The sequence below is a fragment of the Podarcis erhardii genome (genome assembly GCF_964252035.2).
Source record: "Podarcis erhardii genome assembly, chromosome: 3".
NCBI lineage: Eukaryota > Metazoa > Chordata > Lepidosauria > Squamata > Lacertidae > Podarcis > Podarcis erhardii.
The window spans coordinates 124450447-124572169 of NC_138507.1; the positions used below are offsets into that span (position 1 = coordinate 124450447).

Below are 121723 nucleotides of genomic sequence, written 5' to 3' on the forward strand. Positions count from 1 at the left end.
CAGGACCCGATCCGGGCCCTTGCGTCCCCCTAAGGGGAAAAGGGGCAGATCCCCTCCGCGGATCGAGGCCTCCCCTCCTCCCGCCGTCATTTCCTCCGCGGCCTCCCGGCCGGCTCCGCCTCTCCTCCGCGCGCCCCCGCTCCTGCCTCGCCCTCCGGCCCCGATCCGGCCCTCCTCCCTCCGGCTCCGCGCGCCCCCGCTCCCCGCTCGCCCCCGCCCCCGCCTCGGGCGCGCCCCCGTGCCGGGCTCCGCCGCGATGGGCAGCCTGGTGCTGGAAGATGGCGCGCTGGTGCGAGGGCGCCCCTTCGGAGCCCCCAGGGTCGCCGCCGCCGGGGAAGTGGGTGAGTGTGTGCGAGTTATTGGGGGGGGGGTCCAGGTGGGGGGGGAGGGGGCACAAAGGCGGGACCCCCCCCAGCCTGTCCTCCTCCGGGTCCGCGCCTGCCCCGCCCCCAGGCCGAGCCCGCTCCCTCCACGTGGGCGAGGGGCTGCCCCTCCTGCTCCTGCTCGGGGGGGGGCGATGGGGGTCCCCCCCCCGAGATCCGGGCCCGGCAGCCCCGAAGCGCGCCCCGGGAGGGAGGGAGGGAGGGAGGGAGGCCGCAGCTGCTGGAGAGCGCCTCTGAGCGCGTCCCGAGTGCCGGGGCCGGGGCCGGGGGGGGGGTTTCGCCTGGGGCCAGGCCTGCTGGGCTGCAATGGGGCTCCTTGGCATCTGGATCGGGCCCTTTCTCTGCTCCCCCGCCCAGGGGGCTGGGGGGCTCCTGATCACCCCCGAGGAAGCAAGCCTGGCTGGGGGGGGGGTCTCCTCTCACGCCCCCCTTCAGGCTTCTGAGACTTTACTTTGAGTTGCAGAAATAATCCTGGATAAAGGGGGGGGGGCAAGCCCTTTCAGGGCCCCACAGAGACCTCTGGCTAATGCCAGTTTCTCGGGCCCCAGCCCATCATAATAGTAGTAAAATGACAGAGCATGAAAACAAAATAAGACCCCCCCAAAAGAGTGAGACTAATGTGCAGCTCTAAGCTGAGACCAGGCTCTGCGCTGGGCTAGATGACCCCTGAGGGTCCCTTCCAGCTCTGCAATTTTGCGATTCCACGATCTGGACTTGAGGCGCCTAAAACAAGTCCTGAAACTTCCTAAATGCCAACAAATGGATCAGTGTCTGCGTGTGACGCCCCCTTTGAGGTCCAGGCCAGGCAGCCCCCCTCCTCCGCTGCCCTCTCAATTGGCCTGAGGGGGGTCCCAGAAGCGGGCACTGGGGCCGCTGTGTACCCCCTTCCTGCCCCCCTCCCCTCCTGCAGGGGAGCAGCACCTGATACCTGAGCGGCTTCTGGCGCACTTCTAATTATCGTCACCTGAGAAGGGATGTGCTGGCGTCGGGATTGGCAGGACCGAGATCAGCGCGGCCCCAGAGAACGCGGGAAGGGGGGCAGGGTGGTCTAGGTCCAGGGTTGCTGCCTCTCTGCTTCCTCTGAAACCCCCTGGGGGGTCAGGCAAGAATAATAGTAATAATAATAATAGTAATAATAATAATTTGTTGTTTGTTCCCTTCCCATCTGGCTGGGTTTCCCCATTGATGGCGCAGCGGCTTCTGTCAGGATTCCCCCCCATGACCCTCCAGCCCCCTGAAGTGGCTTTGGCCAGGTACCTGGGGGTGTGGCCAGCAACCCCCCACAGATCGAGGCAGGAGGACTGACCCTTTGGCCAGGGCCTGGCGGTGCTGACCAGGCCTCCTCTGGCTTCCCTCCACAGTTTTCCAGACAGGCATGGTGGGCTACCTCGAAGCGCTGACGGACCCCTCCTACAAATCGCAGATCTTGGTGCTGACGTACCCCCTGGTCGGGAATTATGGGGTCCCGCCGGACGAGGAGGGTCCGTACGGGCTCAGCCGGGTGAGTACTGGCAGAGATTCCCGGTTCTGCTTCACGTGGCTTGTCATCGAGATCAATGAGCGGCTTCTCAGCAGAGGCCGATATAGATGACACAGCCGCATTTCACGTCCGGTCCTGGGAATAAGCTGGTCATTGAGGGTTCTTGCCGCTGTCAGAAAGGCCAAGCATTAGTCCTTTGGAATCCGGCCTGTGCTTGTATTTAGAGAAGTCGTAAATTAAATTTGTTTAAAAAAACCTTGATCGGATCAACAGGGTTCATGCAGGGAGCTAAGAAACAATCTTGCAGGACTGAAATGGTAATTCGCTGCCTCTGCAAATATAATGATGTGGATCCCAGGTGGGCCTCTCTGTGGGGCGTATCCCGCTCTCTCGCAGCCCCCTCGCGCATCAAGTGGGGGAGGAGGGGTCCTCAACATGCACTGCAATGTCCTTCACGCAACACGTGGCCCGGAGTGCCTTCCATCAGCTTCGGCTGGTGGCCCAACTACGCCCCGGTCTGGACAGGGATCACCTAGCTACTGTTGTCTATGCTCTGGCAACCTCAAGGTTAGATTACTGCAATGTGTTACACGTTGGGCTGCCACTGAAGACGGTTCGGAAACTGCAGCTGGTGCAGAATTCAGCGGCCAGGTTGCTCACCGGAGCAAGACGGTTTGAGCATATTGCACCAATCCTGGTCCGACTGCACTGGCTACCAATTAGTTTCCAGACCCAATTCTAAGTGCTGGTTTTGATCTATAAAGCCTTAAATGGCTCAGGACCACAATATTTCATGGACAGCCTCTCCCCATATGAACCTGGATCCTGAGATCATCCTCTGAGGCCCTCCTTCGTGTGCCTCCTCTGCGAGAGGCCTGGAGGGGGGCAACAGTGGCTGTGGAATGCTCTCCCCCCCAGGGAAGTCCGCCTGGTGCCTTCATTATACACCTTTAGGTGCCAGGCAAAAATATTCCTTTTTAACCTTTGATTGATCTGATTGTCCTCCTCTGCCCTTTTAAAATGTGGGTCTTTTCTCTGGGGGTGTTATTGCGTTGTTGTTTGTGTTTTGATCATGTGTTTTGTGGTTTTATTCCGTGATCCACCATGAGACCCCCAGGTATAGGGCATGTATATAAATTCTAATAATAACAATAATGATGTTACATCGTCAATAATGATGTTGACGATGATGTAGTTAAACTGTGGAGGCAAAGGTAGCCACCAAGGCTTTGAAAGAGGATGGGACAAATTCACGGTGGGCTCTCTGTGGCTGCTGGCCAAGATGGCGATGGTCCCGCTCCACAGCTGGAGGCAGCCGTGCTTCCAAAAACTACAGGAGAGTTGTTCTTGTGCTAAGATCCTGCTTGCTGATTTCCCACTAAGGACACCTGGGTGGCCCCTGGGGAAACAGGCTGCTGGACTAGATGGGCCCACCTGGACGGACCCAGCAGGCGCTTCTGATATTCCTTAAGACTGTGATGGTGGGATGCTGGCCCTGATTCCCTCTCCCCTTCCTCCTCCTCCTCCTCCTCCTCCTCCTCCTAGTGGTTTGAGTCCAGCTCCATCCACGTTGCTGCCCTCATCGTCGGCGAGTGTTCCCGAAACCCCAGCCACTGGAGCGCCACCACCTCGCTTGACCACTGGCTGCAGGAAAAGGGGATTCCTGGCCTGGAAGGTAAGCCCAGGGGCCAGAGGTCTGAGCCTGTTGGTGCCCTCCCTCAGCTGCACCCCCAGACACATCATACCTACACATCACAGAAAAGGCGGTCTGCAACGGAAATCTGAGTGCGTTGTTTATCTCCTGTCTGGCAGGTTACCTGTTAATGATCACTTGATTGAATTACCTGGGGAGCCTAGTCAGCCTTTTGTAATGATAAATACTTTGTTCCTGGGCCGGGTCACAGGCTCACCCTATTCATACACAGACATACCCTTAAGACAGGATTTGTGAAGGAAAAGACAATGGGGAGGCTTTTCCATTTTCCTTCTACCTTGCAGAGAAAATATCTGAGGTCAATTTGGGAGGGACAAATGCTTTCAGGACTTTTTCTGTGGGGTTTCAGACATGTGGTTTATATATTTATGTACCTATTTGCTTGGTACATTTATGAACATTTATCTCATTTATCTTATCTTATAAGACCTTAATTTTTTTTATTTCACCGCCAAGAGTCCTGTGGGGGAAAACACATAGGTGGAAAATGCAGAAATGGTGGGGGGATTATAGACACCCCCCAGGAATCCTCGTGACAAATACTCAGGTGTTTCCCCCACATTTGGGATTCTGGGAGGGAGCAGCCTGGGAGCAGACGGGGGCCTCTCATTCCCAATCTTACAGGGGGGTAAAAGAGCTTGTTCTCCAAAGCACCCTGTCCATTGTGGATTCCTCCGCCCCCCCCCAGCCCCCTTCCCTGTCGCCCCCACTTTTCCTGCTGCTGTTGATGGAAAAGACCATCTCTGCACGATGCAAAATGTCAGCTGAGATTGGATTTAGTGAACCCAGGAGGAGCCGTGGGGAACAAAACAAACACGGCATCCTCATGGGGAGGGAGAGGCCCTTTGGAAAGGGGGGGCACTGAAAAGGGACATATGAGCCCCCTTCATGTATCTGAAAGGCGTCCCAAGCTTGTTTTCTGATGCTCCAGTCAGTGGGACACAAAGCAACAGATGGAAATGGCAAGAAAGAAGATTCTGGCTAAATGCTAGGAATAATTTTCTGCACCTAAGAGCTGTTGGACAGACGCCCTTGCCAGATGGCAGACTCTCCTTTGCTAGAGGTTTTAAGCAGAGGTCAGGTGACCATATGATCCACCAGGAGCGCTTTAGTTGTGCTTTCTGCACTGCGGGGGCTGGACTACATGACCCCTGGGGTCCCTTCTATAATTCCGCCAGGTGGCAGGGAGAATTTGCCCCCACAGAAGTGCGATGAGCTGTTCCCTGCCCCTCGGTGGCTGGACATGGCTGTGCGTCTCTGCCCAGGGGCCGCTCTGTGGGGCTGCCCTGGTTCTCCCGCTGAGCCTGGCAGGGGCTGCGAGGGACGCGCAGGCGGATGATGAGCCTGTCCTGGCGCTCACTGGCCCCTTGTGCTTGCAGGAGTGGACACTCGCGCCCTGACCAAGAGGATCCGGGAAAAGGGCAGCTTGCTGGGCAGGCTGGTGCCCGATGGTGTCCCCAACACCCACCTGCCCTTTGAGGACCCCAACAAGAGGCACCTGGTGAAGGAGGTCTCCCTCCAAGTAGGTGGGGCAAGAGGGGAGCTTGGGTGGTCGGACCTGGAGGTGGCTTGGCTGCCCATGAGGGGGTCTGCTTTTGTGCATGGCAGAGTTTGCTTCTGGGCCTGCATGTGGGCCTTGGCATTGGGGGCTTAGCAGCAGAACAGGCTGTGCTCCAGTCTCCACGGCTGGAGGTTCCGTGGGCTGCTTGGACGTAGAAAAATGGTGGGAGGAAGCAGCTGGGGACCCCCATGGGAAGAGAAGCCTGGGAAGAGAAGGTGTCAGTAGCAGAAGGGGTAACAGGACTTGGTGAGCGGGGAGAGTCTGTGCCAGAGAGCAGTCCAGAATCGGAGGCAGAAGCTGATGCAGGAGAGGAGAGAGACCAAGAGGCAGAGATGCCCCCCGCCCTCCTGTGACAAACTCCCTTCCAGAACCAGAAGAGGCATGAAGAGGGAGGGGGCAGAGACAGGCACACCAACAAAGTCTCAGATTGCTTGGAAAGAACCTGGGAAAGGAGGGGGCTTAGGCAAATATCAGCCTCATGGGGGGAAGATGCACCAGGAAGAGTAGCTGTGGTTTCTAGGCCTCCTGAGCAGACCTTGTTTCCTTGAAGAAAGAGCTAACTTCATTGATGCCGTGCGATTTCTTGCTGCCTTGCTCCTGGCAGCAACGCTTTTGAATGCCATTTCCTGGGAAGCACAGGAGGAGAGAGGGCTCTCGTGCCTGAATCCTGCTTGTGGGTTTCACAAAAGAGGCACTGGGAGGACAGGGTGCTGGGTTCGATTTCACTGCCTGATCCAGCAGGCTCCCCGTAAGTTCTTAAGCAGAGGGTGGCCAGGAGCACAGAGCCATCGTGGGCCAGCACCCCAGGGGTTGGGGGTGTTTCCTGGGCCAGCCTGGCCCCTGAGTGCCCCCTGCCCACCCTGAGAGGCCCCCTTTCTGGCCATCAGCGTCACTCTTCCTCTCTGCCTCCCCCCGACTGACTAGGCTCCCCGCCTCTTCAACCCCGGGGGATCCGTCAGGATCACGGCCGTCGACTGTGGCCTCAAGTACAACCAGATTCGGTGCCTCTGCAGCCGTGGCGCAGCCGTCAGAGTGGTGCCCTGGGACCACCCCCTGGACAGCGCAGGTGAGCGGGGCGGCCGGGGCCCGGGGGAGGCTGCTGGCAGGAGCCTTCCTGGGCGCTGGACGGACACAGGGAAGGGAGGCCTTGGGTCTGGGGGCTGCCGAGGGTCTCTCCTCGCTTGGTGAAGGGTCCCAGCTTGCCCCATTTCTGGATTCTCCTCCCAGAGTTCGACGGTCTGTTTGTCAGCAACGGCCCTGGAGACCCCCAGCTCTGCCAAGTGACGGTTGCCAACCTGCGCCGCGTCCTGGAGCTGCCAACCCCGAAGCCCGTTTTTGGGATCTGCCTGGGCCACCAGCTGCTGGCGTTGGCCATCGGGGCCAAGACCTACAAGATGAAGTAGGTGTCTGTGGGGGGAGAGTCAGGGCAGTCACGCAAAAGCCCCCCCTTTTTTGCAGCTGACGGTTAACCTGTGGAACTCCCTCCCCCAGGAGGCAGGAGTGGCCTGTCAGGAGTTCAGCCTACACTTGAGTAGGACCCTGGCAGAGACACCTGCCCGACTGGCTTTTTCCCTCCCTTGACTGGCTTGTTCCCTCCCTCCTGGTCAATCGTTTGGGAGCTTCAAAAGCTTTCTTCAGCCCAAACATCACAGTGACCGATGCCAGGCGTCACCAGCACACTTGGGGATCCGCAGAGTTTGTGCATCATGCGTAACAGACCTCAGCAACTCAGCATTTTGGCTAATCTACTTTATTTACATATAAACACACACGGAGCACTGCAACATGACTCCCTCTCTCTCTAGCATCAGACAGCAAAGAGAGAAAACAAAGGACAATAGTCCCACTTCACGGAACACAGTAACACAAACATCCTGTCTCTGTCACTTCCTGCTCGGTAGAGTCAAAATGTACACCGTCATGTGGAAGACAACAATCCCATGACTGCAATTATGGAGCAGGAATTCCAACATGGCCACCAACCTGGATGGCTTTCAAGGAGGATTGGAAGTTTTTAAGGCCCAATGTTTCACTGTGTTTATTATATTGTGTTGGAAGCTGCCGAGAGTGACTGGGGCAGCCCGTTTTGATGGGCAGGGTGCAAGTAATATATTATTATTAGCACCAGGAGTTGACGCATTCATGGATGGCTCCTAGCCAAGTTGGCTCTGCTTTCCCTCTGCAGTTGGTGCTTCCCAATCCCCGTTTCTGGTGCCTGGATCCTGCTTGCTGGTTTCCCATAATGGGCATCTGGTTGGCCCCTGTGAGAACAGGAGGCTGGACTGGATGGGCCACAGGCCGGATCCAGCTGCAGGGCCCTTCAGGACAGCAGAGGCCACCTCTGGCCATTCCTGTCTCTCCATCGCATGTTCGCGCTGGGCACAGAAGTCCTTTGGCTCCTCCCTCTGGCCAGGCCTGACTGCCCCCCTCTCCCCACTGGGCAGGTACGGAAACCGCGGGCACAACCAGCCGTGTCTCCACGAGGGCTCCCAGCGCTGCTTCATCACCTCCCAGAACCACGGCTTTGCGGTCGACTCGGCTAGCCTGCCGGCCGGCTGGTCCCCCCTCTTCAGCAACGCCAACGACCTCTCCAACGAGGGCCTCGTCCACGACTCCAAGCCTTTCTTCAGGTGAGAGGCGGTGGGGGGGTATGCATGGGGGGGCTGGGTGTCTTGCCTCGCTCCTGCCCCCTTTGGAGTGGGGAGTACGGTGCATGGCAGAGCGCATAATGGGAGTTGGGCCAGAGGACTTTTGGGTTCCCCTCCAACTCTCTGTGCGCTGGCAGGGTCTCCCCACACCCCTGGGGCTCCTGACCCCCCAAAGCCTTTTCTCTCCCCCCCACTTCAGTGTGCAGTTTCACCCGGAGCACAATGCTGGACCGACAGACCTTGAGTGTCTCTTCGACATCTTCCTGGAGACGGCGCGAGGCCAGGCGGAGGGAGCGCAGAGCCCGGAGACAGGTGCCTCTTTAGAATCATAGAATCATAGAATCAGAGTTGGAAGAGACCACAAGGGCCATCGAGTCCAACCCCCTGCCAAGCAGGAAATTGGGGGGGCAGGTCTGGCCCCTAGGGACTCCTATTTGGGGACTGGCTTTTTTCTGGCCCACGTTGGACCAGTCTGGATAGTTAGTCTTGGTGAAGACTTGACGTTTTCATCCCCAAAAAAGTTTTTGATGGGAGTTTCTGCTGAAATGAGGCTGCATTTTAACATTGTAATTTAATCTTGTTTTTTAAGTCGTATTTCATTCAATTGTTTTTATACGTGGTGTTAGCTGCCCTGAGCCCGGCCTTGGCTGGGGAGGGCGGGGTATAAATAAAATTTATTATGATTATTATTAGGGACGCGGGTGGCGCTGTGGGTTAAACCGCAGAGCCTAGGACTTGCCAATCAGAAGGTCAGCGGTTCGAATCCCCGCGACAGGGTGAGCGCCTGTTGCTCAGTCCCTGCTCCTGCCAACCTAGCAGTTCGAAAGCACATCAAAGTGCAAGTAGATAAACAGGTACCGCTTTGGAGGGAAGGTAAACGGTGTTTCTGTGCGCTGCTGCTCTGGTTCTCCAGAAGCGGCTTAGTCATGCTGGCCACATGACCCGGAAGCTGTATGCCGGCTCCCTCGGCCAGTAAAGCGAGATGAGCGCCACAACCCCAGTGTCGGCCACGACTGGACCTAATGGTCCGGGGTCACTTTACCTTTATCTTTATAATTATTATTTTCCGCCTTGCGTGCTGGTGGGGCCTGCCCCAGTCTCTGCCCTGTCCAGGTTGAGGTATCGCAGGCACCTTGTGTGGGGCTGGACCACTGTCTTAACTGAGACGCCCCCTTTTTCTTTCTCTCTCCCCCCCCCTCAGTTCGTGAGCTTCTGCAACAGCGCCTCTGCTTTGCCAAAGTGCCCCCTGCCAGCAGCACTGCCCGACCCCACAAGGTGCTCATCCTGGGCTCAGGGGGGCTCTCTATAGGGCAGGCGGGTGAATTTGACTACTCTGGCTCCCAGGTGAGTTGAGGGAGGGAGGGGAGGGCGATCGATTGGATTTGACTGATCGTATTTCCATGCCACTTTTTCCCCATTGAGACGCATCCCAAAGCAGCTTACTAAACAATATGTAGCAATAATGTAATTTTATTTTACCCTGTTTACATTATTTGCAGGCTACCCTTCACTCCGCAGAGTGAGGAGCAAAGTAATGAAAATAGTAAGAGAAAAGCAGTCTACAAAAATTGGAAAATCATGTAAACAATATCAATAAACAATTGTATCATAAACAAACAAAATTACAACATGAATTTATATTTGTAATTTAATGAGCTGGGAGCTAAGTAATGAAAACACAGAAGACCAATGTTCAGAAATTACAGAAACAGCACCAATAAAGAACTAAAATTTATCATAAACAAGCAAAATGTACAACAGAACAAATATTTTGCAATTTAGCCTTGTGTAGTTAAGATTTCAGATCATCACAGGGGCAACAAAAATCATATAATTAGCAAATCAGGAATTGCAATCTGTAGAGCACTCTTGGGAAACCTGCAACTAAAAAAAGAAGCTAGACATCACAGTGACCACAAAAGTCATGTTTATGCTTAACAAATCAATGTGGCATTTATAATCTCTAAACCAATAAACAAGATAGCAACCAGAAAATATGCTAAACCCTAGTAAATTAACACACACTACCCCCCCCCCGCATGACTCATACTCCTTCACTCTGTTTACTAAAATACACAGCCACAGACACAAGCCGTACAGAAGGTCCCCGATCTCACAGAAATATCTGCAGCAGATCTAGACTTTAAAGTTCCTAGGTGGGGGGAGAGGCCTTGGGGCTTTTGGGGGGGGTGATGGGCGGGAGGTTGTGGTGCTGGGAGCATGTGGGGCCTGTCACAGTGTGGGTGTGGCTGAGATTCCCCCCCCCCCTCCAGCATCTTGTGGAGGTGCTAATCTCTCCCTATCAGCCAAGGCCACGCGAAGCCTTGCAAACTGCTTTCCCACACTGGGACGGCCGCCCTGCGCAAGTGCGCTGCTTCAGATTGTGAACGTTGTGGTTGCAAATTGAAGGTCGTTCCCTTGACTGGCGTCCTTGTTGGCAAGGCGGTTGTGGGTGGGGAGGGACCGGACCACACACACAACACACACGACTGACCCAATGCCCTCTTCCTTCCCTCCCTGCCAGGCCATCAAGGCCCTGAAGGAGGAGAACATTCAGACGGTGCTGATCAACCCCAACATTGCCACTGTGCAGACCTCGAAAGGCCTGGCGGACAAAGTCTACTTCCTGCCCATCACCCCTGACTACGTGGCTCAGGTGAGCTGAGCTCCCCCCTCCCGCCGTGGGATTGTAGAATTCAGAGGGACACGCAAAGGGCATCTAGCGCAACCAGCTGCAACTGGTATACGGAGTCATCTGGAGGCAGCAAGTACTGGCTGCTGCTACCCCTCTGCTCCAAGAATTTGTTCCATCCTCTTCTAAATCTGCCCAGGTTGGTGGCCCTCACTGCCTCTTGTGGCAGCGAGTTCCGCAGTCGATAACTCTGCGCTGCATGAAGAAGGGCTTTATTCTCTCTGTCCTGAACCTTCTGGTTTATATACATATATTTTTATTATTTTTTTAACATATCATTTCCCACAATTATTAAACATACTTTTATATCTTATACAATTTTTTTTACTTCCATCAATGACATCTAAAAGTTTTCCAATCTTTTCACTTAATTTACATTTCTTACTTTCACTACATAAATATCATAACCAGTATCTCTCTTCTTTCACTTCTTTGCAGTATTTCATTTATTCCTCCTTACAAAACTTCTTGTAGAATCTCTGGTTTGGAATCCTACCTGTCATTTTATCCCATTCTGCGTAGTCCATTAATTTCATCTGCCATTCTTCCTTTGTCGGTATCTGTCCTGAACCTTCTGATCTTCCTTGGGTGCCCCAGAGTCATACGGTTACGAGAGAGGGAGGGAGAAAAGTCTTTCATGTAGCAGGGACTTCAGCGGTGCCTGGGTGGCCCCCAGAGCTTTGGAGAGATGTGTTGCGTTAGGAGACTGCGCCCGTGTGACAACTTCCTCTGCTCCTCCCTTTTCAGCCCCCTTCTGGTTCTGCAGGAGGAAGGACCTGATCCTTCACTTGCTCTGGCCTGCCTCTTCCCCCAGTTCTGAATCTCCTCCTGCCTCCAACTCTCGCTTCCTGGCCAACACAGTTCCCCACAAACCGCTGCCCCCCCCTCCCAGGCGAGGCTCCAGCCCCCTTTCCGCTGGAGTCCCGCCAGTCCCCGACACCTCCTTTCCCTGCCCCCAGGTCATCAAGAACGAGCGCCCCGATGGGATCCTGCTGACCTTCGGGGGGCAGACGGCCCTGAACTGCGGCGTGGAGCTGACCAAGGCGGGGGTCCTGGAGCGCTACCACGTCCGCGTCCTGGGCACTCCGGTGACCTCCATCGAGATGACGGAGGACCGCAAGGTCTTTGTGGAGAAGATGGAGGAGATCGGGGAGCACGTGGCGCCCAGCGAGGCTGCCTGCTCCCTCGAACAGGTGAGGGGGCTCGCTCAGGGTGACCACCTTCAGTCTCAAGGCTGGCCTTTCCTTTGCGGGGGGGGGGGAGTCCCCAAGGCAGGGGGGGGAGGGCTTGTTCCTGTGGGAAGAAGGTCTGGAAGAGCCCTGCTGGCTTCTCTTTGTCAAGGGGGGGGGGCTTCTGAAAATCAGGGGGCGGGGAGGCTGCTATATATGAGTGGCTACAAAGGGGCAGAGGGGTCCACCCCCTCTAAACACACACACTGCCCCCAGCTAATAGTAGTAATAATAATAATAATAATAATAATAATAATAATAATAAAATTTATTATTTGTACCCTGCCCATCTGGCTGGGTTTCCCCAGCCACTCTGGGCGGCTTCCAACAAAGATTAAAAATACACCAAAAAGTCACACATTTAAAACTTCCCTGAACAGATGTTTTCTAAATGGCAGGTAGTTGTTTATCTCTTTGACATCTGGTGGGAGGGCGTTCCACAGGGCGGGTGCCACCACCGAGAAGGCCCTCTGCCTGGTTCCCTGTAACTTCGCTTCTCGCAGGGAGGGAACTGCCAGAAGGCCCTTGGCGCTGGACCTCAGTATCTGGGCAGAACTATGGGGGTGGAGACGCTCCTTCAGGTCTACTGGGCCTTTGAGGCCGTTTAGGGCTTTCAAGGTCAGCACCAACACTTTGAATTGTGCTCGGAAACATACTGGAAGCCAATGTAGGTCATTCAAGACCGGTGTAATATGGTCTCAGCGGCTGCTCCCAGTCACCAGTCTAGCTGCCACATTCTGGATTAGTTGCAGTTTCTGGGTCACCTTCAAAGGTAGCCCCATGTAGAGCACATGGCAGTAGTCCAAGCAGGAGATAACCAGAGCATGCACCACTCTGGCGAGACAGTTTGCGGACAGGGAGGGTCTCATCCTGCGTACCAGATGGAGCTGGTAGACAGCTGCCCTGGACACAGAACTGACCTGCGCCTCCATGGACAGCTGTGAGTCCAAAATGACTCCCAGGCTGCGCACCTGGTCCTTCAGGGGCACAGTTACCCCATTCAGGACCAGGGAATCCCCCACACCAGCCCGCCCCCTGTCCCCCCAAAACAGTACTTCTGTCTTGTCAGGATTCAACCTCAATCCATTTGCAGTGCGAATGGACTCCGAGAACTTGTGTCTGTAAGGACTGGCCGACGTATTCCTTCCGCTGCACAACGTGATTTTACCTATTAAATGCTGGGTCTGTGGGCACTGCAGGGAGCCCCCGGTGGCTTCCTGGGCACTGCCTGGAGGTGCCCTTCTCTGGGCACCCTTGGGGCCCACCTGGAGGAGGCCGGGCCCCTCACTGCTTCCTCCCTCCCCCCCCAGGCGCAGGCAGCGGCTGAGAGGCTGGGCTACCCTGTGCTTGTGCGCTCTGCCTATGCGCTGGGCGGCCTGGGCTCCGGCTTTGCCAACGGGCGAGAGGAGCTGACGGCGCTGGTGAGCCAGGCCTTTGCCCACACCTCCCAAGTGCTGGTGGACAAGTCCCTGAAGGGCTGGAAGGAGATTGAGTACGAGGTGGTGCGGGACGCCTACGACAACTGCGTCACGGTAAGCGGCGGGGTGGGGGTGGGGGGGTCTTCGCTGGGTACAAGGAGGCAGGGCTGGCAGTCACAGGACCCGGTTGGTCCTCACCTGTTGGATCTCTGCCTGGAAGCGGCCAGGCCGGGCAAGTCTCTAATGGTTCCTGGAAGTGAAAGGAAATCACAGCTATAGGATCCCCAAGAGAGATCCCTAAAAGGTTGTGGACTCTGTGTCCTTGGAGGTGGTTGGGTGACCGTCTGGCACTGAGATTCCTGCATTTCAGGGGGTTGGACTGGATGACCCTTAGGGGTCCCTTCCAACGCTGCAATTCTACAATTCTATGATCTCTACTTAAAAACCTCCTGTGGGGGAGAGTTCCCCTCGTCTCCTGCTCCTTTGAGAAAATTTCATTAGTATTTATAAAGAGAGATACGTACAAAGAATATTATCATTTCTCTCTTTTGCCCAGACTAAAACATTTACAGCGGAACCCTGGTTCTTGTTCCGCTTAGTTGATGAACAAATTGGCTCCCGAACACTGAAAACCCAGAATTAAGTGTTCCGGTTTTTGAACGTTTTTCGGAAGCCGAACATCCAATGCAGTTGTCAGCAATTGTTTCCGGGACGCCTGTGCCAATTGGAAGCTGTGCCTTGGTTTTCGAACGTTTTGGAAGTCAAATGAACTTCCAGAACGGATTGCATTTGAGAACCAAAGTACCGCTCCATCTAGCTCCAATTGGAAAGAAAGAGAAAAAAGAAATAGATAAAAAGAGATGGAAGGATTAAAAGAGTGAGAAATAAAGTTAAGAAAGAAAGAAATTTCTGATTCTTCATCTGCCAGCTATATATAGACCTTATTCGATGTCACCCACTGCCGGAACAGCTTGTGTGGTGGGAGGGGCGTGTTTGTGCCCCAGAAGGGGCCCCCTCTTCCTACCTGCCTCACCTGCTCTCCCCCCCCCCCGATCCAGGTGTGCAACATGGAGAACCTGGACCCACTGGGCATCCACACGGGGGAGTCCATAGTGGTGGCCCCCAGCCAGACCCTCAATGACCGCGAGTACAACCTCCTGCGCACCACGGCCATCAAGGTGGTGCGCCACCTGGGCATCGTGGGCGAGTGCAACATCCAGTATGCCCTGAACCCCGAATCTGAGCAGGTGAGACCCGGCAGGTGGGTCGGGTTGGGGTGGCTGCCCTGTGCCTGAGCAGCGCATGGCGGCTTCTGCCCTCTCTGGCCCCTGGCTGAGCCTGCTCAGACCCCCTTGCCCCTACGGGGGCTGTGTCTGCTGCCACAACCTTCTCTTTTGCCCCCCACCCGCAGTACTACATCATTGAGGTGAATGCCCGGCTGTCGCGGAGCTCAGCGCTGGCCAGCAAGGCCACCGGCTACCCCTTGGCGTACGTGGCTGCCAAGCTGGCATTGGGCATCCCTCTGCCTGTCCTCAGGTAATGCTCACCCTGGGCTGGGGCATCGCTCTGCCGAATCCCGGCTGGGGCGGGGGGCTTGCTGCTCACAGGATCCCGGGGTCCTTCACCGCTTGAGCATCTTGTGGAGCAAAACTGCTTTCCTTGCCAGAAGCTTCCCTTGAAACACAGAAGCGGCCGGGTTGGGTCTTGCTCGCGCCTGGGGTTTAGCTGCCCTCGCTTGGCTTTGCCCCCTTGCCCTCGCTTTGCACCAAAGACGGTGCCAAGCGAAGCTCCCTGGGGAGAGCTTTCCACAAACGGGGTCGTGGGTTCGAGTCCTGCCTTGCAGGGGGTTGGTCGGGGTCCGTTCCAACCGTACGCTTCTCTGCCCCAGGAACTCGGTCACCAACTCCACCACCGCCTGCTTTGAGCCCAGCCTGGATTACTGCGTGGTCAAGATCCCGCGCTGGGACCTCAGCAAGTTTCTGCGCGTCAGCACCAAGATTGGCAGCTCCATGAAGAGTGTGGGTGAGCGGGGGGGGGGGGTCCCTGGGAGACCCGGCTGGGCCCACTCGCTTTGCGCCTGCTGCTTCTGAGATGCCAAAGAGGCAGGATTTGGTCCTGGCACTTGCAGGCTTCCTGATTCCCCCTCCTTTTGCCTTTCGTGGGTCTAGAACTGTCAGTTAAGAGCATGAGCCCCGGACTAGCACAGACCCGGAGTCGGGACTGGAGTCAGATGCGCCAAGCGGCCAAGTCCCTTGTCAGCAGAGTTAACTCTTTATTCAAGGAGACAGCTCCCGGCCGGTCCTGCCCCCTACAGGGCAGCTTCCCAGACTGAGCCTTCCACCCTCCCAAGGCTCCTCTCTCAGATGTTTCCCCAGCAGACTCAAAACTGCATCTGTGCCCCTCTGGCCTCTGTTCTGCCCTCCTAGTGATCCTGCACGAGACCAGAGGGGAGGGAGGCTCCCATGATTCTTCAGCAGCCTCTTGACCCCCCCTCCTCTGCTTCAGCCTCAGAGTCTGAACTGCTCCCTGTCGCCAACTCTGTTGCCCCTTCCGCATCCCCCCCTTCTCCCTCGGATCATGCTCACTTCCTTGGTTTAGTTTAGCGTTCCCAAAGCAAGGAAGGATTGGACTCTGATTCATAGAATACACACAGAGGCTTGACCAGCAAGACTCTGGGAGGAGGTGCACATAATAATAATTCCTCTCTACCCCTTGGCCCAGGTCTTTTTATTCACACAAGAACTTTTTACACAGTGTTCAAAAGAACCAATCAGATTGCCTCTGAGCATTTCAAAAAACCCCACGTGGGGACAAAATTAAAGTTAAAACTACAAAGGGCTAATTTCCTACTTGAGCATGCATATGCAATTCAGAGTAAATAAAATAGGAATAAAAGGAGGAACACTTTTAGGAAACCCCAGAGGTCATAAACAGCAATAAACAGGAGAGGACGGAAGGATGGCAAGGAAAGAATATTTACTATCTCCTTGTGAACTCTCTTCCTGGCCCTTAAGATTAACAAACCTAACAATAGCTACATCAAAGCTAACTATCACCTTTATGACCCAGGATGCCTGATGAGCAACTGGCCTGTGTTTTAGAATGCCCTATTTGCTGAGATGGAGAGGCTTGTGGGATTCGATCAGAAACCATTGCCAATGAATCAAACCCAGTCAACGCAATGCTTTCATTGTGGACACAAATGGCTTGATGCATATTTCATAATTCCTCATAGTAATCCCATCTGATCACTGCAGTTTAGCACCTGCCTCATCTGCTTTGGGGAACAGGCTCCCTTCCGGATCATTTGCTAACTTGCATCTTGCCCACCCCCCTTCTTTCCTCCTCCCCCCCCCCCAGGTGAGGTGATGGCGATTGGGCGCAGCTTTGAAGAGGCCTTCCAGAAGGCTCTGCGCATGGTGGATGAGAACTGCGTGGGCTTTGACCACACTGTGAAGCCTGCTTCAGACATGGTAAGGGGTCCGGGTGGGTGGAGAGGGTCCGGCTGCCCCCCTGGCCAGACTGTGCCTGCCCCACCGGGCCCAGAGCCCTGACCCTCTCTGCCTGCCCCCTCCCTTTCCCCGACCCACAGGAGCTGGAGACGCCCACCGACAAGCGCATCTTTGTCCTGGCGGCCGCCCTCCGGGCCGGCTACTCCATTGAGCGCCTGTACGAGCTGACCAAGATTGACCGCTGGTTCCTTCACAAGATGAAGAACATCACGGACCACGCCCTGTGCCTCGAGTCCTACCGCCAGGCCGAGCCGGGCTCCATGCCCACCGCCGTCCTCAAGCTGGCCAAGCAGCTCGGCTTCTCAGACAAGCAGGTGGCCCAAGCTGTGCTCAGGTACCTGGAGGTGTGCCCCCCCCCATCCAGCCAGGAGCGGCAGCCCCCTCTTCCCCTGTGGGGAATAGGGAGGGCATCACCGCAGGCCTGACTGCCAGGGTGCCAGCGTGTTCGGCACTTCTTTCAGCCGTCCCGGGGCAATTGTCATGGAATCATAGAAGGGACCCTCAAGGAAAAGATACACATGGGAGTTGTCATCTAAGCCACCTGGAGGGCGCCAGGTTGGCCATGACTGAGCTAGGCCAAGAGATGGTTTTTTTAGGGTTGGAGGGGGCCCCAAGGGCCATCTAGTCCAGCCCCCTGCAATGCAGGAATCACAGCTCAAGAATCCCTGATGAATGACAATCCCACTTCCGTTCGAAAACCTCCAGCGAAAGAGAGTCCGCCCCCTTCGACGTCATATGTTCCACTGCCAAGCAGCTCTTCCCGTCAGAAGAGCTCTTCCTAATGTTTAGTCAGAATCTCATTTCTTGTAACTTGGCTCCATGGGTGGTAATAATAATAATAATAATAATAATAATAATAATAATAATAATAATTTATTTATACCCCGCCCATCTGGCTGGGTTTCCCCAGCCACTTTGGGGGGCTTCCAATAAAACACTAAAATACAATAACCTATTAAACATTAAAAGCTTCCCTAAACAGGGCTGTCTTCAGATGTCTTTTAAAAACAGCATAGCTGCTTATTTCCTTCACATCTGGTGGGAGGGCGTTCCACAGGGCGGGCGCCACCACCAAGAAGGCCCTCTGCCTGGTTCCCTGTAACCTCACTTCTTGCAATGAGGGAACAGCCAGAAGGCCCTTGGAGCTGGACCTCAGTGTCCGGGCTGAATGATGGGGGTGGAGACGCTCCTTCAGGTATACTGGACCGAGGCCATTTAGGGCTTGAAAGGTCAGCACCAACACTTTGAATTGTGCTTGGAATTAAGGTCCTTCTCTCTGAAGCAGGAGAAAACAAGCTTGTTCCCTCTTCCATGGGGCAGCCCCTCAGGTATGAGAGGAGACACTAGAGCCATCTGGCAATATCGGAAAGGCTGCCCCATGGAAGAGGGAGCAAGCTTGTTTTCTCCTGCTCCAGAGGGTAGGACTCGAACCCATGGCTTCAAGTGACCAGAAAGGAGATTCCAACTCAACAGATGGAAAAACTTTATGAAGGTGAGCTGTTTGACAGCAGAACGGATGCCCTCAGGAGGTTGTGGACTGTCAGGAATGCTTGAGCCGAGATTCCTGCCTTGCACGGGGCTGGACTAGGAGTCCCCTCCAACTATGATTCTATCGATCCCAGGCGCCATGGCTGGCAGCATCTCCTGGCAAGGCGAGGGGAGACCCCTTTCCAAAATCCCGGCCGGTCGGTGCTGCCCGTCAGTGCAGGCAGACCTGGCTCAGCACGTTACAAGGGAACTTTTCCTCTCCCAGCACGGAGCTGGCCGTCCGCAAGATGCGCCACGACCTGAAAATTCTGCCGGTGGTCAAGCAGATCGACACGGTGGCGGCCGAGTGGCCGGCCCAGACCAACTACCTCTACCTGAGCTACAACGGGACGGAGCACGACCTGGCCTTCCGCGAGCCCCACGTCATGGTCATCGGCTCCGGCGTCTATCGCATCGGCAGCAGCGTGGAGTTCGACTGGTGCGCAGTCGGGTGCATCCAGGAGCTGCGGAAGGTGAGCCTCTTCCCCCCATCTCCCTCGGCTGCACAGGGTTTGGGGATGCTCCTGCCCCATCAGTATTTCATAGAATTGTAGGGTTGAGAGGGACCCCCAAGGGACATCTAGTCCAGCCCCCTGCCGCGCAGGAACCTCCGCTAAAGCCTCCCTGGCAGAGGGCCATCCAGCCTCTGCTTAAAAACCTCCCGAGGGAGACCGTGTTGCGTTCCCAAAGCAAGGAAGGATTGGACTCTGATTAATGGAATACACACAAGGCTTGACCAGCAAGACTCTGGAAGGAGTGCCAATAATAATCCTGTCCAGCCCTTGGCCCAGGTCGTTTTATTCACAAGAGAACTTTTTACACAGGTTTCGTAAGAACCAATCAGATTTCCTCTGAGCATTTCAGAAAACCCCACGTGGGACAATATTAAAAGTTAAAACTACAAAGAGCTAATTTGAGCATTCATGCGTAGTTCAGAGTCAATAAAAGAGGAAACAAGGAGGAATGCTTTGAGGAAACCCCAGAGGTCATAAAGAGGAGAGGAAGGATGGCAGTATTTACCATCTCCTTGTGAACTCTCTTCCTGGCCCTTAAGATCTATCTAAAGATTAAACTCCATCAAAGTAACTTACTATCTTTATGTACTGAGGATCCCTGGTGAAGCAACTGGCCTGTGTTTCAGAATGCTTATATGTGCCTGTCAGGCATAGAGAAAGCAAATGGCAGAGGTGGAGAGGCCTGTGGGATTCGATCAGGAACTATTGTCAATGAATCAAACCCAGTCAACGCAATGCTTTCATCGCAGACACAGTGGCTTGCTCCATATTTTCATAATTCCTCATAGCAATCCCACCTGACCCCCTCACTCTGGATATTTGCACCCCTATAAGACTGTTCCACTGTCAAGCAACTCTTGCCGTCAGAAAGTTATTCCTGATGTTTAGTTGGAATCCCCTTTTGTGTAACTCGAAGCCTTTGGAGCAGCAGAAAACATGCTGGCTCCCTTTTCCGTGCGACAGCCCTTCAGATAATACAAAATAAAACAGAATAAAACCATGCTCCTATTATAAAACAGCAACACTGGGGCTGAACTCTAAGCAGCATCCATATCAGATACGTTTCCACCTAAATTTCTCCTAAATGCAGCCAATGTAGAGGATTCTTGTATCTCAGTCTGGAGGGTATTCCATAAACGGGGAGCCACCACTGAGAAGGCCCTGTCCTGTCCCTTGTCACCATTGTGAGCATCACACTGGCTGTCTCTGGGCTTAAGGCACTGGGTGGCACTGGTGCTGGGGAGGCCCTTCTGTCCGGCCCCCAGGCCATTGATGGTTTGGGGCCGTGTATCTCATCTGGAGCCCCAGCTGTCGATGGACCACAACTCCCATCATCCTGAACTAGCCAGCAGCACCAGTGGCCAGGGACAATGGGAATTGTAGTCCCAACAACAGCTAGGGACCCAGGTTTGACAAGTACTCCCTTTGGGTGCTTGAGGCAGCAAGCTCCCAGCCCCTGGGGGGGGGGTGGCAGGACAGGGGCCGGACCCACAGCTTTATTCAGGCTGAGTTCTGGGAGAATGAGCTCAGCACCGTGCCTTCCTTCTCTCCTCTGCAGATGGGTTACAAAACCATCATGGTCAACTACAACCCGGAGACGGTCAGCACCGACTATGACATGTGTGACCGGCTCTACTTTGACGAGATGTCCTTCGAGGTGGGTGCCGTCCATGGGTGCTTATGCCAGGGGATCGGGGCCTCTAACAAGTCCCATCTGTCTTGTAGGGCTTCTCCTTATTTATTTTACGCTACTCCTCAGCCGTCCTTTATTTCCTTATTTCACAAAGTCTATATGCCCCTTGATCATAGGGGTGGGGGGGGGACGATGACCTCAAAGCAGTTGACAAAAAAGAAAAGAGAGAGCAATAAAATTATCACTGAGTTGCAGCCATCATTCAAAACGTACAGAAAATTGCAGCCGCAATAGACTGAAACAAGATGAAACTCACATCCACTCTCCTGGCAGTCTTGTTTAAGCGATAATGTTTTTTTAGCAGGTGCCAAAAAGAGTGCAGTGATCTCAATAGGCAGGGAGTTCCAAAGGTTCTGTGCTGCTACTCTAAAACATTTGAGTTGTTACTGTTGTTGTGGTGCAGCAGATATCAAGGCCTCCCATGGGAGTGTGCTATGAAAACTGTAAAACGATGGAAGAAAACCTCATAATGATTCTCCCCAAAATGATTTCTGGTGATGGCTGTGTAAAGGACCCCCAAGTGGGTGAAAGGGGCCTCTTCTCTGCAGCTGGAACCGCAGTTGGGCTTTGCAGCTGTGCCTGACGGGCCTGATCCTGCCCCTCTTGGGACCCTCACCCGGCCTCTCCGCCCCCCAACCAGGTGGTGATGGACATCTACGAGCTGGAGAACCCTGAGGGTGTGATCCTGTCCATGGGGGGCCAGCTGCCCAACAACATTGCCATGGCCCTGCACCGGCAGCAGTGCCGCATCCTGGGGACGTCCCCGGAGGCCATCGACTCGGCCGAGAACCGCTTCAAGTTCTCCCGCCTGCTGGACACCATCAGCATCAGCCAGCCCCTCTGGAAGGAGCTCTCCGACACCGAGGTGAGGAGCCGGGGAGGGCGGCTGGGGGCAGCGGTCAGCCTGGCTCTGCCACCCCTCGCTTGGCAACGCTGGGCAGGGGGCGGGCGGACCTCTTTCGTGTCTCCAGGCAGCCAAGAGGGGTGGGGGAGAGGGTTTGGATCCTGCTTGCGGGCTCCCCGTGTTGGGCATCCGGGTGGCCACTGTGAGAACGGGGTTGCTTGCCAGTTTTCCAGGCCCAACTCAGTTGGAAAGGGACCCCAAGGAGTCATTGCATTTTAACCTGTATTTTAAATTGGTTTTCTTCCCCCCTATCATTTTTTTTTTTAAGGGACACAGGTGGCGCTGTGGGTTAAACCACAGAGCCTAGGGCTTGCCGATCAGAAGGTCGGCAGTTCGAATCCCCGTGACAGGGTGAGCTTCCATTGCTTGGTCCCTGCTCCTGCCAACCTAGCAGTTCGAAAACATGCCAAAAATTGCAAGTAGATAAGTAGGTACCGCTCCGGCGAGAAGGTAAACGGCATTTCCGTGCGCTGCTCTGGTTCGCCAGTAGCGGCTTAGTCCTGCTGGACACATGACCCGGAAGCTGTACACTGGCTCCCTCGGCCAGTAAAGCGAGATGAGCGTCCCTTTACCCTTTTTATTATGTTTTTACTGTAATTTTACTGGTGTTAGCCACCCTGAACCCAGCTCTTGCCTGGGAGGGCGGGGTATAAATAAAATAATTTTTTTATTAATATTATTATTATTATTATTATTATTATTATTATTATTATTATTATCTAGTCCAAACCCCTGCAATGCAGGAAGAATAGTAAGGGGATCACGGCCCTAAATGGCCCCATATCCCTTAAAGGCTGCCTCCTTCCCTGAAGACCCTCATGGCTGCAGGGGGCCCCTCCTGGTAGATCCTCTGCCCTCTGAGGAGGGCCAGGGAGAGACGGCCTTCTCCGTGGGTCTCCCTCCTCTTTGCCCCCCTGACCTTTGCCTTTTAGGACCCACCTTATTGTTATGGTTGTAAGCTATCTTAAATTCATGATGCTATTCTCGCGGACCACTGGCCTGATCCAGCCCGTCTCTTCTGATCTTCTTATTATTTACTGAGTTTATATGCCGCCCTATACTCAGAGGTCATAGGAAAAAATCACAACATACATAATCAGAATAAAAACAACAACCCCATAACAGCCCCCCAAAAAGAGCCACATTTTAAAAGGGCAGAGGATGCCGATCAGACCAACCAAAGGCCTGGTTAAAAAGGAACCTTTTTGCCTGGCACCTGAAGGTGTGTAATGAAGGCGCCAGGCAAACTTCCCTGGGGAGAGCATCCCACAGACAGGGAGCCACTGCAGAGAAGGCCCCGTTCTTGTGTTGCCACCCTCTGCACCTCTCGAGGAGGAGGCACACGAAGGAGGGCCGCAGAAGATGATATTGGGGTCCGGGTAGAGGCAGTTCTTGAGGTCTTGCGGTCCTGAGCCATTTAAGGCTTTACAGGTCAAGACCAGCACTTTGAATTGGGTCTGGAAACTGATGCCAGATGCTCCCCCTTGGAGCTGTGGGTCCTTCGCTGCCCTTCTTCAGGGCAGAGGTCCAGAATGGATGGACCCCGGGGTCCCAGGCCAGAGGGAGCCCCTGGATCATTTCTCCCTGGAAACCCAAGTGGCCCCTCTCTCCGCCAGGGGTCGGCCCTGGATGCCTGCTGACCGTTTCCTCCCCCCCCCCCCGCAGTCGGCCAAGCAGTTCTGCTGCAAGGTGGGCTACCCCTGCGTGGTGCGGCCGTCCTACGTCCTCAGCGGGGCGGCCATGAACGTGGCCTACTCAGACAGCGACCTGGAGAGGTTCCTCTGCAACGCCGTGGCCGTCTCCAAGGAGCAGCCGGTCGTCATCTCCAAGTTCATCCAGGAGGCCAAGGTGCGGGGGCAGAGGGAAAGGGGGGTTAGACTCTGGAACTCCCTGCCACCGGACCGGGCAAGGGTGGCCAGTGACTTCAAAAGAGGATCGGACCAATTCAGGCAGGAGAAGAGAGGGCTCTCGATGGCTCTGATCTTCCAAAGTCGGAGGCAGTAAATACTTCTGAATTCCACTCGCCGGAAGCCACAGGAGGAGAGAGGAGCCTCTGGTGCTCGGATCCTGCTAGTGGGTTTTCCGTAATGGCCGTCTGTCTGGTCAGCTGCTGTGAGAACAGGATCCTGGACTGGATGGGCCAATGGCCTGATCCGGCAGACAGCCTTCCTAATGCAAAAACTGATGCTACTCTCCCTTCCTAGAGATGGGGAAAATTGTGGGGTGGGGGACTGGGTTTTTCCAATTTTTCCATCTTCCCCCCGGTCTTCTCATCTCTACCCTTTCCTGATTCAGAGCTGGGGTGTGGTTTTTGTGATCTGGGGGTGAGCCCTCCAAGTGGCACAGTGGATGTTCATCTGCCTTTCAGTGCCACAAATGTGGCTGTTGGTGTGAGGGGAGCAGGGGGCAGGATTGGCGCTTTTGAGTGCCCGATGAAGCTCAGAGGCGCCCCCCCCACCAGGACAGCATGAATGGGGGGGGGTCTGATGGGGGTGATGTGAACACACGCTTCACTGGGCTCTCGCTCTCCCCCCTTGCCGCAGGAGATTGATGTGGACGCCGTGGCGTGCGACGGGCAGGTGGTGGCCATCGCCATCTCTGAGCACGTGGAGAACGCCGGGGTGCATTCGGGGGACGCCACCCTGGTGACGCCCCCGCAGGACATCACGCCCAAGACGCTGGAGCGCATCAAGGCCATTGTGCATGCCATCGGGCAGGAGCTTCAAGTCACGGGGCCCTTCAACCTCCAGCTCATCGCCAAGGTGAAGGGGGCGGGGGAGCCGGGGGGTGACAGACCCCTTTGTCCGCCATTGGGGGCCCCCCTATCAGGCTGTGGGGTTGTCTAGCAGATTTGCTTGGCCAAGTTTTCTATTGTAATACCATCGCATCTGATACACATGTAGCTTGCGCCGTTTCAACCAGACGTGGTTGGAGGCAGGCTGGTTCTTTATAATATTTCAAATCAAATATCCTTTATTAGGCATAGGAAACCACACATTGTCAAACAGACACCATATACAAATTGTGCAAAATGTGATCTTAGCATAACAAGGTTTGTCCCAGTCAGATCTTTAACTCCAGAGGAAATCAATTTGCATAAATAATACAATACAACACTACCACATCACCGATCAATTAAGAACCACTAGATCTCTTTATAACGGCCCAGTCTTTATACATGGACAGCACTCAAAAATTCAGCCACTATTAAAGTGATTTGATCATTCCCGTCCGAAAGCAGGTCCTGAACCGTTGGTATCATAGAATTCAGCCTATTGAGTGGTAAGGCCTCTAATAATGGTCTTCTGGCATAAATGCCAAAATCAGAAGAAAAGAAAATATGCTCCAAAGTATCAGGTTCCTGTTTACTACATTTGCAGAGACGCTCTGGCTCTGGAAGAGCAAAATATCTTCCTCTCACTATTAGCGAGGGAAACATATTAAATCTGGCTAACATAAACAGCCTGCACAATTCATGATTCTTCAGATTTATCATGTATCCCTTTTGAAAATCTCTACACAAAGGGAGATTTAAATAGAGAGGAGAGCAAGAGCTCTGCTTTGCAACCTCGAGAGTGGGTACTTTTTTCTGTAAGACTCTGCCTGATAATTTCCCAAGCATCTTTGGGGTCAGAATTTTCAAAGTCAGTTAGATTAAGCCCTATCAAGTTCAATTTTCTCCTACAAGTCAATGATAAATTGTAAATTACATTATCACTTGAGAGGTCATAAAGGAGAGAATTAGGAGATAGCACTCTATAATGCAGGAAGATCCAATATTTCAAGGTTCTCAGCCATACTCCTACTGATAAAGGAAGTATTCCCAATTCACAACATGTTATAATATTTATTTTCTGCATTCATGTATTTAGTTGCGCTACAGTTCTATGAAGGCAGAAAGAGCTTTCACGCTTGGGGGCAGTGTGCAGGTTCTGACATGCTTGCGCCAGCTTCCTGGAGCCAGTGCGCTGAGCATGCGATGAACTTCCTTCTTTTTCTGCTGGGCTTACCGTGCAAATTCCCTGGCAGCCAAGTTCCACTTGGCACAGGATCTCTGCGAGAAGGGAGGATTCTCACAGGGCTTGCAGACCCCCGGTGTGCGATTGTACAGTAGCGATTCAGCCCCTGTTGTTGTTTGGCGCTGAACGTGGCTTGGGCCTGGCGCATCCCCGTGCGCTTGGGGCTCTGGGCTGGGGCCACGTGGCCCCCCTTTGAACCCCTGGCCAACCTGCCTCTCCTCTTCCTCCTCCGCAGCACGACCAGCTGAAGGTGATTGAGTGCAACGTGAGGGTCTCGCGCTCCTTCCCCTTCGTCTCCAAGACCCTGGGCGTTGACCTGGTGGCTTTGGCCACGCAGGTGATCATGGGCGAAGAGGTGGAGCCGGTGGGGCTGATGGCCGGCACAGGCATCGTGGGGGTCAAGGTGAGTGGCTGGGGGGGGGGAGGCCTCCTCGGGGGGAGGGGTGCTGAGGCAGCCGGATCTCCCCCTGGGTTCTCCAAGGGGCCTCTTGTTTGGGGCCCATAAATAATAATTAATAAATAATAAAATAAAAATATTAGGAATTCATCCTCATTTCCCCCCTCCCCATTTTTCACCTCCCTGAAAAAGAGAAACCCCTCCTCCCTCCTCCCTCCTCCCAGACTTCCCTCAGCTCCTCTCTCTGATTTTTCAGCACATTACAGAATGGTACAGATCCTTAATTTATCTATCTAAATGTTATCAATAAAAAGTTTGTATATTTATTCAAAACCTGACAAGGAGTCTGGTTCATTTTGTTGTTTCTTTAAATACTTTGTGAAAGGTTTCCATTCTTCATTCAAGTTGCAGTTATCCTTGTCACGTAATTTATGTGTCAGTTTTGCCAAGTCCATCCGTTTCTCTTGCCACAGTTCTTTAGTCAGGATTTCCTCATTCTTCCATCCTTGTTCTCTTAAGACTCTTGCCACCGTTGTCCCACACATGAAGATATTTTTCAATTTCCTTGGCAGGTCTTTTCCTACAATCCCTAACAAAAATGCTTCAGGTTAATAAATAAATAAACAAACAAACCCTTCCCGGTTCAGAAAACCAATTTAAAACACTTAAATTCCTGCGCCACTTCAATTCCCGCGCCCCTCTCGGTCCACAGGTGCCCCAGTTCTCCTTCTCGCGGCTGGCAGGGGCCGACGTGGTCCTGGGCGTGGAGATGACCAGCACAGGCGAGGTGGCCTGCTTTGGGGAGAACCGCTGTGAGGCCTACTTGAAGGCCATGCTCAGCACCGGGTTCAAGATCCCCCGGAAGAACATCCTGCTCACCATTGGAAGCTACAAGGTGAGTCGGGCGGGGGGGGAACAGGGGGGCAGCCTAGGGGCGAAGGAGGGCCTGAGGATGGGGCCCAGCAGCGCCCCACACATCCCCAAAGGCATTTTCATTTAGCACCCAGAATTCTATAGTGGAAGAGAGGAGGAAGTCCTGTGCGGAGGGGAAGAGACTGGGCTGGGCGCGTGTGTTTCTGGAGAGGGGCCCTGGCGGACGTAGCAGATTTGGACAAAGACTCCCGACTCAGATGAGCAGTCAGGAAATAAGAGGAGAGACTGCTTAAGAAACACAAAGCAGAGAGTTGGAATAAATGGTCAATTTTCAAGGATCGGAAAGGAGAGCTGAGCTTTTAAAACTTGATCTGGAGTTTGGGGTGATCAGGGAAGTGGCCCAGTTTGCTGGGGGTGCGAAGCTGTTCAGGGCTGTTAAATAAAGAGAGATTGTGAAGAGCTCCAGAAAGGAGCAAATGGGCAGAGGCAGTGCCACCTTGGGTCTCTCTGCCCTCCACAGCTGGAGGCTGCCATGCTGCTGAGGACCCAAGGAAGGCTCTTGCGCTCGGACCTACTTTTGGGTTTCCCTTTGGAGCAGGGGGTTCTCAGGTTCCTCTGTCCTTTGATGCCAGCCTGTGGAAGCGGGCGCATGGCACAAGGTGGCAGGAGAAGGCCGGGTGGTGGCAGCGCCCGCCCAAGGCCGTGAAGACCCTCACCCCAGGAGGGAGGCAGTGAGAAGGGCGCTGCCACGTGGCCTGACCTTGGCATCTCTTCCAGAACAAGAGTGAGCTGCTGTCCACCGTGCGAACCCTGGAGGGCCTGGGATACAACCTCTATGCCAGCCTGGGCACGGCCGACTTCTACACTGAGCATGGCATCAAGGTGGGCTGGGCAGGGGGCTGTAGCGCTTAACATCCCTGTCAGTTTGGCTGACGGCTGAGCCTTGCCGGGGGGGGGGTTGGGGGGAGGGATGGAAAAGGTCCCTGCAGAGGGGAGTGGGGCAAGGGATCGTTTCTCATCCACTTCCAAGGCCCTGTGGGGTTGGGGGAGATGTTACTCCGTTCAACAACCAGAGCGTCATTTGGCCCCCTCCCTTACCAAGTGCAGTAGACACACCCCCTTCTTATCCCCTGGGGGGGGGCACTGTGAAGACTTCTAGGGCCAGTTCCCTCTGTACCAGGACGCAGGTGGCGCTGTGGGTTAAACCACAGAGCCTAGGACTTGCCGATCAGAAGGTCGGCGGTTCGAATCCCCGTGACGGGATGAGCTCCCGTTGCTCGGTCCCTGCTCCTGCCAACCTAGCAGTTTGAAAGAACGTCAAAGTGAAAGTAGATTAATAGGTACCACTCCGGCGGGAAGGTAAACGGCATTTCCGTGCGCTGCTCTGGTTCGGCAGAAGCGGCTTAGTCATGCTGGCCACATGACCCGGAAGCTGTACGCTGGCTCCCTCGGCCAGTAAAGCGAGATGAGCGCCGCAACCCCAGAGTCGTCCACGACTGGACCTCATGGTCAGGGGTCCCTTGACCTTTACCCTCTGTACCAGCCCTGGAGGGACTGGAAGTTTGGCATATAATAATAAAGATGGTGTTGATGGTGATAATAATAATACTTTATTTATACCCCGCCCATCTGGCTGGGTTTTCCCAGCCACTTCTGGCTGCCTCCCAACTGAATATTAAAAACATGCTACAGCATTATAACTTCCCCCACCCCCCTAGCTGACATTTTTGGAAACGCCTCCCTCCCTCCCTCCAAATCCTAGAATTGTAGTGTTGGAAGGGACCCCAAGGAATCTCAATCTAAGTTTGTGCCTTCCTGCATGTGGGGCTGGGGAGAACCTTCCTATGGGGAGGAGGCAAGGCATGGGGTGCCCTAAATCCTAAAGCTGTGCAGTTGGAAGGGGGCTACAAAGGTCCTCTAGTCCAACCCCCTGCAATGCACGAATCTGGTGGTTCCCTGATCCCTGGCCTCCCATGGCCCTTCCCAGGCCAGAACTGGCCCTCCGTCCTGGCTGGGCATGGCTGACCTGGGGACGGGGGTCTCCCCCCTTGTCTCCCGCGGCAGGTGATGGCTGTGGACTGGCACTTTGAGGAGGCCGACGGGGGCGAGGTGGCCGGCAAGGAGCGCAGCATCCTGGACTACCTGGCGGAGAACCACTTTGACCTGGTCATCAACCTCTCCATGCGCAACTCGGGGGGCCGCCGACTCTCCTCCTTCGTCACCAAGGGCTACCGCACCCGGCGCCTGGCCATCGACTACTCCGTGCCCCTCATCATCGACATCAAGTGCACCAAGCTCTTCGTCGAGGTGCGGGGGCATTTGGGCGGTGGGAGACCCCAATTCAATGTTCTGAATGGGGAGGATGGGAGGCAAGCATTGGGGCTATTCCAGGGCAGTTGTGACCCCCTCCTCTGCTCCCCGCAGGCCCTTGGACAGATTGGGGGGGCTCCTCCGCTGAAGATGCACGTGGACTGCATGACGTCGCAGAAGCTCATCCGCTTGCCAGGTGGGAGCTGGGATATGGGGGTGCCAGGGGGAGGGGGGCATTAGGCAGGCAGAAGAGCATCTCCCCCTGAGCCCATCCTGGCCCTCTCTTGGCCCTCACTTGCCAGCGTTGTGGTCCTGCCTCCATCCGTGGGGTCAGAAGGCAGACCTGGCTTGAGTTCTGTCCGTGGGGCTGGAGTGAAGCATCAGTCCCTTGGACCCACATGGCTTGTGGGCCCCAGACACTAAATCCTGCCACTCTGAACAGACCATGGCTGGCCGACCCTGCCTCGGTTTCCCAGACAGTGTGCTCCATCGCCTGCGCACTTGACATTTTTCGGTTTATACTGGGCGTTATGTTCTTACGGAACCTCCAGCTCCAAAGGCAGTCCGTCTGGACTGCAAGTTCTTAGGGGGTTTTGGCCACTGCGAGAAGAGGGTGCTGGACCAGACGCAACTCAGGCTGCTGTCCTGAGCACCTTTGCCTGGCAGCAAGTCCATTCTGTGTGTGATGGGGCGATGAGTGCTTGGGGGAGCCTGGTGCTGGGTGCCCCCTTGGGCGGAGGCTGAGCTGGAGCTGTTGGGCACCTGCCTGACTCCCCGCTGACCTTGGCCCCCTTCTCCCCCTCCAGGGCTCATTGATGTCCATGTGCACCTTCGGGAGCCAGGGGCCACCCACAAGGAGGACTTCGCATCTGGCACAGCAGCCGCCCTGGCTGGTGGCATCACCATGGTGTGTGCCATGCCCAACACCTCCCCAGCTATCATTGACGCTGGTTCCTTTGCCCTGGCGCAGAAGGTAAAGAGGCTCCTGCCTGGCGGTCCTGCCTTGCAGGGGGTTGGGCTAAATGACCCTCCGGACCCCTTGCAGCTCACAATTCTCTGACTGCGGAGAAGGGAGGTGGGCGACGGATCCTGCTTCTGGGGTTCCCATAATGGCCATCTGGTTGGGCTCTCTGAGACTGGATGGGCTCCCTTTGCCCCAGCAGGGCTGTTCTTCGGTGGGTGGCGAAGGGTGTGGCGAAAGGTGTGCCAGCCACGTTGTGAAACTGGGTTTGCCTCTCTGCCCTCTCCCCCCTTCCCGCAGTTGGCGGAGACCGGGGCCCGCTGTGATTATGCGCTCTATGTGGGCGCCTCCTCGGACAACGCCGGCTCCCTGGGGCCTCTGGCCGGAGCGGCCGCTGGCCTGAAGATGTACTTGAACGACACCTTTTCGGACCTCAAAATGGACAACGTCTCCCTGTGGATGGAGGTGGGTCGGGCACGCAAGACGCATGTCGAGGCAGACCTTCCCATCCTTTCTCTCGCTGTGGGTCCAGGATTCCTGTCTTAACTGGGCGAGGCCTTCGGCCAACACCCCAGAGCACAAAATCGCCTTGCTCCGCTGCTTCATTTTGGGGGACCTGGCACAGCTACAGGTGCCCTGTAACGGCTGTTCAACCTCTGTAAGAATTCAGCATTTTAGGGCAGCCGCAATTAGACTTTGGAACTCCCTGCCTATTGATATCAGGAATCACAGGAATCACAAGCCAAGATGCTTAGGAAGTCTGTGTGAATCTCTTTCATCACTTGTATGCCATTTCACCATTGATACGATAATCTTTGTCATTGTCCCATACAGAACAATGAAATTGAAAAAATCTACACCAGACATTCAAAACCCAAGAAGCCTGCTATCCCAACAATCCCAGTCTGGCTAGCCCCTAAAAACTCTGAGACCCCATAATTGAATACAATATACTCCCATAGAGACTACCTCACACTGCGTTTAGAATCAGAATTGCATCAGGCAGCATATGAATATTGGGGAGGTGTTCGACCCGCCCCCTTGCACCCGGGGGGTCTCCTTCCCTCGCCCCTTTGCGCTCCTCAGGGAGTCTCCCTCACTCGCTCCTCTCTCTCTGCCCTGGCAGCACTTTGAAAAGTGGCCCAAACACCTTCCCATCGTGGCTCACGCAGAGAAGCAGACGGTGGCCGCCATTCTGATGGTGGCCCAGCTGTACCAGCGCCCCGTCCACATCTGCCACGTGGCGCGGAAGGAGGAGGTGAGCGGGTCGGAAGGGGTGGGTGGGGGGTGGTGGCCCAGGGGGGCTGCAGGAGGTCCTTGGCTGGGAAGACTTCTTCTGCAGAAGAGGCAGGGCAGGAAGGGGGCCAGGGGACAAGCCAGGCTGGCAAAGCACCTCCAGCCTTGGGTGGCTTGAAAAGAGGGCAGGACCGATTCATGGAGGGGGGAGAGGGCGATCGATGGCTCCCGGCCCCCTGGCTCTGCGCTGACTCCATCCATGCTCAAGAGGAGCGATGCTGCTGAGTCCCAGGGGCTGGGAACCACTGGAAGGCAGAGGGCTCCTGGGCTCAGTGGGGGAACAGGATGCCCAGCAAGATGCCAGGCAGCACCTGGGCTCTTCTGGTGCCTCCAAGCTCAGAGACAGTCTGCCTAGAGTCCCAGGTTGCTAGGACTCAGGATGAGGCCGGACGAGGGGGGCTGCTGGCCTGATACAGCAGGCCCCTGGACGCGCGAAGGGGTGAGAGGCAGTGGGAAGAGGGCAGGCTGTGGGCTGGGCTGGCACTGGGGCAGTTTTGAGCAACAGCTCAAAGGGGGCCGGGGGGGGGAGGGAGAATCCACACAGGGAGGGGGCGCTGGAAGGGGAGAAGGGGGGCAGAGGCAGGTCTCCCTTTTCCTGCAATGGAGAGTCAGGAGACTGGTTGGGGAGGGAAGGTCATCGTGATCTGAAGGGCTAAGGGTTGTGTGACCCCCCCTTCCCCCACAGATCCTGATCATCAAGGCCGCGAAGCAGAAGGGCATTGAGGTGACCTGCGAGGTGGCCCCCCATCACCTCTTCCTGTGCCAGGAGGACCTGGGGCGCATCGGGGAGGGCAGGGGGCAGGTGCGGCCCATGCTGGGCACCCGCGAGGACATGGAGGCCCTGTGGGAAAACATGGACACCATCGACTGCTTTGCCACGGACCACGGTAAGGGGGGCGTGGGGGGAAGATCCACCTGCCATGCTCAGTCAGAGCCCCATAGCTAATAGAGAGGTAGTGTGGTTCAGTAGTTGGAGTCTTGGCCTAGGACCTTGGAGAGACCAGGGGTCAAATCCTCACTCAGCCATGAAACCCACAGGGTTCTCTCTCTCAGCGTAGCCCACCTCACAGGGTTGTTGTGGAGGGAGAAGCGCCCCACCACCTTGAAGGGGTGCTGTGGGGGGCCCTGGTCTCTGCCACGCGTCTCTCTCGCACTCAGCTCCCCACACGCTGGAAGAGAAGCTGGGCAAGGAGCCCCCGCCCGGCTTCCCTGGCCTGGAGACCATGCTGCCCCTGCTGCTGACCGCAGTCTCCGAGGGACGGCTCAGCGTGGAAGACCTGGTCCAGCGTCTCTACGAGAACCCCCGGCGCATCTTTGGGCTCCCCCTGCAAGAGGACACCTACATCGAGGTGAGGCGGGGGGGGGAGCCCTCCTGGGGTGTCCCTCTGCGGGGGGGGGGGAGGACCTGGCAGGGGCAGGGGGGCCTCCCAGGAAAGGCCCTGCTGCCTTCTTCTCCAGCCACAACGCTCTCTCTTTGTCGGTCAAGGCTGTCTGCCTGGGAGGACCAGGCCAATGGCCAGCAGCTTCCTCTCCTCACAGGGCCAAATACCCCTAAGAACGTGGAATCCAGATAGACTGCCTCTGGACCTGGAGGTTCGATAAGAAGAGCCGGCTGGATCAGGCCAAAGGCAGCCCAGTATCCCGTATTTATTTATATCCCGGCCTTCCCAGCCGAAGCCGGGCTCAGAGCGGCTAACAACAATAAAAGTAACACAGTTTACATACAATCACAATCAATTAATTGAAATGCATTCTAAAATCAATTCAGGGTTAAATTAATGTCAGCCATTGGGCTAGAGTTCTGTGAGGATTGCCAAAGGAGCGGGTCAGACTGTGCCTTGGCCAAAGGCCTGGTGGAACAGCTCCGTCTTGCAGGCCCTGCGGAAAGATGTCTAGTCCCACATGGCCCTGGTCTCTTGGGACAGAGCGTTCCACCAGATCGGGGCCACGGCCGAAAAAGCCCTGGCTCTGGTTGAGGCCAGCCTGACCTCTCTGTGGCCCGGGATCTCCAAGATGTTTTTGTTTGAAGACTGTAAGGCGGGGGACATTTCCCAACCAGGTGCCCCCAGTGGCAGAGCAGAGCCAGTGACAGCCCCCTCCTCCCCCATGCATTTGTCCAAGCCCCCTAGGCTGGTGGCCATTGCTGGGTCTCCTTTGGCAGGGAGTTCCACCGTTTAACTATGTTCTGAGAGGAAGCCTCTACTCTTGCCCCCAAGCCCTGCTTGCTTCCTGCAGGCACCTGGGGGCCAGAAGAGGCTGCTGAAGGGCCGGGGCTCAGGGGCAGCGCATCCTTGCATGCAGAAAGTCCCACGTTCCATCCCCGCTGGCAGCATCTCCTGGGGGGCTGGGAAAGATCCCTTGTCTTAAACCCTGGAGATTCCCTGCTGCCAGTCACTGCAGGCAGCGCAGAGGGACCCCGTGGTTTGACTCTGTCGGTCCTATGGAGGTTCCTGTGGACCAGGTGGGCCGTGGGCCTGATCCACCAACTGCAGGGCCCCTGTTGCTCCTGGTCCTCCAGGAACGACCCCCCCCCCTTGGCATGGGACCCCCAGGGGCTGGGGGGCTGAGGCTCCGTGGGGCTGAGCCATTTCCTGCCGGCAGGTGGACCTGGAGCAGGAGTGGCTGGTGCCCCCCAACACGGCCTTCAGCAAGGCCCGCTGGACGCCCTTCGAGGGGATGCGGGTGAAGGGGACCGTGCGCCGAGTCATCCTCCGCGGGGAAGTGGCCTACATCGACGGGCAGGTAAGCGGGGCAGGGAGGGGCCGAGTGGGGCGCGCAGGGCCACAGAACCCCAGGATGGCAGAGGTGGAAGGGGCCCTCTGGGGTCATCCAGTCCAGCCCCTGCCCCGCAGGAATCTCAGCTGAAGCATCCAGGACAGAGGGCCCTCCAAACTCTGCTTAGAAACCTCCAGGGAAGGAGAGTCCGCCAGCCTCCGAGGCTGTCAAGCAGCTCTTACTATCAGAAAATTATCCCTTATTATTATTTACATTTGCATACTACCTTTATTTTCCCTTCCCATTTTATCCTCACAACCACCCTATGAGGAAGCAGGTCAGGCCAAGAGATGGTGAGTGACTCCCAAGGTGACCCAGGGAGCTTCATGGCTGTGCGGGGGATTCGAACCCTCCTCTCCCAGGTCACAGTCCAGCACTCTAACCATTAGGCTGCACTGGCTTCCATGAGCCCAAACCAGCTCTACCCATTAACTATCCTTGTCAGAGGAAGACTAGATGTGATGCCAAGCTTGCAATTGGGAAAACTGCAGCTTCTCGTTAAAGGAGGTGCAGCCTGGTGGGGTTTAACCCTTTCCTTCCCTGCTGCTGTCCTGGCAAAAATAATCCCTGTGCCTTCTGTTCATCCTGGGGCCCTGATGTTTAGGGTCGGCCGCTTTCCTTGGGCTGAAGGGGCCTGCGGACGCCGCTGCCTGGGGAGGGTTTCTGGGGCTCTGAGCGCCTCCTGTCTCTCCTTCCAGGTCCTTGTAGCTCCAGGCTATGGGCAGGATGTGCGGAAATGGCCGCCGAGTGCAGTGCCAGCCAAAGAGATCCTGAAGGTAGGCGCTGGGGCTGGGCCCAGAATGCCCCCCCCAGGGGGCAGGAAGGGTGAGGGAACCCACCTGCCAGGCTGCCCACACCACTTCCTGCACCCCTTTCTGTGGGGCTATGAGTGTCTCTCTCTATCCTTCACCTTCTGCCCCCAAGAGGGATGAAGGAGAGAGTGTTTGGGTTCTGCTTTCAGACAGCAAAGGTCCAAGTCTAAGCAGGTAGGAGATCCCTCAGGAAACACACACAAGAGCAAAAGGAGGACTGAGAGAGGGAGAGGGAGTGTGGCATTTATTTAATTCATAAACTTTACGCACCACCAAGAAAATCAAGAGCACTTTAAGAAATGCCAAAGTTAAAATAACTAAAACAGGTTAAACTTTGCACCCGCTTTCCAAACACCTGGGCAGGCTTGTCTAAACCAGAATGTTTTCAGTAGCGGCCAAACAGAGTACAGTGACAGGCCTGCCTGATATCAAGAGGCAGGGAGTTCCAAAGGGCAGATCCCACCACACACGAGTTCTTCCCAATGTGGAACGGCTATTGGGTGGCCCCTGCAGGACCAAAGTGGGTCCATGGGGGGTAAAATGAATTGCTCTCAAGCTGTTAAGGGACAATCTCTTGGTGACTCCAGGCAGAACCTCAGGCCAGTCCTTCCAAGCAAAGCGCAAAAAAGGTGTCTGTGTTGGAGCTTTGAGACCCCACCAGCCATGGAAAATCCAGGCAGGGGGGTTGGTCCTGCTTTGAGCCAACACTGGGCTATTGGGGGGGGGGTCTTTGCCGTAGCGCCTGGGCTCCTTTGCTTTGCTGCCATTTCCTTTTTTAAAAAATAATTTTTATTAATTTTAACATATAAATTATAATACATACCACAAAACTTCACAATTTATACAATTATTATTTTTTTGGACTTCCATCAGCACCTCTGATGATCCACCATTTTAGCCACTTCTTCTGCATTTCTTAAATTCATATTGCCTTTAATTATCTTAACTAAACATCCTCCCCTTTATCCATTTTTGCAATAGTTCCAATAATTCACCTCACAAAACTTCTTGCAAACCTACAAACGTAGTCTGTTCATCACAATTACTTTTCAAATAGTCTGTAAATTTACACCAGTCTTCTGTGACTCTCTGGTCCCGCAGATTTCGAATCCTTGCTGTTAGTTTGTCTAGTTCGCTTTGCTGTCCATTTCCTAAAAATTCACGGGCACACCCCTTGTGAGTCCCCCCCATGCAGGGGGGTGGGGGCGTGCGCTGCTACTACTGTATGTCTGTCATTCTCACACACCACAAGAGCAGGTGGGAGATGCCCCCCCCCCCGCATTGCTTAACTCTCCCCTCTCCCTTTCAGACGCCAGAGCGGCCCCTCCCCACCGTCCAGCCCGAGGCTTTGCGCTGTCGAGCGCCCAGCCCCCGTCGTGCCGGACCGGTGGGAGACGCCCGGTTCTTCCTGGCCCCCCGCATCCACCGTGCCTCGGACCCCGGGCTGCCAGGTGACGGGCGCAGGGGGTGGCGGGAGGGGGGTCCTTCCTGGGGGCAAAGAGGTGCTGGTGCAAAGGCTTGCCGTCTCCCTCTAACGTTGGTCCTCCTCTTCCTCTCTCCATCCTCCGGCAGCCGAAGATCTCAGGGAAAAAGTGGTCAAGAAAACTGTGGAGCCGCCAGGTGAGGCTTCCTTCCTCCTCCTCGCAGAGCCGCTCGTTTCCTTTCTCTCATAAAGCGGATGCGCCACTTGGTTGCTTTAAGAAAATGAAGAAAACCACACACCTCAAATAAGACAAAGCAATAAAATTATTGATGAAGAGTTAGCAGGAATAATTTAAGGCTGTAGAAAAGTCAAAATAGCAGTGGACCAAAAGCCGATGGGAACTCACAGCAACTATATCTAGGTCTCTGGGTGTGCTTTCCTAAACAATAATGCACAGCACAGGCGCTGGCCTGGTGTCAAGTAGCAGGGAGTTCCAGAGGGCAAAGATCTGATTTTTATAAACTGGGACGGGGTATTACACAGCCCCTGTGGCCGTGCCCTCTCCGCTGATCTAAGCAACCGAGTGGGTCCGTGTGGGGCAAGGGGGTCTCTAGGTAAACTGCTCCCAAGTTGTTCAGGGCTTTGTGTCCTGATAGACTTCCTGGGGTGTTTCCAGGATCAGAGAGGAGCTGGGGTTTCCTGCCATTCTGTGGCGAGAGAGGCTGAGAGGCAGATCCTGCTGTCCCCGCTGGGTGGTGCGTCTCTGGTCCTCCTCTCGGGCAGGGTTGACCTTCCTTTCCTCCCGCAGACTTGGCCATGATCCAGGACGGCCCCCTGTACCTGGCAGGCCCCTTGCCCAGGCAGACGTCTCCACAGAGCCTGCCGCACCCCCAGACTTCGCCGCTCCTCCACCCGCTGGTCGGGCAGCACGTCTTGTCCGTCAAGCAGTTCACCAAGGGACAGGTACTCAGGCAGAGACACACTGGGACACCCCGCTCCTCACTCGGCCGTCTTGGGGTGGGGAAGGGAAAAGCCTAAGAGGAGCCTGCAGGATCAGGCCAGGTGCCCCAAGGGGAAACCCACCAGAGCCCTCTCCCCTCCCGGGGTTTCCACCACTGGGATTCCGAAGCATTGCTGGCCACCCTGGCCAGGAGCCCCCCAAAGCCCTCTCCTCCTCCTCCGTGAATCTTTCCAAGCCATCCAAGTGGGTGGCCTTCACTGCCTCCTGTGGCAGGGAGTTCCACAGTTTACCCATGTGCTCTCTCTGTGAAGAAGGACTTTCTGTCGTCTGTCCTGACTTTCCCGACATCCAGCTTCATTGGATCTCCACGGGATCTAGTGTTGCGAAAGAGGGAGGAAAACTTTTCTCTGTCCACTTTCTCGCAGGCCAGGGAGAACATTTTAATCTTGGGTCGTGTGTCGCCTTTTCTCTAAATTGGAAAAGTCCCAACCGCTGCGACCATTCCTCATGGGGCAGTCACTCCCTCCCCTCAGTCACTGTCTGTGGCGTTCGTACCGAGCCCCCGGTCGTCTCACGGACTATTGACCCATACACCACTAATCCGCTGCCACCAGCCTCAGTCAGGTTCTCAAGTTAATAAAGAAGAGTGTATTTTATTTCAGACACAAACTTTTACAGCATTCCAAACGTTGTTACTCTTTATTTTCTTAGTTTTATTTTCCCCTCTCTCTCTTCTACCTCCCCTCACTCAAGAACCCACGGCCCTGTCTCTCTATTTCCAACTGTCTTTCCCAACCAGCCAACCCACTAAAACCAACCAACTACCCACCAACAACTCCAACAAGCCTGGGCTAAGCCCTTTTTTATACACATGTAGGCTCCGCCTCCAGCTTTCCTATTGGTCTACATTTTTAACCCTTTCTTTTTTTTCCCTGTACAGACAGGCTCTAAACAAACAGGCAAACGCCACACTGGCCTTGTCTGACCCTTCCCTAAGTTTTCAGTACCCTTTTTGAGGTGTGCCGACCAGAACGGTGCGCCGTGTGTGCCGAATGCTGCTGAACACCATAGAATAGTATAATGCCCTTGGTAGCATTTTGAGACCCCCTCCTGTTTGACTGAGTGCCCCTCTCCCCTCTGCTGCAGATGTCTCACCTCTTCAACGTGGCCCACAACCTGCGCATGTTGGTCCAGAAGGAGCGCAACATAGACATCCTCAAGGTGAGGTGGGGGCCAGAGGGGTAGGGGTTGGGGAGGGGGAGCCCCCTGCCTGTACTGAAGTCCGCTGCTTCCTCCCACGCAGGGCAAGGTGATGGCTTCCATGTTCTACGAGGCGAGCACGCGCACCAGCAGCTCCTTTGCCGCCGCCATGTACCGCCTGGGGGGCTCCGTCCTGCCCTTTTCGGAGGCCACCTCCTCCTGCCAGAAGGGGGAGTCGCTGGCGGACTCGGTCCAGACCATGAGCTGCTACGCCGACGTCTTGGTGCTAAGGCACCCCCAGCCGGGGGCCGTGGAGGTGAGCTCCGGCCAAGGCCGCTCTGATGGGACGCAGGGCCCTTGGGGGGCCCCAGCAAAGAGAATCCTAGGACTGTTGAGTTGGGAGGGGGACCCAAAGGTTATCCAGTCCCACCCCCGGCAGTGCAGGGCTTACAGCAAAGGGATCTCTGAGCATCCAGGGTGAGGCTGCTCCCCTCCGAGGGAGACCATCCCAGAGGATTGGGGTCTAGCAATCATCATCCCAAGAAAGGGAGCAGATCGGACCCTGCCAATTACAGGCCAATTAGTCTCCTAAGCATTATCAGTAACTATATGCTGCCCACTTACGTAATAAAGGATTGGATGGAGTGAGAACATTTCCTTGCAGAAGCACAAGCTGGTTTCAGGGCAAACCGGTCAACCTTAGACCAAGGCCTAGGACTCCAACGTCTTGTGGAAAAATATACCTCCAGAAAAGGAGGATCCCTCTACGCAGCTTTCATAGATTTTCAATCTGCCTTCGATTTAGTATCATGAGATAGGCTTTGGGAAAAACCAAGCGCCTCAAACACAGACAGATGTCTACTGCGTCTCATCTGCAGTTTATACGAAAACACTCGGGTCCGGGTTAGGTGTGACTGACAGGGCCGTTTATCCAAGGAAATCCAAACCTCCCGTGGTGTTCAACAAGGCTGCGTCCTTGCGCCTACTTTAGTCAACTTCTGAATTAACTCCTTAGTAGGAAACATGGAGAAAGAAAATGCCCACCCCCCTAAATTGGCTGGTACACCCCTCCCGGTTCTCTTCTATGTGGGTGACCGTTCCAGTGTTGAGGAGAAGGAACAGATCCAGCCTATGCTATCAGCGGGGCTCAGTTCCCTAAAGCCTCTTGTTTTCCCTCCCTGGGTCTTCTTCTTCCTCCTGGAGGAGGCTATGAGCCACTTCACTCCCACCCCAGGCAGCCGAGTTATTGGTTTATTTGATTGAATTTCTGCACCACCTTATTCTCCAAGGAGCTCAAAGTGCCCTACGTGCTTCTCCCGCTTCCCATTTCATCCTCACAACGACCCTGCAAAGTAGGTTAGGCTGAGAGAGGTGGTGGCTGGCAAAAAGCCCCCAGCCAATGAACTCTCCAGGGTCCTCCTCCTCATTCCCGTCCCACAACCACCTCCCACTGCAAGGTAGGCCAGGCTGAGAAAGGCAGCGATGGCCCAAGGGTCACTCCCAGTGAGAGCTTCATGGCCAAGTGGGAATTTGAGCCCTGGGCTCTCGTGTGGTCCTGGGAACCGCCATGGTCAACTAGGCTTCCATCTCCCAGAAAGGATGAAATGGGGACTGCGGTCAGTACAGTCTCTCCAGGGCGGCCGTGAAAGGGCTCTGCAGGAATGCCCCTGCTGACGACTCCCTCTTTCCCTCCCTCCCTCCTTCCTCCTTGTGCCAGCTGGCTGCCAAGCACTGCCGCAAGCCTGTCATCAACGCGGGCGACGGGGTCGGGGAGCACCCCACGCAAGGCCTACTGGACATCTTCACCATCCGGGAGGAGCTGGGCACGGTCAACGGCATGACGGTGAGGGGACCTCGCTCAGGAGGGGGTTTTCTTTGGGGTGGTGGCTTCTTTGCAGGGGCCTCCCCCCCCCCCCCGGCCAGGGGTGCTCACGGCTGCCTCTGCCCTCCCCCCAGATCACCATGGTGGGGGACTTGAAGCACGGCCGGACCGTCCACTCTCTGGCTCGCCTGCTCACTCTCTACCGGGTCAGCCTGCGCTACGTCACGCCACCCAACCTCCGCATGCCGGCCGACATCTTCCACTTCGTCGCCTCCAAGGGGATCAAGCAGGTGAGGGAGAGGGGGCTGCGCTGGGGGTCCCCCCCTGCTGTATTTTAACAGAGCTAAAAGAGTATCAAAAGCACATCTATTAGCGTTTTATTTAATTTGCTGTTCTCTACGGAAGCCGTTCCCTTCCTGAATTTAACCGATTTGGGCATTTTTAGACTGTTTAAACTCGGAGGTGAGCAACATTTTAACTTCTAAGCCCCCTCTTAATGGTTCATTTAACACCTTAAAGAAAAGCACAGCCAAGAGAGATACATAAGCTCATCATCCGGCGGAGACCCCGTTTATTAGAGGAGCTATTGCCACAGGGCAGGCTCCATAAGCCTGTGCTTCAGAGAACCACCAGTTAGGGGAACTGCCCCAAAGGCACCTTTGGACAGAGGTTTTTTTTTAAAATACAATTACCGTATCGGCCCGAATATAAGCCGCACTTTCCCCCAAAATTCCTACCGTGAAAAGTTAAAGCATGGCTTATATTCACAGTCTTATGGTATGCAGCCAGGAGCGCCCAGCATGCAGCCAAGAGTAGCGAGGAAGGGAACACCTTATATTCGGGGTTTTTTTTTTTTTTCTTTTCCCTCCTCCAGTTTTAAAGGTGCGGCTTATACTTGGGCCAATATGGTATACAGTGGTACCTCTGGATACAAACGGGATCCGTTCCAGAGCCCCCTTCGCATCCAGAAGCGGACGCAACCTGTGTCTGCGCGTGCGCGGATCATGATTTGCCACTTCCACGCATGCGCATGACGTTATTTTGACCGCATGCACGAGTGGCAGAACCCAGAAGTAACACGTTCGTTACTTCCGGGTCGCCACGGAGCACAACCCAAAAGCGCTCAACCTGAAGGAACTTCAACCCGAGGTCTGACTGTAATTGGAGATAGAAGGCTGCTGAGCGTCTAAAGCATTTTCTTCTTCTTCTCCCTTTTCCATGTTTGATCTGTGTGTTGTTTTGATCCGTGCCATCTGCCTTGAGTCCCCTTCTGCGGAAAAAGGCAGTGTATAAATGATGGGGTATTTTTACACCTTATAAACCGTTGTAGATTTTTTTCCTGGTCTTACCTTTCTGCAAACGGCGTTGAGGCGGGCTCTGTTGCCGTTGTTCCGGTTGAGAGGCGTGTGGATTTTAAGGAATAACAAAAAGGCAAGTAAATAAATGTAGGAGCTATAATCGCGTTAATAAATTCTCAGGAGGAGTTTGAGAACATCGAGGAGGCTCTGCCCGACACGGACGTCCTCTACATGACCCGCATCCAGAAGGAGCGCTTTGCCTCAGTCCAGGAGTTTGAGGCGGTGAGTGAGTGAGGGGCCCTGAATTGCTGCCCCCACCCCATGGCGTCCCCACGGCCTCCCTCCCTCCGGGCCAGGCTGGGAGACCCTGAAGCCACCCAGAGGGGATGGAGAAGAGGGTCCCTTGGCGGGAGGAGTGGGGCCAGCCCCAGACGCAGGCTCACTGGCTGTGCTCCTCTCCTTCCTCCTCAGTGTTTTGGGCAGTTCATCCTGACCCCTCACATCATGACCCGGGCCAAGAAGAAGATGGTGGTGATGCACCCGATGCCCAGGGTCAACGAGATCAGGTGCGGAAGGGCGGGGAGGGGGGGAGGGGGCACTGCTGGCCAGGGAATCACTTGCCAAATAGGGTGAAGGGACATTTTGGGTGGGGCTGAGGAATTTGGACCGGTGGTGGACCCAGCAGAGCCCCCATGTAGGAGGATCAAGACCTGTGGGTCGGGGGGGGGCGGGTTCATAAGCAGCGGACGCCAACAGCTTCGTCCCTGTTTCTTTGCTTCTGGCTGCTTTGAGACTCTGGAGCAGTACAAGGGGGTGTCAGATGGGGGGGGGCGTGGTTTGGCAATGGGAACACCCAGCCTCAGTCGGTCGCCTTGGGATGTGTAGAACCACAGAGCATCAGAGTTGGAAGGGACCCCCAGGGTGTGGCGTTCCCAAAGCAAAGGAAGGGTTGAACTTTGATAAAATACACACAAGGCTTGACCTTCAAGACTCCTGGAGGAGTGTGTATAATAGTAATTCCTCTTCACCCCTTGGCCCAGGTCGTTTTATTCACAAAAGAACTTTTTACACAGTGTTCGTAAGAACCAATCAGATTTCCTCTGAGCATTTCAAAAACCCCATGTGGGGACAAAGTTAAAGTTAAAGCTACAGAGGGCTAATTTCCTAATTGAGCATGCATATGTAATTCAGAGTAAATAAAAGAGGAAGCGAAGAGGAATGCTTTTAGGAAGGTCATAAACAGGAGAGGACGGAAGGATGGCAAGGAAAGAGTATTCACCATCTCCTTGTGAACCCTCTTCCTGGCCCCTAAGATCTATCTAAAGATTAAACTACCGTAAATTTCGCTCCATAACACGCAGATTTTTCCTCCTAGAAAGTAAGGGGAAATGTCTGTGCGTGTTATGGAGCGAATGCCTACAGATGGCGGGGGAATCTGCTGCAGTTGTGAGCAGTTCGTGGCTCGCTTTGAAACAGCAAAGCGGGTGTAAGCGGCTCCTGTCAGCGAGCCGAGCTGAGGAGGAGGGAGAGAAGCAGAGCGGGCTTGGCTGCTTTAAAACAACCCCGTCCTCTATGTTCCTCTCTCCTCCCCACTGAGCTGCTAAGTAGCAGCAAAGCTTTTCAGCCAGCCTAGCCGGGAGGAGGGAGAGAAGCAGAGCAGGCTTGGCTGCTTTAAAACAACCCCCTGCTCTCTGTCCCTGCCTGCAGTTTTTTGCTGTCCGATTTTGGATTAGCCACTATAGGGGCTGTGTGTGTGTGTGCTTGAGCTATCGTTCTCCTCCTCCTGCTTCCCCTTCGCTCTCCCTGCGCCCCTGCGCTCTCCCTCCGACTTTAGAATTGACACTCTGTGTGTCTGTGTGTGAGAGAGGGCTCCTTCTCCTCCTCCTGCTACCCGTTCACTCTCCCTGTGCTCTCCCTCCGACTTTAGAATTGACACTCTGTGTATCTCTGTGTGTGTGAGGGCTCCTTCTCCTTCTCTTGCTTCCCGTTCACTCCCCCAGCGCCCCTGCGACTTCCAGCGCCCTGCGACTTTAGGGCCAGTTCTCTCTCTGCGTGTGTGTGTGTTTTGACCTCACTGCGCTTGTTGGGGGAGAGTGTTGGTCGCAATTTTTCTTGATTTGTCTCAGAGTGGTTACTATCATGGTTTCCTTGCCGGGGAGGAGGGAGAGACGCAGAGCCTGCTTGTTCTAAAGGAGCAAAGCCGGAGAGGAGCCTCTCCTGCATTATCAGCAGCATCCTTCTCCACACACCCCACGCGTGCTCCTTGTCCCTTGAGTTCTTTTCCTTCCCTCCCCACTTAAAACGTGGTTGCAAAGCACGGATCCACATGGATCCTCAGGATTTTTGCACTAGGTCACCCCAAATTCACCATCAGATCACATAGCATATCCATGGCTACAGCCTGCACCAAAAAACACACGCACCCACTGTTTCATGGGGCCGCAATGGCGCAAAAACGTGGTTACAAAGCATGGATCTACATGGATCCTCAGGATTTTTGCATTGGGCTACCCCAAACTCACCGTCAGATCACATGTCTGTGGCCACAGCATGAACCACAAAAATCATACATCCACTGTTTCGTTTAGAATATTTTTTTGTTTTGTTTTCCTCCTCTAAAAACTACTTGCGTGTTATGGTCAGGTGCGTGTTATAGAGCGAAAAATACGGTACATCAAGGTAACCTACTATCTTTATGTACTGAGGATGCCTGATGAAGCAACTGGCAACTGGGCTGTGTCTGTGACTTGTCAAGCTTGATAAATAGACGGTAGAGGAAATGGCCAGATATGCAGAAGATTGTGGGATTTGATCAGAAATTATTGCCAATGAATCGAACCCAGTCAACGCCATGCTTTCATAGCGGATACAGTGGCTTGATGCCTATTTTATAATTCCTCATCGTAAACCCATCTGATCCCCACACTCTGGATATTTGCACTTCTACACCAGGGGTCATCTACCCCCCCCCCCCGCAATGCAGGAACTGGAGCTGAGTTAGAAGAGTGGCCTACCTTGCAGGGCGGGTGGCAAAGCATCTTGCAGAGGAGAAGCACGTCATGTGCAGAGCTCTGGGCCCTCGGAAGGGCGAGGGGCGGCAACCTGGGGCGCTTGCTGACTTGGTGGCGATCATGACCTCCCCCCTCTTTCTCTCCTTCCAGCGTGGAGGTGGACTCGGACCCGCGCGCCGCCTACTTCCGGCAGGCAGAGAACGGCATGTACATCCGCATGGCCCTGCTGGCCACCGTGCTGGGACGCTACTGAAGCCGCCTGGGCGGGACTCTGGGCCCTGGTCCGCGTTGCCCACCTGGCTCCTCCACCAAAGAGCAAAAAACGGCGCTGCTGGAAGGCAGCCTTGGGACAGCTCCATGCTGGGGGGGGGACGAGACCCTGGGGGGGGGGGAGCAAGCTCAGGAAAGGCCCCACCCTCCCTGCCGGCCCAGCTCTTGTCTTCCAGCCTCCAGGACGGGCTCTGTGGGGCTCTTTGCCTTCGCCTCTTGAGCTGAGCTGCTTCCTGGGGCCAGCCCTGGAGACATCCCTCCTTCCCGAGGACCAAGTTCTGTTCGTTTTGGGTGTGGGTTGGCGGCCCCCTTTGGCAGGCTGCAACACACTTCAGCCCTCGCTGCTTCCCACGAACGGCCCGCTTCCCACAGTGACTTTTCTACACATACTAGTGAGCCAAGCGGATCCCTTTGTTTCCGTTTCTTTTTTTTTAATAAAAACAGTTTAATACAACCTACTGCTCTTTTGTGAACTGCTTTGGGATGCCTGTGTGGCTTTCTTAATCCCACCAGCGTGTAAGTTTTATTAATAAATCCGTTCCAGAGAAACGGTTTGCACAGGGATTGGATAATTCCGAGAATTTCCCATGGAGAAAACTCCCTAAGGCCTTCCCAAGAAGGGCCAAGAAAGTCACGGAATAAAATCAGAAACAGTGTTACCATTAAACTACAGTGGTACCTTGGTTCTCAAACGCCTTGGCACTCAAACACTGCAATTCTGGAAATGTGTGTTCCGGTTTGCGAACTTCTATCGGAGGCCAAACGTGCTCCGTTTTGAGTGGTATGCTGGGGTCTGTCTGTTTTTTGCTAAACGTTTTGCTTTTTTGCGGCTTTTTTGGTTTGCTTTTGTGACTGTGTCGAACCCAGTTCAGTTACTGATTGACTGCAGTACATTGATTATTACTTTCATTTTATGGATCACTGGTCTCATTGGATAGTAAAATTCATGTTAAATTGTTGTTTTAGGGGTTGTTTTTAAAAGTCTGGAAGGTATTTATCCATTTTTCATTACTTTCTATGGTAAAGTGCACCTTGGTTTTGGGATGCTTTGGTTTTGGAACAGACTTCTGGAATGGATTAAGTTTGAGAACCAAGGTACCACTGTACAAACTCACACACGAGCAAGCAATGAAAGCATGGTTTTGCAGGGCAAAGAGTTGACAAGGGAACAGGAAGAGAAGGTGAAGGCGATATTACGATGACTGCAAATGAAGAGCTGCCTTTGTGACTCTTGTTCAGATATCTGAAACTAAAAAGTGTGAATATATACTGCTGCAGCAGGTTGAAAGCACCATAAGGTTTGACATTATCATTGCGCTTGTTAAGAAACATTGCAAACCCTGTTTCTCCCCACCAACCTGGGCCACCTCCAGTCCTCCTTCTGGCCACCTGGGAGAGGGAGGCAGGCAGGCAGGCAGGCAGGCAGGCGCCAGTCCAGCCAGCCACGGAGGAAGGAAGGGCTTCCCCCAGCCAGCCAGCCAGCCAGCCAGCCAGGCCCTGGGAGACCCGGTCAGAGAGCCTGCACTTCTCCCTTTCTTGGATCCTGCCCAGCCTGGCTGCTTCTGGCAGAGCCTCTTCCAGGCCACCATCTATCTCCTCCTTGTTTGTGACTTTTGTGCTGAGTCCCCACCTTGTTGCCCCTGTCCTGTCGCGACAGTCTTCCATCCAGACCAAGCCGACTCTGCGACCCCTGGCTGCTCTCCTTGCTTTTGGTCCAAGGGAGCCCTCGGATTTCTCCGCTGACATCCTCCGGCTCCCCCAAGCCAGGGACCAGCTGGGCGCGCCAAGGGTTAAGAGCAGCGGAGCCGCATTCCTAGAGAGGACAGGACAGGAAAGGGAGGGGGCGGGGGCGGGTCTTCCGGAGGCGCCCCTCTTGTCTCCTCGGGTGAGTCTCCCCCTCTTCCCTGGCTGGGCCTTGAAGGGGGTCCTGGGGGGCTGCGGGGGGGGGCCTGCTCAGCTGGGGGCCTCTCCCCCCCACCAGGCGAGGGGTCCTTCCATTGGGGGAAGGAGGGGGGCCAAAACCCCCCTTCAGGTGGGGGGGGACCAGGCCCTGGGGGGCCGGGCGGATAGCGGGGGCCGGAAAAGAAACGCAGCAAGTGAGAACTTGGGGGGGGGGGAGCCCAGCCCCTCCTCGGGCTGCTGCTGCTGCTGCTGCTGCCTTGGGGAGCCCGGGCAGCTCCGCCTGGAGGGCTGGGCAGCATCCCCTGGGATCCCTCCCTGAGACGGGGGGGGGGATGCAGGAGGACCCCCAAGCAGCTGCTCCCTGCCCGGCCTTTCCTGGCCTGGGGCGGGCAGGGCCCCCACACTCCCCCCCCCCCAGTAGAAGAGATTCCTGGGAGGCCGGAGGGACCTTGCCCTGCTGGGAGCCCTGAAGAGCCCAGACTTATGGGGACAAGCTGGGGGGGGGGATGTCAAAAATGCTTTTAAATGGTTTTTAATCCGTTGCATTTTAATTTTTTTAATAATATTTATTCAAGATTACAAAGAGAAAAAAGAAAAAAAGAAAAGAAGAAAAATAAAAAAGACAGAAAAAATACAAACAATTGGGAAAAAAAACAAATCAAACCTTTACATCACTTGCTTTCATTCACTTACTTCCTTGACCTCCTCACACCTCCCATTTTTGTATTCTAATTCAGTTAGGTATTCCAGCAAATCCTTTCCAGCTTTCTTTTTATCTTAATAATTTATCTTAATATATTGTGATTTTACATTCTCTTCTTTCACCAATTCATTTTTACTTAATCCTTTATATCTTTTCTGCTAAAACCACATAATTCTATTCCAACATCTTTCTAACATTCCTTAATTTTACAATATTTCTGAAAATAAACTTTAAATTTTTTCCAATCTTCTTCCACCGACTCTTCTCCTTGGTCTCGGATTCTGCCGCTCATCTCAGCCAGTTCCATGTAGTCCATCACCTTCATCTGCCATTCTGCATTTTAAATTTTAAGATTCAGGCCTCATCATGGGACTGAAACTGCCTTGTTCGCGCTGGTTGATGATCTCTGGTGGGCTAGGGGCAAAGGTGAGAGCTGTTTCCTAGCTCTGCTGCATCTCTTAGAGGCTTTTGATACCATTATTATTATTAACCTTCCCTTTCCCGACGTTCCCAGGGCAGATGAATTCTACTCCTATTGATCCAGAGCAGAGTAAGACTTAAACATTTTGCCGGATTTTCTGTTGCAAGATAGACCAGAGGCCATTGTATTTCGTTCAGCAGAGCTTTACTGCTACTGAAGGCAAATGAGCCTAAGGGTCACAATTCAAGATTGGCACACATTCAGTATTGGGACTATCCATAAGAAATTCACTTGCAGCAGGCTTAACTTAAACTTACAGTAGCTTATAACAATATGTCTAAACCTTAACACTATATACAGAATACCATACCAGAAGGGAAAGAGACAGAAAGAGAAGACAGAGAGAGTAATCCATTCTGCTTGTTTCTTTCACACAGAGAAGCTTCCAGAACCCTCTTGAACTAATTAGAATAGGAAAGATCTCTATGCATCAGATCAATACTTTCTGTACTAATAAATGCAAACTGACAATGACAACATTAAAACTATATTTAAAACAGAAAGAAGGTGAATTCTACTTGACTTGCTTTTTAACACTGTTCTTTGGCCCCACCTAATAATCATAGTCCTAATAAATGTATATGCCTCCCCTCGGACTGGGTTTCCCAGGCATTCTGGGCAGCTTCCAACAAATTAAAACACAGACAGCAAACCTTAAAAGCTTCCCTGTACCTGGCTGCCTTTAGACTTACTTTGGCCTCGCCCAGGTAGCCCTTAGGGGCTGGCTTTTGGCCAGGTAATCATCCTCAGAACAACAAGAAAGGACCCCACCCAAGTAGTGTGCCTTGAGGACGTTGGGGATTCCAAGTGCCAGAAAATAAGGCAAAGGCAGGAAGGAAATGGGCCCTGGAGTGGGGGTGGGAGAGGAAGAGAGAGCACTCTTGAGGGTCCCCAGCTTAAGACCCCAACTATGGCCTAGTGTCTAAATTATATTCAGCACAAATTACTCACTTACCCATCATCATTCTGTCTTCACTTCTTCTCCTGACCTTGTATCAATCTGATAACAGAAGAATGTATTTGCTTTGTAGGATTTGTGAGCAACTCTAAATCAGATAGACGGAACTCGACAGAAGACTACAGGATTCCTTCCGATCTCTTGGAGGCTTCCTGAGAGCACCAATGGATGAGCAAGACAGTTCCTGGCTGTCCTCCCGCTGGAGATGGAGAGCTGGGTGAGGGAATGTGGGGCAGAGACCAGTTCCCAGGCTGTAGCCCTGGCCGAAGGTTTCCTCCTGAGTCAGGCGGAGGAGCAGGTGAGAGAGACTTTCCTCTGGAACCTCCCAAGGGGCTCAGAACAGGAGGTAGAATCTCCCAAACTGCTCTTCTAATGGCTCACCGCCTTTTGGGAAGCAAGGGGTGAGATCTGCTCCTCTAAAGTGTTTTCTTCGGTCATTCCTTTTCTAATCCTTCTCCCTATTCTCTGTTTTGATCCTTGTTGCTCTTTCCGGGAAAGGATCCGTTTGCAGAAATGGACCCTGCTTCCTCTGAGGCACAGAGGTCTCCGTTGGACAACAGAGGGAGGCCACTAGGTAAATAGGAAGGAGTTTTTCTTCTCATTCTGAGGATCTTGAAACTAATCTGTGGGTTCTGTTCATCTTTAGGGGGGGAAGCGCTTGGGGCCAAGAGCGCCAAGGAGGGGAGATGTATTTTGACCCAAATTAAGTTTGAAATGAGTACAAATATCTAAATGCACTTTGCAAATACAGATAGGTAGCCGTGTTGGTCTGCCATAGTCAAAACAAAACAAATTCCTTCCAGTAGCACCTTAAAGACCAACTAAGTCAGTTCTTGGTATGAGCTTTTGTGTGCATGCACATGTTTCGTGTGCATGCACATGTTTCAGTGTATCTGAAGAAGTGTGCATGCACACGAAAGCTCATACCAAGAACTGACTTAGTTGGTCTTTAAGGTGCTACTGGAAGGAATTTGTTTTGTTTGCACTTTGCAAGAAAGACTTTTTCTAAGGCCCGTCTGTAGCCTAAAACGCGCTGCTGAAGCTCTGAGAGACGCAGGACCTGATGGCTTCCCTTTGACTTTTGTCTCTTGCAGGTGACCGAAGGATGCCCCCCAGACCTCCTCATCCATCTTTTCATGAGAACGGAGGAGAAGCAGCAGCTGTGGAAACAGATCTGGTATGGGGAAAGAGCTGTGTGGGGAAAGAGTCAGAGGAGGGGGGCAGCCAGGGAGCCTCTGGGCCAGAAAAAAATTCTCCTGCTCAAAGTTTTTTTTGTTTCATTCTCTTGATTTTCCATTTTTCTGCTTCATCTCAGCCACCACTTTGGCGTCCGACATCAATTCCTGAGATGCGTAAACTCCTTCTACATCAACCTTTAACTTTTCCTGGTCCCTTTTCACACCTTTCACCTCTCCTTGTGTACATTTAGTTTTCTCCTCCACCCCTTTTAACCCAGTTTCCACTTTAATGGTTCTCACATTTAATTCCTTCATTTCCCCCATCATTTCTAACGTATTTTATTTTATTTCCAGTCTGGGTGGCTAATGCAGCCACAGGTTTTTTTTAAGTTGTTACCTATTTCTAGTTTAAATTCTGAAAAAGGATCAGCAAGTTCAGATCTGGTACCCTCTTGCAAGCAAGTTCAGATCTGGTCCGTATAGTAAAAGCTATGGTTTTCCCAGTAGTGATGTATGGAAGTGAGAGCTGGACCATAAAGAAGGCAGATCGCCGAAGAATGGATGCTTTTGAATTATGGTGCTGGAGGAGACTCTTGAGAGTCCCATGGACTGCAAGAAGAACAAACCGATCCATTCTTAAGGAAATCAGCCCTGAGTGCTCACTGGAAGGACAGATCGTGAAGCTGAGGCTCCAATACTTTGGCCACCTGATGAGAAGAGAAGACTCCCTGGAAAAGACCCTGATGTTGGGAAAGGTGGAGGGCACAAGGAGAAGGGGACGACAGAGGATGAGATGGTTGGATAGTGTCTTCGAAGCTACAAACATGAGTCTGACCAAACTGCGGGAGGCAGTGGAAGACAGAAGCACCTGGCGTGCTCTGGTCCAGGGGGTCACGAAGAGTCGGACACGACTAAACGACTAAACAACAACAACACCCTCTTGCAAAGAAACCTTTCTGCCTGGTGTTACTACTCTTAAATTCAACACCAACATTTTCTCAGCCTTGACCAATTTGCTCTCAAAACAAAGAGCCTTTCCCACCAAGTCCCAAGCTGCTTGGCCTTATCAACCCTTTGTCAAGGTCACTTCACAAAAGCTGGAAAAATACAGCATTTGGCTAGTTTCCCTTTGTTCTGACCCCTTTACCAACACCTAGAATTAACTTCAAATTATAAATGAAAGGATCAATGCAAATTTACAAATACAAATTGAAAAGGATAAAGGTCTTCCATACATATATACTTTGTCATATTCTAAAATATAAATGTATAGAAATATAGAAATTTATGTTATAAAAGTATAAGACATAGAGGTGTTAAATTAAGAAGTGAAAGAAATATGTAAATAACAGTCTTTTACACAGGGCTATTTACTATGTAAAATAAAGTAGTCCAAACCGTAAAATTTATCTCAGTTCCAGTTGGTTTAAACAAAAAAGCAAAACAAAACAAAAGAATGACTCCATTTGCTGATACTCAATGTCCAGTGAAAATATAGTTTAGTATTCCAATGTAGTTTTAATTCCAAAATAATCTTTCCAGAATATAATTATAATCCACTTTCTCTGCTCTTGAAACTTGACACAGTATTCAGTCCCAGTTGTTTTCTCCAATATCTCAAGATTCTTTGAGTTTTAAAAGTATTAATAACTTCCCAAATTAATAAAAAATCCCAAAGTTCCACCAGGTTTTTAAATTGGTATTTAAAAAGCTTTGTATAATCCTGTCTTTGTCAGCCATTTGTTGTTGTTTAGTCGTGCCCGACTGTTTGCGACCCCCTGGACCAGAGCACGCAGTCCGTTTGCCATTCACGCCTACCCGGAAGTCCCATTAAATCATTAAAATAGGCACCCAGACCTAAAATGTACATCAAAGTAATCCCATTAAAACAACACAACAAGGAATGGGCAGAAAACAACCGGGGAATGTATAGTAGATAATCTTTATGCTGTCTAAGTGGAGGACTTTTTCCTTTTCCTTTTAGGGTCCTCTGTGCTTTGAAGATGTCGCTGTGTATTTCACAGAGGAGGAGTGGGCGTTGCTGGATCCTGACCAGAGAGCTCTGCATAAGGAAGTCATGGAGGAGAATCGTGCGATTATGGACTCTCTCAGTAAGGCTTCCTGTTGGACCATAATATCTGTTTTGAAATCCAATACATATATAAATATTTTGATGGCACTCGACAGCATCTGGGATTCTCATTCCCCACAGCTCACCTTGAATCTACTGTTCTGTCTGTGAATATTCTTGCCCCACATATGTCTTTTTAAACCATGACCAGGCTGGTGTGAGCTGCCCAGACCTTCTTGAATGTAACCTTCCATGTTGTGGCAGAAGTAGCAGCTTCTGTGAGGTTTTCTTTTTTGCTTCTGTCACTTTCTGGTTGACCAAAGAGACAACTGACCTTGCAGATGGGGCAGATTCCATGATTTGGTCAAACAAAATCCATCCTGGAAGATGCCAGGCTGTTTGAATCTCAGGTTCCCATCAATCAGTGTGTCAAGGAGAGTCAACAAAGGCAGTGAACCTCGTCGTAAGTCCGTAGATCTAACCCCCTTTAATTCTTCATCAATCACAAACATTCCATTAGCAGTGCTCCATTATTTGAATAATTTGGGGCTCCATTTCTTCCTGAGGCTCTAATCTGTTTCTCTCTTTGATGCAGGTGGTGATGGATTGAAAATTATGAACAAGGGAGACATTCACAGAGTGGGGAAGGTGTATAAATATTTGGAATGTGGAGAGAGTTATAGTCAGAGCTCCCATTCCACTTCCCATAAAATAAATTCCATTGGGAAGAATCGCTATCAGTGCTTGGAAGGTGGTAAGACGTTTCGTCACAAGAAACGTCTCACTTTCCATCCAAGAACTCACAGCAGGGAGAAGCCACATCAGTGCATGGAATGCGGAAAGAGCTTCAGTCAGAGGTCCAATCTCACGACCCATCAAACCATTCATACAGGAGAGAAACCATATCAGTGTTTGGAATGTGGAAAGAACTTCAGGAAGAAGGCTAAGCTTATGGCTCATCAAAGAATTCATACAGGAGAGAAACCATATCATTGCATGGAATGCGGAAGGCGCTTCAGGCAAAGAGCCCATCTTACTTCCCACCAAATACTTCACAGTGGGAAGAAACCCCATCACTGTTTGGAATGTGGAAAGAGCTTCAGTTACAGGCATGTGCTCAAGGCCCATCAAAGAATTCATACAGGGGAGAAACCCCATCAGTGCTTAGAATGTGGGAAGAGCTTTAGTCGACAGAATAGTCTCACTTCCCATCAAATAATTCATACAGGAGAGAAACCACACAAGTGCTTAGAATGTGGAAAGAGCTTCCGTCGGAGGTCCCATCTCACTTCCCACCAAATAACTCACAGTGCGGGGAAAACCCATAAGTGCTTGGAATGTGGAAAGTGCTTTAATCAGAGATCCTATCTCAATTCCCATCAGAAAATCCATAGAGGGGAGACACCATATAAGTGCTTGGAATGTGCAAAGAGCTTTAGTCACAAGGCTGTGTTTAAGACCCATCAAAGAATTCACACAGGGGAAAAACCATATCAGTGCTCGGAATGTGGAAAAAGCTTCAGTCAAAAGGCTGTGCTCACAGCCCATCAAAGCATTCACACAGGTGAAAAACTGTATCAGTGCTCAGAATGTGGAAAGAGCTTCAGTCAGAAAGCTAAGCTCATGGCTCATCAAAGAATTCATACAGGAGAGAGACCTCATAAGTGCTTGGAATGTGGAAAGAGCTTCAGGCAGAGGGGGCATCTAAAGGGCCATCAAAGCATTCATACAGAGGAAAAACCATATCAGTGCTTGGAATGTGGAAAGAGCTTCAGGCGGAAGAATATTCTCACTTCCCATCAAACAATTCACACTGGGGTGAAACCATATCAGTGCTTGGAATGCGGAAAGCACTTCAGTCATAGGTCCCATCTCACATCTCACCAAATAACTCACAGTGGGAAGAAACCCCATCACTGTTTAGAATGTGGAAAGAGCTTTGGTCACAGGGCTGTGCTTAAGGCCCATCAAAGAATTCATACAGGAGAGAAACTATATGAGTGCTTGGAATGCGGAAAGAGCTTCAGTCGGAAGGACCATCTCACTTCCCATCAAACAACTCACACTGGGGTAAAACCATATCTCTGCATGAAATGTGGAAAGACTTTTAGTCGGAAGGATAGTCTCACTTCACATGAAAGAATTCACAGAAAAGAAGAACCATATAGAAGCTTCATTAAGGGATCCCAGTTCACTTCCCATCAAATAACACACAGTGGTGAGAACCTGTACCAGTGTTTGGAATGTGGGAAGAGCTTCAAGTGGAAGAGAAGTATCATTTGCCATCAAAGCATTCATACAGGGAAGAAACCGTATCAGTGCTGGGAATGTGGGAAGAGCTTTTCCTGGAAGACAAATCTCATTTCCCATCAGAGAATCCATACAGGGGGGGCACCATATCAGTGTTTGGAATGTGGAAAAACATTCAATCAGAAGTATACCCTTACTTCACATGAAAGAATTCACAGAGGGGAGGGAGGATATAAATGCTTTGAATGTGGAAGGAGTTTCAGTAGGGGCTCCCAGCTCTCTTCCCATCAAAGAATTCATACAGGGGAGAGACCTTATCAGTGCTTGGAATGTGGGAAGAGCTTCAATAGGAAAAAAAGTCTAACGTCCCATCAAATAACTCATTCAACGGATGAACCCTATCAGTGCTTGGAATGTAGAAAGAGCTTCAAATCAAAGAGAAGTCTCACTTTACATCAGAGAATTCATACAGTGGTGAAACCATATCAGTGCCTGGAATGTGGGAAGAGCTTCAGTCGGAATGAACATCTCACTTCCCACAAAACAATTCACAGTGAGGAGAGACCATATCAGTGCTTGGAATGTGGAAAGAGCTTCAGATCAAAGAGAAGTCTCACTTTACATCAAATAATTCATACAGGGGAGAAGCCACATCAGTGCTTGGAATGTGGAAAGAGCTTCAGTCGTAAGGAACATCTCACTTCCCATAAAACAATTCACTGTGAGGAGAGACCATATCGGTGCTTGGAATGTGGAAAGAGCTTCAAATGGAAGAAAAGTTTCACATTCCATCAAAGAATTCATACAGGGGAGAAACCATATCAGTGCTTAGAATGTGGAAAGAGCTTCATGCAGAGGTCTAAGATGACAATCCATCAAAGAACTCACCACAAGGAGACTCATAGCATTTGACTATGGCTGACACATCTCCTCATAATCTCCTCTTTTTGAGACAAAACATATCCAACTCAGAACTCCGGGTATAGGGTGGTGTATCATTTTGGTCTCCCTCCTCTTCATGTGTTCCAGCTTGACAATATCCTCCTTTTATTGTGGCGTCCAGAACTGGACCCTGTACTCCAGTTGTGTTCTGACCAAGGCAGAAGGGAGTGCTAATCTTACTTCCGATGATCAGGATGCCACATGTCTGTTGATGCAGCCGAAAATAGTATTAGTTTATTTTGCTGCTACCTCACATTGTTGACTCATGTTAATCTTGTGGTGTACTAAGACTCCTAGGTCCTTTTCACATGTACAGCTGGCAAGTCTAGGGTTCATCATAGGAATCATGGAATTGCAGAGTGCTGAGGGACCACAAGAGTCATTGTTCAACCCTCTCGCAATGCAGGAATCTCAAGTAAAGCATCCATGACAAATGGGCATCCAAGCTCTGCTGAAAACTTCCAACGAAGGAGAGTCCACCACAGTTTTATGGGTGAATCAGAGGACAAAGGGTATCAGAAAAGATTATGAACGTCAGTTACAGCAGCAGGAAACCCGTTTTATTTTTATGTTTAAATCCATTCATCCAGGGGGACGTAACTCTGAATTAGACTTCAATTGTTTTATTTGATTATCTGTATCCTTGCTGTTACTTTGTACTGTGGCTTTAAGCTCGGTCTCCTTGTTATCAGTATCACCTGGGGCTGGCTATATATATTTTTCAAAAAATGAGCACTGAGTATTTTTCATTCTCGTGTATATTATATCCATTCAAAAAAAGATTGGGTATGTAACCTTTTTATGTTTATAATTTCCACGCTAATTGAGGTTATTGTTATATACGTGCAGGTCATCGTTTGAATATTTTATTTTCAGTTAATGAAGAAATTACACATCTTTTTACTGACGAGTTTTTGTTGAACTAATTGGCTGATGAAGAACTGAATGAAACAGTAGTTGCTATCCAGAAACACTGTTCAGCAGTTCAGAGTTGGGCATCAGAATTGGACATTTTGCCGAGTATACAAAGCTTTATAAGCTTGATCTCTGCTGGGTAAAGTCTGGCACCGTGACTTGTTCAAGGACTTTCAGAGACTTCCGTTTGATAGTTGTGATGTTTTGAATTATTTCATAAAGTTTTCTATACTGTAATTGTTTCTGGCCATCGTGGTGCTTTCGATATTGCTGAATCTTATCCAATCTGCAGGACAATGTTTTACCTTTGGGAGTTAATGTGACATTAGTTTATGAACTAGGTCTTCTACAAGGAAAAATGTTTAGAATTTATCTGCCTCCGTTAAGCTTGTAGATAGTCCCTTTCTATACAAGTGTATTGTTGTTTAGTCGTTTAGACATGTCCGACTCTTCACGACCTCCTGGACCAGAGCACGCCAGGCACTCCTGTCTTCCACTGCCTCCCTCAGTGTTGTCAAACTCATGTTGGTAGCTTCCAGAACACTGTCCCACCATCTCGTCCTCCGCCGTCCCGTTCTCCTTGTGCCCTCCATCTTTCCCAGCATCAGGGTCTTTTCCAGGGAGTCTTCTCTTCTCATGAGGTGGCCAAAGTATTGGAGCCTCTGCTTCAGGATCTGTCCTTCCAGTGAGCACTCAGGGCTAATTTCCTTAAGAATGGATGCGTTTGATCTTCTTGCAGTCCATGGGTCTCTCAAGCGTCTCCTCCAGCACTAGAATTCAAAAGCATCCATTCTTTGGCGATCAGCCTTCTTGATGGTCCAGCTTTCACTTCCATACATCACTACTGGGAAAACCTGAGCTTTTACTATATGGACCTTTGTTGGCAAGGTGATGTCTCTGCTTTTTAAGATGCTGCCTAGGTTTGTCATTGCTTTTCTCCCAAGAAGCAGGCATCTTTTAATACAAGTGTATTAGAGTCCAATAAATTCTAAAAAATGTTTTTGCTGCTAGAGATGTAATTAGGAAAATGCTTTTTTGAAACATATGTTCATAGGATGTCCAAAGCTTGCATTTTGAAGGAAAGTATTAAGGTGCATAAATATTACAGACCAACTTTATATGTGTTGACAACGGGTTAATGTAAATGAACTCTTTGCATCCTTCCTTCTGATAAAAAACTGATATTTATTCACTGGAAAGATAATGCCATGGTCCCCTTTGAACGATGGGTACAAGATAGGACTACTCTTGCAACATAGGAATGTAGATTGTGGAGAAAGACAATGATATTTAGAATGCATTTATAAAAACAATGAATTGTTAATAATATTTTACCTGTTAGAATAATCGTTCCACTTACATACCTACATATTGTATTGTATCACAGTTTCAAGCAGTTTCCTTTGGTTTGGCTTGACCTTTCTCCATCCTTGTCACTTCATTTCTCTTCTGAAAATTGACAACAAAATAGAAATTTTAAGAGAAAAAGACAGGTCGCTCCTTGAATTGAAGCCATGTGACCTTGACTTTCAACTTCCTTTTGACCCAGGGTCTCATTTGGGATCCTCTGTTTTCCTCAGAGTCAGATCAGTTGGCCTATGTTTCACAATTGTGCATTTTACAAAGAATACAACATTAAGGAGTGGAACCACAGCGATCCAGGTGAATGTACGTAATTAAGGACCAGCTCCTGACAGTGGCGTAGCGTGGGGGGTGCAGGGGGGGCCGGCCGCACCGGGCGCAACATCTGGGGGTTAGAGTTAGGGGGTGCAAATCCACAGGTTAGGGGGCGCAAATCCATGGGTTAGGGGGCGCAAATTACTTGCCTTGCCCTGGGTGCTGACAACCCACGCTACGCCACTGGCTCCTGATTCACCTTAAAAGAAGGGAAAACATGTTTGCATGCCAGTAGTAGCAGTGGTAGAGAGGGGAGGGCTAGAGGAGGGTCTGAATGCAGAATGTGAACGGGGGCGGGGGAGTCCATAGGGTGAGCTCGTATTTCGCCCAGGACATCCAGCAGGATGTGGGAGCCAGCTGGGAGAATGGCCAGAGTGCGGAAGAGGCCGGAGAACCTTCCACCAGGAGCCGTCCAGGAGAATAAAGGGACAGGCAGGCAGCCCTGGACTCCTGGAACAACCGCCCTGTTGTCCTTGCACTTAAAAGGACTGCACCCTCTGGGGAGAGAGAGACTTTGTGTTGAGACCTTGTATTGGATGGCTTGCCTCTTTGCTCATTCAATGAATTAAAGACTCGTCCTCCTCCTTCGTCTCTGTGAGATGTGGTTATTTCATTCTGGGGGTCCGAGGGGGAACCTTCTGCAGTGTAGAAACACAACCAACCAGATCCTTGGGTTCCCCTCGGCTAAGCTATGGACCCCCTCCCAGAGGAGGCAGGGCTTCCCCCAGCCACCCATCCCTTTGGTGAGCCAGTCTACCTGCGAGAGATTCTGCAGTCCCCCTCCGGGCATTTGGCCCTTTCCGCCCAAGCCCGTTCAAGGTATGGAGGGAACACGGAAACAGCATATCCCTTCCCATCACAGCAGTACCTCTTTATCTACTTGCACTTGTGTGCTTTTTGAACTGTTAGCTTGGCAGAAGCTGGGACAGAGCAACGGGAGCTCACCCCATTGTGTGGATTTGAAGGGCCAACCTTCCGCTGAACAAGCTGAAGAGGCTGAGGGGGGATGCAGGTGAGAGTTTGGATTTGATATCCCGCTTTATCACTATCCTAGGGAGTCTCAAAGCGGCTAACATTCTCCTTTCCCTTCCTCCCCCACAACAAACATTCTGTGAGGTGAGTGGGGCTGAGGGACTTCAGAGAAGTGTGACTAGCCCAAGGTCACCCAGCAGCTGCAAGTGGAGGAGCGGGGAAGCGAACCCGGTTCACCAGATTATGAGTCCACTGCTCTTAACCACTGCACCACACTGGCTACAAGAGAGAGAGGCACCTGTTGGCTGACTCTATCTGCCATCTGCCGGTCTAGCTGCTCCATGCTTTGGAAGCCCACTCGCCCGGTCTACCGCCAGAGGCCAGGACTCTAGGAGCAAGGTTGCCCCCGAGAGAGAGGGCAGGAGGGAGTCGCCATGGGAGGGGGGTCAGGTGCATCCACCTGCCTAGGTCAAGTAAAACAAGAGAAGTGCTCACCTAACTGACCAACCCAACCAAGGCCTGCCCCCCCCCAAAACCCCTTGGCTATGCCCCTGGAGCCACCTGCGCAAGAACCGTGCCCTGGGGTTGGTGGAGAGAGGGAGGGTGTCTGGCCATGCAGGGCTTCCCCCAAGCAGCCAACTGGTCTGCCTGCAGGAGAGCCTGCAGCCTCCCTTGGGGCATCCAGCCCTTTCTGCCCGATCTCGCTCCAGGTCTGGGGTGGGTGGTGGCTCCGTGAAGCCTTGCCATCCCTCACTAGGGAGGAACTGAGGAGCCAGTCCGCTTTCAACAGCAGGCTCTGAAGTTCCATAAGTGTTATGTACTGAAGTTCTCACCCTGGTCCACATATGCAAATAAGGAATTGAAGGTGACATTCAGTGATTGGATAGTTACAGAAAGTGGTTACAGTTGCGTTGTAGTTGAGCTCTATATAAGCAGGCTGGCTGAACCCTTCAGTTCAGTTCTGTTCTGGCCTGTGAATAAAGAAGAGCTGTTGGAGGAATCGCTGTGCCGTCTGATCTGTTCACCCACAACTTAAAGGGGGAAGGTGCCTAAGGGGAGAGGAGGCTCCGCTCGGGAAGCCTGGCCCGGCCTCCTGGAAGCTGCCCTGCCGGGGAAGCGGCGGCGGCGGCGGCGGCGAGGTCTGCGCGTCCGCAGCACGCAAGCCGGGGGAGGGGGGAAGCTGCTCGACACCCCCCAGCCAGGGCGCTCTGCACATGCTCCGATCTCCCTCTCCCCAGCCCGCCCAGCCCCCTTGCTCAGGCAGCAGGGGGATTCCCTGGCCCCCTTCTCGGCCCCTGGCCGGGCTCCTTTTCCTCCTCCGGCCCCCAGGCTCCCCCCAAACTCGGGACCAGCTGGGCCGCCCGGCGGGCCCAGGGTTAAGAGCAGCTGCCCCGCATTCCTAGAGAGGACAGGAAATGACGGAGGCGGGTCTTCCGGAGCCCCTCCCTGGCTCCCCTCTTGTCTCCTCCGGTGAGTCTCCTCTTCCCTCTCGGGGCGCCTTGGGGTCCCGGGATGCCGGGGGGGGGCTGCTGGGCTCGAGGCCTCCCCCCCCCTTGGCCCAGCCGGCGCCCCGGCGAGGGGTCCGGGACTGGGGCGGAGGGGGAGAGCCCTCCCGGGAGGGAAGCAGGGGCATTGCTTGAGAGAGGCGGATGCAGCCGGAGGGAAAGCTTTGGGCAGACGAGAAAGGCCGCAAATCAGGACAAGGCCCCCTAAAGGAAGAGGGTGGGGAGAGGAGGGCGAGACCATAGCTGTCCACGTTTCCCCCTTTTTAAGGGAAATCCCCTTATTCCGAATAGGATTCCTCGCAAGAAAAGGGGAAAGCGAGCCGCTCTGGCCGAGAAGAGGAAGGTCTTGCAACTCGTCCAAGGTCCACAAGAAGCAGCCTCTCCTGAAAGACAAGGGGGCTGGGGGCCAAACCTGTAGAAAGAAAGAGGAGGCAGACGAGGTTGAACCGAAAGCCAGAGAGAGAAAGGGAGCAGCTGGCTGAGCGCAGGGATGTCTCCCTCCTGGCCCAGCGCCACCTTGAGATCCTCGAAGCAAAATTGCCAGCAGAAAGGAACCTTCCAGCATCTTCCCGGATTTTCCAAGTCAGATTGCTAATTCCTTTGTCAATTTCATTTCGATTTCCTGCTGCCTTTTGGACCGGTTCCAAGTCGTCTTCAGGGGCAGCTTTGCATAGAGGGCTATAATCCCCTTGGATCCAGAGCCTGGCGTCCCCTGGACAGGTCATGTCTGTCCCAAACTAGTCAGCGAGGCCACCTGAGCCTCCCAGAGATGGTGGGATGCAGGAGGACCCCCAGGCATCTATGGCTCTGTGGGGATTAGGCAATGGAACATCATCATCATCATCATTGCGGTCATTATTATTACTGTTTACTATTCTCCCCTTCCCTGAAGTTTCCGTGGCAGATGAATGCAATGGAATTCTACTCATCGATCCAGAGCAGATTCCAACATAGAGTTAGCAGAGCAAACATTAAACACGATGCAGGATTCCCCCAAAATAGACCAGAGGCCATTGTATTTCATCCAGCAGAGCTTTGCTGCTACTGAAGGCAAATGAGCCAAAGAGTCACAAATCCAAACATTCAGGATTGGCACCATGTATAAGAAATTCACTTGCAGCAGACTTAACTTAAACTTACAATAGCTTATAATAATATGTCTAAAGCTTAACACTATATACAGAATACCACACCAGAGGGGAAAGAGACAGAAAGAGAAGTGAAACCCAGGCTCCTTCTAGCCTTACTCTTATAGTCAGCATGACCTTGACAGAAGAGAGAACAGGGACAGACTAATCCAGCAGTACTCAGCTTCTCTGAAGGAATAACCCAGACATCAGGAACCTTCTGCTTGTTTCTTTCACACAAAGAAGCTTCCAGAACCCTCTTGAACTAATTAGAATAGGAAAGATCTCTACGAATCAGATCAATACTTCTGTACTAATAAATGCAAACTTTAAAACTGTATTTAAAACAGAAAGACCTCACCCAGTTAGATGATCATCCGGCCCTCAGAACAACAAGAAAGGACCCCACCCAAGTAGTGTGCCTTGAGGACGTTGGGGATTCCAAGTGCCAGAAAATAAGGCAAAGGCAGGAAGGAAATGGGCCCTGGAGTGGGGGTGGGAGAGGAAGAGAGAGCACTCTTGAGGGTCCCCAGCTTAAGACCCCAACTATGGCCTAGTGTCTAAATTATATTCAGCACAAATTACTTACTTACCCATCATCATTCTGTCTTCACTTCTTCTCCTGACCTTGTATCAATCTGATAACAGAAGAATGTATTTGCTTTGTAGGATTTGTGAGCAACTCTTAATCGTATGGATGGAACTCGATAGAAGACTGCAGGATTCCTTCCGATCTCTTGGAGGCTTCAGGAGAGCCCAGATGGATGAGCAAGACTCAGCTGGCCCTGAAGCAGGAGGAGGCCCTGCCCTCCAAACTGGGAGCAGGGGAAGATTCGGGGGAAACTCAGTGCAGAAGATTTCGGGTGAGGAGGACACCCTCCGCTCAGAGGTGCAGAGCCAGCAGTTGACGCAGTCCGGCTCCCAGGAGGCCAAAGGACCCCGAGAGGCTTGCGGACGACTCCACCACCTTGACTGTCGGTGGCTGAAGCCAGAAAGTCATACCAAAGCTGAGATGCTGGACCTGGTGATCTTGGAGCAGTTCCTGGCTGTCCTTCCGCTGGAGATGGAGAGCTGGGTGAGGGAATGCGGAGCAGAGACCAGTTCCCAGGCTGTAGCCCTGGCCGAAGGTTTCCTCCTGAGTCAGGCGGAGGAGAGGAAGCAGGCAGAGCAGCAGGTGAGAGAGACTTTCCTCTGGAACCTCCCAAGGGGCTCAGAATGTTATAAGCCAAAAATAGCTTATCTCCTGAGTTTATGCCAATAAAAACTCAGAAACGTGAGGAGTCCAACGTTTATTGCAAAGCAATAGGTTACAGTCGGTTTTTTCTGCAAAACTGCAACCCTGCCCAGTGGTCCAGGTGGTGGTATTTATAACATTTCAAACAAAGCTTTTCAATTTTCACCAATCATATACCTCATTACTTCATTTCTTGTTTTACACATGCGCAATAAGCTCTGGCAATTTATGCTGATTCAGGTTTGATTCTCACCGTGTTCTGTTGCATTGTGCTATACACATGTTGGGAACCTGTGTTACGTGTAGTCATTAGCACCATGGAACAACTTGAGCTGTATCTTTATAATTCACATATTAGCTATATTCCTGCCCCAAATGGAGGGTGGCAACTTGCAAAATCATCAGTTTCATAAAGTAACAGGTTACCATAAATTCTCTATTAGAAGCACACTCAAGGATTTACAGGAGTACACATCACATTTATTGTGGCCTTTTGGGCCCACCACCACCAGAATATGAAAGAGAATCTCCCAAAATGCTTTTCTAATGGCTCACCCACTTTGGGGGAGCAAGGGATGAGATCTGCTCCCCCAAATTGTTTTATTTGGCCATTCCCCATTCTCCCCATTCTCTGTTTTGAATCCTTGTTGCTCTTTCAGCGGAAGGATCTGTTTGCAGAAATGGGCCCTGATTCCTGTGAGGCAGAGAAGACTCTGTTGGATGCCAGAGGGAGGCCGCTGGGTAAGGAGGAAGGAGTTTTTCCTTATTCTCTGGATTTTGAATCTAATCTGTGGGTTGTGTTCATCTTTAGGGGGTTGAGTCCCTGAGTGTTTCCCCCCTGCCAGCAAACAGTTACCTGGCAACAGCTCCTGATTGGCCAGAGCGCCAAGGAGGCAGTTGGAGTGGAGGGAGAGACGGTGTGGGAGAGTCATGGGTCTGAGGGGATTCTGTGCGGAGAGTTCCTTCTGACTGGGGTCAAGATGGGGATAGGCAAGAACTCGCAGGAGATGCTCTCCGGTTCTGAATGGCAGAACCCTGTAGAAATAGACAAGACACAGCCCCACAAGTTCTGACAGGAAAAAGGGTCCGCAGAGGGAATCCTCTGACGGGAAAAGGCAGGAGGGATTCCGAGGCCAAGGAGGATTTGGGGGTCTGTAGGGAAACAGTCCAGTGGAAATCCAGTTGAACTATGGGAGATGTCTTGTAGTGTTCCCAAAACCAGGAAGGATTGGATTCTGATTAATAGAATACACATGAGACTTAGGAAGTGCCAATAATAATTCCTCCCCAACCCTCGACCCAGGTCGTTTTATTCACAAAAGAACTTTTTACACAGTGTTCGTAAGAACCAATCAGATTTCCTCTGAGCATTTCAAAAACCCCACGTGGGACAAAGTCAGATCAGAAGAAATTCTTTTAACTGTAAAGACTACTTTGAGCATGTAGACATAGCTGAGAGTAAATAAAACAGGACCAGAGGAATGGATTTAGGAAACTCTGGAGGTCATAAACAGGAGAGGAAGGATGGGTAGTATTTACCATCTCCTGGAAGGATGCAGTATTTACCGTCTTCTTGTGAACCCTCTTCCTGCCCCTTAAGATCTATCTAAAGATTAAACTAACCTATTTTTATGTACTGAGGATGCCTGGTGAAGCAACTGGCCTGTGTTTAATAATAATAATAATAATAATAATAATTATTATTATTATTATTATTATTATTATTATTATTATTTATACCCCGCCCTCCCCAGCCAAGGCCAGGCTCAGTTTAGAATGCTGATAGGTGCCTGTCAGGCAGAGAAATAGGACAGAGACGCAGAGGTGTGGATTGATCAGAAATCCTATCAAAATGGCTCAAACCCAGTCAACGCAATGCTTTCATTTCTGGCACAAATGGCTTGCTCCATATTTTTTATAATTCCTCCTAGCAATCCCACCTGATCACTACAGTGTATAAAAGAAAGTAATTTTAAGGCTGAGCAGCATACAGCCGATGTTTTAATAAAAAGCAACAGCGCTGTGCCGTGGTCAATAACCACACTGTTTGCTACATTTCTGTGGAAGAAGAAGAACCCAAACTCCTTGTTTACATCCGTTATAATAAAGTCTGTTTGCAACCTGTTTTCCCCAAAGAAAACCCCTCTGAGGCTCCCGATTCCTTCTCCATTGGGAATTTCACCTGAGGGAGGGAAAGGGGGCTGGCGCAGCGGCGCCAGGGAGAGAGAGGGCCGTTGCGCTGCTGCATATTAATTGGTGGCAACGCTGTGATACAAAGTTAAAACCCACATAGAAACATGCCCACAGACACAGAACAACCAGCTTAATAAAGTATTGAGGTTATTTTATTAAAAGAAGGAAATTTTTCTGTCAGAAAATGGCCAGCAAGTACCAAGCAAAAGAGACTCGGGATGACCCAGGGCAGGGAGCTGCCGCATCTGAGGAGAATCCTAATACTGAATTAGAAATGATGGGACTAAGATTAGAATTGGCCATAGTTGAAGCAGAGAAAGAAAGACATAAAGTTGAAACAGGGAAAGAAAAGGAAAAGGCAAATTAGCAGCTGAACAGGCCAGAATTACAGCCGACAGTTAGCACAGATGCAGGCTGAGAGAGAGATGGCAGAGAGAGAAAGCGCAGATTAGCTCATGAGGAAAAAGAGAAAGAAAGAAATGCCAGATTAGCCCAAGAAGAAGGAGAAAGGGAGGCCAAGATGGACCATGAAATAGACATGTTTCTTTTAAAAATGGAGGAAATGAAGCTGAGAGCAGAACTGCCACATCCGTTGGTGGGGGGTGGAGATTTTACCTAAGAGATTTCCTAAGTATGTCCAAGGTGGTGATGGACAGGCATTCCTGTTTAGTTTGGACTTTCCTGAGGAAAATTGGATGCTTTCTTTATGCCACAGATATGTGGAACTTTGAGGGAAATATACTCAGATTTAAGAGAAGATGAAACCTCTGATTACCTCACATTCAAAGAAAGAGGAAAAGGGCGCTTTGGTTTAACTGCAGAGCAAAGTAGAAAAGCCTTTTGTGACACTGAAAGAAAAGCAGGAGAGACTTCTGCCCAGCTGGGTAGACATATTGATAAAGCTCTGGACAGATGGGTGGCAGGAAGGAAAATGGAAACTGTGGATGAGCTTCTCGGTCGCCTGAAATGCGCTGCTGAAGCTCTTGAGAAACGCAGGAGCTGATGGCTTCCCTTTGACTTTTGTCTCTCGCAGGTGACCGAAGGATGCCCCCCAGACCTCCTCATCCATCTTTTCATGAGAACGGAGGAGAAGCAGCAGCTGTGGAAACAGATCTGGTATGGGGAAAGAGCTTTGTGGAGAAAGAGTCAGAGGAGGGGGGCAGCCAGGGAGCCTCTGGGCCAGAAAGAATTTCTCCTCCTCTTGGCTTCTGTCAAAGCCTCGGTCCTGAACAAAGATGGACAATGCCATTCGGGAAACTCTATGTGCTGACAGGAATGAACAGCCATCTCTCCTTAACTGGGCTTCAGAATGTCACTATTTATATGATTTATCAGTAGCTGCAGTTATATTTCTATATTGATCTAATCAGGCTTCTAAGCAGTTGAGAAGCTTCCAAGAAGTTGAGAAGCGATAGCAAACCGTGGCCGGGATTCACCTCAGCAGCCCCATCAGCTGAAGAAGGGGAATCCCCCTCCTCCCCCTCTCTGTGCCCCCATGAGCCCCTTGAAGTTGGCTGTAGGGCAGAGGGAGGGTCCCATCGCCCCCCAAGCAGCACACAGCGGGAGCAGAGAAGGGAGCGTTCTGCCTGGCAGACAGGAATACTTCCACAGACAGAATAATTTGAGGAACACCAGGCGGAGGTCCACCCATTCACACAAAGATTAATACCCATCATTAGAATGCACAGTAAAATAAATCCACTGAAATGCTAAAATAGGCATCCATACCTAAAAGGTGCAGCAAAATAATCCCATTAAAAGAACACAACAAGGAATGGGCAAAAAACAACTGAGCAATGTATAGTGGATAATCTTTATGCTGTCTCAGAAGAGGACCTTTTCCCCTTCCCTTCAGGGTCCTCTGTGCTTTGAAGATGTCGCTGTGTATTTCACAGAGGAGGAGTGGGCGTTGCTGGATCCTGACCAGAGAGCTCTGCATAAGGAAGTCATGGAGGAGAATCGTGCGACTGTGGACTCTCTCAGTAAGGATTCCTGCTGGACTATAATATATGTTTTGAAATACACACACACACAAACACACACACACACACACACACACACACACACACACACCCCTACCTCCACCTGTGAGAATCCTGCAATATTTTGATGGCGCTTGACAGCATCTGGGATTCTCATTCCCCACAGCTCACCTTGAATCTACTGTTCTGTCTGCAAATACTCTTGCCCCACATATGCCTTTTTAAACCATGACCAGGCCGGTCTGAGCTGCCCAGACCTTCTGGAATGTAACTGGCAGAAGAAGAAGTAGTCAACAAAGGCAGTGAACCCTGTAGTAAGGCCTCAGATCTAATTCCCTTCATTCTTCATACATCACAAACATTCATTAGCAGTGTTCCATAATTTGAATAATTTGAGGCTCCATTTCTTCCTGATGGTCTGTTTCTCTCTTTGATGCAGGTGCTGATGGATTGGAAATGATGAACAAGAGAGGCCATGACAACATTCACAGAGTGGGGAAGCTGTATAAATATTTAGAGTGTGGAGAGAGCTATAGTCAGAGCTCCTATTCCACTTCCCATAATATAAATCCGGTTGGAAAGAATCTCTATCAGTGCTTAAAAGATGATAGGACGTTTCGTCAGAAGAAATGTCTCACTTTCCATCCAAGAACTCAGAGCAGGGAGAAACTGCATCATTGCTTGGAATGTGGAAAGAGCTTCAGCCAGAGGGCTAAGCTCATTACCCATCAAAGAATTCATACAGGGGAGAAACCATTTCAGTGCTTGGAATGTGGAAAGAGCTTCAGCCAGAGGGGTCATCTCACTTCCCATCAAACAATTCATACCGGGGTGAAACCATATATGTGCATGAAATGTGGAAAGACTTTCAGTCGGGAGAATAGTCTTACTTCACACCAAACAATTCACAGTGAGGAGAGACCATATCAGTGCTTAGAATGTGGAAAGAGCTTTAAATGGAAGAAAAGTCTCACTTTACATGAAAGATTTCACAGAGGGGAGGGACCATATAAGTCATTGGAATATGGAAGTAGCTTCGGTCAGAATAGTAGTCTCACTTCACATCAAAGAAGTAACATTGAGGAGAGACCATATCAGTGCTTGGAATGTGGAAAGAGCTTCAGTCACAGGGCTGTGCTGAAGACCCATCTAAAAATTCATACAGGGGATAAATTGTATCAGTGCTTGGAATGTGGAAAGAGCTTCAATTACAAGCACGTGCTCACAGCCCATCAAAGAATTCATACAGGGGAGAAACCATATCAGTGCATGGAATGTGGAAGGAGCTTCAGTAGAAAGGACCATCTCACTTCCCACCAAATAACTCACAGTGGAAAGAAACCCCATCACTGCTTCGAATGTGGAAAGAACTTCAGTCACAGGCATGTGCTCACGGCCCATCAAATAATTCATACAGGGGAGAAACCATATAAATGCTTGGAATGTGGAAAGAGCTTCAGTCACAGACATGTGCTCACGGCCCATCAAATAATTCATACAGGGGAGAAACCATATAACTGCTTGGAATGTGGAAGGAGCTTCAGGAATAGGGCCGATCTCAATTACCATCAAATAACTCACAGTGGAGGGGAAACCCATAAGTGCTTGGAATGTGGAAAGAGCTTCAGTCAGAGAGCTAAACTCTTGGCTCATCAGAGAATTCATACAGGAGAGAAACTATATCAGTGTTTTGAATGTGGAAAGCGCTTCAGGAATAGGACCCATCTCACTTCCCATCAAAGAACTCACAGCGGGGAGAAACCCCATAAGTGCATGGAATGCGGAAAAATCTTCCTGCAGAGGGATCAGCTAAAGGCTCATCAGAGAATTCATACAGGGGAGAAACCATATCAGTGTGTGGAATGCGGAAGGAGTTTCAATAGGAAGGACAATCTCGCATCCCACCAAATAACGCACAGTGGGAAGAAACCCCATCACTGCTTAGAATGTGGAAAGAACTTCAGTCACAGGGCTGTGCTCAAGGCCCATCAAAAAATTCACAGAGGTGAGAAACCATACCAGTGTTCAGAATGTGGGAAGAGCTTCGGTAAGAAGGCTGTGCTCACAGCCCATCAAAGAATTCATATAGGGGAGAAACCACACCAGTGTTCTGAATGTGGAAAATGCTTCAGTCAGAAGGTCCACCTCACTTCCCATCAAAGAACTCATACAGGGGTGAAACCATATCTCTGCATGAAATGTGGAAAGCCTTTCAGTCGGAAGGATAGTCTCACTTTACATGAAAGAATTCACAGAAAAGAAGAGCCATATAAAAGCTTCAAATGTGTAAGGGACTTCATTAAGGGATCCCAGTTCACTTCCCATCAAAGAACACACACTGGTGAGAAAGCATACCAGTGTTTGGAATGTGGGAAGAGCTTCAAATGGAAGAATAGTCTCACTTTACATCAAACAATTCACAGTGAAGAGAGACCATATCAGTGCTTGGAATGTGAGAAGAGCTTCAAATTGAAGAAAAGTCTCACTTTACATCAAATTCTTCACAGTCAGGAGAGACCATTTCAGTGCTTGGAATGTGGAAAATGCTTCAGTCGTAAGGCATATCTCACTTCCCATCAAACAATTCACAGTGAGGAGAGACCATATCAGTGCTTGGAATGTGGAAAGAGCTTCAAATGGAAGAAAAGTTTCACATTCCATCAAAGAATTCATACAGGGGAGAAACCATATCAGTGCTTAGAATGTGGAAAGAACTTCATGCAGAGGTCTAAGATGACAATCCATCAAAGAACTCACCACAAGGAGACTCATAGCATTTGAAGATGGCTGACACATCTCCTCGTAATCTCCTCTTTTTGGGACAAAACATATCCAGCTCAGAACTCTGGGTATAGGGCGGTGTATCATTTGGGTCTCCCTCCTCTTCATGTGTTCCAGCTTGACAATATCCTTCTTTTATTGTGGCGTCCAGAACTGGACCCTGTACTCCAGGTGTGTTCTGACCAAGGCAGAAGGGAGCAGTAATATCACGTCCAATCATCAGGACGCCAGATGTCTGTTGATGCAGCCTAAAATAACATTAGCTTATTTTGCTCCTGCCTTACACTGTTGACTCGTGTTAATCTTGTGGTGTACTAAGACCCCTAGGTCCTTTTTCACAAGTAAAGCATCCCTGACAAATGGCCATCCAATCTCTGCTGAAAACTTCCAACAAAGGAGAGTACACTACCTCCCGAGGGAGACGGTTCCACTGTTGACAGCTCTTACTGTCAGAAGGTTCTTCTTGATGCTTAGTCAGAATCTCCTTTCCTGTAACTTGAAGCCATTGATTTAAGTCCTACTCTCCAGAGCAGGAGAAAACAAGCCGGCTCCCTGGAGCAGCCCTTGAGATATCTGAAGTTGGCTGTTGTATCTCCTCTCAGTCTCCTCTTTCCCAGGCTAAACATCCCCAGCTCCCTCAACAGTGGTTCCATGTGGTGGGTGAGTTTCTTTTTATTTTCCAGAAAGGTTAAGAATAACTGCAGTTGGATTAGCCCATTGTTCCACCCAAAGGCTATTTTCTTAAAAAGAAATACAACACCAGGTGCCCTAAGTCTTGCCTCAGGCAGTGGCTTTGGGTATAGCAGCACACAGCCCCTACAACCCGAGTGTCTCTGCCCAGTGAGGCCCTTCCATGACAGAGGAAGCTGGCTGAAGTCTTGTCAGGATTTTGTCTGTCCAGCAGTGGCAAGCAGCTTAGACCCATCAGGGCCTGGGAGAGGAAGAGAACCAAGAAGATGCCATAGCTCCTGCTACAGCTGAAGGGTAAAGAAGAGTCAGACCCAGCGCCTCTCTCCTGCGCCCCAGAGGCCCTTGCTGCAATGCAGAGGAGGCCACAAAGGCTGCTCATTGGGGAAGGGGAGCCCAAAGCAGAACCTCTGTTCCTGCTCACTGCAACATGCTGACCTTCCTTTTCTTGCCTCATTTCCTAGTCTTCCGCCCTGGCCTAAGAACAGGCATGGCCAAACTCGGCCCTCCAGATATTTTGGGACTACAGTTCCCACCATCCCTGATCACTGGTCCTGTTAGCTAGGGATGATGGGAGTTGTAGGTCAACAACACCTGGAGGGCCAAGAGGCAAGAGGTTTCAACACCAAGTGGTAAGAATCCCTGTTTGCTTTTCTCCTCTATTTGGCAAAAGGTTGTAGTTCAGCAGCAGGGCAGTTGCTTGGCATGCAGAAGGTTTTGAGTTCAATCCCCTTCTGGAGAGGTGCTGCCAGCCAGGGTAGACCAGTGCTGGCCAAAGGTGTCCAATTCTAAATATGCTTTTGCTGCTACTTCTTTGAAACATATGTTCATGGGATGTCCTTTTATTTCATCGTATCAAAGAACATCTTCAAAGATGGTTACATCATAGACAATTACAGGATATATTTAAGGAGGATAACAAAAAAGGCTTCTCATATTCGGCTTCCAATTTCCAAAAGGAAGTGATAGAAGAAAACACAAAATTATTTAAAAAAGGCATATAACATCCTTTTGGAATGGGAGACCAAAGATGAAGAAGTAAAATCAGTAATGATTAAATGGGTGCAAGATGTAGGACATAATATACAATTTCACGAATGATAAAATTGTAGAAAATAAATTTGAAATTTACAGATTGCATATTATTGAGAGAGAATTATATGAAAATGATGTACAGATGGTATTTATCACCGGTTAAATTGGCAAAAATGTATAAAAACGAAAAGAAAAAGTGTTGGAGATGTGAAACAGAAGGTACGTTCTATCGTATGTGGTGGGATTGTAAGAAGGTAAAATCCTACTGGGAAATGATCTACAATGAATTGAAGAAAATGTCAAAATTAACTTTTGTAAAAAAAACAGAAGCCTTTTTATTAGGTATGTTAGGTGAAGACATACCAAAAGAAATGAGGACATTATGTATGCCAGCAAGAATGTTGATTGCACAAAATTGGAAGACTGGAGAAATACCAACTAAAGAACAATGGCAGGAGAAGTTGATGAACTATGCAGAACGGGCAAAAATGACAGAAAGACTAAGAGAAAAAGACAACAGAGACTTTGAACAAGATTGGGAACCATTCATAATATATTTGCAGAAACAAAGAAAGGCAACAGACTTGATGGCCAGATTTAAATAAACATTCACATTATGAGCATCAGAAAATGTTTGGAAGATAGTGAAATAAGATGATGTATTTAATTTTAATTTTATGTTTTAAGGTTTGATGTTATGTTATTAATAACTTTTTCTGTTGAGAGATAGCAAAGTGGGTGAAAATAGAAACAAACCAGAAACGCAAGTTGAGGGAAGTCTTGGAGGGGAGGGAGGGAGGAATATATAGGAAATGTTAAGAATTTGAGATGTATGTAATGAATGAAAATGAATAATGAATAAAAAAATTAAAGAAAGAAACATATGTTCATGGGATGCCCGAAGCTTGCACATTTTTGGAGGAAAGTATTAAGGTGCCTACGAACCACATATGAACTTTATATGCATTGACACTTTATAATGCTTTGCATCCTTCCTTCTGCTAAACAACTGAGATTGATTCACTGGAAAGAAAATGCCATGGTCCCCTTTGAACGATGGATACCAGATAGGACTACTCTTGCAACATAGGAGTGTAGATTGTGGAGAAATAGAATGCATTTATAAAAACAATGATTTGTTAATCCAGTGGTACCTCAGGTGAAGTACTTAATTCGTTCCGGAGGTCCGTACTTAACCTGAAACTGCTCTTAACCTGAAGCACAACTTTAGCTAAGGGGGGGCCTCCTGCTGTTGCCGCACCGCCAGAGCACAATATCTGTTCTCATCCTGAAGCAAAGTTCTTAACCTGAAGCACAATTTCTGGGTTAGTGGAGTCTGTAACCTGAAGCATATGTAACCTGAGGTACCACTGTAATATTTTACTCGTTACTATATTGTACTACTTATATACCTACATATTGTATTGTATCACAGTTTCAAGCAGTTTCCTTTGATTTGACCTTTCTCTATCTTTTTCACTTCATTTCTCTACTGAAAATTGACAACAAAATAGAAATTTTAAGAGAAAAAGAGAGGTTGAATGGTGCATTTCCTTTGGGGGGGGTTCCCGTGGGAGTGGGAAGAGGTTCATAAAAGAGAAAAGTGCCACTCCTGACGCAGCCCATGTGGAAGGCGTTGAGGCGGCACTCCTGGTGGGTGCAAGTGGCCCAGATCTGGGAGAATGGCCAGAGTGCGGAAGAGGCCGGAGAACCTTCCACCAGGAGCCGTCCAGGAGAATAACGGGACAGGCAGGCAGCCTTGGACTCCTGGAACAACCGCCCTGTTGTCCTTGCAGTTAAAAGGACTGCACCCTCTGGGGAGAGAGAGACTTTGTGTTGAGACCTTGTATTGGACTGCTTGCCTCTTTGCTCATTAAATGAATTAAAGACTCGTCCTCCTCTTCCGTCTCTGTGAGATGTGGTTATTTCATTCTGGGGGTCCGAGGGGGAACCTGCTGCAGTGTAGAAACACAACCAACCAGATCCTTGGGTTCCCCTCAGCTATCTACCCCCTCCCAGAGATTGCAGGGCTTCCCCTCCAGGCATGTGGCCCTTTCCGCCCGAACCCGTTCAAGATATGGAGGGCACACGGAGGGCACACGTTCAAGGTATGGAGTCACACTTCTCTGAAGTCTCTCAGCCCCACTCACCTCACAGAGTGTGCGTTGTGGGGGAGGAAGGGAAAGGAGATTGTGAGCTGCTTTGAGACTCCTTCGGGTAGTGATAAAGCGGGATATCAAATCCAAACTCTTCTTGGGACTGGCGGTGAAATATACTCTGAGTCGAGAGTGGATTTCATTCTCTTTATTCAGCTCATAGTGGTGAGGAGGAAAGTTCCCCCACAATATCTGCTTTATATACATTACACAATGGGCTGCACGCGATTGGCTAATTCTGGGATTCTCCTGTGGACCAATCAGTTTGTGGATTCACTTCCACCTGGAGCTCAATTGGGTGGCTCCTGCGGACCAATCATACTGCTGCATTGTTCTAGGACCAATCAGACTGCTGCATTTTGGATCCTATTCAACTCAGTACATAACAGGCAGAGAGGGAGGGTGTCCGGCCATGCAGGGCTCTCTCAGGGCATCTGCCCGCTCCTGCTCCAGGTGTGGGGTGCGTGGCGGCTCCTTGAAGCCTCACCATCCCCTCACTGGGGAAGAACAGGGGAGACCCTGAAGCTCCAGAGGCGCAGCCGAGAGAGGGTGAACGGGGGAGAAGCTGGTCCAGGGGAGGTGGAGGGTAGATCTGCCCTGGGCGGAGGAAGCGAGCTGATGGTTGGCTGCTTGCCCAACAGCACAGAGGGACCATTCTGACCTCCGGACTCAGTTCCTGTCCGCCCAGCCCAGACCCCGTGAAGAGCCGGGGTGACAGAGGACTCCAGTTGGGGCGACACCCAGAGCGAGGCTGGGCTGGAGTCTAGCAGCAAAGGGGGCTTTCAGCTTTGAGCGCCCCTGTTTTTGTTTTTTTTAAAGTTTTCAATGTTAATACAATAAAAATCAAAAAGAAAAAAATAAGGAAAATACAAAAATTAAAAATAATTAAAAACACACAAAGTTTCCATAACTTATTTTCCTTTAACTTATTTCCCCGACCTCCTCATACCTCCCTTTTTTGTATTCCAATTCAGCAAATCCTTATCAATAAACTTTAACCTTCTAAACCTTTTTTCCATATTCTCTTAAAGCATTACAGCTGGAAACCACTTAATTTCTATCTGACATCATTTTAACAATCATTGATTTTACAATATTTCTGTAAATAGTCTTTGAATTTCTTCCAATCTTCTTCCGCCGACTCTTCTCCCTGGTCTCGGATTTCTGACCTGGTTAGTGGGGTAGAAGTGGAAGGATCATTAGGCGCGAGTGATCATGCTCTTCTGAAGTTTACTATACAGCGGAAAGGAGCGGCCAAGCATACTAGGACTCAATTTCTTGACTTTAAGAAAGCCGACTTCATAAAACTTAGGGAAGAACTAAAGAACTTTTAACTGAGTTAAGATTAAAAAAGGATGCGTACAAAAAATGGAAAAGGGGGGAAACCACCAAAGAGGAATTCAAACAAATCGCCAGCACGTGTAGACACAAAGTCAGAAAAGCTAAAGCACAGAATGAACTCTGGCTTGCTAGAGAGGTTAAAAGCAACAAAAAAGGCTTTTATGGGTATGTTCGTAGCAAAAGGAAGAACAAAGAAACAGTGGGGTCACTCAGAGGAGAAGCTGGTGAAATGCAAACAGGGGACACAGAAAGGGCTGAACTCCTCAATGCCTTCTTTGGCTCAGTCTTCGCCGATAAAGAAAACAATGCCCGACCTGAAGAATTTGGAGCAAATGATTCAGCAGAGGAAACACAGCCCAGAATAACTAAGGAGATACTATAAGAATACTTGGCTAGGACCTTCCCTTCCTCTGTTGGGTGAGGCAAGGACCCCTGGACGGTCAGGTCCCGGCAAAGGCGACTGGGGCGCAGAGCCCATCTCCCTTCAGGCCAAGGGAGCCGGCAGTGTTGGTCCGCAGACAGCCTTCCGGGTGATTTAGGCAGCAGGACTAAACCGCTTCTGGTCAGAGCGCCCAGAAACACCACAGTGGTACCTATTTCTCTACTTGCGCTGGTGTGCTTTTGAAGTGCTAGGTTGGCAGGAGCTGGGACAGAGCAAGGGGAGCTCAGTCATGGGGACTGGAAGCACAGACCTTCCGCTGGGCAGCCCAAGTCTCAGTGGCTTATAGACCACAGAACCCCCTGCGCCCCACGACCTGTCCATAGTTGTCAACCTTGCGGTTTTTGCGGGAAGCTCCCTTATTCCCGCTGCTATCCCGGATTGTTAGATATCCTATTGAAAGAAGGTGAGGAGAGGTGACCTCACCTAGGCCCGAAGTCACCCCCCACCAAAGCAGGCTCAAAGCTTCTCTGAGCTTTTCAAAATGATTTTTCTCAGCAGCTAAAAGGCATTAGCTAAGCATCAGAAACATTCCGCTTGCTGTAACTAAAAAGATTGCAACAAAGGGAGGGAACACAGTCCATTGTTTCTCAGGCCTTTCTGATGCCTTCTGGCCTTGCTAAAGAACCACATTGCAACTTCCTTTCTGTCCGGGAACCATGCCAGAACAAGAGATGGAAACATATCTGAACACTTTGAAACCCCTTTCCTGGGAAGGGGGCCAAGAGTCCCAAGACAGCTTTCTGTTCATGCTCAGAGGACTCCTGAGGGAGGAGAAAGGAGGAGGGAAGGGCTATATATGCTTGTGCACATGACTGTGAATTTCATGCATGCTTTTTGTGACTTGTCACACTTGTGCCTGCTACCAGTTCATGGATGGTAGAAATAAAAGCCTTTTCTCCGAAACTATTCCTTGAGTGTCTGTTGACTCCCACTTCCCTTTCCCAGGCGCAATATTTTTCCCACCCGAGGGCAAAGCCTCATAAGGCTACACTATGGACTGTGCCTGGGACAGGGGAGGCTGCTGATCCCTTGCCAGCTCTGGCCCTGCCTGCTCTTTAGCCCTGGCCCCTCCCGGCCCCCCAGGCTCCCGGCCTTTTCCCTGCCCATCCCGGGGGGGGGGGCAGGGGGCTCCTCTGGCCCTTCTCGGCTCCTCCTCCGGCCCCCCGGCTCCCCCCAGAGGAGACCAGCTGGGCGCCGAAGGCTAGGCAAGGGTGAAGAGCAGCTGCGCCCCCTTCCTAGAGAGGACGGGAAAGGACGGCTAGGGAGGCGGGTCTTCCGGAGCCCCTCCCTGTCCCCCCCTCTGCTCTCCTCCGGTGAGTCTCCTCTCCCCCCGGGGGGGGGTCCCCTTGTGGGGAGGGGCAGGCAGGGCTGGGCCAAGGGGGGGCGAGGGGGTTTCCCCAGCTGGGGCTGGACTACAACTCCCCTCCTCCCTGAGCCCTGGCCGGGCTAGCTGGGGGGGGGCGCCCAGCTGGAGAAAGGCTGGTCCAGAGGCCGGACTGAGGACCCCGCGGGGCCCCTAAATGGCAGGGGCTTCCCCAAATGCTCAGATCTGCACCCCCAGACTGAGGAGGAGCCTTGGGGACTCGGAAGGGACCCCAGGGACATCTAGTCCAGCCCCTGCGCTGCAGGAATCTCTGCTCAGTTCCCCCTTGCAGGCGGCCCCCCACCTCCTGCTCAGAAACCTCCAAGGAAGGAGAGGCCGCCATCTCTCCTGGGGGTGACAGGGCCCAGCAGCTCTTCGGTTTCTCCCAAGGCTTAGTCGGAATCTCCTTTCTGCAGGAGATCCAAGAGGAGAGGCCATGGTGGGAAGGAGGGGCAGTGCGGCCTAATGGTTAGAGTGCCAGACTGGGACATGCCACTCAGCCATGAAGCTCCCTGGGTGAGCTTGAGTCAGTCAGTCTCTCTTCGCCTCGCCTTCCTCACAGGGTTGTTGTGCGGGTGAAACAGGGAGCAGGAGAATCACGTATTCCACCCTGAGATCCTGGGAAGATGAAAGTGGTCTGTACGTGTGATAAATCAATCCCAGGGTGCAGGTGGGGTGAAAGAGGCAGCCCCCTCCGAGAGCTGAGAGTAAGTGGGAGACCCTCTCTCCACAGCCCCCTCTGCTCCAGCTCCGGTTCCCCAAGTCCCCTGGCAAGGAGGCTGGGTTGTTACACCACCCTAGGAATTGCGGGAGAGGGCGCTCTCCTGTCCGCTCACCGCATCCTGAACAAACTACGGTTCCCAGGATTCAGGGGAGGAAGCCGTAGCTCTGGAAAGGGCTCTGGTCCTGCTTGGCAGATGCACCACGGGGTCCGGGGTCTTCTTCTTATGCTTTATAATAGAATAATAATAATTTAAAGGGCTCTGGTCCTGCTTGGCAGATGCACCACGGGGTCCGGGGTCGTCTTCTTATGCTTTATAATAGAATAATAATAATTTAAAGGGCTCTGGTCCTGCTTGGCAGATGCACCACGGGGTCCGGGGTCTTCTTCTTATGCTTTATAATAGAATAATAATAATTTAAAGGGCTCTGGTCCTGCTTGGCAGATGCACCACGGGGTCCGGGGTCTTCAAATTGGCCTTTATAATAATAATAGTAAACTATTATTGATACCCAACCCACCTGGCCGGGTTTCCCCAGCCACTCTGGGCGGCTTCCAACAAAAGATTAAAAATACATTAAAACATTAGTGAGTAAAAACTCCCCTAAACAGGGCTGCCTTTAGGAATAAGAGGCCCAAATAAATAGGCTGTCTTCTTGTTTCATTTGTGCATCCCAAAATGGGCAGAGATCTGGGCAGCCCAGTTGTCAGCATGTGGGCTCTTGGTTTGTGAATGGGTCTAAACCAAACCAGGAACAAAGGGGAAAGAGGACAGAAGTGAGTGAGATCAGTCCCCGTGGCCCCCCAAGCGCCAAGTCAGGAGCGCCTCTGGCTGGGCTGAGATTCAGCCTCCTCAAGAGTCATTTTCCTCCTCTGCCATCTGAAGTCTCTGGGTGAAGGCGGGAGGAGCCGGTGATTGACAGCGGAGCCAGGCCGGAGTGGGGGTGCAGTTCCCCCAAAAGGCCACCAGGGGCCGGAGTCTCTCTCTCTCTCTCTCTCTCTCTCTCTCTCTCTGATTGGCTGCCCAGCAAGCAGTCAAAGGGGCGGAGCCAGCACTTTGGGCGGGAAAAGAAAAGGAGCCGTTTCTGAGGGAGTTTTTAGTCAGGGACAGAAAAGGGAAAAGAACAGATTATTGATCATTATGATTATGATTATTTTATCATTTATACCCCTCCCATCCGGCTGGGCTCCCTCAGCCACTCTGGGCGGCTTCCAGCACATATAAAACCATAGTAAAATGTCAACCCTGAAAAGTGAAGCTTCCCCAAAGAGGCCTTCAAGTGAGCCAGGGCTCCTTTGGAGAGATAGAAGCAGAAAGAGGGATCTGGAGAGGCCTGGGCTGAGGGAGGAGAAGGGGCTCCGGATGGAGCCTCTCTGAGGGGAATCTGGTCTCTGGCCAGAGGAAGAGCCGGTGGAGCCTCTGGGGAAGGCAGGCAGGCAGACAGACAGGCAGACGGATGGAGAGACAGGCGTCACATGGGGGGCTGAGTCGGGGGCCGGAGAGGGAGAAGCCAGGGGAAGACCCTCTGAACCAGAGTTTCAGGGACCAGCAGCCTCCCCTGTCCCGGGGACAGTCGACGGGATATCTAACAATCCGGGAGAGCAGTGGGAAGCGGCGCTGGAATAAGGGAATTTCCCGCAAAAAAAGGGGAGCTTGACAGCTATGCTCTGACCAGGGTCTCCTTCCCGTCTGGAGGGGAGAGGTCTTCCCGAAGGAGAAGGGGACCCCGAGGTCGGTGATCTTCTTTGGAAAGACCTCCGCAGTGGCATTGCTCAGAGAACCGGGTCCAGGACGAAAAGCTCCCTTCTCTGGAGGCAAAGAATGAGGCTGCGCCCAAAGCTTTTCACGGAAACGTCTGCCATTGCTAGGGAAGGAGCAGCAAGGCCAGGAAGCATTTGGCCCCCTCTTTTGCACTCCTCAACGTCTCCCTCAAGTGGAAGAACCGATCTGGAGAGAAGCTGCGCCTGTACTACTGTGTTTAGGCCTTTGACATTTTTCCGTTTAGTTTAATAATAACTTAACTTCTACCTGAAAGAATGCCTCTCCTGACCCAACCTTCTTTCACCAACATTTTGTGTAAGAAAAAAAAAGCTTTTCTGGTTTGACCAACTCCTGCCTCAGACTGCAAATCACTAGGTTTTCCCTCAGAAAAGACGCCCCTCCCCCGACAGCCTGTGGCAAACGGTAGAAATTTGGTGGGTCAATCATAATGAGTGAGTCTGCGACATATGAGTTGGTGCTTAGCGGTGGGCTCTGCTCCAGAGGCTCTTCATAGATTGGGGTCCAAGTGAACCCCTCATGTCAGCACCTTGAACGGAGCCCCATTGTTGTGGGGACTCAGTGAGGAGGGGTAGACGCATGGATGCCCCCGGAGATCCTTGAAGGAAAAGGTGGGATAGAAATGCCATTAATAAAGAAAGGGAGCCCAGCCCATCATCTGGGTGCTGCCAGATGGGTCTGGCATGACTTGTTTTCGAGAAACCTGTGCTGGGTCTTAGTAATCACAGCATCCTTTTCTCAGTCCTCACAGACTGACGGTTTAATTATCTGTTCTAGGACCTTCCCCGGTTGCCTGGTATCAATCATTAGCTCACCGGTCGGTAGTTTTTCCTGTTTTTGAAGATGGGGACAACATTTGCCCCCCTCCAGTCTGCAGGAACCTCACCTGTTCTCCAAGAATCCTCAGAGCTCTAGGTGAAGGCTCTGAGCTTACATCCCCAAGCTCCTTCAGTACCTTGGATGCAGCTCAGCAGGTCCTGGAGATCTGAATTCACTTGAAGAAGCCATGCGTTCAGTTACTTCCTCTTTTCCGATCCTGGACTTCAGCTCCCTCCTTACATCATTTATTCTTTTATCACTAGGTTGGGCATCACTTTCCTTATGCAGCCACACTGTTTTCCCTAGATGCCTCTCACTTTTCTTTCCTGTTGGCACTGCCTGCATTTGGGCCTTCAATATTTCACCTTGAAGAAGCTCCCATTTATTTCAGTATTTCAGAACATAGGATCTCCCCCAGTATCTCCTTAAGTCTTTTTAAATTGCCCACCTTAAAGTGAATTCCTGACTACACTCAGCTTTCGTTTCCCTCTGTCTCAGGAGACCTCAAGAGGACATGATCACTTCTGAGTTTCCCAGTACTTCCACTTGGTTGATCAGTTCCCATCTGTTATTGAGGACTAGGTCCAAGATAGATGATCCCCTTCTTGTTTCTTCCACCTTCTGGGTCATGAAATTGTCAGTGAGGCAATTCTGCATGGTCACTTTCCTTAGACCAGGGCCAGAGGCTTACTTCTCTTTCTTCTTACTTTTTTTTCCTGTTAATGAAAGTTCAGAGTCGGGGCTGTGGTGCAGTCCAGCCCTGGCTCCTGGCAAGACTCATCCACGCTTGCTCAGGAAACATTTCTCTTCTCCTGACCATGTATCAGTCTGATAACAGACCAATATGTTTGCTTTGTAGGATTTGCTAGCACCTCTAAATTGGACCATCAGAACTTGGCAGAAAGCGAAAGGATTCCTTCCGATCTCTTGGAGGCTTCATGAGAGCCCAGATGGATGAGCAAGACTCAGCTGGCCCTGAAGCAGGAGGAGGCCCTGCCCCCCAAACTGGGAGCAGTGGGAGATTTGGGGGAAATTCAGAGCAGAAGATCCCAGGTGAGGAGGACACCCTCCGCTCAGAGGTGCAGAGCCAGCAGTTGACGCAGTCTGGCTCTCAGGAGGCCAAAGGACCCCGAGAGGCTTGCGGACGACTCCACCACCTCGACTGTCGGTGGCTGAAGCCAGGAAGTCATACCAAAGCTGAGATGCTGGACCTGGTGATCTTGGAGCAGTTCCTGGCTGTCCTTCCGCTGGAGATGGAGAGCTGGGTGAGGGAATGCGGAGCAGAGACCAGTTCCCAGGCTGTAGCCCTGGCCGAAGGTTTCCTCCTGAGTCAGGCGGAGGAGAGAAAGCAGGCAGAGCAGCAGGTGAGAGAGACTTTCCTCTGGAAACTCACAAGGGGCTCCAAGCAAGACAGGGCGCCTTCCAAGATGCTCTCCTAACGGCTGCCCCTCTTTGGAGAAGCAAGGGATGAGATCTGCTCCGATCATTCCTTTTCTAATCCTTCTCCCCATTCTCTGTTTTAAATCCTTGCTACTCTTTCAGGGAAAGGGTCTCTTTGCGGAAATGGGCCTGGATTCCTGTGAGGCAGAAAAGACTCTGTTGGACACCAGAGGGAGGCCACTGGGTAAGGAGGAACTCGTCTTTCTTCTCATTCTGTGGATCTTGAAACTAATCTTTGGGTTCTGTTCATCTTTGGGGGGGGGGAGGCACTTGGGGCCAAGAGCCCAAAGGGGGGCAGATGTATTTTGAAGAACAAAAATTTGAAATGGGTACAATGTCAAAATGCACTCAACAAGCAAGACCTTTTCTTAGAAGTTTTCTTCTAAGTTGGAACTGTAATGGACTGAACCTTCCCAGAAAAAGGCGTGAGGTTTTTCATATTTTGAAAAGAGAACAATTGGATCTGATTTGTCTACAAGAAACCCACGTGACTAAGGCACATAGAAAATTGCTTATAAATAAAAGATTAGGACAGGAATTTATTTCATCAGATAAAGTAAAGAAAAGAGGAGTGGTGATTTATGCAAAGGAAAAGCTGGCCCCAAAGTTGATTTTTAAAGATGAACAAGGAAGATTCCTGGCAATTGAAATACAGGTCCAAGGGGAAAAATATCTGACAGTTGGAATCTATGCACCGAATGAAGGGAAGGCAGAATTTTTTAAGAAGTTGCACGAGACTCTAATGGATTATTTGGACTATAATGTAATTATGATGGGAGATATGAATGGCGTGGTTTCCACAAACATGGATAAAGCACAAAGACAGGTGGTCTCTAAAGATGGGAGATTACCAAAGACTTTATTTGAAATGACTGAAAATATGGACTTGATCGATATCTGGAGAACAAGGAACCCTCTTGAGAGAGAGGGAACCTTCTTCTCGGAAGCAAAAATGACATGGACAAGAATTGATCAAATATGGGTTACTAGTGGGATGGCTCCAAAGATAAAAAAAGTAGAAATCTGCTCAAAGACTTGCTCCGACCATAATGCCCTAAAGATGGCGATGAAATTAACAACAGCTGGTTCCTTCTGATGGGGAATGAATGACACCCTATTTAGAGACGATGAGATCCTTAAAAAGGCCCAAAAAACTCTGAAAGACTACTTCGAGATAAATCTGAAGACAGAGGTGGAGAAAAGAGTAATTTGGGACACAAGTAAGGCCGTGATGCGAGGTTTCCTAATACAACAGAACTCCTTAAAGAGGAAAAAACAAAATGAGAAGAAAGATGAGATTTTGGAAAAGATAAAAGAAGGTGAAAAGAAACTCAGGTCAAAACCAAAGTCCCATGAGATTTTGAGAGAAATTAAATTTTACCAGTTGCAGTATATGGAATTGATGAATCAAGAGATAGAATGGAAAATTAAACAAATGAGACAAAGGACATTTGAATCAGCAGACAAATGTGGGAAACTTCTAGCATGGCAACTGAAGAAGAGACAAAAACTGAACACAGTTACAAATTTGGAAGTGGAAGGAAAGAACATTTATAAACCAAATGAGATTAGTAATTGTTTTCAGTGTTAGTTCAGGAGACTGTATGCACGAGGGCCAGAGAAAGAAGGAGAAATAGATGATTTTCTTAAGAAATATGGATTACAAAAAAATTCACAACAAAGTACAATGGTCTTGAATGAGAAAATAACAGAACAAGAAATAGAGGGTGCCATTCAAAATATGCAACTGGGGAAATCTCCAAGACCAGATGGATTGACTTCCAGATATTACAAAGCTTTGAAGGAATGGTTAGTACAACCACTGAAGGAGGTTTGTAACGAAATTTTAGAGGGGGAAAAGGCACCTGAATCGTGGAAAGAAGCATTTATTACGCTTATACCAAAAACTGAGACTGAAAAGAACCAGATTAAGAACTACCGCCCTATATCATTACTTAATGTGGATTACAAAATATTTGCTGACATTTTAGCAAAAAGACTGAAGAAGGTGTTGGTGGAAGAGATTCATAAGGACCAGGCGGGCTTTCTCCCAGGGAGACATTTGTCAGATAATGTGAGAAATATAATAGACATTATGGAATTGCTAGAAGTTAACATTAATACGAAGGCAGTATTAATATTTGTGGATGCGGAGAAAGCCTTTGACAATATTTCTTGGAGTTTCATGAAGAAGAATCTCCATGGGATGGGGGTAGGTCAAGGTTTTGAAAATGGTATAGGTGCAATATATTCTGAACAAAAAGCAAAGTTAATTGTAAACAATGTGGTTAGTGAAGAACTTTCTATAGAAAAAGGGACACGACAGGGGTGCCCAATATCCCCATTACTTTTTATATCTGTCTTGGAGGTTTTGTTAAATATGATCAGGGGGGACCAGCTGGTTAAAGGAATTCAGGTCGGAGCTAAACAATACAAATTGAGGGCTTTTGCAGATGATTTAGTATTGACCTTACAAGAGCCAGACACTAGTACGAAAAGAGTTTTAGAATTAATTCAAGTTTTTGTGTTGTTTTTTTTAATAAATATTTATTAAAGTTTTTAAATATAAATGCACAAATAATAAACGATCTTACTTCTATCACAACAATTTCATCACTTCTTTGGACTCCCTCACGTCTCCCGCTCCCATTTACATCGTTAAAAATTTTTTCCAAACAAATTATCAACTTATTTACAATCTCATGTCCACTCATTCAAATATAATCTAGCACTTCTTCCAAAAAATTTTATATTTTCTTTAGTCTCACTTATCATCAAATTTAAATCTAATTTAGTGGTGGCCAGTTTTTTATAATCTAGCATCCTTCTTAACATTCAACCAAATTACAATGTTTTTGTAGATACATCTTGAATTTCTCCCAGTCTTCCTCCATCTTCTCTTCTCCCAGATCACGGATTCTGCCAGTCATCTCGGCCAGTTGCATATAGTCCATCAGCTGCATCTGCCACTCTTCCAGTGTGGGTAGATCTTGAGTTTTCCAGTTTTTTGCGATGAGAATCCTTGCTGCCGTTGTTGCATACATAAAAAATGTTCGGTCCTTCTTTAACACCTTCTGGCCGACAATACCCAGAAGGAAGGCCTCTGGTTTCTTAGTGAAGGTATACTTAAATACCTTTTTCAGCTCATTATATATCATTTCCCAGAAGACCTTCACCTTAGGGCATGTCCACCAGAGGTGAAAGAATGTTCCTTCATTTTCTTTACATTTCCAACATTTATTATCAGACGAATGGTATATTTTGGCAAGTTTAACTGGGGTCATGTACCATCTATATATCATTTTCATTACATTTTCCTTCAGAGCATTACATGCGGTGAAGTTCAACCCAGTGGTCCACAACCTTTCCCAGTCCTCAAACATAATGTTATGCCCAATGTCCTGTGCCCATTTTATCATAGCCGATTTAACCATTTCGTCTTGTGTATTCCATTTTAGCAGCAAGTTATACATTCTAGATAGTACCTTGGTCTTTGGTTCTAACAATTCTGTTTCTAACTTCGATTTCTCCACCTGGAACCCTAACTTTTTATCATTTTTAAAAACTTCTTTAATCTGAGCATAGTGTAACCAGTCTCGCACCTTATCCTTCATTTTCTCCAAACTCTGCAATTTCCAATTGTCTCCATCTTTTTCTAATATTTCCCAATATTTTGGCCATTTGGCCTCCATATTGGGTCTTTTTCGGGCCTTAGCCTCCAGAGGTGAAAGCCACCTTGGGGTTTTATTTTCCAATAAGTCTTTATATTTTGTCCAGACATTAAACACTGCTTTCCTGACAATATGGTTCTTAAAGGCCTTATTGATCTTAACTTTGTCATACCATAAGTATGCATGCCAACCAAAAGCATTGTTAAAACCTTCCAGGTCCAGTACGTCAGTGTCTTCGAGAAGTAGCCAGTCTTTTAGCCAGCAGAAAGCTGCGGCTTCATAGTACAACTTTAAGTCCGGCAGGGCAAAGCCCCCTCTTTCTTTCGCATCTGTTAATATCTTAAACTTAATTCTGGGCTTTTTGCCCTGCCAGACAAATTTAGATATATCTTTCTGCCACTTCCGGAAGCACTCCGTTTTGTCCACAATCTGTAATGTTTGAAACAAAAACAACATTTTTGGCAATACATTCATCTTAATAGCAGCAATTCGGCCTAACAAAGAAAGCTTCAATTTTGTCCAACTATCCAAGTCTCTCTTAATTTCAGACCAACATTTTTCATAGTTATCCTTGAATAGACTCAGGTTTTTTGCTGTTATGTTTACCCCTAGGTACTTTACCTTTTTAACCATAGTTAGTTCTGTTTCTCTCTGAAACCGTTCTGACTCTATATCTGTCAAATTTTTTCCCAGCACCTTGGTTTTCTGTTTGTTTAATTTAAATCCCGCCACCCGACCAAAGTCCTGAATCAATTGTAATACTCTTTTCGTACTAGATTCTGGCTCCTGCAGGGTCAAAACTAGGTCATCTGCAAAAGCTTTAAGTTTGTATTGTTTCGCTCCGACCTGAATCCCTTCCACCAACCGGTCCCCTCTGATCATGTTCAAGAGCACCTCCAGAACCGAGATAAATAACAGAGGGGAAATCGGGCAGCCTTGTGTTCCTTTTTCAATTTTGAACTCTTCTGTAACCACATTGTTAACTATCAATTTAGCCTTTTGTTCTGAATATATTGCATCAATCCCATTCTCAAACCCCCGTCCCACTCCCATTTCTTTCAAATTTCCCTTCATAAATTTCCAAGAAATATTATCAAAGGCCTTCTCCGCATCTATAAAAATTAACACTGCTTTTGTATTTATGTCTGTTTGCAAAAGTTCCAAAATGTCAATAATGTTCCTAGTATTGGCAAACATATGTCTACCTGGGAGAAAGCCTGCCTGGTCTTTATGAATTACTTCATTAAGAACTCTTTTAAATCTACTTGCCAAAATGTCTGCAAATATTTTGTAATCCACATTCAGAAGGGAGATGGGACGATAGTTTTTGAGTTGTGTCTTTTCAGTTTCAGATTTTGGTATCAATGTGATAAAGGCTTCCTTCCACGATTCCGGCGCCTTCTTCCCTTCCATAATTTCATTACAGACCTCCATCATTGACCTCCATCAGATAGTCTTTTAATGTCTTATAATACTTGGAAGTCAAGCCATCTGGCCCTGGAGATTTGCCCAGTTGCATGTTCTGAATGGCTTGTTCAATCTCTTGTTGTGTTATTTTGTTGTTCAGGATTAATCTGTTTTTTTGTGACAACTTTGTTAGTCCATTTCTTTCCAAAAATTGTTTAATCTCAGCCTCATCTTGCGGCCCTTGAGTGTATAATTTTTTGAAGTATCTCTGGAAGCACTTTCTAATTTCCATGGGGTTCTGAATGTTTCTTCCTTCAATTTCTAGATTTGTAACTGTATTTAATTTCTGTCTCTTCTTCAACTGCCAAGCAAGCAGTTTCCCACATTTATTCGCCGATTCAAAAGTTTTTTGTTTCATTAATTTAATCTTCCATTCTACTTCCTGGTTTATCAATTTAGAATATTGTGCTTGGTATAGTTTAATTTCTCTCAGAATCGGCTGTGACTTCGGATTTGATCTTAATTTCTTCTCCAATTCTTTAATTTTCTGCAAGATCTTATCTTTCCTTTCATTTTGTGTCCTTTTCTTTACGGCGTTCTGTTGTATCAAGAACCCCCTCATCACAGCTTTGCTTGCGTCCCAGATAGTTCTTTTTTCCACCGTAGTGTTCATATTTATCTCGAAATAATCCTTCAGAGTTTTTGGGGCCTTCTTAATAATCTCCTGATCTAGAATTAATTCAAGTTTTTGGTCAGGTAGCAGGATTCAAGCTGAATAAGCAAAAAACTAAAGTCTTGGAGAAAAACCTAACAATTGCAGAAAAAGAGAGGTTCCAAAGTGAGACAGGATTAATGGTGGCTAAGAAAGTGAAATATTTAGGGATCAACATGACATCTAAGAATGTGAATCTATTTAAAGACAACTATGATAAATGTTGGACAGAAGTAAAGAAAGATCTAGAAATATGGTCAAATTTGAAACTTTCCTTGTTAGGCCGAATTGCTGTTATTAAGATGAATGTATTGCCTAGAATGCTATTTTTGTTTCAGACTTTACAGGTTGTGGACAGAATGGACTGTTTCAAGAAGTGGCAGAAAGATATATCTAAATTTGTCTGGCAGGGTAAAAAGCCCAGAATAAAATTTAAGATATTAACTGATGCAAAAGATAGAGGGGGGTTTGCCCTGCCGGACTTAAGACTTTACTATGAATCGGCAGCTTTCTGCTGGTTGAAAGATTGGCTACTTCTTGAGAATACGGACATTTTGGATTTGGAAGGGTTTGATAATAGATTCGGTTGGCATGCATATATATGGTATGACAAGGTTAAAATTCATAAAGGATTTAAAAACCATATCGTTAGGAAAGCATTATATAATGTTTGGATTCAATATAAGGATTTGCTGGAAAATAAAACCCCTAGGTGGCTGTCACCAATGGAAGCTAAGGAGGTGAAAAAACTTAATATGGAATCTAAATGGCCAAGATATGACGAAATTTTAGAGCAAGATGGTGGGAAAATTAAATTACAGAGTTTCGAGAAATTGAAGTTTAAAGTAAGAGATTGGCTTCACTATTATCAAATAATGGAGGTGTTTAAACAAGACAGGAAAATTGGCTTCCAGCTGGAGAGATCAAAACTAGAAACAGAACTGTTAGAACCCAATACTAAGAATCTATCAAGAATGTATAACTTGCTGTTGAAGTGGAATACATTAGATGAGACAGTTAAATCAGCTATGATTAAGTGGGCACAAGACTTTGGTTATGACATTATGTTTGCTGACTGGGAACAGTTATGGACCACCGGTATAAAATTCACGGCATGTAACGCCTTAAGAGAAAATATTATGAAAATGATTTACAGGTGGTACATGACCCCGGTCAAGCTTGCAAAAAATTATCATTTGCCCAACAATAAATGCTGGAAATGCAATGTGACTGAAGGTACCTTCTATCACCTTTGGTGGACTTGCCCGAGGATTAAGGCCTTCTGGGAAATGATCTATAATGAAATTAAGAAGGTACTTAAATGTACCTTTCATAAGAAACCAGAGGCATTTCTCCTGGGCATGGTCGGCCAACTGGTGTCAAGGAAGGATAAAACGTTTTTTATGTACGCTACTACAGCAGCAAGGATTCTCTTAGCAAAGTATTGGAAGACACAAGAACTACCTACGCTGGAAGAATGGCAGGCGGAGGTGATTGACTATATGGGATTGGCGGAGATGACTGGCAGAATCCGTGATCAAGAAAAAGAGACGGTGGAAGAAGATTGGAAGAAATTTAAAGTATATCTTAAGAACTATTGCAAAATTAATGAGGACTAAAATGTCAAGGGAAAGGAAAATATAGAATTACAGCCGTAACCGAATAAGTATGAGAATGAAATTAAAATAAGAAAATGTTATTATTTGATTGACGTGAGGAGTTGTTGGAAAAAAGTTTAAAACAGGATGCAGAAAAGGGGAGGTAAGGGGAAGTCCGGGAAGTAAGGTTAATGAAAAAGAGATTTTGAAATTATACATTGTCAGAGCTGCCCAAGGTCCCAGCTCACAGAGGACCAACGCCAGGTCGTCGTTATATACAAAAGTCTTTATGGAAGTTCAGTTTCCATTTCAAAGCCGTAGCGCGCAGCTCTACGTCTTAAATCCTAGACCGCTGAAGCTCCGTCTGAATCTCCTCCCCCCTGACACCAGTTTAAGACTCTAGCCCTGCTCCGCCTCTTCCTCTGCTCTCTCCTCCTCTGGGTCCTCCTGTCCGCTGGGGCATTCCCCTTTCTGGACTCTTCTGACGCTGAGTCCCCTGACTCCTCCCCCTGCCTCCGACGGGCTTTAGGACCTGGTTCCCAATCCTTGTTCCCTGCTGTCCCGCGCGCCTGTACATTTGAACTTGGCTCTCGCGCCAAACCAGTGACCTTCCTCCTGACCGTTACACTGCTTCTGTCACTGCTTCCCTCTTCCGGGATGCTAGCTGGAACTGACCTCCCCTCCGTTGCCTGACTCTCCGATGGAGGCGTGGTCAGCCCTGACTCATCTTCTCTCCCTCCTGGAGGAGACGCTGGCCCCGATACCTGGGACTCTTCCCCCCCACTATGCTCTGGTGGGGAAGCTGGTCCTGATCTCCAACTGCTGCTCTGGGAGTCCCCGCTGGCCCCTTGCTTCTGGAGTGTCCCCCTTGGGACCCCCCTTGACCTGGCCACCGGCGCCCCCTTCTGTGAATCTTCCGATTCGCTGGAGAGGCTCATGGAATCTCTCGGGCCACTGTCATCTCCTACGCTGCCCTCAGATTCTTCCCCTTCACCCTCCATTTCCTCTCTTCCCTGTGCTTCTGCTCCTGAGCCCCTGACATCCATCCCCCCCTCGAAGCCCCCCCTTCCCCCCTCTCCCTCTTCTGGTGTGGGTTCCGGGTGCTCCAGTGTTGTGGGGGTGAGTGCAGGATACAGTTCATCCCCCCTGGTGTGCAGCCAGCCGGCTGGATCCTGCCAGTCCGTGACGGGCTCGTCGACGTCGATCTCCTCTGCTTCCATTTCTCTGCAGGTGTGCTCGAGCCCAGGATGCTCCCCCAACACGTCCATGTCCCCCTCTCCCCCTGTTGCCTCGGGTGATGTTGCGTGCAAGGGCCCTCCTGGCAGTTCCCTGCTCCACCCCACCTCCGGTTGATCTTCCCACCAATAAGAGCGGTCTGTGCCAAACCCTGAGATTGATCCCTCTGGGGAGGTAGTCTCTGGCGCCTTTTCCTCAGCTGATGAGAACCCCTGGAACGTGCTGGCTGAGAGTGTGGGTGTGAAAAGATATTCATCGAAATAATCTGCCGGCATGGGTCTGTGTGGGAAGAGTGCATGAAACTCGTCTTTGAGGTAGTGCTCCTCCACCGCATAGTAAGGAACCCACCTGTTGTCGCTTGCCGGGGTACCTTCCCTGGCTAGGAGATATTCAACCCCCTCTTCCCCCCATCTCAAGTCTAAAATCTCTGTGACCTCGTTGAGTGGCTCTGCTCTCGGTGACCCCCCCTTCGTGGGCGCCTCGCTGAGCGGGCCTGGTGTGGTCCCTGGCGCCTGAAACCTGTGGGGTGCCTTGTAGGGTGTGAGCACTGATCTATGAAAGACCGGATGCATTCTGGAACCCTCCGGGAGTGTCAGCCGGAAGGCTACTGGATTGATCTGTGCCTCGACTTGGTAAGGCCCTAGCTGCTTGTGTCCGAGCTTCTTCTTAGCTAACGATCTGGCCGGCACTGCCTGGGCTGCTAACCAGACCCAGTCCCCCACCTGGATGTCTTCCCCAACTCTCCTGTGTCTGTCTGCCTGCATCTTGTAGGCGTGTTTTGCTAGCTCCAACTGCCGTCGGAGTTACTCTTGGACCTCCTGTAACTCCGCTGCCAAGGCCTCTGCTCCCTGTGGCTCCCCCTCCCCCACTCTTTCTAATCCCGGGAAGGTTCTGGGATGCCGCCCATTATTGGCGAAGAACGGTGTCACCCCCGTGGACACGTGCTTCGTGTTGTTGTAGGCAAACTCGGCCAGCGGTAGGTAGTCCACCCAGGTCGATGGCTGTTGATTCGCGTAGCATCTCAGGTACTGCTGCATGATGGCGTTGACCCTCTCCGCTTGTCCGTTGGTCTGCGGGTGTAGTGCCGACGCTAAGTTGATCTTGACGTTCAGGATGCCCAGCAGCTTCTGCCAGAAGTTCGAGATGAACTGGCGACCCCGGTCGGACAGGATGGACCGCGGTAAGCCGTGCACTTTGAACACGTGGTCTATGAACAGTTTGGCGGTCTGTTCCGCCGTGGCCACCTTCGCGCAAGGAATGAAGTGCGCCATCTTGGTGAACATGTCTACGACCACGAGTACTGCCGTTTTGCCCCACGAGCTGGGCAGATCTGTGACAAAGTCCAGAGCCACTCTCTCCCACGGTTCGAGCGGCGTTTGTAGCGGTTCCAGCAGTCCCGCCGGCGGCCTGTGTACTGGCTTGGCCCTTTGGCATGTGTCACACCTAGTAACGTACTCTGCGACTTCTCCCCTCATCTTGGGCCACCAAAAATCTCTGGCTACTAAGTCCGCCGTCTTGTCCTTGCCGAAGTGCCCGGCGCTGGGCGCATCGTGTAACTGCTGCAGTACTTTCGTGCGGAGTTCGTCTCCCGGCACGTAGAGGGCTCCTTTGCGGATGAGCAGTCCGTCGCGTATCTGGAACTCGTCGTCCTTCGCTGTGCCTCTTCGCACCTCCTCCATCTTGGATTGTGCGAAGGAATCCGCCTGCAGCGCGCGACATACCGCATCCAGGTCCACGGTGGCTGAAGCGCATGCCCACGCTTTCGGTGCGAAAATGTGTTTGGCCGCCACCGGTGCCGCTTCCTCGAGATACTGCGGCTTCCTGGATAGCGCATCCGCCATGACGTTGTTGTCTCCCGGGATGTATTCTATCCGGAAGTTAAAATCCGCAAAGAACTCCGCCCAGCGGATGTGTCTCTGGTTCAGGAACCGCGCTGTGCGCCAGTACTCCAGGTTCTTATGGTCCGTGCGGACCTGCACCGTGTGTTTGGCTCCGATGAGGAAGTGCTGCCACGCCTTGAAGGCTGCATGAATGGCCAGCAACTCCCTGTCCCAGATGGTGTAGTTCTGCTCCGACTTGCTGAGTTTCCTGGAGTAGAAAGCACACGGCCTCCAGTCCCCTTGCGGATCTTGCTGCAACAGGACCGCCCCCACGGCTCTGTCCAAGGCGTCCGTTTCAACCCTCATTGGTTGGCTGGGGTTGACGTGTAGCAGCTGTTCTTCGGACTCAAAGAGACGCTTGAGTCTCTGAAAGGACTGCTCCGCTTGGTCCGTCCAGATGAATTTCTTCTTCTTGGAGCTGAGGGTGTCCGTGATGGCCGCCGTCTGCATCGCGAACCCCTTGATGAACTTGCGATAAAAGTTGGCGAAGCCGACAAACTTCTGGACCTCCTTCCGATTACGCGGGCTCTTCCAGTCCAACACCGAGCGGACCTTGGTGCTGTCCATGGCGAGTCCCTTGTCGGACAGCTTGTAGCCCAGGAAATCCACCTCCGTCATGTCGAACTGGCACTTCTCCAGTTTGGCGTAAAGTCTGTGCTCCCGTAGTCTCTGCAGAACTTCCTTGAAGTCCTTCTCGTGGGCCTCCTGCGATTCCGAGAAGATCAGAATGTCGTCCAGGAAGCAGACGCACTTCTTGTAGAGAAGTCCCGCTAACACGTGGTGCATGAAGGCTTGGAAACAGTGGGAGCCATTTTGCAAGCCAAACGGCATAACTCTGTATTCATAGGTGCCCAAAGGCGTAAACATGGCTGTTTTCCACTCGTCGCCCTCCCTCATGCGTATAAGGTTGTACGCCCCTCGCAGATCCAACTTGGTGAAGATGCGACCCTTCCTCACCGTCGCGAGCAGGTTGTCGATCTTGGGCATGGGGAATGCCGTGGGCTTCGTCCTCGAATTTATGACCCTGTAATCAACTACAAGCCTCTTTTGGGGCGTGTCTTTTTTCTTCACAAAAAACACTGGACTGCCCCCCACTGCTTTGGATTCTTGGATGAATCCCCGCTTCAAGTTGTGATCTATGAACTCCCTGAGTTCTTGCAGTTCATCTTCAGACATGGAATACAGTTTTCCAGTCGGCAGTGTTGCCCCCGGCAGGAGGTCAATCTTGCAGTCGTAGGGCCTGTGGGGAGGCAGCTTGTCCGCTTCCTTCTCGCAGAAGACCTCCAAAAACGCCTTGTACTTGTCGGGTACCGCTTGCAGCATGCCCAAGTGTAGCTGTGGTTCATCCTCTTGCCCCTCATCTTCCTGGCTGGTCAGGATACAGTGTTCTGCGCAGTAGGAGGAGCAGAAGGTCAGTTGACGCTGGTACCATGCTAATGCCGGGCTGTGCCTGTCCAGCCAACTCATGCCCAATACTATGGGTGTGTCTGACAGGTGAGTGACGTTGAAGCTGATGACTTCGCGGTGATTCCCAATTCGCATCACCATAGGCGGTGTTTGCTGTACCACCTGTCCTCCCAGTAGCTCTCTTCCATCAACCGTGACGACGTTCAGGGGCATAGTGGCCGGTAAAAGCGCTATGCGATGTTGTTTGACGAAATCCCCTCCTATAAAGTCTGCATTACTACCAGAGTCAATGGTAATAGGGACTTCCATGGTGAGTCCATTGGGGAGCTGGAGTGATGCAGTGAGTTGCACCACTGGTTTGGGCGGGAGGGGGTCTGTGGGCTGTAAAATCTCTGGGGACTGCTTCACTGACTCGCCTGGCTGGGCCCCAGTGGCTCTGCCTCCAACCAGGCTTGGTCATTTCCCTGTAGCTGTTCCCCCTGCTGAACTGCTCCCCTTACTGTTGCTGAGGCTGCAGTGTGCTTGTGGAGCCTCTGGGGACACTCTCTGGCCATGTGCTGTGCACTGTCGCAGATGTAACACTTCCTGCTCCCTCTAGGAGGCTTCACCTTGACTGCTCCTGGTGTTTGGGCTCTGGTTGCTGTCTGAGCCCTGGCACCACCTATTTCCATCGGCTCTTCTCCCCCTCCCAGTGGAGGTGTGGACTGGGCGCGCGCTGTCTCTCTGGGTAAGAAAGGAGGTGATCTGGCTGGTGTGCGTCCTAAACGTCCTTCATCCTTGCTCCAAGGGCGTTCTTCCAGACGCACCCCTATTGTCAGCGCTCTTTGGACGACTTCCTCAGTGCTCTGGGGTCTCTCCCCCCTCGCAATTTCATCTTTCACAGCCCCATTCAGCCCCTCCCGGAACAGGTCTCGGATGGCAGCTGAGTGCTTCTCCCATCCCAGCGCATTAACCAAAAAAGCGGGAGTGATATTGTCTCACAGTGGCTTTGCCCTGCCTCAGCCCATGCATTTCCCTCCTGGCAACGTCCACATCCACTGTAGATTGAAAACAAGCATCCATAGCCTTAATAAAGGCATCTGCATTTTGGAGGGCGGGATCATTGTCGCGCCAAAGATTGCGCAGCCACGCTTTAGCTTCCCCATGCAGATGAGTTAGTATGAAGCCTACTTTCTCCTCCTCATCTCTAAAGTCTTTCTGAAGCAACTTGAGCGCGAACACTACGTCTGCTCTGAAGTTAGGATACTGCTGCAGGCTCCCATCGAAATGAGACACGAGGCTGCCCCCCCTCTTTCCGAGGCCAATCCCCTCCGGCTTGGCACCTGGCAGCCCCCCCTTGCTCAAAGTTTCCAACCTGGTTTGCAGATCCTGGCAGAACGCGGCTGCTTCCTCCTCTCTCTTTCTGGATGCTGCTACTTCCATGGAAAGCCTCGTGACTGCTTCTTGCAGGGCTGTCATTTTCTCCTCTGTAGCCATCCTTCCCGATCTTCGTGAGCTCGCAAAACACCAAGTCTTGCCCCTCGCTGCGTCAACTCACGCTGCGAAGGTTTTATGGAGACGGAACTTACTGTCAGAGCTGCCCAAGGTCCCAGCTCACAGAGGACCAACGCCAGGTCGTCGTTATATACAAAAGTCTTTATTGAAGTTCAGTTTCCATTTCAAAGCTGTAGCGCACAGCTCTAAGTATTAAATCCTAGACCGCCGAAGTTCCGTCTGAATCTCCTCCCCCCTGACACCAGTTTAAGACTCTAGCCCTGCTCCACCTCTTCCTCTGCTCTCTCCTCCTCTGGGTCCTCCTGTCCGCTGGGGCATTCCCCTTTCTGGACTCTTCTGACGCTGAGTCCCCTGACTCCTCCCCCTGCCTCCGACGGGCTTTAGGACCTGGTTCCCAATCCTCGTTCCCTGCTGTCCTGCGCGCCTGTACATTTGAACTTGGCTCTCGCGCCAACCCAGTGACCTTCCTCCTGACCGTTACACTGCTTCTGTCACTGCTTCCCTCTTCCGGGATGCTAGCTGGAACTGACCTCCCCTCCGTTGCCTGACTCTCCGATGGAGGCGTGGTCAGCCCTGACTCATCTTCTCTCCCTCCTGGAGGAGACGCTGGCCCCGATACCTGGGACTCTTCCCCCCCACTATGCTCTGGTGGGGAAGCTGGTCCTGATCTCCAACTGCTGCTCTGGGAGTCCCCGCTGGCCCCTTGCTTCTGGAGTGTCCCCCTTGGGACCCCCCTTGACCTGGCCACCGGCGCCCCCTTCTGTGAATCTTCCGATTCGCTGGAGAGGCTCATGGAATCTCTCGGGCCACTGTCATCTTCTCCTACGCTGCCCTCAGATTCTTCCCCTTCGCTCTCCATTTCCTCTTCCCTGTGCTTCTGCTCCTGAGCCCCTGACATACATGTTTATATGTTTTTGTATGTTTCTCTGTGTGTGTTGTTTTGTTCATAATCTGTGTTGGAAAATCAATAAAAAACTATTATAAAAAAACAAGCAAGACCTTTTCCATGGCACATCTATGGCACTTATCTCTAAGTGCTGAACCTCTAGTTACAGGTAGGTAGCTGTGTTGGTCTGCCGTAGGTGAAACAATATTAAAAAATTCCTTCCAATAGCACCTTAGAGACTAATTAAGTTTGTTATTGGTATGAGCTTTCGTGTGCATGCAAACTACTTCAGATACACTGAAACAGGCTGCTGAAAGATAATAATAATAATAATAATAATAATAATAATAATAATAATAATAATATCTTTATTGTCATTGCCCCCTCTCGGGGACAACGAAATTACTTGGCTGCTCCATCCACCCAGGTAGGGCACTCCACTCAAAATCAGAACAACTATAAAAACACTAATTAAAACAATATAGTATAATACAGCAAGGAAGATTAGATGACTTTCAAAGTCCAGTTACAGATAGGTAGCCGTGTTGGTCTGCCATAGTCAAAACAAAACAAATTCCTTCCAGTAGCACCTTAAAGACCAACTAAGTCAGTTCTTGGTATGAGCTTTCGTGTGCATGCTGTGTATCTGAAGAAGTGTGCATGCACACAAAAGCTCATACCAAGAACTGACTTAGTTGGTCTTTAAGGTGCTACTGGAAGGAATTTGTTTTGTTTTTCAAAGTCCAGGTTTCCCATTCAGGGCCGAGATCGCTCTGGAGAAGAAGCTGTTCTTGAGACGACTCGTTCTTGTTTTCATCGTCCTGTATCTCCGTCCCGACGGCAGGAGCTCGAAGAGACAGTGACCAGGATGCGATGGATCTTTTACTATGTCCAGTGCCTTCCTATGGCACCTTGTGGCATAAATCTGCTCTAAGGTGGAGAGTGGGCAGCCAACAATGCTCTCTGCTGCCTTCACAACTCTGCACAACCCCATCCTGTCCTGGGTAGTACAGCTTCCGTACCCCACACATAAGCCATAAGTGAGCACACTCTCAATGGCACAGTGATAGAAGGCAAGCAGCAGTTTCTGCGGAAGATGGTTTTTCCTTAGGATTCTCAAAAAGTACAGTCTCTGCTGCGCCTTCTTCACAAGCCCCCTTGTGTTGACACTCCAGGACAGATCCTCTTGTAATTCAAAACCCAAAAATCTGAACGTTGTTACCCTCTCCACATAGACTGTAGAGACTTCTGTTTCAGTGTATCTGAAGAAGTGTGCATGTACACGAAAGCTCATACCTAGAACCAACTTAGTTGGTCTTTAAGGTGCTACTGGAAGGAATTTTTTTATTTTATTTTGACTATGGCAGACCAACACGGCTACCTATCTGTAACTTGGTCTCTAAGGTGCTACTGGAAGGAATTTTTTTATGCTGGACTTCTGAGAGACGCAGGAGCTGATGGCTTCCCTTTGACTTTTGTCTCTCGCAGGTGACCGAAGGATGCCCCCCAGACCTCCTCATCCATCTTTTCATGAGAACGGAGGAGAAGCAGCAGCTGTGGAAACAGATCTGGTATGGGGAAAGAGCTTTGTGGGGAAAGAGACAGAGGAGTGGGGCAGCCAGGGAGCCTCTGGGCCGGAAAGAATTTCTCCTCCTCTTGGCTTCTGTCAAAGCCTCTGACCCAAACAAAGATGGACAATGCCATTCAAGAAGGTTTATGTGCTGACAGGAATGAACAGCCATCTCTCCTTAACTGGGCTTCAGAATGTCACTATTTATATGATTTATCAGTAGCTGCAGTTATATTTCTATATTGATCTAATCAGGCTTCTAAGCAGTTGAGAAGCTTCCAAGAAGTTGAGAAGCCATAACAAACCGTGGCCGGGATTCACCTCAGCAGCCCCATCAGCTGCACAAGGGAATCCCCCTCCTCCCCCTCTCTGTGCCCCCATGAGCCCCTTGAAGTTGGCTGTAGGGCAGAGGGAGGGTCCCATCGCCCCCCAAGCAGCACACAGCGGGAGCAGAGAAGGGAGCGTTCTGTCTGGCAGACAGGAATACTTCCACAGACAGAATAATTTGAGGAACACCAGGCGGAGGTCCACCCATTCACACAAAGATTAATACCCATCATTAGAATGCACAGTAAAATAAATCCACTGAAATGCTAAAATAGGCATCCATACCTAAAAGGTGCAGCAAAATAATCCCATTAAAAGAACACAACAAGGAATGGACAAAAAACAACTGAGCAATGTATAGTGAATAATCTTTATGCTGTCTCAGAAGAGGACCTTTTCCCCTTCCCTTCAGGGTCCTCTGTGCTTTGAAGATGTCGCTGTGTATTTCACAGAGGAGGAGTGGGCGTTGCTGGATCCTGACCAGAGAGCTCTGCATAAGGAAGTCATGGAGGAGAATCGTGCGACTGTGGACTCTCTCAGTAAGGATTCCTGCTGGACTATAATATATGTTTTGAAATACACACACACACAAACACACACACACACCCACACACACACACCCCTACCTCCACCTGTGAGAATCCTGCAATATTTTGATGGCGCTTGACAGCATCTGGGATTCTCCTTCCCCACAGCTCACCTTGAATCTACTGTTCTGTCTGCAAATACTCTTGCCCCACATATGCCTTTTTAAACCATGACCAGGCCGGTCTGAGCTGCCCAGACCTTCTTGAATGTAACTTTCTGTGTGGTGGCAGAAGAAGTAGCAGCTTCTGTGAGGTTTTCTGTTTTTGCTTCGGTCACTTTCTGGTTGACCAAAGAGACAACTGGCCTTGCAGATGGAGGAGATTCCATGATTAGGCCAAACAAGATCCTTGCCGGAAGATACCAGGTGTTTGAATCTCTGGTTCCCATCAATCTGTGCGTCAATGAGAGTCAACAAGGGCAGTGAACCCTGTAGTAAGACCTCAGATCTAAGTCCCTTCCGTTCTTCATCTATCACAAACGTTTATTAGCAGTCTTCCATAATTTGGGGCTCTATTTCTTCCTGAGGCTCTAATCGGTTTCTCTCTTTGATGCAGGTGCTGATGGACTGGAAATTATGAAGAAGGGGAACCGTGACAACATTCACACAGTGGGGAAGTTGTATAATTATTTGGAGTGTGGAGAGAGTTATAGTCTGAGCTCCCATTCTACTTCCCATAAAATATATCCTATTGGGGAAAATCGTTATTGGTACTTGGAAGATGGTAAGATGGTACGTCAGAAGACATTTCTCACTTTCCCTAAAAGAACTCACAGCAGGGAGAAACCCCATCAGTGTTTGGAATGTGGGAAGAGGTTCAGTCACAGGGCTGTGCTCAAGGCCCATCAAAGAAGTCATACAGGGGAGAAACCATATAAGTGCTTGGAATGTGGAAAGAGCTTCAAACTGAAGAGACATCTCACTTATCATCAAGCAATTCACAGTCGGGAGAGACAATATCAGTGCTTGGAGTGTGGGAAGAGCTTCAGTCAGAGGGGTCATCTCACTTCCCATCAAAGTATTCATACAGGGGAGAAACCCTATAAATGCTTGGAATGTGGAAAGAGCTTCCGGCAGAAAGCTAAGCTCACAGATCATCAAAGAATTCATACAGGGGAGAAACCATACAAGTGCTTGGAATGTGGAAAGAATTTTAGTCGGAGAGATACCCTTACTTCACATGAAAGAATTCACAGAGGAGAGAAACCATATAAATGCTTTGAATGTGGAAGGGGCTTCGTTAGGGGCTGCCAGCTCACTTCCCATCAAACAATTCACACTGGGGAGATACCCCATCAGTGCTTAGAATGTGGGAAGAGCTTCACTAGCAAGAATAGTTTCACTTCCCATCAAAGAATTCATACAGTGGAGAAACCGTATCAGTGCTTCGAATGTGGAAAGAAGTTCACCTGGAAAAAGAGTTTCACTTCCCATCAAAGAATTCATACAGGGGAGAAACTGTATCAGTGCTTGGAATGTGGAAAGAGCTTTAGTCACAGGCAGGGTCTCACTTCCCATCAAATAATTCATACAGCGGAGAAACCATATCAGTGCTTGGAATGTGGAAAGAGCTTCAGGCAGAAAGCTAAGCTCACAGATCATCAAATAATTCATACAGGGGAGAAACAATATCAGTGCTTGGAATGTGGGAAGAGCTTCAGTAGGAAGAGAAGTCTGACTTGCCATCAAAGAAGGCATACAAGGTATGAACCCTATAAATGCTTGGAGTGTGGAAAGAGCTTCAGTCGGAAGGACCATCTCATATCCCATCAAACTATTCATACAGGGGAGAAACCATATCAGTGCTTGGAATGTGGGAAGAGCTTTAGTCGCAAGGATAGACTCACTTCCCATCAAAGAATTCATATAGAGGAGAAACCATATCAGTGCTTAGAATGTGGGAAGAGCTTCAGTCGGAAAGACCATCTCATATCCCATCAAAGTATTCATACAGGGGGGAAACCCTATAAGTGCTTGGAATGTGGAAAGAGCTTCAGGCAGAAAGCTAAGCTCACAGATCATCAAAGAATTCATACAGGGGAGAAACCATATCAGTGCTTGGAATGTGGGAAGAGCTTCAATCAGAAGGCTTTGCTCACAGGCCATCAAAGAAGTCATACAGGGGAGAAACCCCATCAGTGCTTAGAATGTGGGAAAAGCTTTAATCGCAAAAATAGTCTCACTTCCCATCAAAGAATACATACAGGAGAGAAACCCTATAAGTGCTTGGAATGTGGAAAGAGCTTCAGGCAGAAAGCTAAGCTCACAGATCATCAAAGAATTCATACAGGGGAGAAACCATATCAGTGCTTGGAATGTGGAAAGAATTTTAGTCGGAAGGATTACCTTACTTCACATGAAAGAATTCATACAGGTGAGAAACCATATCAGTGCTTAGAATGTGGGAAGAGCTTTAGTCGACAGAATAGTCTCACTTCCCATCAAAGAAGTCATACAGGGGAGAAACCATATCAATGCTTGGAATGTGGAAAGAGCTTCAGTCAGAAGGATACCCTTACTTCCCATCAAACAATTCACTGTGAGGAGAGACCATATCAGTGCTTGGAATGTGGAACAAGCTTCAAATGGAAGAAAAGTCTCACTTACCATCAAGGAACTCACAGCAGGGAGAATCATGGTATTTGAAGATGGGTCTCCTATCTCCTCTCAGTCTCCTCTTTGGCACCCTAAGCCTACCCAGCTCCTTCTATCGTTCCTTAAATGGCTTGGTTTCCAAATGCTTGATTATATTCATAGAATCATAGAATCATAGAGTTGGAAGAGACCACAAGGGCCATCGAGTCCAACCCCCTGCCAAGCAGGAAACACCATCAGAGCACTCCTGACATATGGTTGTCAAGCCTCTGCTTAAAGACCTCCAAAGAAGGAGACTCCACCACACTCCTGGGCAGCAAATTCCACTGTCAAACAGCTCTTACTGTCAGGAAGTTCTTCCTAATGTTTAGGTGGAATCTTCTTTCTTGTAGTTTAGAACCATTGCTCCATGTCCGCTTCTCTGGAGCAGCAGAAAACAACCTTTCTCCCTCCTCTATGTGACATCCTTTTATATATTTGAACATGGCTTTCAGGTGGAAAAATCAAAATTGGAAACAGAATTGTTAGATCCTAAAACTAAGAATTTGTCAAGAATGTATAACTTGCTGTTGAAATGGAATACACAGGATGAAACGGTTAAATCCGTTATGATTAAATGGGCACAAGATGTTGGACATAACATTATGATGGCTGACTGGGAACAGTTATGGACCACAGGTATGAAATTTACGGCATGTAATGCCCTAAGAGAGAATATAATGAAAATGATTTACAGGTGGTACATGACACCAGTCAGGCTTGCAAAAATTTATCACTTGCCCGATAATAAGTGTTGGAAATGTAAAGAGGTTGAAGGTACATTCTTTCACCTTTGGTGGACATGCCCAAAGATTAAGACCTTTTGGGAGATGATCTATAATGAAATGAAAAAGGTATTTAAATATACCTTCCAGAAGAAATCAAAGGCCTTTCTCTTGGGCATGGTCGGCCAATTGGTGCTAAAGGAGGATAGAACTTTCTTTATGTACGTCACAACAGCAGCAAGAATACTTATTGCAAAGTATTGGAAAACAAGATCTACCCACCCGGGAAGAATGGCAGATGAAGCTGATGGACTACATGGAACTGGCTGAGATGACTGGCAGAATCCGAGACCATGCCATAAACTTCATACCTGTGGTCCATAACTTTTCCCAGTCAGCCAACATAATATTATGTCCAACATCTTGTGCCCATTTGATCATAACGGATTTAACCATTTCATCCTGTGTATTCCATTTCAACAGCAAGTTATACATTCTTGACAAGTTCTTAGTTTTAGGATCTAACGATTCTGTTTCCAATTTTGATTTTTCCACCTGAAAGCCAATTTTCTTATCCAGGTTATAAACCTCCCTTATTTGATAATAATGAAGCCAATGTCGTACCTTATTTTTTAGTTTGTCAAAACTCTGCAGTTTTAATCTATCTCCTTCTTGTTCCAAAATTTCCCAATATTTCGGCCAATTTGCCTCCATACCGAGTTTTTTCAGAGCCTTAGCTTCCATTGGTGACAACCACCTTGGCGTTTTGTTTTCCAGCAAGTCCTTATATCTTATCCAAACATTAAATAGTGCTTTCCTGACAATATGGTTTTTAAACGCTTTATGTGCTTTGACCTTGTCATACCACAGATATGCATGCCACCCAAATACATTGTTGAAACCTTTCAAGTCCAAAATATCTGTGTTTTCCAGAAGCAGCCATTCTTTCAGCCAGCAAAATGCGGCTGATTCATAATAAAGTTTAAGGTCTGGCAGGGCAAATCTCCCTCTTTCTTTAGCATCAGTTAAAATCTTAAATTTTATTCGAGGCTTCTTGCCCTGCCAGACAAATCTAGAAATATCTCTCTGCCACTTCTTCTTTGTCTGTTTCTTCAGCTTGTAAACTGCCTTGAGTATTGTAAGATAGAAAGGCGGTATACAAATTAAAAGTGATGATGACAAAAGTTTTCTTAAGCACTTTCTTTAATTCAGTATATATCATTCCCCAGAACGCTTTTACCACTCCACAGGACTACCACATATGATAAAAGGTACCTTCTTTCCTTTTACATTTCCAGCACAAATTTGAGCTGGTTCTATACATTTTTGCAATTTTATTCAGTTTTAGATACCAACAGTACATCATTTTCATATAGGTTTCTTTCAATGGAACAGCAAGCCGTAAACTTCAAATCCTCATTCCATGACTTTTCCCATGATAAAAAATGTATATTATAGCCAAAGTCTCTTGCCCATCACTGATCTAACCTCATCATTTTCAGTTTGCCATTCTAGGGAGATGGCCTGCTCTTGGTGGGGTGACACTTCCTCTGAAGGAGCAGCTTCATAGCTTGGGGGTCCTCCTGGATCCTTTCCTGTCGCTCCAGGCTCAGGTGGCCTCCGTGGCCCAGAGTGCCCCGGTCTGGACAGGGATCACCTAGCTACTGTTGTCTATATGCTCTGGCAACCTCAAGGTTGGATTACTGCAATGCGTTACACGTTGGGCTGCCTCTGAAGACGGTTCGGAAACTGCAGCTGGTGCAGAATTCAGCGGCCAGGTTGAGTATATTGCACCAGTCCTGGTCCGACTGCACTGGCTGCCAATTCAGTGTGCTGGTTTTGACCTATTAAGCCTTTTACATTTCCTATTAAGCCTTAAACAGCTCAGGACCGCAATTCCTCAAGGACCGCCTCTCTCCATATGAACCTCCCCGGACCCTGAGATCATCTTCTGAGGCCCTTCTTCGTGTCCCTCCTCCTTGAGAGGTCCGGAGGGTGGCAGCACAGGAACGGGACCTTCTCTGCAGTGGCTCCCCATGTTAAGTATGCTCTCCCCAGGGAAGTTCCCCCAAGCGCCTTTGTTACACACCTTTAGGCACCGGGCAAAAATGTTCCTTTTTATCTAGGCCTTTGGTTGATTTGATTGACATCCTATGGCTTTTTAAAATGTGTTTGGGGGGAGGGTTTACCGGGTGGTTGTTGTTTTTATTTTGATTATTCTGTGGTTTTACATTCTGGTTTTATTTTGTGAATTGCCCTGAAAGCCTGTGGGCATGGGGTGGTATATAAATTTAATACAGTGGTACCTCGTGTTACAGACACTTCAGGTTAAAGACGCTTCCGGTTACAGACTCCGCTAACCCAGAAATAGTACCTTGGGTTAATAACTTTGCTTCAGGATGAGAACAGAAATCGTGTTCTGGTGGCACGGCAGCAGCAGGAGGCCCCATTAGCTAAAGTGGTACCTCAGGTTAAGAACAGTTTCAGGTTAAGAACGGACCTCCAGAACGAATTAAGTTCTTAACCTGAGGTACCACTGTAAATAAGTAACATGTCTCCTCCCAGGATTCTTTCCCCCTCTGGATAAACAGCTCCTGCTGAAGTTGGAGAGCGGTAGCGAGAGAGAGCGGCAGTCGCAGACCCAGCACCCCCCTCTTGCGCCCCAGAGGCGCTTGCTCTCAAGGGGAAGGGGAGGCCAAGGCAGCCCCCCTTTTCCTGCTTACACCAACATGTGGACCTTCCCTCCCTCTGTTGGGTGAGGCAAGGACCCCTGGACGGTCAGGTCCCGGCAAAGGCGACTGGGGCGCAGAGCCCATCTCGCTTCGGGCCGAGGGAGCCCATGTTGGTCCGCAGACAGCTTTAGGCAGCAGGAGTGAACTGCTTCTGGTGCAACAGGACACCGTGACAACTGCCAGAGTGCCCAGAAACACCACAGTGGTACCTATTTCTCTACTTGCGCTGGTGTGCTTTTGAAGTGCTAGGTTGGCAGGAGCTGGGACAGAGCAAGGGGAGCTCAGTCATGGGGACTGGAAGCACAGACCTTCCGCTGGGCAGCCCAAGTCTCAGTGGCTTATAGACCACAGAACCCCCTGCGCCCCACGACCTGTCCATAGTTGTCAACCTTGCGGTTTTTGCGGGAAGCTCCCTTATTCCCGCTGCTATCCCGGATTGTTAGATATCCTATTGAAAGAAGGTGAGGAGAGGTGACCTCACCTAGGCCCGAAGTCACCCCCCACCAAAGCAGGCTCAAAGCTTCTCTGAGCTTTTCAAAATGATTTTTCTCAGCAGCTAAAAGGCATTAGCTAAGCATCAGAAACATTCCGCTTGCTGTAACTAAAAAGATTGCAACAAAGGGAGGGAACACAGTCCATTGTTTCTCAGGCCTTTCTGATGCCTTCTGGCCTTGCTAAAGAACCACATTGCAACTTCCTTTCTGTCCGGGAACCATGCCAGAACAAGAGATGGAAACATATCTGAACACTTTGAAACCCCTTTCCTGGGAAGGGGGCCAAGAGTCCCAAGACAGCTTTCTGTTCATGCTCAGAGGACTCCTGAGGGAGGAGAAAGGAGGAGGGAAGGGCTATATATGCTTGTGCACATGACTGTGAATTTCATGCATGCTTTTTGTGACTTGTCACACTTGTGCCTGCTACCAGTTCATGGATGGTAGAAATAAAAGCCTTTTCTCCGAAACTATTCCTTGAGTGTCTGTTGACTCCCACTTCCCTTTCCCAGGCGCAATATTTTTCCCACCCGAGGGCAAAGCCTCATAAGGCTACACTATGGACTGTGCCTGGGACAGGGGAGGCTGCTGATCCCTTGCCAGCTCTGGCCCTGCCTGCTCTTTAGCCCTGGCCCCTCCCGGCCCCCCAGGCTCCCGGCCTTTTCCCTGCCCATCCCGGGGGGGGGGGCAGGGGGCTCCTCTGGCCCTTCTCGGCTCCTCCTCCGGCCCCCCGGCTCCCCCCAGAGGAGACCAGCTGGGCGCCGAAGGCTAGGCAAGGGTGAAGAGCAGCTGCGCCCCCTTCCTAGAGAGGACGGGAAAGGACGGCTAGGGAGGCGGGTCTTCCGGAGCCCCTCCCTGTCCCCCCCTCTGCTCTCCTCCGGTGAGTCTCCTCTCCCCCCGGGGGGGGGGTCCCCTTGTGGGGAGGGGCAGGCAGGGCTGGGCCAAGGGGGGGCGAGGGGGTTTCCCCAGCTGGGGCTGGACTACAACTCCCCTCCTCCCTGAGCCCTGGCCGGGCTAGCTGGGGGGGGGCGCCCAGCTGGAGAAAGGCTGGTCCAGAGGCCGGACTGAGGACCCCGCGGGGCCCCTAAATGGCAGGGGCTTCCCCAAATGCTCAGATCTGCACCCCCAGACTGAGGAGGAGCCTTGGGGACTCGGAAGGGACCCCAGGGACATCTAGTCCAGCCCCTGCGCTGCAGGAATCTCTGCTCAGTTCCCCCTTGCAGGCGGCCCCCCACCTCCTGCTCAGAAACCTCCAAGGAAGGAGAGGCCGCCATCTCTCCTGGGGGTGACAGGGCCCAGCAGCTCTTCGGTTTCTCCCAAGGCTTAGTCGGAATCTCCTTTCTGCAGGAGATCCAAGAGGAGAGGCCATGGTGGGAAGGAGGGGCAGTGCGGCCTAATGGTTAGAGTGCCAGACTGGGACATGCCACTCAGCCATGAAGCTCCCTGGGTGAGCTTGAGTCAGTCAGTCTCTCTTCGCCTCGCCTTCCTCACAGGGTTGTTGTGCGGGTGAAACAGGGAGCAGGAGAATCACGTATTCCACCCTGAGATCCTGGGAAGATGAAAGTGGTCTGTACGTGTGATAAATCAATCCCAGGGTGCAGGTGGGGTGAAAGAGGCAGCCCCCTCCGAGAGCTGAGAGTAAGTGGGAGACCCTCTCTCCACAGCCCCCTCTGCTCCAGCTCCGGTTCCCCAAGTCCCCTGGCAAGGAGGCTGGGTTGTTACACCACCCTAGGAATTGCGGGAGAGGGCGCTCTCCTGTCCGCTCACCGCATCCTGAACAAACTACGGTTCCCAGGATTCAGGGGAGGAAGCCGTAGCTCTGGAAAGGGCTCTGGTCCTGCTTGGCAGATGCACCACGGGGTCCGGGGTCTTCTTCTTATGCTTTATAATAGAATAATAATAATTTAAAGGGCTCTGGTCCTGCTTGGCAGATGCACCACGGGGTCCGGGGTCGTCTTCTTATGCTTTATAATAGAATAATAATAATTTAAAGGGCTCTGGTCCTGCTTGGCAGATGCACCACGGGGTCCGGGGTCTTCTTCTTATGCTTTATAATAGAATAATAATAATTTAAAGGGCTCTGGTCCTGCTTGGCAGATGCACCACGGGGTCCGGGGTCTTCAAATTGGCCTTTATAATAATAATAGTAAACTATTATTGATACCCAACCCACCTGGCCGGGTTTCCCCAGCCACTCTGGGCGGCTTCCAACAAAAGATTAAAAATACATTAAAACATTAGTGAGTAAAAACTCCCCTAAACAGGGCTGCCTTTAGGAATAAGAGGCCCAAATAAATAGGCTGTCTTCTTGTTTCATTTGTGCATCCCAAAATGGGCAGAGATCTGGGCAGCCCAGTTGTCAGCATGTGGGCTCTTGGTTTGTGAATGGGTCTAAACCAAACCAGGAACAAAGGGGAAAGAGGACAGAAGTGAGTGAGATCAGTCCCCGTGGCCCCCCAAGCGCCAAGTCAGGAGCGCCTCTGGCTGGGCTGAGATTCAGCCTCCTCAAGAGTCATTTTCCTCCTGCCATCTGAAGTCTCTGGGTGAAGGCGGGAGGAGCCGGTGATTGACAGCGGAGCCAGGCCGGAGTGGGGGTGCAGTTCCCCCAAAAGGCCACCAGGGGCCGGAGTCTCTCTCTCTCTCTCTCTCTCTCTCTCTCTCTCTGATTGGCTGCCCAGCAAGCAGTCAAAGGGGCGGAGCCAGCACTTTGGGCGGGAAAAGAAAAGGAGCCGTTTCTGAGGGAGTTTTTAGTCAGGGACAGAAAAGGGAAAAGAACAGATTATTGATCATTATGATTATGATTATTTTATCATTTATACCCCTCCCATCCGGCTGGGCTCCCTCAGCCACTCTGGGCGGCTTCCAGCACATATAAAACCATAGTAAAATGTCAACCCTGAAAAGTGAAGCTTCCCCAAAGAGGCCTTCAAGTGAGCCAGGGCTCCTTTGGAGAGATAGAAGCAGAAAGAGGGATCTGGAGAGGCCTGGGCTGAGGGAGGAGAAGGGGCTCCGGATGGAGCCTCTCTGAGGGGAATCTGGTCTCTGGCCAGAGGAAGAGCCGGTGGAGCCTCTGGGGAAGGCAGGCAGGCAGACAGACAGGCAGACGGATGGAGAGACAGGCGTCACATGGGGGGCTGAGTCGGGGGCCGGAGAGGGAGAAGCCAGGGGAAGACCCTCTGAACCAGAGTTTCAGGGACCAGCAGCCTCCCCTGTCCCGGGGACAGTCGACGGGATATCTAACAATCCGGGAGAGCAGTGGGAAGCGGCGCTGGAATAAGGGAATTTCCCTCCAAAAAAGGGGAGCTTGACAGCTATGCTCTGACCAGGGTCTCCTTCCCGTCTGGAGGGGAGAGGTCTTCCCGAAGGAGAAGGGGACCCCGAGGTCAGTGATCTTCTTTGGAAAGACCTCCGCAGTGGCATTGCTCAGAGAACCGGGTCCAGGACGAAAAGCTCCCTTCTCTGGAGGCAAAGAATGAGGCTGCGCCCAAAGCTTTTCACGGAAACGTCTGCCATTGCTAGGGAAGGAGCAGCAAGGCCAGGAAGCATTTGGCCCCCTCTTTTGCACTCCTCAACGTCTCCCTCAAGTGGAAGAACCGATCTGGAGAGAAGCTGCGCCTGTACTACTGTGTTTAGGCCTTTGACATTTTTCCGTTTAGTTTAATAATAACTTAACTTCTACCTGAAAGAATGCCTCTCCTGACCCAACCTTCTTTCACCAACATTTTGTGTAAGAAAAAAAAAGCTTTTCTGGTTTAACCAACTCCTGCCTCAGACTGCAAATCACTAGGTTTTCCCTCAGAAAAGACGCCCCCCCCCGACAGCCTGTGGCAAACGGTAGAAATTTGGTGGGTCAACGATAATGAGTCTGCGACATATGAGTTGGTGCTTAGCGGTGGGCTCTGCTCCAGAGGCTCCTCAGAGATTGGGGTCCAAGTGAACCCCTCATGTCAGCGCCTTGAACGGAGCCCCATTGTTGTGGGGACTCAGTGAGGAGGGGTAGACATATGGATGCCCCCAGAGATCCTTGGAGAAAAAGGTGGGATAGAAATGCCACTAATAAAGGGAGCCCAGCCCATCATCTGGGTGCTGCCAGATGGGTCTGGCATGACTTGTTTTGGAGAAACCCCTGCTGGGTCTTAGTAATCACAGCATCCTTTTCTCAGTCCTCACAGACTGACGGTTTAATTATCTGTTCTAGGACCTTCCCCGGTTGCCTGGTATCAATCATTAGCTCACCGGTCGGTAGTTTTTCCTGTTTTTGAAGATGGGGACAACATCTGCCCCCCTCCAGTCTGCAGGAACCTCTCCTGTTCTCCAAGAATCCTCAGAGCTCTAGATGAAGGCTCTGAGCTTACATCCCCAAGCTCCTTCAGTACCTTGGATGCAGCTCAGCAGGTCCTGGAGATCTGGATTCACTTGAAGAAGCCATGCGTTCAGTTACTTCCTCTTTTCCGATGAGGCAATTCTGCATGGTCACTTTCCTTAGACCAGGGCCAGAGGCTTACTTCTCTTTCTTCTTCCTTTTTTCCTGTTAATGAAAGTTCAGAGTGTGGTGTGGTGCAGTCCAGCCCTGGCTCCTAGCAAGACTCAGCCACGCTTGCTCAGGAAACATTTCTCTTCTCCTGACCATGTATCAGTCTGATAACAGACCAATATGTTTGCTTTGTAGGATTTGCTAGCACCTCTAAATTGGACCATCAGAACTTGGCAGAAAACGAAAGGATTCCTTCCGATCCCTTGGAGGCTTCATGAGAGCCCAGATGGATGAGCAAGACTCAGCTGGCCCTGAAGCAGGAGGAGGCCCTGCCCTCCAAACTGGGAGCAGTGGGGGATTATGGGAAAACTCAGTGCAGAAGATCCTGGGTGAGGAGGACACCCTCCGCTCAGAGGTGCAGAGCCAGCAGTTGAGACAGTTCTGCTCCCAGGAGGCCAAAGGACCCCGAGAGGCTTGCAGCCGACTCCACCACCTCGACTGTCGGTGGCTGAAGCCGGAAAGGCACACGAAAGCTGAGATGCTGGACCTGGTGATCTTGGAGCAGTTCCTGGCTGTCCTTCCGCTGGAGATGGAGAGCTGGGTGAGGGAATGCGGAGCAGAGACCAGTTCCCAGGCTGTAGCCCTGGCCGAAGGTTTCCTCCTGAGTCAGGCGGAGGAGAGGAAGCAGGCAGAGCAGCAGGTGAGAGAGACTTTCCTCTGGAACCTCCCAAGGGGCTCCAAGCAAGACAGGGCGCCTTCCAAGATGCTCTCCTAACGGCTGGCCCTCTTTGGAGAAGCAAGGGATGAGATCTGCTCCGATCATTCCTTTTCTAATCCTTCTCCCCATTCTCTGTTTTAAATCCTTGCTACTCTTTCAGGGAAAGGGTCTCTTTGCGGAAATGGGCCTGGAGTCCTGTGAGGCAGAAAAGACTCCGTTGGACGCCAGAGAGAGGCCACTGGGTAAGGAGGAACTCGTCTTTCTTCTCATTCTGTGGATCTTGAAACTAATCTTTGGGTTCTGTTCATCTTTAGGGGGGGGGGAGGCACTTGGGGCCAAGAGCCCAAAGGGGGGCAGATGTATTTTGAAGAACAAAAATTTGAAATGGGTACAATGTCAAAATGCACTCAACAAGCAAGACCTTTTCCATGGCACATCTATGGCACTTATCTCTAGTTACAGGTAGGTAGCCGTGTTGGTCTGCCATAGGCGAAACAATATTAAAAAATTCCTTCCAGTAGCACCTTAGAGACTAATTAAGTTTGCTATTGATATGAGCTTTCGTGTGCATGCAAACTACTTCAGATACACTGAAACAGGCTGCTGAAAGAGACTTCTGTTTCAGTGTATCTGAAGAAGTGTGCATGCACACGAAAGCTCATACCAATAACAAACTTAGTTGGTCTCTAAGGTGCTACTAGAAGGAATTTTTTTATGCTGAACTTCTGAGAGACGCAGGACCTGATGGCTTGCCATTGACTTTTGTCTCTTGCAGATGAGAGATGGATGCCCCCCAGACCTCCTCATCCATCTTTTCATGAGAACGCAGGAGAAGCAGCAGCTGTGGAAACAGATCTGGTATGGGGAAAGAGCTTTCTGGAGAAAGAGACAGAGGAGTGGGCCAGCCAGGGAGCCTCTGGGCCAGAAATAATTTCTCCTCCTCTGTCCTGAACAAAGATGGACAATGCCATTCGAAAAGGTTTATGTTCTGAAAGGAATGTACAGCCACCTCACCTCAACTATCCTTCTGAATTTCTCTGTATTTATCAGTAGCTGCAGTTATATTTCTATATTGATCAAAAAAGGCTTCTAAGCAGTTGTTGAAGCCATAAAAAACAGTGGTCAGGATTAAGTAGCCCCATCAGCTGCTGGAGACCCCCCTCTGCGCCCCCATGAGCCCCTTGAAGTTGGCTTTAGGGCACAGGGAGGGTCCCATCGCCCCCCAAGCAGCACACAGCGGGAGTAGAGAAGGGAGCGTTCTGTCTGCCAAACAGGAATACTTCCACAGAAATAATAATTTGAGGAACACCATGTGGAGTTCCACCCATTCACACAAAGATTTATACCCATTGTCAGATGCTGCTGCTGGTTGCTCGTGAGGAACCAGTCAGGACTCCAACCTGTCTTTTACAGGTTTTATTGTAAAAACTATTTACAGTGCAGATCTACAAAGTTCATGTCTGTCTCAGTCACTTGCAGAATCTGGGAGTGGCCCCTTCCGGTTTCTCCCCCAACATAAGAACTTCGACACCCCAAGCCTCCTCCTCCCCCCTTATGTTTCACCCCTCTACGCAAGCTGGCCGACGGAAGGGGCGTGCGTCCCTCCTGGCCAACCTGGCGAGGTGAGGCGCTGCTCCTCAGGAGTTTTGGAGACTCTCTGGGGCCCAATGGCCCCCCTGCATCCCTCCCCTGTTCCGATGGCAGTCCCCTGACACCCATCATTAAAGGGCTCAATAAAAGAAGACAATTAAAATGTTCAAGTAAGTGTCTATAATTCGAATGTGCAGCAAAGTAATCCCATTAAAACAACACAACAATGAACGGACAGAAAACAATCAAGCAATGTGTAGTAGATAATCTTTATGCTGTCTCAGAAGAGGACCTTTTTCCTTTTCCTTCAGGGTCCTCTGTGCTTTGAAGATGTCGCTGTGTATTTCACAGAGGAGGAGTGGGCGTTGCTGGATCCTGACCAGAGAGCTCTGCATAAGGAAGTCATGGAGGAGAATCGTATGATTGTGGACTCTCTCAGTAAGGCTTCCTGCTGGATCATAATCTCTTTTCTTCCTCCACATTTGCCTTTTAAAACCATGATCAGGCTGCTCTCAGCTGCCCTTGCCTTTTTAAATGTAGACTTCATCATGGGGACAGAAGATGAACCTGCTTCTATCAGGTTAATTGGTTTATCAAAGAGATGACTGAACTTGCAAATGGGTCCCAGCAAACAAAATGGCTGGGGCATGTTCCACAGGGGGGGATGCACTGGGACAACCGATCTCAGTGATCATGGGTAGGAGGAGGAGTTACGCTAAGACCAGACCATGTCATTACCGAGGAAGCAGGCTTAGTTGTTGTCTGTGGACTATCCCTGCCTCCAGGTCTGACCAGACCAGACGGATACTGGAATCAGCAAGGGATACCCACACGACCTGAAGGTGCTGCTGTGCAATGCCAGGTCAATGATTCATAAGATCACTGCCATCCATGACTTGATCATGGATGGAGGGCTTGACCTGGCATGTGTAACAGAGACTTGGTTGGATGAAGCAGATGGGCCTGTCCTTGCCTCTGCTTGCCCACCAGATTTCTCTTACGCACAGCAACCCAGGTCATGTTTGCAGTGATTTTTAGGAAGTCATTAGTTTGCACCAGGCGTCCTACTGGGAAGACCCAGTTCTCTGAGTGCATGTTCTGGAAGTTGGGCAATAGGGGCAGTACAGGATTCCTTTTGGTGTACTGACCTCCCCGCTGCACCAAGGATTCCCTGCCCAAGCTGCTTCAGGTCGTGGCGCATTTTCTCCTGGAGACACCTAGCTTGGTTGTCCTAGGGGATTTTAACATCCATGCTGACATGACCTTACAAGGGGCTGCTCGGGACTTTGTGGAAAGCATGGCCTCCATGGGGCTGTCCCTGAATAAGTCTGGCCCAACTCATAGCCGCGGGCATGCCTTAGACCTGGTGTTCACCTCTATGGATGTTGCTGATCTGACACTAAGTAAAAGCGAAACGCAAGAAGTGCCATGGTCTGATCACTTCCTGGTGCAACTGGACTTCTCCACAACCCTTCCCCTCTGCAGGGAGGTGGGACCGATTCAGATGGTCCGCCCCCGCCACTTAATGGATCCAAATGGTTTCCAGAGAGTGGTAGAGGATGCTTTATCCCATGTTGATGGCCTTTCAGCTGATTCCCTGGTGGCCCCCTGGAATGTGGAGTTAAACAGGGCTATCGACAGTCTGGCTCTGAAGCACCCTCTCCGATTGCATGGAGCCCGGACAGCCCCGTGGTTTTCCACGGATCTGAGGGCAATGAAACAATCGTTGAGACGGCTAGAGCGCCAGTAGCGGATAACTCATTCCGAATCTGACCGGACACAGGTTAGAGCTCAACGTCAATCCTACCAAGTGGCGATAGCGACAGCGAAGGAGACTTTTTTCGCCGCCTCTATTGCATCTGCAGAAAACAGCAGCAGGAGACTTTTTCAGGTGGTTTGCAATTTAGCGGAACAGGAGGCGGGCAGGTGTGGAGGATTCCCTGGTCCTGAATGGGGTAACTGTGCCCCTGAAAGACCAGGTGCGCAGCCTGGGAGTCATTTTGGACTCACAGCTGTCCATGGAGGCACAGGTCAAATCTGTGTCCAGGGCAGCTGTCTACCAGCTCCATCTGGTACGCAGGCTGAGACCCTATCTGCCTGCAGACTGTCTCACCAGAGTGGTGCATGCTCTGGTTATCTCCCGCTTGGACTACTGCAATGCGCTCTACGTGGGGCTACCTTTGAAGGTGACCCAGAAACTACAACTAATCCAGAACGCGGCAGCTAGACTGGTGACTGGGAGCATTTGCAGAGACCACATAACACCGGTCTTGAAAGACCTACATTGGCTCCCAGTACGTTTCCGAGCACAATTCAGTGTTGGTGCTGACCTTGAAAGCCCTAAATGGCCTTGGTCCTGTATACCTGAAGGAGCGTCTCCACCCCCATCGTTCTGCCCGGACACTGAGGTCCAGCTCCGAGGGCCTTCTGGCGGTTCCCTCACTGCGAGAAGCCAAGTTACAGGGAACCAGGCAGAGGACCTTCTCGGTGGTGGCGCCTGCCCTGTGGAACACCCTCCCACCAGATGTCAAAGAGAACAACAACTACCAGACATCTGAAGGCAGCCCTGTTTAGGGAAGCTTCTAATGTTTGATGTATTATGGTATTTCAATATTTTTTGGGAAGCCGCCCAGAGTGGCTGGGGAAGCCCAGCCAGATGGGTGGGGTATAAATAAATTATTATTATTATTATTATTATTATTATTATTATTACATTAAGCCAAACAAAATCCATCCTGAAAAGTGCCAGGCCTTTTGAATCTCAGGTTTCCATCGATATGTCTCTCTCTTAATGCCAGTCAAAAAAGGCATTCATTAAACCTGTAGTAAAACCTCAAATCTAACTCCTTTAGTTGTCTATCACAAGTGTTTATTAGCATTGTTTAATAAGTTGGGGCTCCATTTCTTCCTGAGACTAATCTCTCATTTTTGCAGGTGGTGATGGACTGGAAGTTGTGAACAAGGGAGACCACGACAAATTACACACAGTGGGGAAGTTGTATGAATATTTGGAGTTTGGAGAGAGCATCAATCACAGCTCCTATTCCACTTCCAATGAAATAAATCCCATTGGAAAGAATCAATATCAGTGCTTGGAATGTCAAAAGACTTTTAGTCGGAAGGGTAATCTCACTTCCCATCAAAGAAAGCACAGCGGGGGAAAACCCCATCAATGCTTGGAATGTGGGAAGAGCTTCAGTGTGAGGGCTACACTCACTTCCCATCAAAGAATTCATACAGGCGAGAAACCATATCAGTGCTTGGAATGTGGGAAGAGCTTCAGTCAAAGGACCCATCTCACTCGCCATCAAAGAATGCATACAGGGGAGAAACCATATCAGTGCCTCGAATGTCGAAAGAGCTTCAGTCAGAGGTCCAATCTCATTTCCCATCAGAAAATTCATACAGCGGAGAAACCATATCAGTGCTTGGAATGTGGAAAAAGCTTCTCTCAGAGGGCTAAGCTCACTTACCATCACAGAATTCATACAGGGGAGAAACCGTATCAGTGCTTGGAATGTGGAAAGAGCTTCTGTCAGAGGTCCTATCTCATTTTCCATCAGAAAATTCACGCAGGGGAGAAACCATATCAGTGCTTGGAATGTGGAAAGAGCTACAATCACATCTCCAAACTTACTTGCCATCAAAGAACTCACAGCGGGGAGAAACCGTATCAGTGTTTGGAATGTGGAAAGAGTTTTACCCATAAGGAACGTCTCACTTCCCATCAAAGAATTCACACAGGGGAGAAACCATATCAGTGCTGGGAATGCAGAAAGAGCTTCCATAGGAGCTTCAATCTCACTTCCCATCTAAGAACACATAGCGGGGAGAAACCCCATCCGTGCTTGGAATGTGGAAAGAGCTTCAGTGTGAGGGCTCACCTCATGGCCCATCAAGTAATTCATACAGGGGAGAAACCCTATAAGTGCATGGAATGCGGAAAGAGCTATGCCTGGATGTCTAATCTCACTTACCATAAAAGAATTCATACAGGGGGAAAACCATATGAGTGCTTGGAATGTGGTAAAGGCTTCAGTGAGAGGGCAGAGCTGGTAGCCCATCGAAGTATTCATGCAGGAGAGAAACCATATCAGTGCTTGGAATGTGGGAAGAGCTTCAGTAGGAGATTTAGTCTCACTTCCCATCAAAGAATTCATACAGGGGAGAAACCCTATAAGTGCATGGAATGTGGAAAGAGCTTCAGGCAGAAAGCTCAGCTCATATGCCATCAAAGAATTCATACAGGGGAGAAACCATATCAGTGCTTGGAATGTGGAAAGAGATTCAGTAGGAAAGGAAATCTCACTTCCCATCAAAGAATTCATACAGGGGAGAAACCATAGCAGTGCTTGGAATTTGGAAAGAGCTTCTTTCAGAGGTCAAACCTCAAGAATTCATGCAGGGGAGAACCCACACAAATGCGTGGAATGTGGGAAGTGCTTTAGTAGGAAGGAACATCTCACTTCCCACCAAAGAATTCACCGTGAGGAGAGACCATATCAGTGCTTAGAATGTGGAAAGAGCTTCAAATGGAAGAAACTTCTCACTTTCCATCAAAGAACTCACAGCAAGGAGAATTATAGTATTTGAAGATGGCCATCACATCTCTTAATCTCCTCTTTTCTAGGCAAAACATGCCCAACTCTCTCAAACTGTTTTGTGTCCAGTATTTTCCTTTCTCTTCCCCGGCTCCGACCTTCAACAGGAAGGCCTGGTGGTGAAGAGACCACCTGTGCCCCACATCTCTTCAGCTTCCTCCCAGAGTCTCACAGTCCCTTGATATACATTGTCCGTGTTAGTATTATTTGTACCCACATGAATCAGAAGGAAGGAGTAGTGGTCAGTTGGCTTTAAAAGACATGGCAACTTCTCTGTCACATTGTGAATCTTTGCATACCATCTGGGACATCCTATTTTCTCTACACACTACTTCTTTTGCCCCCCTCAGTAGGGAGTCACCTATCACCACCACGTCTCCTCCTCTGGGCAGTGGCAGGAATTGTTTGATATGCTATACCTTCCAAAACCTCCTTAGAGTATTCTATGGTCTACAAGTGCTGTTCTTGAGTTCTTGTCTGTTGGAGTTGCCTAGTTCATTTCCTTGGAAGATAGCAAGTGGGTTATCAGCATACTCATCCATGATCAGTAGCCGTGCATCTGAAGGAGTTAGGTCAAGAATGAAAAAGGACTCCTCTAATAATACTAATACTAATAATGCTAATAGTGACAATTTATTATTTTTACCCTGCCCATCTGGCTGGGTTTCCCCGGCCACTCTGGGCAGCTTCCAACAAAAGAGTAAAAATACATTATAACATCAATCATTAAAAACTTCCCTAAACAGGGAAGTCTATCTCCTCTTGTCTCTTCCACCTCTGGGGGGTGGCAGAAATCATTCTGTGCTCTGCACCTTTCACAGCCACCTTGGTGTATTCTGAGGTCGGCAACTGCTGTCCTAGCTCCTCTGGTCCAGAACTGGTGTCCAAGGTGAGAGCATAGAAGCCATTCTGCAGCTCTAGTGACAAAGCGTGGTTCATGACTGTCCTACTTTTGTGTTTCACATTCCTCCAGGGGTTGGTCTTTTGCAGTGGGCGATCTTCCTCCAGCCTGGGGCCACCCCATCGGTCTTGCTCTTGCATCACAGTCAACTCCGCTCTATCAAGAAACTTGGCATGTTGTCCTGTAGCTCAAAGCATAACTAGGAGGGCCTCAAGTTTCTGTACCTTCTCTTCCAGCAAGACAACCAGTTTGCACTTGCTGCAGGTATACAACTGTATGTTCTCCGGCAGAAAGACAAGCATGGCACGTGTGTTGCAGGTCACTGCAGCAGCTCCCTCGCCCTGCATGTCTCTTGGTCCTATGCATGCCATGGGACAATACTCTGGGCCTCCCCATTAAATGCCCTCGCAAATGCCTATGTTTGGGAGGCCTGTTTGTGAGCTCTGTTCATGAGCTCCCAGAAGCTGCAATAAGCTAAGTTTGCTGCTGGTTGCTAACTCCTTCCTCTGCTCACTTCCTCGTTCAGCCTGGCTTCCTCTCAGGAGCCACACCCTCGGGCCTGCAACCAACCAAGCCTCTAGCACAGTGGTTTGCAGTTAGCTAATTAGCCCCTAAAAAGCAACAGATTTTAGAAATGCTATAAAAAAAACCATAAAATTTGTGATATTACCACAGATTGCCTATCCCCAGACAGTAGGAAAAACCTGTCTCCATTGCTGCACTACAACTGATTTTTTTAAAAAGCAATTGTGTCTCTAACTTGAAAATGTTCTATATGCAGAAGGCTTTTTATATGAGAGAGCATTCCTTGCTCGTAATCTGCGATGGTAGAACTTAACAAAACTTTGCAGCATATGGATCTTCTAACTGAGGGATCTTGCACCTTCAAGACATAGGTGAAGGCTTCGTCAGGGCTTGATAAAGTATTGGTGAAAAGAGCCGGAATTTTGTAATGATTTGAGGAGGAGGAGGAGGAGTCCTCCTGTGCCCAAGTTTCACCCCTGACTTTAATTAGTTAAATACAGTTTTATTTGGTGAGAGGTTTTTATTCTTGCTGATTACCCAATAGGAGCAACCAACTTTTTAACTTATTAGGATTCTGCCCTACATCTTTTTCCTCCCACCCCAAAATGCAGCCACATAATTTCCCAAAGATAACAAGGAAGCAACATCCACGCAGGCTGCTTTCTGCACTAAATAGGAATGGGTTATTGATTGATACATTGCCCAGGACTGGTATGAGGGGCAGAATGCAATGGCAGCTTCACTTGGAGGTATAATTGCAAACAAAAGCACCACCACTCTTGGCTTGTGCTGGAGGCAGAGGGACTCAGGAGCGGCAGCAGTTTCACCAGTGGTCTACCGTTGAGTAGCTCACTGTGTAGAGCTGGACCATGTATCTTGGCTGCTTATTCTTTCCCTAAGGCGGGAAGAAGCAGCCAATATAAATTCCAGTCATCATGATATATCAGCATACACCGGTATGTAGCTGCTGATATATCACAATGTTGAAAAGAAAGTATCGCTCAGCCCTAACACTAAACTAAATCATCAGATGGTGAGCTATTCTGCTAATCATCGTCACTATTTGCATAGCTATTTTGCCTGTTGGACTTCCAAGATGAGACATGAATCCCAAACACATCAGGCAAGATTCACAGCAAACCCTGGCCTACAAGCAGTGGGAGAGTCCTCCAAACTTCAAAATCTTTGAATAATAATAATAATAATAATAATTAATTTTTTTGTACCCCGCCCAGAGCCGGGCTCAGAGCAGCTATCATCATATAAATAACACAGCATACATAAAAGCAGGCATCAATTAATTAAAATACATCTTAAAACTAATTCAGACAAATTAAAATCTGGACAAATAGCAGCTGACAGGTTAAGATTGAGAGCAGTTAATACTTGCCAGGACCAACTCTTTTCACATATAAGGACCTGTGAACAGGCTGGGAGGCTTCCTTCGTGCTTGTTCTTATACAAAGGAAAATAGGGCAGACTGCAAACCCTAACCCTAACTGGACTTGCTGTTATTCCCTTGGCTCTGTGTTTTATTGAAAGGTGTTCCCTCTGCTGGGTATCAGCCAAGCGGTGTAGAAGTAAATCCTTGCCACAATTCACTGGAAAGATAAATCTGCGACTCCCTTGGAATAATAGGTAGAAGATAGGACTACTCTTGCAATATATGAACAGATTGCTTTTAGATGTAGATTGTGTACGGACAAGTAGAATGATGTTTGGAATGCATTGCTATAAAGCACAGTGAATTGGTCATAGTTTTATACTATTACAATAATCAGACTACTTATATATTGCAAAGTATCAGTTTCAAGCAGTTTGCTTTGTTTTGTTTTGACCGTTTTCTGACTTTTTCCACTTCATTTCACTTCCAAAAATGTTCAATAAAATATAAATATTAAAAAGAGAGAAGTTGGATGGTATATTTCTTTCTGGTTTTTTACCCTGTGGGGAGATCCATAAAAGAAAAAAATGTCACCCATTTATTTCTAATTGTGCAAAATTGTCCAAATGTGAGCACGGAAGGCTTTTCTTGCCATTTATTTACATGGAAGCAAAACCTTTATTTAATTTCTTTCCTTTCTAGGGCCGTTGCTAAAAAAGTGAGTCATCAAAGGTGGTAACAAGAATATGGAAATATATATATATATATATATATATATTTGCTTTCATAGATTTTCACGGGTACAGGAATGCAGGTTTTGGTGTCCTCGGGTGTCTTCCCGTGTAAAAGTTGGGGTGTCTAGGCGACGTTTCGACGAGGTCTCACTCGTCATCTTCAGGCTGGTGCTTTCGGCTTCTTGTTACTGGAACAGAGCAGGATCTCAGTGTTTGAGTTCCTATAAATACTGTAGAGGGGGTGTGGTGTATAGCCTCCAATGTTCTGGGCAGAGAGGAAGTTCCCAGGCTAGTGTGCCTTTTCTTCTTTTGTTCCTTAATTACTTGAGAGATATCTTGAGTGATTTCTTGAGTGATATCCTGAGTACCACTTAGGTGGGTCATTAGGTGGGTCATTAGGTGGGTCATTAGGTGTGGATTAGTTGTTAAAGTCTTTGTGTCTTGACCTCTTGAACTTTGTGAAGAGTTTTCCTGATCTGTCAGCCAGATCTGTGTAGGGATTGCAGGGGGATTGCAGGGGGGTGCAGCATCCGGAGGTGCCACCATGGATTGGCTACTGGATGGTGTCTGTAATTCATCTGTGGAGAGGGTCTGAGACTGACCCAGACCCTCTCCACAGATGAATTACAGACACCATCCAGTAGCCAATCCATGGTGGCACCTCCGGATGCTGCACCCCCCTGCAATCCCTACACAGATCTGGCTGACACAAGCCACAAAACCACAGCTCGCCCCTATACACGAAGCCAAGCCAGAGCACAACTAAGTACAGTACAGCCATCTTCTCAGGAAAACTCTTCACAAAGTTCAAGAGGTCAAGACACAAAGACTTTAACAACTAATCCACACCTAATGACCCACCTAAGTGGTACTCAGGATATCACTCAAGAAATCACTCAAGATATCTCTCAAGTAATTAAGGAACAAAAGAAGAAAAGGCACACTAGCCTGGGAACTTCCTCTCTGCCCAGAACATTGGAGGCTATACACCACACCCCCTCTACAGTATTTATAGGAACTCAAACACTGAGATCCTGCTCTGTTCCAGTAACAAGAAGCCGAAAGCACCAGCCTGAAGATGACGAGTGAGACCTCGTCGAAACGTCGCCTAGACACCCCAACTTTTACACGGGAAGACACCCGAGGACACCAAAACCTGCATTCCTGTACCCGTGAAAATCTACGAAAGCATATATATATATATATATATATATATATATATATATATATATATTCCAAACCAAAACATTGATCTAGAGAGGAATAGAATGGAAACGGAATTAAAAGAGAGAAAGAGGAGCAAGTGTAAGAGACGGAGAGAGAGACTTTAGAAGGTAAGGATATTAGGATATATTTGTGGTGCTGCTGTGGTCGCTTAACAAGCCAGGCTACCTGGGGTGAGCATACCACAGACAGGGGGCCACCACAGAAAAGGCTGGTTCTCTTCTTGTCACCCTCTGAACCAGTGGCGTAGCGTGGGTTGTCAGCACCTTGGGCAAGGCAAGTAATTTGCGCCCCCTAGAGTGAGTGAGCCAGGTAGGGGCAGAGAGCTGCGAGTGTGAGCACACCCCCCCCCAGATGTTGCGCCCGGTGCGGCTGGCCCCCCCTGCACCCACCACGCTACGCCACTGCTCTGATCCTCTCGGGGAGAGGGGACATAGAGAAGGGCCTCGGGTGATCCTAGTGTTGGGAAATGAAATTGTCAGGGAGGCAGATTCTGAGTTCCAAGAGATGCTGGGGAAATCAAAGCCCCCCAGGACTACTATCTCTCTCCTTTTTTATGTTTGGTCATCTGCTCTCGGAAGGCATCACCCAAGTCTTCAGTCTGGCTTGACGCTCTATGACAGACCCCCACTGTAAGGTCACTGTGGTATCTCTCAACCATTTTTGCCCATATACTCTCAATCTGATTTTCAGGCTCCAGGTCATGGATTTCTTCACAAGTGTACACATCCTTTATATATAATGCTACTCCTCCTCCCTTCCTGTTTGGCCTGTTCCTTTTGAACAGGTTATACACCTCAATTCCCACATTCCAGTCAAGAGTCTCATCCCACCAGGTTCCAGTAAGGCCTATAACA

At 50.0% G+C, this 121723-nt stretch overlaps 5 protein-coding genes across 7 annotated transcripts; all 5 read left to right on the forward strand.

The window, feature by feature from the left end:
• Positions 1–255: 255 nt before the first annotated feature.
• CAD (carbamoyl-phosphate synthetase 2, aspartate transcarbamylase, and dihydroorotase) lies at positions 256–45158 on the forward strand. The gene is made up of 44 exons (XM_081854425.1): positions 256–341; positions 1745–1884; positions 3409–3538; positions 4957–5099; positions 6063–6204; positions 6366–6537; positions 7583–7768; positions 7986–8098; positions 8988–9130; positions 10311–10442; positions 11438–11671; positions 13018–13239; positions 14184–14372; positions 14537–14661; positions 15014–15147; positions 16486–16598; positions 16718–16971; positions 18391–18637; positions 20238–20336; positions 21013–21237; positions 22942–23124; positions 23820–24038; positions 25531–25698; positions 26405–26587; positions 27343–27447; positions 28630–28872; positions 28990–29071; positions 29682–29848; positions 30137–30301; positions 30963–31094; positions 31818–32019; positions 32291–32481; positions 33734–33874; positions 34606–34683; positions 36029–36170; positions 36292–36339; positions 36951–37105; positions 38250–38324; positions 38407–38619; positions 40021–40146; positions 40260–40415; positions 41604–41705; positions 41895–41989; positions 44585–45158. The coding sequence occupies exons 1-44, from the start codon at positions 257–259 to the stop codon at positions 44685–44687; spliced, it is 6702 nt and encodes a 2233-aa protein (XP_081710551.1). The 5' UTR covers position 256; the 3' UTR covers positions 44688–45158.
• Positions 45159–46551: 1393 nt separating this feature from the next.
• Positions 46552–73198, forward strand: LOC309337759 (uncharacterized protein). The gene is made up of 6 exons (XM_081854567.1): positions 46552–46589; positions 62055–62559; positions 63279–63360; positions 65846–65928; positions 66668–66794; positions 67234–73198. The coding sequence occupies exons 2-6, from the start codon at positions 62083–62085 to the stop codon at positions 69573–69575; spliced, it is 3111 nt and encodes a 1036-aa protein (XP_081710693.1). The 5' UTR covers positions 46552–46589; positions 62055–62082; the 3' UTR covers positions 69576–73198.
• On the forward strand, positions 48161–55914 carry LOC309337772 (uncharacterized protein). Of its 2 annotated transcripts, XM_081854601.1 has the most exons (5): positions 48161–48297; positions 49247–49322; positions 49843–49925; positions 51911–52037; positions 52593–55914. In XM_081854601.1, the coding sequence occupies exons 2-5, from the start codon at positions 49262–49264 to the stop codon at positions 55157–55159; spliced, it is 2838 nt and encodes a 945-aa protein (XP_081710727.1). In that variant the 5' UTR covers positions 48161–48297; positions 49247–49261; the 3' UTR covers positions 55160–55914. The 2 variants fall into 2 exon arrangements, with proteins under 2 accessions (XP_081710727.1, XP_081710726.1); XM_081854600.1 differs by lacking the exon at positions 48161–48297 and having other exon boundaries at positions 49041–49322.
• LOC309337773 (uncharacterized protein) lies at positions 60168–100903 on the forward strand. 2 transcript variants are annotated; one of them, XM_081854603.1, is made up of 6 exons: positions 60168–60223; positions 80779–80972; positions 81462–81543; positions 97139–97221; positions 97960–98086; positions 98690–100903. In XM_081854603.1, the coding sequence occupies exons 2-6, from the start codon at positions 80874–80876 to the stop codon at positions 100777–100779; spliced, it is 2481 nt and encodes an 826-aa protein (XP_081710729.1). In that variant the 5' UTR covers positions 60168–60223; positions 80779–80873; the 3' UTR covers positions 100780–100903. The 2 variants fall into 2 exon arrangements, with proteins under 2 accessions (XP_081710729.1, XP_081710728.1); XM_081854602.1 differs by lacking the exon at positions 60168–60223 and having other exon boundaries at positions 80530–81283; positions 98690–100842.
• Positions 100904–109176: 8273 nt separating this feature from the next.
• LOC309337810 (uncharacterized protein) lies at positions 109177–116821 on the forward strand. The gene is made up of 5 exons (XM_081854679.1): positions 109177–109889; positions 110068–110149; positions 110683–110765; positions 111809–111935; positions 114432–116821. Exons 1-5 carry the CDS (start codon positions 109464–109466, stop codon positions 115841–115843), a joined length of 2130 nt encoding a protein of 709 aa, XP_081710805.1. The 5' UTR covers positions 109177–109463; the 3' UTR covers positions 115844–116821.
• Positions 116822–121723: the final 4902 nt, after the last annotated feature.

Excerpts from the sequence above, each read along its gene's own strand:
- CAD (XM_081854425.1), top strand. The coding sequence starts at position 257 with ATGGGCAGCCTGGTGCTGGAAGATGGCGCGCTGGTGCGAGGGCGCCCC. Across the intron at positions 28,873-28,989 it reads GCACCAAGCTCTTCGTCGAG|GCCCTTGGACAGATTGGGGG; the intron begins GTGCGGGGGCAT and ends TGCTCCCCGCAG. Across the intron at positions 32,020-32,290 it reads CTGCTTTGCCACGGACCACG|CTCCCCACACGCTGGAAGAG; the intron begins GTAAGGGGGGCG and ends TCTCGCACTCAG.
- LOC309337772 (XM_081854601.1), top strand. The coding sequence starts at position 49,262 with ATGGACCCTGCTTCCTCTGAGGCACAGAGGTCTCCGTTGGACAACAGA. Across the intron at positions 49,323-49,842 it reads CAACAGAGGGAGGCCACTAG|GTGACCGAAGGATGCCCCCC; the intron begins GTAAATAGGAAG and ends TGTCTCTTGCAG. Across the intron at positions 52,038-52,592 it reads TGCGATTATGGACTCTCTCA|GTGGTGATGGATTGAAAATT; the intron begins GTAAGGCTTCCT and ends TCTTTGATGCAG.
- LOC309337759 (XM_081854567.1), top strand. The coding sequence starts at position 62,083 with ATGGAACTCGATAGAAGACTGCAGGATTCCTTCCGATCTCTTGGAGGC. Across the intron at positions 62,560-63,278 it reads GGAAGCAGGCAGAGCAGCAG|CGGAAGGATCTGTTTGCAGA; the intron begins GTGAGAGAGACT and ends TTGCTCTTTCAG. Across the intron at positions 65,929-66,667 it reads CAGCTGTGGAAACAGATCTG|GGTCCTCTGTGCTTTGAAGA; the intron begins GTATGGGGAAAG and ends CCTTCCCTTCAG.
- LOC309337773 (XM_081854602.1), top strand. The coding sequence starts at position 80,858 with ATGAGAGCCCAGATGGATGAGCAAGACTCAGCTGGCCCTGAAGCAGGA. Across the intron at positions 81,284-81,461 it reads GAAAGCAGGCAGAGCAGCAG|GGAAAGGGTCTCTTTGCGGA; the intron begins GTGAGAGAGACT and ends CTACTCTTTCAG. Across the intron at positions 98,087-98,689 it reads TGCGACTGTGGACTCTCTCA|GTGCTGATGGACTGGAAATT; the intron begins GTAAGGATTCCT and ends TCTTTGATGCAG.
- LOC309337810 (XM_081854679.1), top strand. The coding sequence starts at position 109,464 with ATGAGAGCCCAGATGGATGAGCAAGACTCAGCTGGCCCTGAAGCAGGA. Across the intron at positions 109,890-110,067 it reads GGAAGCAGGCAGAGCAGCAG|GGAAAGGGTCTCTTTGCGGA; the intron begins GTGAGAGAGACT and ends CTACTCTTTCAG. Across the intron at positions 110,150-110,682 it reads CGCCAGAGAGAGGCCACTGG|ATGAGAGATGGATGCCCCCC; the intron begins GTAAGGAGGAAC and ends TGTCTCTTGCAG.